The 144,179-nt window shown below is 38.7% G+C and overlaps 1 protein-coding gene across 7 annotated transcripts; it reads left to right on the top strand.

The window, feature by feature from the left end:
- The first annotated feature begins 80,252 nt into the window (after nt 1-80,252).
- On the top strand, nt 80,253-127,143 carry tmem229b.L (transmembrane protein 229B L homeolog). Of its 7 annotated transcripts, none has more exons than XR_001932757.2 (5): nt 80,253-80,583; nt 97,184-97,262; nt 114,226-114,351; nt 115,875-115,983; nt 117,419-117,463. XR_001932757.2 is itself a non-coding variant. In XM_018231276.2 (5 exons), exon 5 carries the CDS (start codon nt 126,297-126,299, stop codon nt 126,819-126,821), a length of 525 nt encoding a protein of 174 aa, XP_018086765.1. In that variant the 5' UTR covers nt 80,392-80,583; nt 97,184-97,262; nt 114,226-114,351; nt 115,875-115,983; nt 126,284-126,296; the 3' UTR covers nt 126,822-127,143. The 7 variants fall into 7 exon arrangements, 6 of the variants coding, with proteins under 6 accessions (XP_041429341.1, XP_018086764.1, XP_018086765.1 ...); XM_018231276.2 differs by lacking the exon at nt 117,419-117,463 and adding an exon at nt 126,284-127,143 and having other exon boundaries at nt 80,392-80,583; XM_041573407.1 differs by lacking the exons at nt 114,226-114,351; nt 115,875-115,983; nt 117,419-117,463 and adding exons at nt 88,052-88,154; nt 126,284-127,143 and having other exon boundaries at nt 80,391-80,583.
- The last annotated feature ends 17,036 nt before the right edge of the window (nt 127,144-144,179 follow it).

The raw sequence follows: 144,179 nt of genomic DNA, 5'->3' as shown, positions 1-144,179 counted from the left end.
GAGTCTGCTTGCTGTTTAGGAGTTTTTCTGCGGTTCCTGTTTATAGGGCGACCTAACAGGCCAGAAAACGGAAAACTAGGTTTTCTGAAGGAAATTCTTTAGCGTGTGGTGTGTGAATCACTTTCCTGTCTGTTTGAATCTGCATATGTCAAAAGAGAGCCCTAGAAGCATCTAGGTGTTAAACGTCTGCAGCTTCAAATCTATTTTCTCCCCTTACACTCAGTTTGTAAGTCCCACACTGTAAAAACACTACAGACACACTCCCACTTTCTTTGTTAGGGAGATTTCTTATGCCTTCAACAGAAGAAGATAGTAATTCTTCCAAGTACAACCTAGCGTTTGAAGCAATCTTATTTTTTTCGCCTTGTTAAATTTGGTTCTTCTTATTTACTATTGGAGGCGATATGTTCAATATGCTTAAACCTAAATCTCCTCCAGAACTTCTGGCTAAGGTGTGTGCCCAAAACCCCTTATGTCGTAAGCTTCTTGTAACTTGTCACAAAGCATGGGTTAAGTAGGGTACAAGTAAGGATGCCACGTTTTCCTGGCCAGAAAACTGCAGCATTCTCCCTACAGATCTAGCTAGCCTGTTAGAACAGATCAATGTTAAATGTAAGGGCAAAGAATTAATAGCACATACCGCATGCCATGATGTCTGGCAAGCATATGCTCAGCAATACCCAGAAAAACCACCTGCATATGCCCCAGCTGAACAAGCCAACATAGACACTGCTCCGAGTTCAGCCAAATTATATCCCGTCCTTAACATGGACGCACAGGAGCAATTAAAGACTGCCCTAAACACGCCTATTGGCAATCCTAGGGTAGCACAGGGCTATACTGCCCCGGCACTTCCCCCACCAACAAACTTGCAGACAGTGCCACATGCCAGTAATGAGGACTCATACTGGGCAGACGTCTCAGGGCGTCTTAAGCTTAGCAAAACCAACCCCTTTCGTCCTATTGAGGATGCTGCACACCAAACCCCCGTTAACACAGCACCTCCTCGTCAGGGTTTTCAGACTCCTACGGGAAATCGCCCTGAAGTCAGGGCACCTACACCTCTCACTAACATGTCTTTTGACGAGGAAGAGGATGAAATGCCCATATTAGAAGATGCGGAAGCCCCGACAACTAGAGTCTTGGCAACTATTGTTACAAGACCAAAAAACACCACTCCAAAACAAAATTCCTTCTCCCCAAAGGATGTAGTAATCCGAGGAGAAGGGGGGGATAGCACTTTTGTAGATCCATGGGTTGACAATCTGGCCGGCTGGTCAGAATCTTTAAACCTAATGTTACCCCATTTCCTAGAGAGGGAGCTCTGGACACCCGTAACTTGAATACAGCACGCCTCTGTATCCGAGGAGGCATGGGAGATCCAAATTGGGATAGACAATACATGATTAATGGTCTTAGCATTTGGGAGAAATATGAAAATCTGAGCGCACTTGCTAACATTGTCTCACCCAAACAGATGTATCCTCTTATGCATACTACCAAAGGACTTAAATATGTCCCTTGGAACTTTGCCGATGTGGAAGGGATAATCAGGGCTCTGCCGCCTCTGTTAAGGGGGGCAGACCCCTGGATATCTAAATTTGAAATTCTAACTGCCGACATGTCTCTATGCTTAGGCGATCTAAAAGCATTACTAGCTCAAATTCTTGGACGCTCAGCGCAGTCCATATGGAACGAGGCAGGACTTCCTCATATTGTTCTGTCCTCAGATTCTCACGACGGAGCTGAATTTAACCCTTACAGACCTAGAATTTTTGCAGCTCTCAGAGTTTGTTATCCCACTCACAAGGATTTCGGGAAACTAATGAATACTTCTCTCCCTGAAAGTGCAGACATAACTAAACACATTTCAGAATTCTTAGATCAATGGGCACAAGAAACAGGAATGGATCCTTACGAACCAAATGTAGTGCCACTTGTTTATCAGGCCCTCCGTAAAGGTTTCCCAGCCGCCTTATAGAAAAAACTAGATGCTATAGTCGGCTTAGATGCCAAATCATGGAAGGAGATTTATACTCATATCCTTCACTACCATAAAATCTATGAGGAAGACAGTAAAAAGGCAGAGAAGGATTTCAAAAACACCCAGCATAAACTCATGTCCTTGCAAATTAAGTAACTCCAAGAGGGAGAAATCAAGCCCGAAAGCAAGCCTGCAGAACAAACACCAGAACCAACACCCACCACTGAGTCCTATTCTTTCAGGGAATTTTTAAAAGATTTCCCTACCTTTTTTGCAAATGTTCAGTCCGGTGGTCAATTTAACAACCCTAATAGAGGGAAATCTGGTGATTTTAAAGCTAATAACACACCCAAGGGTGTCTGTTTCAACTGTCACAAGCCAGGATATTATGCCCGTGTATGCCGTAGCCCAAAACGATTTGGCAATCAGTATAACTCTCCTAACTTTCAATCTCGCAACAATTCCAATGTTCAATCTTTTCCTAATTGGTCTCCACCCAGGAACCAATCGCAATGACTGTCTATGCTTTTACGGGTCCCCATGTCCACGGAAGAACCTTTTCTCACTGTTTCTATAGCAGAAATGCCTACATGTTTTTGCTTGACTCAGGCGCTACAGTATCTGTTCTCTCTGTACTTCCTGCTGGTTTAACCCTTTCTTCCCAAACAGTCTCCACTACAGGATTTGATGGTAAGCCTCAGCTAAACCAATTAACCTCTGAAGTTCCAGTGAAAATTGGAAATATCACCTGTCTAATTGCTTTTGTCTATGCACCTGCATGTCCTGTCAATTTGCTAGGCAGAGACCTGTTAACCAAAGCTAACATCATTCTTGATTTTACGGTCTCACGTCCAACTGTATTGTTTGCAACTACTGTCCCTTCTCCTGCAGATTCAGTTGATCCATTTGAAGATATACCTAAAGCAGTCTGGGCCACACCCGAGTCACCTTTTGGTAAGGCCGTTTCAGTTGAAGAGGTGCAAATTAATTTAAGTCCAGGGTGTGATGGCCCCAAGGTACCACAGTACCCACTTAAAGCCCAGTCCATTCAGGGTGTGGCAGATGAAATTAATCTACTTTTGCAACACGGCATAATTGAACCAAGCGACTCTTCCTTTGTACCCAGTACAGAAGCCAAATGGCTCCTACCGTATAGTCCATGACTTACGGAAGTTAAATGAAGTAGTCACAGCAGAGTTCCCCGTTGTTGCCAACCCTGCCACCCTCTTACAAGACAACCCCTTAAAGGAATATAATTCAGTTTTGGATTTATCCCAAGCATTTTATTGCATTCCTTTATCTCAACAATCCAGACCACTTTTTGCATTCACCTACAACAATAACCGTTACCAGTGGACCCGCCTCGTAATGGGCGGAGCTGACAGTCCCTCGATCTTCAGCCGTGTACTCGCGACTGATCTGCAAACTTTCACTGACCTTTTACCTACTTCTGTTTTTCTAATACAGTATGTTGACGACCTTCTGCTTTCTGCAGACACTGCTGAACTGTGCCTACACTACACTCGTGCCTTACTTTTGCATTTGCATACATGTGGTTACAAGGTCAATCGTTCAAAGCTGCAATTTTGTCAAACCTCAGTTACTTTTCTAGGCATGACACTCAGCAAGGGAGCCAAACTCATGGGTCCCCAGGTGCTCACTGATGTCCAACGTATGCATCTACCTACCTCAGTCAAAGAATTACGCAGTGTTTTGGGTCTGTTTAACTTCTGTCGCTTATGGATTCCTGCTTACAGTTCTCGCATACTTCCTTTCAGAAAATACCTCAAAGGCAATCCTCCTGGCTATGCTTCTGTCTCTCTGTCTCAATCTGACTCTACAGCTCTTGAATGTCTAATGTCTGATATTTTGCAGGCCCCACAACTCCATTTGCCGAACAGCTGTGAGCCTATCTACATGTACGTTTTTGCAAACGCAATCTGTTGGGCGGCAGTAGCCACCCAACAAGAGGGATGTATTATAGGACACTTTTCAGGAATTTTTACACCCATAGAACAAGCTTTCACTTCCTGTGAACCTAACATGTGCGCTTGTGCAGCATCTGTAGAAAAACTCTATTCACATGTGATTGTTCCCAGTGTTATCATATACACCTCACATGACGTGCCAGCACTACTCAAAAGTAATACATTACACTTTGTGCCTGCACGTGTACGACAATGCACGGCTGTGCTCCTACGAAGTCACATTTCTTTCAAAGGAATGCCTCCAACTAATCCTTTCAATAATCTTAAAGACTTAATGTTGTTCTCGGCTGAGAACCATGATTGTACCTCTGAGGAAATTCCAGAGGAACGTCCCTTTATGGGTATTGTCCCAGTAACAGATTTACCACCGTCACATGTTGTAATTTTCTCTGACGGTTCACAGACAGAAACACATACGGGCTTTGCCGTGTGTCAGATAGATCCTGACACCAAAGAAATTATACAGAAAAAACAATATGCATTACCACCAGATACATCAGCCCAATTAGCAGAGATAGCCTTAGAAGGTTTCCGGCTCATGAATGACAAAAACTGAGTTCTGTATACAGACTCTGCTTACGTCACTACCACCATACATACAAATGCATCTAAATGGCACAAGAGAGGTTTCGTTACAGGAAAAGGAACTCCACTACATCATGACACGATTCTTGCTATAATGGAAGTACTACAGGAAAGACACAAGAAAGGTTTAAAAACATCCTGTGAATGGGTAAAAGCACACCAACATAATGTCACAGATATTGTCGCATACGGCAATCAGATAGTCGACGAACTAGCAAAACAAACCCCAAACCCACTAACAATTTTTGTACAAACACGAGCTAAGAAATATCTTTCCAGTTCTAATCCCTTTGCACCCATCAGAGTAATGCAAGAAAGTGCCACTGAAACAGACAAATGGGTGGCTAATGAGTGCTCTCATTACTATCACAATAACGAACCTCCATATATTTGGATGCACCCTTCAGGTGTACCAGCATTACCCATAGGTGAGTGCCACCTATTGGCCCACCAGTTACACTACGGGTCACATATGCCAACAAATGACTTTATCAACACTATACGGGGAATGTACTGGTGCCCAGATTTAAAAGATATTTGTAAAGCTGTGGTCAATACTTGTAATGTTTGTTTTACCAACACCAGTCATCAAACTCCAAGGATTCCTCCTGGAGCGATTCCAAGGCCTGCTGGCCCCTTCAGAGAATGGCATATCGATTTCACGGACATGGTAACTCCTTGCAAAGGATACAGGTATCTTTTGGTCATGATTGACCCGTACTCTCAATGGTTAGAAGTTTTTCCATGTAGGAAGGAAACAGCTCTGGTTGTACTTGATAATCTATACAATGAAATCTTTCCCAGACATGGAATTCCCAAGTCCATTGTTTCTGACAATGGAAGCCATTTCAAAAATCAACTTTGTGAGACATTTGCAAATTGTACTGATATCAAGTGGAGGTACGTGTCTGTGTACAAACCAACCTCCAATGGCATTGTGGAAAGAGCTAATGGTCTCTTAAAGACACAACTCAGAAAATTGACAGCTGCCACAAATGGCTCATGGCTGGAATGTGGACGTTGTGGACTTACCCCATTTGAAATCACTACCGGTAGACGTATGTCTCTTATCCACACCATCAGTACACGTCCACTTCCTAATGCTGACAGCCCATACAATCTCATACGGTGTCTCCAGTTAGCACACCAAATGTCTGAAGTGAATATTTCCAAGGCACCTGTTGTTGTCACTCCTTTTCTTTTCCAGGTCGGAGATCTAGTCTACAAGAGAAACTTTACTCGTAGCCGTTGGGACCAACCTATATATTCCGGTCCTTTTAAAATACAACAGCTCTCCCCCACTGCCGTATTACTTGAAAACCACGGGACATGGATTCATCTTCGAGACTGCTTGCCTTGTCCTTCTGTGTTTCCTACTTCCTCTCCACCCCCATAACAGCATTATGGACCGACAATGAACTTTTAAGACTGCACAGTACTGCTGCCGCTATTGAAAATAAGACTGATTGTTGGGTTTGCTCACATATTCCTACTCACAGCCTTGGTACCCCTATCCTTGGGGTCCCCTTTACATGGACTGATTTTGAAGACAGATATGTGATGGACTTTTCAACTCTTGATCCAGAATTGTCTAAATATAGGGAAATTTCTGGTAAAGGTGATGAAATAATGAAAGCACCCCCAGCTCTTATTTTGGCAGGAATAGTACGCCATCCTTCAGTATGTTTCACTGTTTTTAGTAGAAAAACACGGGTGACCATTAATGGTAAACATATAAGGATTCCTAAAATCCTTATAGGAGAAACTACATGTAATTCAACTGATTTAAATATTACTCAGGTACCCACACATTATGAAGCAGCCACCACATATGCACATTGTGTTGATGAAACAAAAGTATCTTCTACTATTGAGCCCTGCCTTTCTTGGGCCAATAAGAGTTTAGAATGGGATTTAGATTATATAGATGGTCCTGCTCACTATAACATAAAATTTTTTAACGCTTCAGATTAGAAATCAGGGTTTTCACCGCCCCATGGTGCTTCCTTCAGGGACTTATTACATCTGTGGTAAGAAAGCCTATGCATGGTTGCCCATGGGAGCTGAAGGTAGATGTACTATAGGAAATGTAGTCCCAGCTGTTAGAACTAGAACAGAATTATCTGCTACCTCGCTTATTGACACACACTCATCCGCTGTTTTAAATCTTAAGATACAGAAAAGTGAACTTTTTAATGATAAAATAAGGCTTGGGCTTTCTTCCCTGCCTGGACAGGTTGGGGAATAGAAATGATGGTTCGCCTTAATATGCTTCCCTTCTTGACCGCATGATTAACAACACTGTAATATAGGTCCTTGCAATTAATGTAGAACTAGCTCAGATTTGTAAAGTAGCTCTTCAGAATAGAATGGCCCTAGATTACTTGTTAGCTGAACAAGGTGGGGTCTGTGTTTTAGTAGGAGAAGAATGTTGCACTTACATTAATGATTCTGAATCGCTTGTTGAATCTCATATGGCCAAGGTTTTCGAATTGCAAAAACAAGCCAGGGATATTTCTAAAAATGGTTTTAATCCCTTTACATGGTTAGGTAATATTGGTTGATGGTTAAATGATTTCCTTGGAAGTTTCTTTAAACCCATCCTAGTTATTTTAGCTCTGGCCCTTGGTCTGTACCTTGTTGTTAAAGTAATGATATGCGCCATAAGCCGCTGTACCTCCTCCCCAGCTTCTGCTCTACTTTGATTTACATTTATATGATATAACTTTTATCAGCCTTATAGGGGAGGTTTGACCAAAAAAAAAAAATATCTCTATTATTATTACTACTAAGATTGATTTTAGCATTTTTAGCTTCATTTTAGTATTTTTCATTTTTAATAATCTTCATTTTTGCATTTTTACATTTTTTAACTTTGATCTTAACATTTTTAAATTTTAAAATTTTTCATTTTGATTTTTATTTCCATTTTTTATCTTAATCTCAGGGTATTTTTGGGTCTTACTTGACTTTTTACCTTAATGAAATCAGTATTATTTTACAATATCAGTATTATCTTACTCAGGATGATTATTACTATGTCTTATTATCTCTATGTAATGATGTTTTATTATCTCTATGTAATGCTTTATTTTGCTTTATTTTGAAACCTAAGTTCACTATAATCATATATTTGCTTAAATCTTAGGCTACATGTTATATTCAGACATCTCTTGTTTTATTGTACGGTTCCAGCGGTTCCTAGTCAAGTTAGTTCCTCAAAACAGGACATATCTCTAGCCCCCTAGCTTCCTGTTTTCTTTGTTTTCACTCATTACAGCTTTTCAGCTACACTTCTGTATTGGTGCTGCCACGACAGTTGAACTGTAACTCACAACAGCATACACCACTGTCCCATTTATAATAGACCTCCCTTGTTCCTGGGGGTCCTCTCAGCACTCTTACTGTGCCTGTAATTACTAATGTGAAACATATTTAAATGTTTCAAGAGAGGTATGTTATGAAAATTATATCTGGAACGGTCTAAATCCTAAGACGGACGAATGGCTAGTGTCAGAGGGTTGATAGTTGTCACCCCCGCCCTCTATGACACCATAACGCTATAGGGCCCAAGGCAGGATGGACTATAAGGGCTAATGGTCTACTGTGGACAATGGTCACTCATATAGCTTATACTAGGCCATACAAATAAATGATCACCACTCTGTTACTTAAAATCCAGAGTGCCAGCATAATGTCAGTCTGTCTGTGGGGCCCCTTTTTGCATAAGTGTTGCTCAAACTTACTGGAAATACCACAATGGCTATGTTTAGCTAATAGCTGATTGCGAGGCTGCAGACTGTTGGAACTAAGAACAATATGTTGCAATATTGTCTGTAAAACTTGTAAGACTAAGCAAATCATCTAGATATTAATTGTACAAGGAGGAGTCAGACTATGTATGGTATTGGCATACCCCCATTTTTTATCACCCCCATCTATGACATCAAGATGGGTATATAAACTTATGTTATGTGGGAGTATCTTTGGAAAAGCATTCGGGTACCACCCAGGTGACACACGACTGCTTCCCCAGGCAAAACCTATTGTCTTATATTTTGGACACAATAAACTACCTCATTGTATTTGAACTTGCACTATTTCGTGGTTTTGCTTTACGTACAAGGTCATAGAGGTACAAATATAACAACAGTGTCCTATGTACCAACAGCATGGACTGCTCATCTGATACCCCCAGGGTCATCTTAGCTGAGCCAGCAACCACTGCTGGCCTCTGCTCAGACCCTGGCCTGGGGTTTATCCACTCAGCCCTAACACTTCTTATTTGCTTTCTGGGGACAATGCTTATATATGTGACCCTCCTGCCCACACATATTGCATACCTTCTGAAGCCTACACATCACAACAGTGTGGCCTGTATGCAGATTTTGTGAATGGTGTAAAGCCTGTTGGCAATGCAGATCCTGGGTGGCTCAACTGTGCCTGCTTTGGGTCCAGAGCAGATCAAAGAGGACTTGGTACAGGGTGATCTGGCTTAGGACTCTGATGAGGAGGCGGCTCCTGGTTTATTGAGTGCAGAAGGGGATGATTCTTCACCTATTCCAGAAACTCAGGAGGAGGTGCAAAAAGCATTTCTGAAGAGAAAACCGGAGGAGAATCGTAAGAGTTATATTCCTTGGAGTGAATGAGTTGAGTATATTTTAAGCTCTGAGGATAAAAAGGACAATGACTCTTCTGTTATTATAGACTGACTCCTCTGTCAGCTGCGTTTCTGGATCAAGAGGAGGTTAAAAATAATGGTCACTAACAATGAGTTGTCAAAACTGACAGAAAAGAAAAAGTATTTCATAAGAGTACTGTGGTGGAGAATGTGCTTGATCTGGAAAATGTGCTTGAAGTGGAGAGGGGGGGATGATTCGGCACAGGAGGTGATTCCCCCTACTGAAATGGAGGTTGATAAAGCTTCTTTGAAAAGGAAAAAGACTGAAACAGTGCTACAATGGAGTGAAATTTCAAGTTCAGATGAGGGAGCGGGGGGGGGGGAGAGTCTTCTGTGGTTATAGACTGACTCTTCAGTCCCCTATGCTGCTTTCTTGGATCCTGACCAAGTGATAAAGTTGACAGAGACAATGGTTGACAGAGACAAATTAACATTGTAAAGGAGGATCCAAAAGAGGACTCGAAGAGCAAAAAACCTAAGAAGGGTGCAGGACGAATGAAGGGTGTGTAACAGAGTGGTGATGGCCCCCCTTTTGCACCCAGGGCACAGGCCAGAGGTGGGCCCCAAAAAAGATGAATAGATAACTGAAAATGTTTTGTTTTGACTTTCTTTTTTTCTAAATGGCAAAGAAGTTGAATTTGATGAGGAAAATTATATTTTATTGTTATACGCTGAAATAATTAAGTCTTTTGAACAAAAAGGAAAATAAATAAACAACTAGAGGAAAGGGGAAATGCTCACATTTTTTTCTTTAATTAGGTAATGGATAAGAAAGAGTTGATTTTAAGACTAATTATTGAGATTTTAGATGTTGCTTTTATCAACTTCTTTTTAATTAACAACGTATAGATACATCTCTTTTAAATGATTGTCTTAATGTTTTAAACTGTAAATTAAGTTGGAAATAATGGAAGAATTATTTATGGTTTTAAAGAATTTCACGTTTTCCATTGCCCTAGGTATAGATGGCTTACCAGTCAAGTTGTATCAAAATTTTAGGAGCTTTTAAAAAATTATTATTATATGTTTTTATTGTATAAGAGGCTATTTTCTTTATTTTTACAGATATTTTACCTCCTTCCTGAAGGGGGATAGTTTCATCGATTTTTAAAAAGGGAGATAAAGGAAAACTAGAAAACTATATCACCCAACTTAATGTAGACTGCAAAGTAATGGCCAAACTTATCTTCTTACAATTAAAGCCTTTTTTAAACAAGTTGATACATCCAGACCAAATATGTGGGGTACCTGGGAGGAGTATAACAGATGCACGAGATATTGTATATATATATGTGTATTGATATGGTATTGTAATGAGAAAAAGTAGAACTTTACTACTTTATCACTCAACTTTGAAAAAGCTTTTGACTGCGTTTCTTACAAATTTCTTTTTAAAGTTTTAAATGAAATAGTTTTACCTGATTTTATTCTGAATGGTATTAAACATTTGTATAAGTCCTGATTTTATTCTGAATGGTATTAAACATTTGTATAAGTCCTGTTTTAATCAAGTTTCTTTTAATGGATTTTTAACCCAGAAAGTGTTTTTAAGGTTGGTGGTGAAACAATGATATCCCTCGAAGTGATAAGAGGTATTCATGTCCCTGGCGGCAAAGTTGTAAGCTATATGTATGATGTAACTACTTTTTGCTCTACTTCCTATTCTCTGAAAGGAGCATTAAGTCAGATGTCATTTTATTGTGGTGTCTCAGGTTTTAAATTGAATGCTCATAAATCTAAATGTTTGGATATAGGGTCTTGGGAAAATTCCTTGACCCCTGAAATAACAATCGTTATCAAAATGAATTTATTGGCAATAATGTTGTACATGGGTATGGTTTTTCTTCCATTATCATTGTATATTAAAAAGTGGACAAGAATATGTTTTACATTTTTATGGGGTTCCAAAATGGAGTGATTGAAAAGGGATTATATGTATAAAGACAAGCTAAGCAGTGGTAAAGATATCCCTAACCTTTTTTTATTTTTTTATGTGAAATATGTCTGTTTTAAACTTAATTCCAACGACATTTTTTGTTGTTTAAGGTATGCAACAGGAATATGCAATTGGTTTAGCCCTCCTCTTAACTCACCTATGCTTTTAGCCCCCCCCCAAACACTATGTAGTCCTCAAAAGGGAGATCAGACAGGAGTTGAAAAGGTGGTGCTAGGTGATCAGAGAAAAACAACTTTGGTTTTAAGGAATGAGGGTGTTTTACTGGTCTACAACTTTTCACAAGAAAGTTCCAAAAAAAGTATGGAGAAATGTGTTTGGGAAATACCTAGTCAATGTACATAAAGACCTAGCTAGCTGTTAATGTATCATTTCTATGTGACTGATGAAGAGATTATCTATTCCCTGATCTTTTTGAAGAAGTGGAGGTAGTGAAAAGAGCAAAAGTTTAAATATCACAAGAGCTCAGACAATGGTTTGCTGTACCCACCACAACGGATTAATATTATGGGGAACAGAGGTTTCCTAAAATACAGCAGGATGCCAGTATTCTGGGCATATTTCCAATGATTGCAATGTTAGGAAACTTTTCCAGGTATGTAATGATTTGGGTCATGATAACTGTCAAAATGATCTAATCTGCTCAAGCTGTGGGGAAGTTGTCAAAAAATCCGACAAAAAAGAGAGCTATTGTTGTCACTAGCTATTCTGCTTTCACAGAAAAGGAAGAAGCAAATTCAAATTAGAGAATGTAAACATTAAGCCAAACACCAAAGTTAGAGAGTATTGAAAGTAGAAGCAAAGAATATGTAACATGAGGGATCTTAGATTGTCCTCCTTTAATGTAAGGAGCCTGCAAAGTAATGTTAGGCAAGCAATCAAATGTTGATTTGATAGCAATTGCAAGAATGTGAATTAAATAATGAATATGAGTGTGAAAAAGCCAAAAAAAGTGGAAGCATGGGCATTCAGTTTGGTCAGGGGATGCGGAATGTAGGAATTCGAGTTGGCTTTTTATTTTATAATGATTATGAATTGTCATTTTTTGAGATTGAGTCTGGTAGGGCGATGTATGCCCCTGTGGACAAAGAAAAGATGTGATTTATTGAATAAGTTGTATTTATTTAACAGGAATAGAACCGATGATAGCGGCTGGTGATTTTAATTGTATTTTGGATAGAAAGGACAGAAAAGATTTAGCCAGAATGGATAAATCATTGGGTGTAAAAGGCTTTACATGGAAAAATACAAAATGTAAGTCATGTATTGATTTAGTTCTGGGAATAGAAAATTTTGGAGTTAAAACTTGTTTTATTAAATAATTTATTTTCGGATCATAAGTTACTAAATGTAATTTTAAATATTAAAGAATATATTAATAAAAAAGGAGAAAAGCCGGGCTGTCTGGATGTGGTGTGGGCTTGGGCCAGAGGTGTGCTGCCTGCCAGGCCTAGCCCCCCCTCTCCCCATGGTGGCATCCCCGGCCTAGGGCCATCTCCATGCACATAGTTACATAGTTAAATTGGGTTGAAAAAAGACAAAGTCCATCAAGTTCAACCCCTCCAAATGAAAACCCAGCATCCATACACATACCCCTCCCTACTTTTAATTAAAATTCTATATACCCATACCTATACTAACTATAGAGTTTAGTATCACAATAGCCTTTGATATTATGTCTGTCCACATGTTGTAGGTTATTGCTTCTCGGCCTCCTGGATACATTGAATGTAAAAATACAGGAGATCTTAGTCAGACAGCATCCGGAGACCCCCCTCTTCTGCCTTGCAGGATTGCCCACATTTGGTTTGACTTCACCTGCATGCTGCCATTGGTAATGAGTTGCGATGGATAGGTGGATGGTTCTCATGCGGCCTAAAATGGTAGAAAACCTTAGTTTTTCTTTCATCTGACCCACGGTTTGTTGTTTCTTGGGCTGACCAGGATGAAAGTCTTGGTTTAGGTATCCAGGTACCCCCTTCACTTGGCCATCGGGTCATTGCCTCTTCTGACACTTCAACCCCATGTTGCTATTGAGTGATCTGTTCGTGGAAGTTGTCGGTTGTGTTCCATATAGGTTTCTGATCTCTGAGGGTCCCAATGTTTCCAGAATGCTGTACTCCTATGATTTTCCATTCGGGGAGTCCAGATTGAAGAATACAATCAAGATCGAGGTGGAAGAGGAACATCATCCACAGAAGGACCTGAGATTCATGGCTCAGGAGATTCTGTTTGCAGTCTTCAACATCAACAGCGAGGATATTCTGTGTATCCAGGATCAAGTACACCAGGAAATATACATTGTCACCTTCACACCCCTGGCTTGCTGCTGTAACATCTATGCAGTACTTTCACAAAGAGTTGTAGGACAGCAGGCTTGATGGTCTTCGGTTCCACCTGCTGTATTAACAAGAGGATGTGCACTTGATTATTCATTTGTACAATCCCCACATTGAGACGGCCGATATTGTCACCTTCCTTGAGTAATATTGTTTGGTAGTCCATTTTTCACATTACCGGAGGAACGAGTAAGGCTACTGTAATGCCAAAAGAAAGTTTTCCTTTGGTTTCGGCATGATCCAGACGGAATAGGAGGTTTTATGCATCCACCTTCAAATTTCCTCATAGGCAGAGGTGCAGAGGTGCATTACATGTCAGCTTGGAATCCAGTCAAAATATGCAAGTTTGTTGTAACGATCTGTTACCTGGGATCCCGGAGGAGGACAGCTGGTCCTAGGTGGACAGATGGCAACTGGAATTCCTCTATGGCTCCGTTCTTCACCGACGCCCTTTTGGGGCCCCGGACTTTCTGCGGCGGAGTCAGCAAAGGAGCCAAGCGTGTTAGCCAAAAGCGAAGTATCCAGGGATCAGGCAAGGCGTAGTCAATTACAGGCAGTGGTCGGTTTCAGGAAGCAGAGAAGCGAAGTACCAAGGGATAAGGCAAAAGCGTTGTCAAGTTCAAGCAGTGGTCGGTCCGGGCAGCGAAGGTACAAGGTTGAATTAACAGGCCAAGGGTCGAATAAACAGAAAAGCAGGCAAACGGGGCTTGGGCAGGAACTGTGGAAACAGAAGCCAGCTTGGGCAATGTGAGGAGGAAGAGGAAGGTATTTCAAGGGACAGGAACCAATCAGGAGCAGGCTGAGGATGACAGACAGATCAGGGACCAATAGAAAGCCAGGCGCCCAATTTAGAGGTCATAGCTCCTCAGTGTTTTGGCGGGAGCATCCATTTTGGCATGCACCATCCATTTTGGCATGCACCGGTGTTTATGCGCCGGCACCTAAGTTGACGTGCTCCAGCGTTTATGCGCTGGCGCGCTGCCGGTGTTACATTTGTATCCCCTGGACAGGGGGACTTGGAGTCACATGGTGCCTCAGACAGAGATGGATGATAGGATGATATCTTCTTAAAACTGCAAAGTGATAGACTACCTAAAAATTGCTTTGCTAAATGTGAGGACCCTAAAGAGCCCTGCACATAGGGCTGCTTTATTCTCTGTTGGCTGATATTTGTTGTCTACAAGAATGTGGCATCGATAAGTAATGGACTACAACTTTTTAAAAAAAGACTGGACATGGGACTCTTTAGTGTGGCCTGGGTCTAACGAAAACAAAGCCGCTGGGGTGGGTTTACTATGCCGTGGCCTTTCTTTTCCATCCAGTGACTACGATTTTGCTCGGCAGAGCTGTTTTTAACCCATCTAAATTTTAATGGACTGTGTTTTAGGATTTGAATCCAGTCAAAATATGCCAGTTTGTGTCCCCTGGACAGGGGGACTTGGAGTCACATGGTGCCTCAGATGGAGATGGATGATATCTCTTTTCTTAAAACTGCAAAATGATAGACTACCTAAAAATTGCCTCGCTAAACGTGAGGACCCTAAAGAGCCCTGCACATCAGGCTGCTTTATTCTCTTTTGGCTGATATTTGTTGTCTACAAGAACACAGCATCGATAAGTAATGGACTTCAACTTTTTAAAAAAAGACTGGACATGGGGCTCATTAGTGTGGCCTGGGTCTAACGAAAACAAAACAGCTGGGGTGGGTTTACTATGCCGTGGACTTTCTTTTCCATCCAAACAGTGAATAAGATTTTGCACGGCAGAGCCGTTTTTAACCCATCTGAATTTTAATGGACTGTGTTTCAGGATTTTAAAAGTGTATGCTCCTGTCAAAAAACAGGAAAGAGCCGAACGGTTTGAAATATTACTTTATTTTGTGTTGGTTCTACCCCCTGTTGGTAGGTGGTGATTTCAGTTGCGTAGGAGTGGGCGAAGCCTGACTTGTAAAGACAAAACTTCTTACCTTTTATAGAATGTTATTACATTTTTTAAGCTTAAAGATGCTTGGAAGGAATTGTTTAAGCAGATACTGGTTTTACATGGTAAAATTTCCGCTAGGATTGATTTTATGTTTTCATTGGATGCGTTTTACCCTTTTAAATGTATGCTTTTAGATAACCTGTTCTCTGCCCATTAACCTTTAAGTTGTCATTTAAATGTGTTTAAAGAAAAGAAGGCTCAAAAGGGTATATATAGAGATTATATGTGCAACTTCTAGACTCTAGAGGATGACCATATTTGCAAAAAGTTTGTGTGGACCTACCGGCAGTGGCAGATTTTGCAAAATCCCCACGAATCAATGCTATGCTGGTGGGAGGGCATTAAACCTAAATTAAAAATGCCTTTATTTAAGCAGGTAAGAAATTAGTTTTTTTTTCATCTTAATACATGGTCACAAACCCTTGTTAATTTTAAGAATGCTGATATTGATGATATTATAACTTTAAAGTCAGAAATTAAGAAATGTTTAGAGTTAAAAGGGAAAATTTATTTTCAATTTATGTGTGAAGCACTTGGAGGAGGGGGAAAAAGTTCTCAAGGTTTTTCTTTAAGAGAATACAGTAAAATAAAACAAATTTTAACTCTAAATGCTCTAACAAGTATGAATGATTATGTTTTTTAATCAGCTTTTTAATCATAAAAATATTGATGCATTCCTTTTAACTGTCTGTTTTAGATTCAAAATCGAGTGTTTAGACCAGGAGGTTTTTATCTAGAGATTTAACAATGGAAGAACACATTGTTTTAAAAGTTTTTTTTTCTGGGAAGGCCCCTGGGGAAGACGGTCTGACTATTGAATTTTATTTGCATTTCTGGGATGTTTTAAAAGTTTATTTTTATAGTATAATATTTGTATAACTGAAGAACTAGCGCCCTCTTGGAGAAGAGGGATCGTACCTTTAAATTTTAAAAAAGGTGATAGATAAGTTAGAAAACTATAGGCCCCATTACATTACGTAACGTAGACTACAAGGTGATAGCAAAGCTTATCTCGATGCATTTAAAACCTTTTGTTAATAATTTAATTCATCCTAATCAGGTATGTTGGGATCTGGGTAGAAGTATGGCGGAATCCCTAAATGTCATTTGTGATGCAATTTGATATGCAAAAGAAAAAACAAAACCTTGGTATTTTATTATTAGACTTTGAAAGGGCTTTTGATCCTTTATCACATGAATATCTTTTTATAGTTTTACAGAAAATGGCATTTCCTGATCTTATTTTGAGTCGTATTAAGCTTTTATATAAATTATGTTTTAGCAAAATTCCAAATAAATGGTTTTTTTCAACACAAAAAGGGTCTAATATCTGGGGTAAAAAGGGTGCCCTTTGTCCTTTTTATTTGTGCAATAGAACCCCTTTTAATTGCTTTGAGGAAAGATAAGGTAATAAGAGGAGTCCCGATCACCCCTAGACCAGATGGCCATCACGGCGTTGGGGTTGGATTTCTTCTCACCCCAAATGTAGGTTTCAAAATCTAACCACACCAACTTCTCTCACCTTCACTTCTTTTGAAGTCCATAGCATTCATTTGTTTTCACCAATTTCTCTGCATGTCGCTGTCATACTGTATATCGCCCCCCCTGGTCCCTACTCTGTCTTGGATCACTTTGCTGCTTGACTTCCATACTTTCTCTCCAGTGAAACACCTGCTCTGATTTTAGGTGACTTCAACATTCCACTTGACAACTCTGCTTCTCCTGCCACCTCTAAACTCCTCTCTCTAACAACTTTTGGTCTCCCTCAGGGGACCAACTCACCTACCCAAATTGAGGGTCATGCTCTTGAGCTTATATTCTGCCACTCATGCCACCCATCCAACCTTACTAATTCTCCTTACCCCTATGTGACCATCCCCTACCCTTTCAGATAATTTCACCTGCACTATCACAACCAAATTTCTTGGACACCGGCGCATTTTTGCCAGCAAATGTTACTCAAATTTTTTGCCATTTTGCAAATTTCGTGGAAAATTCGCGAATTTTTCAGCAAAGCAAAATGCCCCAAATTCACCCATCACTACTCAATTTTTTGGAACCTGAAGGTCATGTAGCAAATGTTGTAAAGTTCCCAGATTGTGTTGAATTGATTCAACCATCTTTGTAATCACCATCATACTAAGCTAATTTAATATACTGCTTACAGTATCAGAAGATTTTATCATTGAAGTTCACTACTTCATTACTCACGAGTTAAATCAACTCAAATCAAGACCATAGACATATATTTAAATTCCACAAAGACTAACAGGAAATATAAAATCAGCACTTTTTTTTATCATTCTTTATTTATTTTTTTATTTTTATACAGAAGGCAAGTGGGGTGGGGTTTACATAAATTGTATTACATATTATAGCATAATGATGAAGTATTAACAGCAGGTTGATATCTGAGTAAGTTACACAAACAAATATTAATAGTCACATTATTTATAGCCTAACTTCCAACAGATACACCTTTATTTCGTACATTATGAATCTGCCTACCCTGTAATGGGGGGTGGTGTTTTTAGGAAAGAGAGCCAAGGCTCCCATATTTTTTAGTATCTATAGCTTGTGTTATGGAGCATATGTGTAATCTATTCTTATTTCTTTATCTCCTCTACTAGGTTTGGCCATTCACTATGTGTTGGAGGAGCAGTCTTCTTCCAGTGTCTCGGTATCAATGTTTTGGCTGTGTTCAGCAAATGTAAGTTAAGTATATATGATAAGCTATTCCTCTCTACTAATATTTAGTAGGATTAGGTGTAGATCCATTTCTTTAACGGTTATTTTTGTGACTCACTATGGGCCAAATTTACTAAAGGGCGAAGTGGCTAACGCTAGCGAAAATTCGCCAGCGTGACGTCATTTTGGCACTTCGCCGATTTACTAATGGTCCCTGGTATAAATTCACTATCGAAGTAGACAGACTCTAGCAGTACTTCGTACCCTTTCGACAGGCGAAGTTGCACTCTGGTGAAGGGACGTAACTACGCTAATTCAAGTGGCGGATTTTACTGAACATTACCCTCGTGCCAGACTATATACTCCGCTAGCTCAGACCAGGCAAAGTGCAATAGAGTAGATAGGAGTTTATCTAAAAATAGTTTAAATTTTTTCTAAGTCCAAAAAAAACGCTGCTGTCTTTTTTTTGGGGGGTACCCTCCTTCCTCCCTACATATGGCACCTAAACTATACAGTGGGCACATGTGTAGGGCAATATAACAACTCTTTTATTTTATTAAAGGTTTCCCAGGCTTGTGTAGTATAATTTATTTGCTGCAGCATATACGTCCATTGTCCATATTGTACTTTTACTTGGCGCCGCATGCAAATTAGGCATTGCTATCGTAACTTCGCTTTGCTTGACTAACGCTAGTGCAACTTCGATACCTTTTGGCTCCCTGGACGCAACTTAGAATTTTAGTGAATTTGTGCTGCCCTGGCTAATCTACGCCGGGCAAAGTGTTACGAAGTGAGCAAAGCCGTCGCAACTTCACAGCTAAGTAAATTTGCCCCTATGTCTTAAATCTCCTTTCAAAGTTTTCAGCAAGTATACCAAATATGGACATGTGTGTCCCTATCCTGTTCACACCTACAGCATCTTAGAGCTGTTTGGAAATTTTATTTTGTTTAGCTGGTGTTTAGTGCCACCTCGTGGCCAAATTGTAGTTCATTTTCCTAACTTTTACAGCCCTGGATGATTTATGAATTGCTGCCAGCAGTATTTAAGTCTCTTTCCCGTTCTTTGTGAGCAGATTGTTTTTGGGATTGTTCAGTTTCCTAATAGGATCTTGTAGTATGTTAAGATTGGTTTGCTACCAATATCTGGTTGTTCTATCATGCTTTCCCAATCCCAATTTGTTGGGGGTCAGTTCCAGTCTGCGTCTTTTGTTTTTTGTATAAAGTAGTGCAGTTGGTTGTAGTTCCAAACATCTCTAGGATGGAGAGTCCATCTATTTTGAACTTCTACTAATGGAATTACTTTGTTGTTCTTTATAAAGTCGGCTATTTTAGTAGGTCTTCCGTTTATCTGTTGCCATCTACTAAATGCTCCTGGTTCTATACTTGATTTAAAAAGTGGGTTATCTACCAAATGGTTCCAAGATATATGGATATTTTGTGAGAAGACGTGTCCCTATTAAACAAAAATTTGAATGTGGGCTCTATTACTGGGTTTAATCTTGCTGTTTTGGAGAGTGTCTCTGGCATGGTCCAGAGATAATTAATTAGGAGTATATCCAAATTGATTAGTTCCAGATCAACCCAATCCTCCTTTATGTATTTGGAAGCCCATGCGTTTATGCGTGCTAGGTGCATTGATATAGCACTGAGCATCTGGTAGAGTTAAGCCTCCATTGTCCCTTGGTAGGATTAATAGCTGATATTGTAATCTGTAGGGTTTGCCAGCCCATATAAACAGTTATTAATGCTTTAATTTCTTAAAAAAAGAGGGTGTGTGTTTCTGGTAAATTCTGCATGAAATATGCCATTTTAGGCACAAGTATTTTTATAGCTTGGATTCTACTCATCCAAGATAAGTTCAGTTTCTTCCATGCATCTGTCATATGTTGAATGGAGCAAAGTAGGGGTGTGTAGTTACTTTTATAGAGCTCACTGAAATTAGGACATTTTTATTCCTAGGTATTTGATGTCTTTAGTCCATTTAAAAGGGAAATTTTGTTCTAGTGAGTTTACCTTATCAGCTGAAGCAAATTGGGTAAGGAGATTGTTGGGTTAGTGATGATCATAAGATCATCTGCATATGCAATTTTCTATTCATTGTTTTTCACCTTAACCCCTTAAGTGCCACCCTACGTAGAATCTACGTTCTGTGGGAATGGCACTTGAAATGCCACAGAACGTAGATTCTACCTTCTGTAGCATTTCAGGGTTAGGGAACAGAGGAGTTGCTTTTCAAGCCGCTTGCTCCGTTCCTCTTCGTTCCCCAGCCCCCAGGCAATTAGCAGGGGCCGGGAACAAGTGGCCCCTGAGGCTTGATCGCCCAGGGGCCCCAAATGCAGCAGCAGGCAAGGGCAAACATTGTGCCCTGCTGCTGCTTTCACTTGCTGATTCGAAGCTCCGCCTCATCACAACGGATCTTCATGGGAGATGCAGCATTTTCTTCCACCAGCCCTGCAGAACGATCTGGACCTGCTTCCCCCAGGTTAGTGCCCATCCACACACAGAAACACACACAAATACACTTACATTCACACTTACACACAATCACATACATTTTTGGGGGATCAGGGGGGGGTCACACATTCACAGCACCCCCACACACAACATGCAATTGGTCAGTTGTACACACACATACAAACTTACACTATGTTGTGTCTTTTTTTTTCTTATTGCATCGTATTTTTTTTTGCCTGAAAAAATGTTATTGCCATTGCGAATAGGGTGTTCACTAATTTCACTGCACAATACCTTTTGTATGTTATTTTGGTGATTATACTGCAATTTCGGTGATTTTGGTGCTTTTTCAGTCATTTTATTGCATGTTTTGCCATTTAACTACATTTTCAGTTTGCAAAGGTGTTGTTCTCTATTTTCTGTCTGTAAAACCTATTTGGCCATGCTAAAATAATCAAACATTGATTCTGACTGTTGATTACAGTAGGCGGGGAAAAAAAGCATTGATTTTTGCGGTTTTGTTGGATTTTAGAAATTTTGCCTGCTATTTAAGCATTTGGAGGTCTCTGTGTACAAAATAGTTTGGTAAATCTTTTCATATCAGGCATCAAACTGTTCAGTACACCCCTGGCGTTCATATTTAGGATGACTTTTGCTGGTACGTAACAAAATGTGGGGTACATAATGGGTAAAATGCAAGCTTTGTGACTATTTTCAGAATTTCCATAAAAAGCGTTATGTTTAGCATTGCTTTGCGGTTTGGTAGTTTGCAGTATTAAGATGTAATTACTTGCTTTAGATTCATCTGAATGTGTATTTTTGGAAAATATATTGTTTTCTAGGGTCTCCATACTGTTAGGGGGTCTTATGGTGCACAATGCACATACCAGGTGCTTGCATTGTAGCAGTCAGAGTGTTATATGTGAAAATTCATATGTACTATTTTCATTTGGGCATCTCTGTATGCCACCTAGTTCGGTAAATATTTTCATATCAGGCATCAAACTGTTCAGTACACTCCTGGCTTTCATATCTAGGATGACGTAGTTTGCAGTAGAAAGATGTAATTACCTGCTTTAGATTCGTCTGAATGCGTACTTTCGGAAAATATATGGGTTTCTAGGGTCTTCATACTGTTAGGGGGTCTTATGGTGCATAATGCACATACCAGATGCTTGTATTGTAGCAGTTAAGAGTTACAAAATGTGGGGTATATAATGGGGTAAAATGCAAGCTTTGTGACTATTTCCAGAAAATTAAAAAAAAGCCTTATGTTTAGCATAGCTTTGCGGTTTGGTAGTTTGCAGTAGAAAGTTGTTAATTACCTGCTTTAGATTCGCCTGAATGTGTAATTTCAGAAACTTTATGGTTTTCTAGGGCCTCCATACTGTTAGGGGGTCTCATTGGGTGCTTTTGTTGTAGTAGCCAGAGTGTCATACCTGAAATTTCATATGCCCTATTTGGATTTGGGGGTCTCTGTATGCCACATAGTTTGGTAAATCTGTTTATTGGGTATCAAACTGTTTAGTAGACCCCCGGCATTCATATTTAGGATGCTTTATGCTGGTAAAGATACTTGGACGATACAATGCTGGAAAGTTGAAGCTTTGAGGCAATTTTCAGATATTTCACCAAAACCGACAATTTTGGGAAGGCCTTGCGACTCAGTAGTTTGGAGCAGAAAGGCATGGGTACCCATTTTAGATTTGGTAGAATGTGTTCTTTCCAAAAATATATGGTTTTGGGGGGTAAACTTATATTTCTGTATTTTTACCCGACAAAAAATGCAGTCAATGTGTTGATTTTTCATTAGCTGAAGTTACCCACAGGAATATTTGTATGCGCTAACTTAATTTTGGGGCCTCTAAATGCCAGATACTTTGGTAAACCTATTAACAATGGCCACCAAACTGTTTGGAGGAACCCTGGCAATCATATTTAGGGTGCTTTTTCTTAGTACATAATGATACATGGGTGAAATGGTGCTGGGAAGTTGAAGCTTTGAGACAATTTTCAGATATTTCACCAAAACCGACAATTTTGGGAAAGCCTTGCGACTCAGTAGTTTAGAGCAGAAAGGCATGGGGACCCATTTTAGATTTGGTAGAATGTGTACTGTCGGATTTTCAAATAAGATGAATATTAACTATAAGAATATTCAGGTTTATCAATGATAACGTATGATTATTTTACTCAATAGAATACATATTCATGATTGATATGCATATTTGATTAATCATATAATGTTGAGTAATAAATGTTATATTTTGTTTTATATAAATTAATGTTTAGTTGGTAAGAAACTTCTGTTCTGAAAAGGATGTTTTATCAGACTCGTAACACAGGTGTATAACCTTTGTGCTTAAAGCAAATCTCAAAGGTTGTATAATCCTTGGTGTGTGTGAATAAGATGAGAATACCTTGAAGGATTTTACAAACTATCCACAGTATAGAGCACACCTGTTTGAGAGGATAATAATTAATCAAGGGCAGACCAACTTTGAATGGCTAGTGTGTTCACAAGTATATTGTATGTGTACTGAAGGTATTAAGGAGTTACACAGCATTGTTCTAGTCTGAAGCAATGTCAACAATAATGTGTAACATCAAATTAAGAAAGGTCAAAGGCTATTTTATATTTTCTGAATATTTCTCAGGCCACAATATTTGAGGAAACAGTGCCATCTACAGATGGTGGAGGACATCACGGGTCCAGAGGTCACTATGACAAATATTTAGATCAACTGGTGATAGTTTAACTTTAAACACTATCCTTTAATGCCAGTCGGTTAGTTGATAAATCCCAGGGGTGGAGTTTTAGATAGAGATGTGGGATAAGTTAGGAGGACTAGAAGGAAAAAGGAGGATAAGAAAAAGAGGGCTGACTGGAGGAAAAGAACTAGAAAAAGAAAGATAGAGAAGGAAGGAAATCTAAAAACTACTTGGAGACTCTCAACTATAAGAAGACTCATTCTCCAACTAAAAAGAAAAGAACTAGATGTTTTTAAAGATCCAGAAAGTGAGATCAGGGTGACATCACAGGCCAGTGAAAACTCTACATCTGGTAAATATAAATTTTTGTTATACTTTTTCTCGATTAAGTTGTATGCTTGGATATTTATTATTCCTATGTGTATTATAGTCATACCCTAAACATTGACTTTCCCAGAATTGCAAACTGGGAATAATCTGTTTAATTTGGGTCCATTTTTCATTAAATATATATATATATATATATATATGATATCCAAGTTAACGATTTAATGGGGAAATAAGAAAATTTAAGGACAGAATTCCTTAGCAAATCAGAATCAGTTATATAATCCTCCTTTGATTCTAATCTATATAATACCTTGTTATTAAGTATTAAGAAGTGAAAGTATGTATTATCTTGTGGATGCTTGCCGTTTATTAAGTAATATCTATTGGTCAATTTTCCTTTTGATTAATCATTGAATGTATATCAGGGAGTGTTTAATAGATTTTTTGTAAGAAGTAATTTCATTTTTTTGTCATATTCATATTTAAATAAATTAATTATTTTATTAAATAATTGTCATGATTTTTTAACCTTTGTACCAATTGATTGGGAAAGCTCGATATCGAATTCAGAGTTGGGCATATATTATTTAAGACTCCTCCTCTTTATTACTAATAAGGAGCCTTAAATTCTTTTAAATAATTTTATATAATTTTATATAATTTCATTAAATATTCGCACAATTAGCCCGACAGTACTTTCCAAAAATATATGGTTTTGGGGGGGTAAACGTATATTTCAGTGTTTTTCCCCCCCAAAAAAATGCAGTCAATGTGTTTATTTTTCAGCAGCTGAAGTAAAGTCCTGGACAATTTGGATGTGCTAACTTCATATTGGGGTCTCTAAATGTCAGGTACTTTGGTAATCCTAAGCACAATGGGGATCAAACTGCTCAGTGGACCCCTGGCAATCATATTCAGGGTGCTTTTTCTTGGTATCCAATATAGTGTGTGATATGCGGAGCAGCAAAATAAACCTTTGAAAAGATTTTTTAAAAATTTTGATAAACGCTACTTTCAGACAAGCTTTGATGTTGGTCGTTAGGAGTAGAGAGACATAGTTACCCGTTTTGGAATCGGCAGAATGTGTACTTTCCAAAAATATATGGTTTTCTGGGGTAAACATACGGTTTCAGGATTTTGTGGCCTTGGAATCTAAAGTATGCCGTTTTCTGTCTTCTGCTTTCAAAATTCGGTAAAATACTGCCGAGAGTTTTTGCTGTACATATGTCCTAAATATGCCTAAAACTATACATATTTGGTATTGGCATGTTCGAGAGACATGAGGCTTTCCAAATCAGTTGGATTTTCATGCGTAAATTTAAATATTTTTCAGGTATTAGTTCATATATTGTGAAAAATAGGATTTTTTTTTTCTTTGTATTTAGTACTATCAATCTTTTTGCAGAGGTGGAAATACATGAAAACTCAGTCAGATTTTGAAAGCTCAGTTTCTACCGAAAAAAACAATGTATAGTCTTCCTAGGTAAACTATAGGTTTCCCCTCAGAAAATGCCCCTCAGAAAAATGAGAGAGCACAGAATGGCATTTCGCGTAACCAAAATGGTCAATTCTGCTGGCACTTAAGGTTAAACCCAAATATTTCAGGGATTAACCCTTTGTGACAAAAGTGTTTCCATATCCATAATGAATAGTAAGGGGGACAGTACTGTCTTGTATCATACCGTTGACTCTTATTCTAGAATGAGGCTCTTGGTATAGTGCTAAAATACGGTATATCATGTCTCCTTGGCCGAAGCCAGTAAGAAAGCTTTTAAGACCCAAGAAACTATCAAATGCCTTCTCTGCGTCAGTGGTATCAATAAGGGTCTTGTTAATTTTAGCTAAGTGAATTAAAGAGATTACTTTGTAAACATTCTCTTTATCTTCCCTTTTAGGTACAAAGCCCGCTTCGTCATCATGAATTCAATCTGGTAAGTATCGCTTCAATGTGTTTGCATATACAGTATCTTTAGATAAATTTGTGAAATTGGTCTATAACTGTCGCATAGTTGTGGATCTTTACCAGGTTTTGGAATAATTGTCATATGTGCCTCTTTTGCTTGTTTATAGAACCCTTGAGTGTGGTTTATAGCATTAAAAAATAGGGCACAGAAGTGATCACAGTTCTTTCCTGTATATTTTGTAGTATAGAACACTGAATCCATCTGGCCCTGGACTTATCCCTGTTTTTAAAGAATCTCTATCTTGCTCAGGGAGAATCGAAGGTCTAAAGCACCTTTATTGTTCTGACAGGGTCCTCAAACTGGATTATGCTATAAATTGGTCTATGACTAGTGATGAGCGAATTTATTCGCCAGTCGCGAATTTGTGGCGAATTCCCGTGATTTGTGCATTGGCGTCCGAAAAAACGGATGCTGGCGTCAAAAACGGACGCCAGCGTTGTTTTGAGAATTTTTTGCTGTTTCACGAATTTCGCGGGAAATTCGCAAATTTTTCGGCATAGCTAAATGGACCAAATTCGCCCATCACTATCTATGACCTCTTATCTTTCCTCGTTTAAGCCAGCCATCTTTAGTTCATACAGGGTCTGATAATATTGCCGGAAGGTAGTTGCTATACTCTGTGTATAGTAATACATTTTTTGTTCTTTATCTTTTATGGACGTAACATGAGCTATGGGGTTTAGCTTCTTTAGTGTGTGAGCAAAGTCTTTTACATTTTTCTTCCAGTTTGTAAAACCTCAGCTTGCTATTCATATAAGCTTTGTAGGTACGTAGATCTGAAATTGCCTTCAATTGTAACGTTTTATTTTCTAGTTGCAATTGAAGGTCTTTTGCCACATTTGCTTTATGCGTTTGTTCTAGGGCAGTGATCCCCAACCAGTAGCTCGTGAGCAACATGTTGCTCTCCAACCCCTTGGATGTTGCTCTCAGGTTCCTCAAAGCAGGTACTTGTTTTTAAAATCCAAGCTTCAAAGCAAGTTTTAATTGCATAAAACTTAGTATAGTGCCTAAGTACAGCCTCTTGTAGGCTGCCAGTCCACATAGGGGCTACCAAATAGCCAATCATAGCCCTTAATTTGGCACCCCAAGGGCCTTTTTATGCTTATTTTGCTCCCCAACTCTTTTTACATTTGAATGTGGCTCACGGGTTAAAAAGGTTGGGGACCCCTGTTCTAGGGTATATGTTTCTTGTAGGAGGGTGTTAATTTCTCTTTATCCTTTTTCAGATTGCTGCACAGAGCCCAGAGATCAGTTGACTCCTGAACACATTTTTTGTCTCCCAGTGTAACAGGTGAAATATCGGAATAGGAGTTCTTATGATTTGTTGAATCATCATGTCTCCTATCTTTGTTTGTGTGGCTTTTTTTTATCTAAAACAGTATATTTCCAAGAAAATTCCCTTGCAATTGTCTGAGGAGTTTTAAACTAAAGGGTTAGAGGGGAATGCTCTGAATGCAGTCTCCTTCCATTGATGTCTGGCATACTAGTTGTAACCCCTTTTGCAACTTTTATGATGAATATGTAGTCTATTAACAAATACATTTCATAGGTCTTTGAAAAATGAGTATAATCATTATCTCTGGGGTGAAAAGCCCTCCAGCTATGCACAAGGTATGTGTCCTCCTGATTTTGTTTTAACTTCTTAAGACCTTTGAAGGGGATATGACTTCTACCATTTGAGGAATCTGCGTATGAGTTTAGCGTTGTGTTAAGATCACCTCCTAGAACGATCAGCCCCTCTGAAAAAGTTTCCAATTCGTTCAAATTTATTTAAGAAGTTTGATTGGGGTATATATATTTGCAATGGTCAATTTCAGGTTGGCAATCTTTTCTTTTAAGAAAATAAATCTTCCATCTCCATCAGATCTCATCTCTTGTAAATTAAAGGTAAATCTTTATGTATTTGTGTCATTACACCTGTTTCTTTTTTCAACAGGTTATTACTATAGTAAATTTGAGGATTGTGCTTTAGTGCTATTGTAGGGGGAATATCCTTCCTTAAAGTTTGGTTTCTTATATTGGTATAATGCTAGCTTGTAGCTTCCTGCAAATCTGGAAGAATGGTCTTCTTTTGACTGGTTCATTCAGTCCATTAATTAGCAATTTTTAGTTTATGAAGTTTAATAAAAAATAGAAACTTGTGATTCTAGGAGAGATTATCTGAAAACTATACAAGAACTATACAAGAACTTTGATGGGTTTGATTCTCCCATAAGAGGAATGTTTGGCATGCAGCCACAGTGTCTGGATTTCTTGGTTGTTGTGTAAATATATTACGGAGATTTAGCAGAAGTCCTTTTAGTTAGTGACACTAATTCAAGGCAAATTTCAGCATTTCGCCGCAAGCAAATTAATTCGCAAAACTGCAACAACAATTTGACGAAAAAAATCCGCCACATCAAAAAATAAAAATTGGCATGTGTCAAAATTATTCGGACGCCCATTGACTAATGCATTTGGACCAAGTAGTTGCGCGTTTAAAAAATTATTGGCGTTAAAATTATTTTGACGCCCAATGACTTCAACATGTTTTGCACATTTTTTGCTGTTTCGTTAATTTTGCGGTAAATTCGCAAATTTTGCAGCGAAGCTGCACAGATTCACCCATCAGTGTTTTGGCATCTTAAAAGGGAAAATCAAAGCAGTTCATAACTGCCCACTTAACATTGCTGCCCTCTCTTCCCCACTCGTTACAAGTTTACATACTCATTCAAGACTTTGCAAAGGCTTAACACATTCTCTGGAATACTCCCCCATGTTCTGTTAGATGGTCTAAATTTCTTCTTTCTGCCTTCATCTCTTAAAGCACTTTTTAGAGAAGCTTACAATCAAGCCTAACATGGCATATAGTACTGACTAAAGCTGCTAAATGCAATAAACACCACAACTCTTTACTTGCCAAATCCTCACACCCTGTCTCATGCCCCCTCTTTTTAGACTGTAAGCTTGTTTGTGCAGAGCCCTCTTGAGCTCTCACAGCCTTTGTTTGTGTTTTATGTAGATCTGTATGTTCAATGTATAAGCCTATTTATTGTACAGAAATAAGTTGGGAGATTTAATGAATAAAAATAATGGGTTACTTCAAGTAATTCCACTTCTCCACACATTCAGGGGGTTATTTATTAAAGACTGAGTTTGTGAGGTTTTATTCCTACCTCAAACTCACAATTTAAGCAAACTTATGTTTGCTTATTTAAGAAAAAAATCTGAATGTTTTCGAGCGAAAATCATAAAGGCAAAAAACATCTCCAAATGGTTAAAGGGACCTCTGCCATTGACTTTTACATGCATTCAACGGGTTTTAGCTGGAGTATTTTAGGATTTGGACTTTAAGCAGCTTCGAGGATTAATAAATCTCAAAAATTCTAATTTTTTTAAACCTGAAAAATTCAAGTTTTGAATATGATCTTTAACAAAGAACCCCCTTAATGTGTAACTTATTTCATTAGTAAAGGAATAAAAGTATGAGTGTTTAACATATTAGAGCAAAATGCTAGCATTGCTGTTATTGTGTTCTTCCTTTACGATCCATATGTTATCCAGAATGCTCTGGGCCTGGTGTTTTCCGGATAACTGATATTTTTGTAATTTGGATCTTCATACCTTAAGTCTACTAGAAAATCATTTGAACAGTATATACAGTAAACCCAATAGGCTGGTTTTACCACCAGTAAGGATTAATTATATCTTACTTGGGTTCAATTAAAAGTTTCTGTTTTATTATTAGAGAAAGGAAATAATTGTCTCTATGGGAGACAGCCTTTCCATAATTTGGAGCTTTCTGGATAATGGATGCTATATAATTATATTGCTTTTCTCAAGTATTCCACCTTCAAGACAGAGCAATGGTCAAAGTAGACGGCCCTATCTTGTTCCATTATTTGTACTGATCATGCTGGAATGTCATTGACTGATTTATAGAAGTACATTATTAGAGTCCAGAAGATTTTTTTGTATTCCCCAGTCAATTTTTTTTCTGATTTAGTTGGCAAAACCTGAGCAAAATGTATTAAATTGTTCATGGTACAGGCCCTTAATTTTCCAACCATGACAAAGCCCATGGGTGAAAATGTTTAGTCTCCAAACAAGGATTTTTGTGTATCATTTAAAATAAACATTTAGAAGTGATACTGTCCTGTAGACTGTTCAGTCTAATAGGATAACACGTATTAGCTTCAAAAAGGACAGGTGGATTAATCTGATTAGATGCTTTCAGTAGTCTATATAAGAAAAGGGATTTTAAACTGTTTATATTCAGCCCAGAAGATGGCTATTTTTCTCTGAACATTTGAAGTGCCTACCTTCTTCAAATATTGTAAAAGCAATTTGAATATGCTTAATATTATGGAGCGATAATAGTTCCCGATATTCGGGAAACCCAATCCCTTCATGTCTTTGGCCTATAAAAAAAAAAAGTATAGGCGATAGACGATTGCCGTCTTTGAGTTAATGGCCAGAACATAGTCCGATTTGTTTCGTACTTTAATTTATCTGCATGGTTAGTGGTAGGTCAGAAGACTGCAACAAACGATCATGCATCAGACATAGGGATACATGCGTCAGACATAGGGATATATCTGCATGTCTATGCCTAGCTTTGCACCCAATTTGTTCAATGTAAACTATGGTGAAACAAATCTAAGTAAAGCCATTTAACAGCATATGGGATGTTTTTGCCCAAGTTTCTGACGTACTGCACACACATCCCTTGCACTTTGCAACTTTCATATCTTAAAGTTTATGCAGTAAAGACCACAATTGTCACATAGACATGATTTGCTCCAGAACAGAATGGGAGGAATGTTACAAAATTGCAGACACTTTACACATCATTCACATCAGTCCCTGCCCCAGGTGAGCTTACAAGCTGTGGTCCCTATAACATTGTCACACATGCCAATTAACCTGCTTTTTTTTTTTTTTTTTTTTTTTTTTTAGGAGTTTGGGAGGAAACGAGTTACAACAGTGTTTTTTAAAAAAGTTTTTACTGTACAAAAAAGGACCCAGATGCCTTACAGGACTGTAAACTTCATTGGTACACAAACAAAAAGGTTCTGTAGCAAACACCATTAGTGTAAAAGATTTGAAATGTATAACCTTATACTATCCTCATTTATACTCTATACTCACAAGTATGGATGTGTGCCAGTATTAAAAAATGCTGTTGTGTTTGTTGTTTACAGATAAACAGTTTTGTTCATTTGATGTATGTAGTATGAGTATTTGTGGAGGTGAGGGGAAGGCATCCCAATGACAATTGTATTGTTTTCAGCCTAAACATTTAGTGAAGTATTGAAGTTCTGCAGATGTGGAATATCAGCTTAATAAAATAATTTAGTCTGCTTCTGATCTATTTACAGTTAAGGGATTATATTCAACAGGCCTTAAAATAGTTCAATAACCGTGTCCTATGAATTTTATATTCCAGCCCTAGCACACAGACTACTGTTTATATAGTAGCACATTTGCTCAGTCCTTAAAGGAGAACTAAAGCTTAACTAAAGAAGTAGGTAGAAATGTTGCACATTATGTTTTGAGTTTCTGTACCAGCCCATGGCAAGCACAGCCTTTGAGCAGGGAAGATCTGTGCCTCCAAAGATGCCCCAGTAGCTCCTCATCTTTTCTGTTGCATATATTCTGTGCTGGTCAGTGACAGCTTAGAGGCCGACTCAAAACATACAGTACACAGAATATAAATTTCACAATATATGGCTGATTAATAATACAGATTACTACATGGCAGCTCAGAAACAAGTGCAGCAGAATTCAATAATCAACCTTGTAGCATCAGCTTATATTACAGGCCAACCTAATTTTCTGCTTGATATTTTGCGACAACCCCTAAGCTTAGCTTCTCAAAGCTGCTCAGAGCCCACTGAGCATGTGAGTGTCACAGACAATTTCCAAGATGGTGACCCCCCCCCGTGACAAGATTGAAGTCCTGAATGCTTGTTGCTATTGCAAAGCTGATGCAATAAGCTCTGTATATAAAATATGGCATTTTAGCCACATCCATTTGTAGGGTTTAGTTTTCTTTTAACAGAAACACTAACATGGCTACACTTAAAATCATTTTGTCAAACATACAACAAATCAAAGAAAACAGATAATGTGAAGTACAAAAAAATACAGATATATAATTCCATTTGTCATGTCCACAGATCACTAAAAGATGTATATAAGATGTATATGCATGATGTTGCATGCTTTAATTAGTAATAAATTAAAATTCCCTCATTTCCATGTTAAATTCTTGATTTCCAGTGCTACCCCCCCGGCCTAGTCCCTTGAATGTACTTTTTATCATCATCTGTCGCCTATTTATTGTCTTGGTTCCCCTAGGGTTAGGTGGTTTATAGTTCAATTAGTAGGTCTCTATCTACCAAGATGTTAAGGATAGATAGTGGCAGCGAGTTAATTTGCTGGGTGTTAGTATGTTTTGGTGCATCTGATGCTAGTCCAAACTGTGTGTAAGGTGATTGACTGAGTGTATCCCCTTGTAACCAACCCAAAGTCATGTCTGGTTGAGCGTCCCTGTTTTCAGGACACCCGTATTCCCAACCACCTTAAGATTGAGATCTCTTTACCCAGGGCCTCCTTCCAACGGGACATATATTTATGAGGAGTTTGTGTGAGATCGGTCTTATTAATGGTGACATAGCTCCATGAGATTCTCTTTGTTGGGGAGTTTGCCTGCATAGTTCCAATATTGCATGAGGGAAGTCATAAGTCTGGAAAAACTGACTTTGCGTAATGTCTCAATTGCAGATATAATTTTTAGACACTCCATTGGCTCTCTCCAATTCTGCCATTTCTGCTATTTTGGTGTACGATTTTAGCTTGTCACCTGAGCTTCTAAAGAGAAGTTTGGCTTCTGCTAGTATCTCTTTGATAGGGGAGTTAAGTCCTGGGAAGAATTCTGGGGTTTCAAACTTACTTGGGTGAACACTATTCCAGCAGCCAGCTCAGGGCCATTTTAAGGCCTTGGTGGGCCCTGGGCAGAGAGGCAACTGGTGGGCCCCAATACGCGCGCCAACTTTTGGCCACACCCCCTACATACCACAACAATTTTAAAGAGTATACTACATTTACTACAAACATGGATAGTTAGCATATTAACCCTATTAACCATAGCTACTCCTTCATTGGAACTGCAAAGGCTCTTTTGTGCACTTAGGAATACTCCTCCATAGAGCCAAGATCTGGGATGTCACCTCTTCAACGGACTTCTGACCAGAGCCATATTTTCAAACTCCCTCACTCCCACAGTTTAAGTAAAGTGATTTATAAGGTGGGAGGCAGGCAGAGAATTTCACATCCTTAATAAGAGCTGGCTACAAACCAGTGACCCTCCCACTCCTCCTCCAGGAAAAGTTGCATTAATCATTAAGGCATCAATCACTTTTTTAAAAAAAAAAAAAAAAATATTACCAGAAGGTTTGGGGAGATGGACTGTCTGTGTGTAAGAGGCCACACACAGAGCCCTATCGCAGGCTCGCATTGCTTCCTCCATCCACCTATTCATACTTCCGGTTTCCTGCACTGGCCATTTCATCGGTGCGCAGGGGGGTGTATGCAAGGGGATGTGGCATTATGGGGGGTGTTGCGAGGCGATGGGGGTGTTATGAGCAGGTGGGGGGGGGGGAGCCCAGACTCTGGCACCTTCTATTAATATGCTATACATATGCATGCATGTGGGAACATCATTTTAGACAAAAAAAAAAACAAGCTCAGAATATAACTACTTATTTTTCCTGAAAGCAAATAAAATATACATCTATTAATCTTGAAAGAGACAAGAGTAACTAATGTGAACATGTTTGCGAGGGACGTGTTTGTTCATGCCTAATTCAGGCCTTCAAAAGTTGACAATTCTGGTTTGCTTTACACAATTTGCATGGTATGAATTTAATTAATTATTAGCTGGCAGCTCTAGAGAAAGGCCTATTTATTTTATTATGGTTTATAAAGCACTTCATTACACACACTCCGGCCCCTCGCACCTAAAATATGCTCCTTCCAAATAGCACCTATTGGAGAAACTCATTTATACAAAATATATTTTACATGATTAAGTGTAAAAAAGTTAAGACTTTGTAATTATTTCCTCACTGGAAACAAATAGGAGAATACAGACCAGGAATCGGTATTACAGTTAATGTACTTGAACAGGAATGGAAACCTTATGGTCTGTTCTTTCCAACATACACTATTTTAGAACTCTGGTATCTTGTTGCTCAGTTTACACTTGATGTTTGTTTTTAACAGTATCCAGTACAATCCCTTCAGCAATAACATTTGCTTTGTGCAATTATAAACCTAGATATGTATATTTTATATATATAATTCTAAGTTGAGTTTTATTTTTGAGGTTCATTTTAAGCACTGTCCAAAACCAGTATTAATGGGGTGGTTCCCCTTTACATTAACTTTTAGAATGTTACAGAATGGCTAATTTTAAGCAACTTTTCAATTGGCCTTCAAAATCAGTTTTTTTTTTTATAATTTGCATTTTATTTGACCGTTTTCAAATCTAAAAATCAAATACTGTTTTAGGCTACAAATGTATTTGTTATTGCGACTTTTTTTTTACTCTTTCTATTCAGGCCCTCTCCCATTCATATTCCAGTCTCTCATTCAAATCAATGTATGGTTGCTAGGATAATTTGGAACCTAGCAACCAGATTGCTGCAACTGAAAAGTGTAGAGTGGCTGAATAAAGAGCTAAACAAAAAAAAAACCATGAAAACCAGTTACAAATTGTTTTAGAATATTCACAACAACCTTCTAAAAATTATTATGAAGGTGAACAACCCCTTAAATCAACGCTAATTGAACAAGAATCTCTGCACATTATTAGCATTATTTCACAAGGTAAACTGCACTCTAACCCTTTAAGTGCCACAGACCATAGAATAAACATTCTGTGGATAAAGGTGTTGAAATGCCACAGAACGTAGATTCTACATTATGCAGCACATCCAGGCAGGGGAGTGGAGGAGCTAAATGCGGGGTGTTATAATAAGGTGTAATGCAAGCTTTGTGACTATTTAGAAATTTTATAAAAAGTGTTATAATTAGCATTGCTTTGCATGTTGGTAGTTTGCAGTAGAAAGATATACCCGTCTTAGGTTTATCCGAAATGCAGAAAGTATATGGTTTTCTAGGGTCTCCATACTGTTAGGGGGTCTCATGGCACATACTACACATACCAGGTGCTTATATTGTGGTAGCCAGCGTGTCATATGTGAAAATTCAAATGTATTTTAATTTGGGAGTCTCAGTATGCCACTTAGTTTGGTAAATCTTTGCATACCAGGCATCAAAGTATTCAGTAGACCCCTGGTGGTTCATAATTAGGATGCTTTATGCTGGTAAATTACGAAATGTAGTGTACACCGAGGTAAAATGCCAGCTTTGGTTGATTTTCATGATTGTTATACAGGTATGGGATCCAGAAACCCATTTTTCAGAAAATTCCAAATTACGGAAAGGCCATCTGCCATAGACTCCATTGTATTCAAATGATCCAAATATTTAAATCTGATTTGTTTTTTCTCTGTAATAAAACAGTACCTTATACTTGATCCAAACTCAGATATAATTAATCCTTAACAGAACCAGCCCATTGGCCTATTTAATGCTTTCACGATTTTCTTGTTGACAAGGTATAAAGATCCAAATTACGGAAACATCCAGGTCCCGAGCATTCTGGATAACAGGTCTGTATGATCCTGTGTGATCATATTTAGGGTGCTTTTTCTTGGAACTTAATGATACACAGGCAATATGATGCTGGAAAGTTGTGTACTTTCCAAAAATATATGGTTTTGAGGGGTAAACATTTTTCGGTGTTTTTACCGCACAAAAAAAATGCAGTACATGTGCCGATTTTTCAGTAGCTGAAGTAAAGCCCTGGATAATTTGGATGCACTAACTTTATTTTGGGGCCTCTAAATGCCAGATACTTTGGTAAACCTTTGCTCAATGGGTATCAAACTGTTCAGTGGACCCCTGGCAATCATATTCAGGGTACCTAATACAGTGTGGGATATGCAGAGCAGCAAAATAAAAACGACAAGCTTTTATGTTTGGTAGTTAGGAGTAGAGAGTTGACCATTTTGGAATCAGCAGAATGTGTACTTTTCAAAAATATCTGGTTTTCTGGGGTAAACCTCAGATTTTTTGGCCTTGGAATCAAAAGTATACAGATTTTTGCTTACGTGCTTTCAAAATTCGGTCATATACTGTACATATACATATGTACAAGTTATCGCAATGACCTCTGAGCGCATCGCTGTTTAGTAAACTTAGTCGCTGCGAATATTCTGGCGGAAAAATGTTCTCAGCAATAACATGCGGAATTTACCGCACTTTAGTAAACGGACCCCTTAGAAAGCTCAGGTTCTCCGAAAAAAAAAAAACTATGTATAGTTTTTCTAGCTAAACTATAGGTTTCCCCTCAGAAAATGCCCCTAAAGTAAGAGCACACAATTTTCAAAAAACGTCTGGCACCGAGTGCAAATGAAATGCAGAAATTCTGCCGACACTTAGAGGGTTAAAAGTTTAGGCATATACGCCTGTGTATATTTTTTTTTAAACTGGAAAAATATAATGCACACATTCATTTATGTATGCCAGCATCTCCCTTAAAGTCAGTTGTACTAAAATAACACAAATGGCCAGTTTGTGAAGCAACAGTGGCAGCAGGTCTGTAATGTGCAGTTCTTTTGATTTGTGACTCATTTGAGGCTGCTCTGCTTTGACGCAGGATATACATTAAAGGAGGCAGACAAGGTTAAGACACGTTTTTCAATTTGTATGCCTTCCGTTATACAGCAATAGTGTAATATAGAGTACATATATACTGAATGCAGAAAAGCTGCAACTAACAGTGATTAATGCAATGCAAAGTGTTACAGATCAAAATTCTACAGTTTCTACAGTAAATTGTTGCTTACAGAACCTAGGTGACCACTAAAAGTTAAAACTTCCGCTACTAAACGCAGTACTTTTACTACTTTAGTACACATTTTAGCGTTACACACCCAAGCACAGCCAGGCCCGGACTGGCAATCTGTGGGTTCTGGCAAATGCCAGAGGGGCTGCTATAAGGTCCCATAGAAAGTCAGTATTTAGTGGGCTGGTGGGGGCTGTTTGGGCCTCTATGTGGGCTGATTGGGCCTCTGTGTACCTGAAATGCCAGGGCCTATTTAAATTCTCAGTCCGGACCTGAGCACAGCTGTATTAGGGGAATCGTTATCATTTTAAACCTTGGTCTTTTGGTAGAGAGAGACTACCAGTGAATGTTCAACTAACACTTTTGCTGAAAAACTGCTATGTAGCAAGGAATACGGGTTGAATTAGTAGGATTGTCAGTTGTTTTAACCAAGTAGGTTTTGAGAGAGACCATTAAGTTGGAAAAGTTCTGTGAAAAAAGTTTTTTCTTTTTTAATAGTTTGGAAATTACAGCTTATACATGTTACAGGGCAGCCCCATTCTTTATAAATACATATCCTAACTGTGGCCTGCCAAGAAAACCTGTCCCTGGGCTACCGCTTTAAACAGAGCAAGAATGTTTTGCAGTCTGCAGGCTACTTTTATTATGAAAATAATTCAATGTGTTTTTTTAAAAACACAGAAAATTTCACTTATCACAGCAGTGCAGCAGGTGTGGCCACAGAATGCCTGTCATTTTATATAAACAGGACTTTATTTCAAAAAGTACAAAATGTTAGCTGCAGAAAATCCAGAAAACAAATCACTTTGGAATTTTCCACATTACTCAAACATTCCCCCCCAAACATGGCTCTGGTGGGAAAAAAATCAAAATGTACTTTGACTTGCCCTTTTATAAGTAATTGCTATTGTACAGATAGGATATATTTTTTGTGAAACCAGTTCTTTGCACCCCCACCCAAAGGACATTATAGCCCATGCACCAGCAGCAGTTAGAACAGCCCTTATATAAAATAAAAAGCTTTACAGCTGCCTTTTCTCCCCATACAGAAGCAGACACTATACTTGGTTAACAGTGTGAGGCCTACAACTTTTCAATTAGAACAGTATCAAGTTGCAGCCTGTGCTCTGTAACAAAGAAAAGCTGGTTTCTGTCTGTAGGCATTAATGTACTAGTTCTCAGTCTGTCTGGCTTTACTAACAGAAAGTGGCTTTCATTACCTATTTCTGGCTATAAGTAACAGATTTCAATTGTTTTCACTGCCTAGTATTCATTTTAATTTTGTAAAGTTTCTTTTCTTTCTGCCCAATTTCCCAGCACCCATTCTCTCCCCCTCCCAAACAACCCAGCAAACCTGAACTGTTTCCCAGGACTGCCTTTTATACTCTTAATTAGGAAACTGATTGAACCTGCTGCTGTTCAGCTAAGCCACGCCCCCAACCCTCAGAAGATCAGAAGGTACTTAACCCTTTGCCATCTGGGAATTAGAGTGTACCGGCACTCTGAATAATTTTCCATTTAATTTAATTTCAAAAAGACCACTTTAACTTCTAACATTAGTAATGAGATGTGGAGAATTATGCTGAAGAATCACACTGCATGGCGTGATTTGGTTTTGAGTTTTGCCCAGTGGAAATAATATTAGTATGTGCAACTAGCTATAAGTCCCATTGACATTTTCAGCAAGGAAAATATAATAATTAGTGACGGACGAATTTGAGGCATTTTGCCGAAAAATTTGCGAATTTCCAGTGAAATTCGCGAAACGGCATAAAATTTGCGATACAGCGCCATCGTCCATTTTTGATGCCGGCGTCCGGTTTTTTGATGCTGGCGTCCATTTTTTTGACGCCGGCGTCCATTTTCTTGGCGACAATGCGCCGGCATACATTTTCTTTGACGACGGCAAATTTTCGCATCGGTTTCGTGAATTTATTTGCCGGCGGTGAATCGCGCTAAATGGCGAAAAATTTGCCATACGACGCCAGCGTCCGTTTTTGACACTGGCGTCCGTTTTTTTGACGCCTGCATCCGTTTTTTTTACGAGTGCGTCCATTTTGCTGGCGAAAATGCGCCGGCTTCCATTTTTTTTGACGACGGCGAATTTTCACATCGGTTTCACGAATTTATTCGCCGGTGGCAAACTGTGGGAATTCGCCGCAAATGCCTGCCTGGCAAATAAATTCGCCCATCACTAATAATAATGATGCAGACTAAAGTCTAATCAAATAGCCCATGTGTCCCTCACTTTGTTTCTGTCTGTATTCTTTTCTTAATAGATTGTAAGCTCTTCGGGACAATGACCCCATACCAACAGTGTATTGTGCTCTGGCATAGATATTACTGTATAATAAAACTCCGGTTTCTGTTGACACCTTGTAAATCACTGTGTACTATTATACTATATAAATAAATAGATACATGCGTTTTGGTGCGCTCAAATGAGAAAAATACACCAGTGTGTATTTCCATGGGGTGATTTTTTTTTATGCATCTTATCTTTCAAGAAAACAGAAGCTGATGCACCCCAGTCTCCTCTAAGTGGATTGTACTCATGGGAGTGCACAATAATGCAGGTATTAAAAAAATTGCCATTTTATCTGTGTAAAGTGTTTTAGTGCGCTCATGTTGTATACAGGCAACATAGAGAAAGTTGGGGTTATTTAAAGCCAATGAAAGCCAATACTACTGGGGTGCACACCCCCAGCGACTTTAATTACTAATCTTATACCCCAAGCCAGTCCTCTTTTGTTTTTTAAATGTACCTGTCTGGGGAAATCTTTCCAGGAATATCTTGCACCATGTCAGATTTGGAACATTTGCATTCGCAAACTTTGCCAAAAGGTACCAGCTACATTTTTTTTCTCTCTTGACCTCTTCTCTTCATCCAACACACATTCTAACAACTGTTAATTTTTTAGGTTCACTAGGACCACATAATGCCAAAATGAAAAAATCATCATCTGTCATCTGTCTTAGTGTAGTGGCCAATGGGAAGATTTCTCGCCCACAATTATTTATGTGCAACTGCGGATGACACAACGGAAATAACTGAAATCACTGGCGGTAAAACCAACATATCGCAAAATTACCTGAAGGCGACTTCGCAATATTTTGGTTTTACCGCCAGTGATTTCAGTTATTTCTAATGGAGATGCATTTTCTGGAGATTGTCACTCACAGTCATGCATAAATAATTGAGGGCGAGAAATCTTCCTGTCGGCCACCGCCCTAAGAAACGTGTATACAGGTCAATAACATTTATTTGAAGTGGAAAAATACCTTTTGACCCTCAAATGCATCTGAAAGTTAATGGAAAGTAGACCTAACTTATGTCTACATTTAGTCAGTCAGTCAGTACAACTAGTCAGATCAAACTCATTCTATTTCTATAGTCATGCACATACCGCAATCAAACTGTATGCTGTATGTCAGAATGAGTTTTTGTCTACTGCACCTTGAGTCCAATTTAGTTGCATATACAGTTAGAATCACATTTCTTTCGATGGAGTCAAACTGGGCTCCCTAGTGACTAATAAAATGGTACAGGTATAGGATCTATTATCCAGAAACCCTCTATCCAGAAAGCTTTGAATTACAGGAAGGTCATCTCCCATAGACTCCATTTAAAGTAAATAATTAGCAATTTTTAAATTGTTACCTTTTTCTCCATAATAATAAAACAGTACATTGTACTTGGTTCCAACTAAAATATAATTAATCCTTCTTGGAGGCAAAAAAAATCCTATTGGGTTTAATTTAAGTTAACATTTTATTATGGTAGATCCAAATTACAGAAAGATTCCTTATCATGAAAACCCCAGTTCTTGAGCATTTTGAATAATCGTTCCCATACCTGTACTTTCTTTTCACACTTAATGTAGTCTTTTTTTAGACTTTTATACAATTTGCATGCAATTATGGCCTGACCAACTGTCAAAAATAATGGATACCTTGTTCAGAGTAAAGATTCAAGGGAAATGATATATAGTTTCATTCCACAGTGTGAAAAAATGTTTGTCTAAATAAAACCTATGTATAGTAACAAAACATTTAATAGCCAGACCCTAAACAGTATAATGAGAATTTTTCCGGCTCCTTTCTTCTTTCAATGGATACACTTCTGTTTACTACTTCACATTAGTTCGAGATATATTTTGAGATAGTTTGTTTATATCAGTCTGTCCATCAATAAAATGTTTCTGCTAGTTCTTTATTTCTTCTCTTATTTACTTCTAAATGTTGCACATGTATTATGTAAATTTCTTTATATCAGTGTTACTTAGGGGGTTATTTATCAAAGGTCGAGTATTAGAGGTTTGGGAGTTTTTTTATACCTCGAATGAACTAACAACTTGAAAGTTTTCTGATTTAAGAAAAAACTCAAATGTTAAAAACTTGAATCAATGAATTTGGGGTGAATAACCCGAAAACTTGAATTAATCGAGTGTTCAGTGAGCCCCCCAAATCCCCCCCCCCTTAATGTTGACTATTTGGACACAATAAAACTTTGGAAGTCTTTCTTTATTTCATGGAAGTCTTTATTTCATGGCTGAATAGATGTGAAACTGTAAAGATGAAGGCTAAATTAAAGATGAACAGGCTTACAGTTATTAAGTAGTCAATTCACTGGAAAAACAAAATCTCCATCATAAAATATTCTGCAAAACACAGAAATGCTATTAAAGTTTGTACAGGTGTACAATATATGCAAATTAGAAACTATATCAATACAGTGTAATTTACAAAAACATAAACATGTGGAATAGCCTATACATTTAAACAGCAAACATAGGGTACAGTAGGTACGTCTAGTAGGTTTAAATTTCCAAATAGTTGCTATATGGTATTATACACCACAAATAAAGTAAATACTGCTGATAAATGCTGGAGACGCAACCAATATTAAATTATGATCACAAAAATAACTCTCCATAACTTAAATATACACAAATACATTTGCACAACTGCAAATACCAAACAATTGGAATCAACAGATACCCCCCCTCCATTCATGAATTGTTGAAAATGGTTTAAAAAATAAGATTGATGGAATAAACAGCACAGAAACAAGTTCAATCAATCAATAAAAACTGTATCGTCAATATACTTTTCAGTATATTGAAATTTCCATTCCACCCAAGACCCCCCCCATGGTGCAATTTGGCTGATAGGCAAATTGTAGTGGGTCTAGTTCTTGAGAAAGTTGTACCTTCGTGTGCTTCATTACCAATCTCTCAATGCACTTTGGGATACTAGGCCTGAGTGCTATTGGCCTATAGTCATTTAGACAGAAGATAAATTGACTTTTTTGGCACTGGGATAATTCTAGTTGTTTTAAAACATGCTGGTACCACAGCTAGACACATTAAAGATGTCAGTAAAGACCTTGCTCAACTGTTCAGCTCAGCTATGGAGCACCTTACCAGGTATATTATCAGGTGCCCCTGCTTTCCGAGTATTTACTCTATGTAGGATTGTAGGATTGTTTTCACATCCTCATTGAAAAGATGGAATACCTGGTCATTTTGAGTCAAGATCATTTTCAAGATCAAGATGAGTCAAGATCATTTTCTTTTCAGGTTTGCTACCTTCAACCTCAAATCGTTCAAAAAAACCATTAAAATTATTTGGTAAGCCTGGATCATTGTTGCTTATAACTTGTAATAGACTGAATACCTTGCCACATACACTTTGTCTTTTGAAACCTTACAATTTTATGATTGAAGAGCATATTTGAGAGCCATGACAACTCTTTATAAAGAAAAACTGGTTGCCTTGGTTGATTCGTGAAAATTTAAAATAATACAAGCTGTGTAAACAGGTACATTTACATTTTAAAGTGAGTCTGTAGGTCTGTTATATTGTCTTAGCAAATATACACATGCAATATTTAAATGCTATAAAATGCTTTACAAACAAAACCTGAGAAATAGACTTAATACTATGGACTGGTCATAAAGATATCAATGATATATTTCAGTAAAGAAAGCTTTTTTAAAGGAAGTTATAGACATGTTCCCTCAAGCACGTCACCCCATCTTTCCTTTACAGCAAGGTTTAACCCCATCAACCAACTTTAGGTGTAGTACAAACTAATGGCAATTATGAGACACCCATTAGGAACGTCTCCCTTACTACAATAGTAGCCCTTTATTCTTTGTTTATTTATTCTTTATATGTTATTCTTAATTATTATGTATAACGTATGTTAAGTAAAGGCTTAAGTTTCCTAGTATGTACTATCTGGGAAATCTCTGGCCAGTTTGATTTGAAACTAAACTCTAAACAAGTAGGCAAACAATGTTGTAAGTGTAGTAAACGGGAAGAAAATACTAAAATAAAATTAGCATTTCACAATGTAATATTCTTTGTAATACAGTTGTTGCATTGCTAATTTTAATTGCAAATTGCATAAAATTTGAGTTTGGTAGTATTGATATTGTAATAATCAAGCTTTTCCAAAGCTATCTAGTATTTGTTGGAGGGCAAGTAAGGCTTCATTTCATTTAGAGATATATAAAATTATATCATTAGCCAAGGCCAATTTTGGAGTAAAACAGACTTCTCAATAGAAAGTTTTATTACATACACTATACACTAAACAATCACAAAGGTATATTACATTTGTGCACTTATTCCCTATGTTTATTATTTTCTGTGCCAAAGATTTACTCACATATCTTATCAGTTATCAGAAAATTATAAACAAACTCAGCTCTTGCATATAATGAAATTTACAACAAGAGTGTAATTTGGTTTGTGAATGGATATCTAAAAATAAATCCTGCTAAGGTACTTTCTTTGGAAGAATTTCAATGTTAAAATGTCTATGCATTAAGCAACAGCCATGAGAAATAAATTGATTATCCAAGTGCTATAAAGTGATTAGTGTGACACACCATCCCAAAATTAATCTTATGCTGAAATGGTAACAACAACTTGGAAAAAACACTCTGCTAGGGCAAAATCCATGCATGCTGAAATAATTCGCTCATCACTAGTAGTCCTGTAATTGTATTACAAAGCTGTGGGAAAAGCTTTTGCAAGTTTTGCAATGGCTGATAAATGCATACCACCATCCCACAAAAGGTTTTATTACTGAGGTGACCATGGGTGAAATATGACATAAAAGTATGTCACTTATGAAGAAGCAACTACAAGCCACACAATGTGTAAAGATCATTGCATGCTCCAAAATATTACAGTGCTTTAAGTTTTAGAGTGTTACATATATTAAACGAGAGAAGAAGATATTCGGGTGTGAAAATGGCATACTTGGAAAAATGGATACTTTTAAGAAAAAAAAACATTTTAAACAGTGAAAACATTAAATAGGTTACCTGTTTATTATAAGATATTCTTTAGATTTTTCACAATTTGCAGACATTTTATATTGCTAATAATGTCTGTCCCTCCTGAGCTATTTGCAGTGAAAGTTTGTTAATTAAACAGTATGCATGTTCAATGGTCTTGTAAGTGTTTTTAAGGGATGCTCTTTTACGGCAGTCCCAGGGTGTGATAGTTTTATCAAGCAAATGAACATAATTTGGATGAAATAACACTATTTTGGTCAGTTTTTTTTCAATTTTGGACCACAAGACCAAAGACTGTCTAAACCTAAAAGCCTGTATTTTAATGAAACAACAATTCATAAAAAAACTTAATAAGAAGAGTTGTACATCACCAACAATAAATCAGAGAGATATTACCCATGGTATTAATATATGTAAAACAAGATACACAAGCATTGTCACAAGCTGATTATAAGACTGAAGAAAATGTTAACAGACAAAGACATAAACTTAACATAAGAAATTGCTCATATTGAGTGATTGGTAAACCTTTAAAATAAGTATCGCAGTAGCCTTGGATATTATACTTGTCCAAGAAATCATCTAATCCACTCTTAAAAGCATTAACAGAATCAGCCATCACAACAACACCTGGCAGTGCATTCCACAATCTCACTGTCCTCACTGTGAAGAACCACCTACACTGCTTCAAATGAAAGTTATTTTCCTCTAGTGCTTCTGCAAATTGTTGCGCGTCAAAATAATCTTGAAGCAGAACTTCAAAATAATTTTGATGCCAATGACTTCAATGCGTTTTGCAAATTTTTAACCATTTTACAGATTCAACGATCACTATTTACAAACCTTTCTGTCTTAGCAATCCCGATACCCCAGTCAATGTTTGGATAATTAAAGTCACCCATAATAACAAATTGACCGAGTTCTGCTTCTATTTGTAAAAGAAGCTGGGCTCTTCATACGAGGTGGTTTGTAGCATACACAAATGATAATTTTCTTTGTAATCTTTTGCCCAGTCTTAATCTCTACCCAGAGGGATTCCACACCTCTGGGTAGATCTCAGTGGATGAATTTAATATAACATTAAATTCATGGTGTTCAGTCTTTCCACATTTGCTAAGCTTTTTGAATGTTTCTTTTTTCATGTAAATAAATTAGAGTAGCAATTTCATATTCCAAATTAAAGGATACTACCTTTAAAGTTTGGATAATTTTTGTAATCTGATGTGGCTTCAAATGTCTAGCTATTCATAATCTTCAAGATGTTAATAAATAGAAATTTAATATATCCAGGATTATTCTGAGTAAGTTCCACACAGAGCAAGTAAATATATATAGAGGTTATGTATCTACAAGGGGTGTAATACCAACTATAAAGTATTTTGTAGTAATTTTCTTGAGAAGTTTTTGAGTTCTCAGAATGGCTCTCTTCCAGTGATTTGTAGTTTAACATTTTCCTATATCCACTTCCCATATCACAATGGCAGATATTTTGCAAAAACAAATTTGGTGTCTGTTAAATATTGAAGCTTAATTTTTTTCATAGATTGTCAAACATCTTAAAATGATCCTAATAGTCCAATCTTTAAGATTTAATGTAAGTACTGGTTCTAAGACAAAAATCAAAGCTATTGGTGAGGGAAAAAGCATTCTAACGAGGTTTTAACGTGACCACACCAAATTATTAATGCTTTGGTTGCTTTGGCAGACAGTTGAATAGAACATTTATGCAAATATTTTCTTTAGTCTAAATTAGGAAATTTGGTGTATACCATTTCTATTTTTGACTACTTTTTTTGACTATTTTTTTCAGGAATCAGATGATTACAGTTCTTTGGTTTTGTGGATTATATTGGCAATATTTTTTAATATTTGGTACACCTAGGCCTGCTAAGTTTTTAAGTCTCTTAAATGTATCACTGGCAACTCTGGACCCTTTTCTATTCCATATGAACTGGTTGAATACTTTATGGATTTTAGAGAAAAGAAATAAGTGTAGGTATGGATCTTCCTTGGCACTTAGACATGCCCCCACCAGAAAGTTTTATATACTATTCATATACATAAAAAATCTGTACAAAAGTATTCAATCTCAACATATACCAATCTCAACATATACAAATACATTAAAGTGAAAAAAATATTGGCACCTTTTAGAAGTTTTAAGGAATATTTTGATTTCAAAGAAATGATTTTGCTTTCATTTGTAAGAAATTCCCTGTAGTGCTAATTGTACTATTAAGCTCCAAAATTGCAGTAATATAAGGAAAGAAAAACCCACACAATATGGCTTACACATAATATTTTACTAAATAAAATGACTATGACAACCCATCCTACATAATACACACAATGCTTCTCTAAATGTATGTTTTTAATAAAACAGTTGTAACAATACTTTGCTTTGTTTAGGTGGTGAAGTTTAACAGAGGTTTCTGAAGAGCTGCAGACTTTCCATGAAGTTAGATTCCTGTGGGCCTTTGGTCAAAGTGGCCATCTCCAATGCACTCACTTGTCAAGACATTAAACATGGAGAAAATAAAAGCACAAAACTGTCTAAGGCCTTCAGAACAGGAACACGAAGCTTATTGGTGAATCTCTCTAAAGGGGATAGTGAAACTCACCTGTCTGGTCACGTGTTGCAACAAGGGATCCGCTGAACCACTCTGGCTGTGGCATACAATATAATCAGCAAAACATAATGGCAACAATGGATCCATATCAGCTCCAGTCAACCACTATAAATAATTCATCAAACCACCACCTTTATTGAATACACTCATGCAGCAGGGAGAGATTCAGATAACACTTTTTTTCCTTAGAATCTTCTGAGGCAATGGCTATCTACAGCCACTAAACACATTAAGCCTGAGCTTAACCAGCAGATTCAATTTGAGCTGGGGGGCTCTATGCTTGTAGACTGGAAAATATAAGTAAGCCCAAATAACAAAATATGCCTAACTAAACCAGGCATTAACTCAAGGGATGAAAACATAATTATGCCTCTTTATAGGTCCCTGGTGAGGCCTCATCTGGAGTATGCAGTGCAGTTTTGGACTCCAGTCTTTAAGAGGGATATAAATGAGCTGGAGAGAGTGCAGAGACTTAGTGCAACTAAATTGGTTAGAGGGACGGAAGACTTAAATTATGAGGATAGACTGTCAAGGTTGGGGTTGTTTTCTCTGGAAAAAAGGCACTTGCGAGGGGACATGATTACACTTTACAAGTACATTAAATGACATTATAGACAAATAGCAGGGGACCTTTTTACTCATAAAGAGGATCACTGTACCAGAGGACACCCCTTTAGACTAGAAGAAAAGAACTTTCATTTGAAGCAACGTAGGGGGTTCTTCACAGTCAGGACAGTAAGGTTGTGGAATGCACTGCCGGGTGATGTTGTGATGGCTGATTCAGTTAATGTCTTTAAGAATGGCTTGGATGATTTTTTGGACAGACATAATATCAAAGGCTATTGTGATACTACGCTCTATAGTTAGTATAGATATGGGTATATAGAATTTAATTAAAAGTAGGGAGGGGTGTGTGTATGGATGCTGGGTTTTCATTTGGAGGGGTTGAACTTGATGGACTTTGTCTTTTTTCAACCTAAGTATGTAACTATGTAACTATGTAAACCAAAATCCATCTGGCAGAATTTGTGTGTACACATTAAATTAGAAATCTTTCATAAAATATAAAATCTATTTTTTTTAGAAAGAAATGTATTCTGCCAATATTTTTGACCACAGCACTAAACAAATATTAATACCTGCCTTTTTTTTTTAAATGGAGACTATTTAGACATAATAGACATGATAGGCAGAACAGACATTTATAACTGTAATAATTAAATAACCTCATGGCTCTGAGAAGTAGAATTGACATCTGAACTCTGAAGTAAATTTCACAAGCTTTAAATTCCCATAATCTCACTCAAAGCTTGGGTTCCCAGTGTGTTCCAATACTTTACAAGTCATCTTGACTGTACTTCCTAAACTCTTTAAAGGAATTATGTTGCCTTCTGCCATAGAGCATTATACCTTTTTCGTTTTTTCTATTTTAGAAAGAACCTCTCTATATGTTAGTACAAATTAAACCAAGTTGTCTCTCTTTGTTTAACCTTTTGGGTTATTTTCTATTTAGATCTCCTAGAATTATAATAGCCTCTATGCACAATGCCTCGTATGAGGTGATCTCAATATGTGTCTTTTTGCCCAGTAAAAATGTGTCTGATGCTTCACTTTGTATTAAAGGAGAAGGAAAACTCCAAGACAGTTTATTGCCAACATATTAGCCACAATAGTGCAAGCTAGAATGCTATATTTATTCTGCAGAATGCTTTACCATACCTGAGTAAACAGCTCTAGACACTGTCTCTGTTTGTTTAGGATAGAAGCTGCCATATAACCTTGGTGTGACATCACTTCCTGCCTGCGTCTCTCCCTGCTCACTTACAGCTCTGAGCTCAGATTACATCAGGGATGGGAGGGGGGAGGGGGAGAGGAGCAAACTGAGCATGCTCAAGCCCTGCCCTGGAGGTTTCAGCTGCAAACAGGAAGTCTGATACAGAAGCCCATGTGTACACAATAGAAGGAAAGAAATGTGGTGTTTCTTTTGACAGAGGACTTAGAGCATTACTCTGAGGGTTTACTGGTGTATTTATGTAGACCTTTCTGATAAAGCTTACTTCATTTTAGCTTTTCCTTCTCCTTTAACCCTATATGCCCACTAACAGCTAGGCGATATTGGGTGAATCGGAACGTTTGGCCAATGTGGTCCTGGATCGTAGAAAAATCAAACTTGACTGTTCGATATTTACCTGATTTCTGGCCAGATATCGATCAGGAGGACCCATCAGGAGCCCCCACACATGGGCAGATAAGCTGTCGAATCAGTCTAATGGACCGATACCAGCAGCTTTAATCTGCCCGTGTATGGCCATCTTTACTTGATCACGTTCTAAAAGTTGTTCCATATCATACTAAATGGTATGTTAAAAAATGTGTACTTTGTTAAATATTTTACTGATTTTGGAAGACTGTTTATTTATGTTGCCCATAGTGTAAAGAATTTAGTAGTATATAGTACTTTATTAGTTTTTCCCGCTAACTAATATGATGTTTTTTGTTTGACTAGTAGTCAATTAAGGAACCTTTCATTCATTAGTTCCTCAGTTGTGTAAACAGATGAAAAATATTTCAAATAATAGAGTCCACACTTTATTAGAGAGGAAAACAAAAGCATTGGTAGTAGCAAGAGCTTTACTATGCAAGTCCACACTGGAAAGGAGCTCTTTGTGCAGATAGCCATGTCTAGTCACACACGTGTTTTATAAGAAAGTATATGTTATTTGTTACCTGCACCTTCCTCACTTAATTTAATTGCAATTGTGGTTGACTTCTGTTCATTTGCATGAAAACAAAAATAAAATTAACAGAGATCCCATTAAATACATGTTTCACCATTTCACGGGAGAAAGGATATGTGATAAATAATAAAACAACTTTATATAAATAATCCAATTAAAAATATCAAATGTCATAATTAAAAGTAGCAGGAGTTAATGTGTATACCATTGGGTATTTTCAGGAAATTAACAAGTAAGCTGTGAAAGGGAAAGTCTTTTCACAGGGTTAAACACAGAAGAAAAATGGGAAGTCTTTAAAATGCTGCTTAATAAATATACATGCCAGTTTATTCCTTTTGTAAGCAAGGAAAGTCATCAACAAAGCAAAACCTTTGTGGCTTGACAGAATTGTTGGTGTCGAGGTCAGTAAGAAAAGACAAGCTTTTAAGGTTTGTAAAGTTAGCCAGGACAGCTGAAACATATGTCAGGCATAAGGAGGACAATAAATCATTTAAAAAAATCTATGAGACAAAATAAAATCAATATGGAAAAGGGCATTGCAGCAAGAAGTAAAATGAACCAATATTATTTTTTAAATATGTAAATAGTAAAAAAATTAAGCAGTATGGCTGGGACCATTGTTATCAGAGCGAGGTCAGTTGATGAGAATAGAGATAAAGAAGATATTATGAACTGTTATTTTTCATCTGTCTACACAAAGGAGGAACCAAGTAATGAAGGTTTCCTTTTAAATAGTCTCAATTCGATTACTTCAATAAATGATGCATTCAAGATTCAATGAGGTCTGGCATGGTGCCAAGAGACTGGTGAATTGCTAATGTTGTGCCACTATTCAGAAAAATGGATCACATTCTCAAAATTATAGGCCAGTTAGTCTGATGTCAATGGTAGGAAGCTTTTCAAAGGGGTATAAAGGGATAAAATAGTTGACTATATTGCAAATCATAATATTATGAGTTTGTGCCAGCATGGTTTTATGAATAACCCATCTTGTCAAACAAATTTAATTGCCTTTTATGAGGAGGTGAGTAGGAACCTTGACTCTGCAGTGAATGTAATCTACTTGGACTTTGCTAAAGCATTTGATACAATACCACAAAGAAGTTTAATGGTTTATTTGCCTGGAACATAGTATTTGTAATTGGATAGAGAACTGGTTGAAGATAGATTACAAAGAATGGTGTTAAATGGAACATTTTCTGATTGGACCAGTGTTGTCAGTGGAGTACAGAAGGGTCTGTGTTGGTTCTTTGCTTTTCAGCTTGTTTATTAATGACCTGGAGGTGGGCTATGAAAGTACAATTTCCATTTTTGCTAATGATACTAAATTGTGCAGAACTATAAGTTCCATGCAGGAACTAGATTAGAAAACAGCAGCAAGTCACAACATATTTTACAACAGGAGCTGAAAAAAGGTGGATTAGCCTCTCCTGCCATTGCGCTTTATCATAAAGCAATATTACTGGATCAATTAGCAGAATTAAACCTGCCGAAAGGAACCAAGCAATGGGTGGATATAGAAAACTCATGCCTACACCCTTGGTCCTCAAACCAAATCTTTAATTCCAATAATCCAGTAACGTTTTGTAACCCGTGATTCATTCCGCCCCACCTTTGGTGGATAATCAAGTATTGGCACATACAACTTTCTCACCAGTACCGTGCTGATTGGTCCAGGACTGTCACATGTCAGTCGTGTGTGTTCCCTGGCAGCGGAACTTCCTTCACAACATCAAACGTAGAAAAACTAACGGCATGCTGCTGATGAATTAAAGCTTTATTTTACCAAATATTACAGTGCGTATTGTCCATTACTACTGACGCGTTTCGTGCCCTTTGGCACTTCCTCAGAGTATAAAATTTATTTTTCAAACATGAAACTTTATAGCTGCACACAATATTGACACAGCATTCTCTATCAGTGCTTAAAGGGACATGCCCTCAAATCTTAAACACCATATTGAATCAATTAAAAACATATAAAATAAATGAAGAGCTATAGATGCAATATACAATTTGAGATTTATCCATTCTCTACAAATTAGAGTTTCCAATAGTATATCAGTATTATTTCTCTGTCTCTATTAGTTACCCACTCTACTCAATGTAGTGTTTAATTTCAGAATCTTTATTAAGGCCACACGGCATTTCTGTCTGTAACGTAAACATCCACCATGCTTCTCTCTTATTCAATAATTTCTCAAGATCTCCTTATCTCTATCCCAGCTTCACATGCTCAATACCTTGAAAGGATATACAGCTATCATTACCATTGTGCTTAGCTAGAATATGTTCAGCAATTGAGGAGGATCTATCTTTTCTACCAATACATGCTATATGTTCCAAAATCCTATCTTTCATTCTCCGCTTAGTCCTCCCTACATACTGACGTCCACATATACAAGCTGCTAAATATACAACATAAGCTGTTTTACAATTTATATAAGTTCTGCAGTCATACTCTTTCCCAGTAACTGTACTCTTACATTTTTTCGATATATTAATATAACTACAGGCTTTACAAATTCTTGCTCCACATTTATATGTGCCCAAATAACGTATCCAACTGGATGTCTTACATTCCATTTTATCTGGTAACATACTAGGAGATACATGACTAGGGATGTAGCGAACGTCGGAAAAAAAGTTCGCGAACATATTCGCGAACTTGCGCAAAAACGCGAGCGGTTCGCGAACGGTTCGCGAACCCCATAGACTTCAATGGGAAGGCGAACTTTAACATCTAGAAAAGACATTTCTGGCCAGAAAAATGATTTTAAAGTTGTTTAAAGGGTGCAACGACCTGGACAGTGGCATGCCAGAGGGGGATCAAGGGCAAAAATGTATCTGAAAAATCTGCCTGTGTGTGCTTGGAAGAGATAGTGTAGGGGGAGAGCTGTTAGTGATTTCAGGGACAGATGATAGTAAGTTTCCTGGCTAGTAATCTGCTTGATACTGCTCTGTATTGGAGGGACAGAAGTCTGCAGGGATTTGAGGGACATTTTAGCTTAGGTAGCTTTGCTGGCTAGTAATCTACTGTTCTCTTTAAACAACTGCCATACGTTGACCTTGTAGGCATTGTTTGCCCAGTTTTTTTGGACGCAGCCACTGAAGCACAGTTGCCAGAAAAAATATGCCATATAAATGCTGAAAATAGTCATTTTTCGCCATACGTTGACCTTGTAGACATTGTTTGCCCAGTTTTTTTGGTTGCAGCCACTGAAGCACAGTTGCCAGAAAAAATATGCCACATAAATGCTGAAAATAGTCATTTTTTGCCAAAAAAAGTGACTCCGGTGTTTTTTCTGGAGACGGTAATATTATGGATATTTAGACAGAATGGGAACAAGGTCACACAGCTCGATGGCGGGTTGAAGAAAACAGTGTGCAAATAATGCCTACAAGGCCAACGTATACACTACTACAGCGGTGGATACGGATTACGTAAAATATATGAATGCTGCTTGAAAAAAGTGACTCCGGTGTTTTTTCTGGAGACGGTAATATTATGGATATTTAGACAGAATGGGAACAAGGTCACACAGCTCGATGGCGGGTTGAAGAAAACAGTGTGCAAATAATGCCTACAAGGCCAACGTATACACTACTACAGCGGTGGATACGGATTACGTAAAATATATTATGGCTGCTTGAAAAAAGTGACTCCGGTGTTTTTTCTGGAGACGGTAATATTATGGATATTTAGACAGAATGTGAACAAGGTCACACAGCTCGATGGCGGGTTGAAGAAAACAGTGTGCAAATAATGCCTACAGGGCAAATAATGCCTAAAAGGTCAACTTATACACTACTACAGCGGTAGTAAAATAAAAAAAAGTAAAATAAAAAAAAATGAATATTAAAAAAAAAAATTAAAGTTGGTGCTGCTGAACTACTAGGAGCAGCAGATTAGCACACCAGTCCCACTCCCCAACACTGCTAGACTAATAGCACTGGGCTCTTATAGTAGTAGTAGTAGTAGTAGTAGTAAAACAACAAAAAAATAAATAAAAGCAGTCCTTACAAGGACTACTGTTATTGCAGCAGTCAGCAGATGAGATCAGAAGCAGGACAGCTGCCCACTGCAGCTACATACAGAGCACTGCAGTAGAAGGTAGATTACTAGCCAGCAAAGCTACCTAAGCTTAAATGTCCCTCAAACCCCTGCAGACTTCTGTCCCTCCAATAACAGAGCAGTATCAAAACGATTACTAGCCAGCAAACTTTCAACTGTCCCTGAAATCACTAACAGGCAGCAGCTCTCTCCCTACACTATCTCTTCAGCACACACAGGCAGAGTGAAAAAACGCTGCAGGGCTTCGGTTTTTATAGGGAAGGGGAGTGGTCCAGGGGAGAGCTTCCTGATTGGCTGCCATGTACCTGCTGGTCTGGGGTGAGAGGGCAAAAAAAAGCGCCAACAATGGCGAACCCAAAATGGCGAACGTCGCGCGACGTTCGCGAACTTCCGGCGAGCGCGAACACCCGATGTTCGCGCGAACAAGTTCGCCGGCGAACAGTTCGCGACATCTCTATACATGACTCGCATCAATCTATTTTTCTAAATGTGAACCTAGGTTTTTCGAGTAAAGGAACCGAATTAATCAGATGCCAATGTTTATGGACTATTTTTTTGATTAAACATGCCTCTTTGCTATAATCTGTCACAAAGTACATATTATTTTTACCTCTCTTATTTCTTATCTGTTGTTGTCTATGTCTATCCTTTACTCTCTCCTTCAAAAGTACCTTGCGATCACTAAGTACTGCACCTTCATATGCTCTTTTAAAGTAGGTATACTATATCCTCTCGCACTCAGTCTATCCCATAAGTCCATAGCAGCCCTCTGGAAGGCATCCCAAGTGGAACAAACTCTCCTCAACCCTAGGAATTGTCCAATCGGGATACCCTCCAGAAGGGGTTCAGGATGACAACTACTCCGTAATAAAAGGGAGTTTCTACTGATAGGTTTCCTGTATACATCCATTGTTATAACCCCCTTCTCCTGGGAAAACAATATATCTAGAAATTCTATACATTTATCATTTGTTTTATATGTAAACTCTATACCACAATCGTTACTATTACAGAATGTCACAAAGTCCTGCACCTGATCAACACTACCTTTCCATATTACAATCAGATCGTCAATAAACCTATAATAACGAACAATATGCTTTTTCCAGATCGAACTATCTCCAAAGATCAACCCATCCCATGAATAAGTTTGCATAGGATGGTGCAAACCGCGCCCCCATTGCAGTGCCACACCTTTAGAGATAGTAACGTCCATTATACAAGAAATAGTTATGACACAGGAGGTACTGAACCGCCTCAATGATAAATTCACTTTGTTCATCTGAGTAGATTTTGGAACTGGCTAACCAGAATTGTAATGCTTGTAAGCCCAAAGAATGTTCAATTGAGGAGTACAAAGCTGTAACATACAGTGTAACCCACACCATATCCTCATCCCATTTAACATCTTGCAATTTATTAATGACATCACCACTATCTTTCACATATAACTCTAAATTCAAAACTATGGGCTGGAGCAGTTTGTCAACATATTCTCCCAATTTTTCATTTAAGGACCCATTCCCAGCAATTATAGGTCTTCCCTTAGGATTATCCAATCCTTTATGAACTTTGGGAAGTGTGTGAAAAATTGATATCCTCGGATTTTCACACCATATGTAATCAAATTCTTTTTTATTTAGAATCCCCATGGTTTTACCAAATTCCAAAATTTTTCTCAATTTTATTTGGAATGCTTTTGTAGGATCGTGTTCTAAACATTGGTACTGTTTCTGGTCCTGAAGCTGTCTCTTAATATCATTATCATAAAACTCCCTATCCAATATAACAATGGACCCACCTTTATCTGATTTGCGTATTACAATTTTGTCATTATCCTTTAAAGATTTCAATGCCTCGAATTCTTTTTTTGTTGTTAAATTATTTTGCTCATATCTGTTACTATTTATATATTCTTTATTTTCAATTCTATTAGATAAAGTTTTCAAGTCATTACATTCCAATGTATAGAACCTATCCAAAAAGGGACCATTCTGGTTACTTGGGTAAAAAGTTGATTTAGGTTTTAAATCTGTATGTACTATATTGTGATCTCCCACATTACCATACTCATCCCATTCAGTTAATTCACGCATCACCTCTTGTGTAGGAAAATTCTCTAAGTAATCCTCATCCACCAAATTCAGTACCTCCTGAGTTCCCTGTGTCACATCAAATTCAGTACTATTACTGCTATCTTTAGTAAAGAATCTTCTAAGAGACAGGGTTCTAATAAATCTATTCAGATCAACAACTGTCGAAAAAAGGGAAAAATGACTTGATGGACAGAACGTTAAACCATTATTCAAGAGAGTTTTTTCATTTTCTGTCAAAATATACGATGACAAATTAATGACAAGATCTTCATTAGTAAATTCTTTCTGTATTTCATTTATCTCTTTCTCTTTTGCATCTCTAACTTCTTTAAAGTAGTTCCCTTTTTCAGTCTTTCTTTTTTCTCTCTTCTTATTATTGGTTCTTCCACCTCACTTTCTTCTTCTATCTCTTCCTCTTGTTCCTGTATCCTTCTCCCTTTCTTTGCTCTGCCTTTTCCAAAGGTGTTTTCGCGTATCTCTCGACTCGTCTCCACCTCGCTGTCCGTTGTTACTAAAAAAGTCACCCCTTGTGTCTCATCCAAATCTCTATCAGGAGTCGAACTTCTTTTAGGTAGTTTACCCCATTTGTTTTGTTTTAATATTGGTTTAATTCTCTACCATCTACCTCTTTCTTTATTGAGTTCCATTCCCCAAGAGTAGACTCTTTCATTCTCATAGTCTCCTTTGTCTCTCAGGAATTTCTGCTGTTTACTATCCATAGTTTTTCTTTCCATAGTTTCCAAATCTTCTTTCAGCTTATTATCTCTATCTTTGTATTCTGGTATAATTTGATATTCAGTCAGATGTCTTTTGACTTCTTCAATTTCAATATTTAGTCTCGTCTGTCCTTTTTTATAATTTCTTATAATCATACTCATTAAATTAAAGGAGCACTCAGATAGAGTCATATACCACTCCTGCATAACATCAGTATCTTGCAAGTCAAAAGCTGGAATTTTTTTTATACGTAGGCCTCTAGGTACCCGTTCTACTTCTAGGTAGTTCTCTAGTGTCGAAATCTCCCGCCAAACCTTCAATTCTTTAAATTGCAGTTTTTGGAGTTTTTTAAAAAGTTCAATCATATTTCCTGATTTATCATCGATTCCACTCGATTCCATGGCTTCAAGTCCTTTTTCCCATATCAATATTAAAGAGTGCTTTAGCTCTCTGTGACCTTGCATTACAAGTAGAGGTATTGCTTAGCATACTTGCATCAACATCATTATCACACTGGCCCGTTGCCATCTTTTTAGAAAAATATATATAATTCAGCGTTAGGACTATTGGTAATATTAATTATATAATATAATCACTTTATCATCAAAAAATTGCAGATTTATGGGAAAAAAACACAAAAAAACGCTATTAGCTTTTTCCAGGATAGTTTCTGTAGGTCCACTTATAGGAAATGTTTCCAAATTGATGAAGATAAAGGGTTAGATATATATATCCTTGAATAATCACTTGTATGTGAATGCGAAAACAAAAGTCCTGTATCAATATCAGGATCCAATAGCATAGGCACTGAACATATATACTTCAAATCCCATATGCAAAGATATGATCATCAATTGAATAGATTGAAAGCTGTGTGTCACATGTGATAGTCAAAGACATATAATAAATATTCTTCCGCTCACTGGTGCCACCTATTGCTCCTCCTTATTATTCCTTTCTCCTATTTCGGGTATACACACGTACTTCTCTTCAATATAACATATGTATCATATTCATATACATTCACTTTAAGGGACCTTAGTTCAAAAGAGATACCGGACAAACGGCCCAAAATACATGGACTGAAGTTTTCGATTTTCATTTCTATCAATACTTCATTCTGATAGTTTTTCTCTCAGTCCCATATCTCTTATCTAAGATCAAGAATCAAGAATTGGCGTTTGATATGGAGATCCAAGTATATCTTTCCCTTCCCATCTCCATTTCTGTCAATAGATACAATCTCTATGGACATACCATCCTTCAACTTAATACATGGCTTATGAAGGGTGTACATTTTCTTTCACAACTAATGGAAGGTCGGTCATGTATTTAAAATGTTTGCTTCTATCCATAAAGAATTTGGTCTTTCGAGTACTGAGTTTTATAAATATTTGCAGATTCGCCATTACTCGTGTAAGTGTATTCAACATGTTAACAGATTACCTACAGTTTGGGAAACGCTCTTCCGCACTCCAAACCTAAAGAAACGAGGTACCTCAGTAATATATAAGCTATTATTACTCCAAACGATCAGCCTAAATATGCATTTATGCTAAAATGATAAAAGGATCTACAACAAATTTTCACAAGTCCTCCAGTCACCTCTTCAATACACCAAATGTACCAACCATCTTGAGAATGCTAGAAAACTAACTTATCAATGGTATTTAACACCAACTAAATTACACAGGATGTATGGTACTCCAAATAGATGCTGGAGGAATTGTGGTGCCTCAGGTAGTTTTTTTGCATGTTTGGTGGTCATGCCCGATTATACAAACACTATGGAAATTGGTAGAAAAGATGATCCAAAAAATTACTAAAATAAATATTTGATTGACTCCGGCTTTAGCATTATTAGGATTAATAGATTCAAAGGCAATAATACAATACAATAAAGCTCAATTGTATTTATTATACCACATATTGTTTGTAACTAGAATAGCAATAGCAAGGAAATGGAATTCTCAAGATATTCCATCAATACAAATAATCGAGCATGAACTTAACCAAACTGCAAACTACGAATGCACCATAGCACGAACGCTGGGGACGATTTCCAAAATTGAAAGTTACTGGCAATATATGTATGCATACAATGATTCATGATCTTAAAGGCTGATTACTTACTAAGAACATATTCTCAAAGTTAAACAATATGTATGCACATATTTCCCAGAGTCAGGCTCTCTTTCTCTCCTTTTTTTTTCTTTTTTTCTTTTCTTTATGTTTTCTTTTTTTACCTGTGCAATTGGTATATATTGTAATTTTATGTTTTGGAAATAAATAAAAATTTAAAGAAAAAAAAAGAAAACAGCAGCAATTAAATTAGGTTCAATGTTGATAAATGCAAGGTTATGCACTTTGGCAGAAATATTATAAATGTAAGCTATACACTAAATGGCAGTGCGTTTCCTTAATTGAGAAAGATTTAGGGGTTTTTATAGATAAGTCTAATTCCAGGCAGTGTCATTCTGTGGCTACTAAAGCAAAAATAGTGCTGTCTTGCATAAAAGGGCATTAACTCAATAATGAAAACACAATTTTGCCTCCTTATAGGTCCCTGGTAAGGCCTCACCTCAGTCATCGCCAGTGTAGAGTGTATGTAAAAAATTATCTTACTGAAAAAGTTGTTTTCGCCAAGCCTGCTGTCAAACATGATGCAGAATTAAAATTCACAATAAAATAACAGTTTAATGAAAAATATTACATTGCAAAATGCAACTTTTTATTCTTATTTGTATGAATTGGTTATCTCTTCAGATCTACAATTGGAAAAATGCTCAAGTTTTTTGTGGAATCAGTCATCGATATATATATATATACAAAATTGTACAAATATTTACAATTTCCACACCTGTACATGCAACTTATTTCTTTAGAAATAGAAGCTGAACTTCTAAAATCAATGGATACATGCTTGTCCTGAAGATTGGGAACCCATTGACAGCATGTCCTGTGAAAATTTCTTACATATTTGCTCAAGCATGTATCAGTGTTAAGAACATGCCAGCGTTTTTAGTATAGAGAAAATGGAAAGCTACTTGTTATTATAGGTGCTAATGTACCTTATTGCACCCTCTGTTATTGCCATGTTAACTCCATTGCCCATTTCTTAAAGGTGAAAGAACAGTTCTGTTTTTAAATGTATGAATTTCCCAATTGGGCAACAGCTGTCATAATGTAAAATAGAATTAAAAAAACAGAGAAAAAGGAAAAGTACCCCACTAGCGGGGTACTTTTCCTTTTTCTCTGTTTTATTAATTATTTTTTGAATTATTTTCTCTGTTTTTTGAATTATCAGTACTGACTTAGGTCAGACCTCTGCTTCAATCTTAGGATAAAAACTTGTAATACTAGTAAAGGGATCGTCAGTGTGTTTTATTGTAAAATAGAATTATTTATCAGTTTTCTGTAGAGATCAAATGAATATTAATGGGAAGTCCGGCTTCCAAACTAAAATTTGATAAAGATGCCCACATAACACAGAAACCCCTAATATACCCATCACAGTTACCTGTTTCTTCAAAAAGTATGAATAATACATAACCCACAGTGCACTGCACTGCGATGTTCTGTTCCTTATTGAAATCACAGGGGGGGGGGTTGGAGGATGCAGGCTGAGGACAGATGGCTGTAGATACAAAGTAACAGTAGTCAGCCAGCTCAGCAAAGTAGTCAGACAGATCAGCAGGAGAGCAGGGGGCTAGGCTTAGGGAACTGTTCCAAACCATTAAAAATCATGAAAAGTTTACATATTTTTTAATTGATGTATATTGCAAACTTGTTTGAAATTATCTTGACTTTGAAAAAAGCATAAGTTATGATTTTGTGGAGTTCCCCTTTAAGAGAATTGCTGTTTGGAGAAAGTGACAGATTGGATGTACTGGTCCATCAGAAAATAAAATCATCAAGGTACCAAATTCATTCTGCCATATACTTTGTATATTTTTCTGTGTTGCCGGTAGTTATTCAGTTAGCCTACCACTAACTCAATTTTGAAAAACATTTGCAAAACAAAACCAAAACTGAGTCAAATAAACCAAAATGGCCATTTATTTGAGATCCAACTCATGGTCTCAACAAATCTTGTACTACTTTTGTGGGTAATGTTTTCAGCATTATGAAAACTAGGATGGTATTGGTTTCAACCTGAATATCTATTTTCAACATTAGATTTTGTTATAAGTAGGTAGATTACATACAAAGTATCTGTTCATTAATAAATGTAGATGTTTGCCTAAATTTCCATTGCCTGATATTACTGGTTTACCCAGGCTTTTTTTGATAAATTCTTATGTACTTATGGGAGCATGTAAAATTTCATGGACAGCAGCTGCAACTGTCCATGTGATTAAACCTGTATGGAAGCCATCCTCAATCAACATATATTGTTTCTTATATATCAAAGTAGGGTCACTGTATGGTTTAGTAAACTTAGTATCAGACAGTTGTATTCACAGCTCAGTTATGTATACTTTAGTTTCAACCAGCCATATAATCACATTTTACTCTTTATCAGACTTTTATCCATCTCATCATTACAATGTTGACATTGTTGGCAAATATTTTGTATTGATTCAAATTAAAGAGTTCTTTATCTGGTATTTAGTGATGGGTGAATTTATTTGCCAGGTGCAAATTTGCGGTGAATTTGCGCGTTTCGCCGCTGGTTCCGACGGTTCAGACCCATCACTTGTGCGATTAACCGATGCCCATTGACTTTAATGATGCCAGCGCCCATTTTGATGAATTGTCTCCAGTGTCAAAATCGCTGTTTTGCAAATTTTTCATCAGTTTCATGGCGAAACGGACCAAATTCGCCCATCACTACTGGTAATTATGAAATAATGAACAGTTCTCCAAATATTATGAAAGTCAAGCTAGTATCCTTAGGTGGCATAAACTTGCTCTTCGGCTTGATAACTGATATATAGTGATGGGCGAATTTGCAGCGCTTCGCCGAAAAATGTGCGAAATTCGCGAAACGGCAAAACATTCTCGAAACGGCGCTGGCGTCTCGTTTTTTTTCTGACGCCAGCGAATTTTTGCCGTGAATTTTCACGGGCGTTTTGCAAATTTATTCGCTGGCGGCGAATCGAGCAAATTCACCGCGAATTCGCGCCTGGCGATAAATTTGCCCATCACTACTGATATAGAATTACTACTTTCTAAAATCAAATCTTTGTTTGTTAAATAGCCATTTTCATATTAGAGTAAATTAAATCAAATAGATTATCCTTCTCAAGAGTAACAAGTAGTAGGGTACTCTTTCACTCAAATGTGAACTGAGGTCCGAAGGTTTTTTTTACATAAAAGCTTTCTACAGAAAAAGGTCTCTGTATAATTCAAAGGTTATGACTGGGCAAAAAGGATAGACTGTATGAGTGTACCCTAACCTGGCTTCTGTAAATACATGGTCACTGAAATTATGTTCACTAATGGTGCCCCCATTTTGTCATCCTCCCACCCATTTTCCAATGTTTCTGATGGGAATAAGGCCACTTCTCTCTGAGTTTACAGTACACCCATATATATTCTCTTCTTTCTAAAAAAGAAGCAGTGAAGGAGGCAGAAGTGGGTGGTAGAGACAGATCCCCAGCATGACTCTTCAGACCAAGAAAGCAATGGCAGTGAGGAACTTGATCCACAAACTTTCCTCACCACACTTCCTATGAAGGCTCATATAAAAAGACTGCTCCAAGAAATGACGTAGATGCTAACGGAGGAACTGCAGGAAATAGAGATATGAATTTTTTAGCCACAACAATTGACAAAGTAGAAACAAATCAAAGTAAGTTTATACAGTATATCATCAAAAGCTTCTCCACAATCACATACAGACACAAAATGCTGTTATCATACATACAACGCCAATTAAAAAAGCTAGAAAACCGAAGGAGGCGCAATAATATTAGAATTAGAAGGGTCCCGAAGAGCATAAAGTCAAAGGAAATACACATCTCCAGATCTTCAGTAGCATATTAAATAGAGATCATGACACAGAGATCACAATTGATCAGGCCCACCAAGTACCCAAACCAAAAGCAGTGCATCTTAATGCTGCTGCATTCATGAATTAGGAAATACTTAAAAAAGATAAAGAAGTCAGCAATACTTCTTTTAAAGACAGTGACATTAAACTATTCCAAGATGTAGGCCGGGCAACTCGACTTTAAAGAAAAGTCCTCAAACCACTTACTAACTATCTAAGAATTAATAATATCCAATACAGGTGGTGTTTCCCCTTCGCACGCACTGTATCAAAAGATGAAATGCAACTCAGCGCATTCCAAATTAAACTGAAAGTTCTTTCCAAAGAAATCTCCTTCCTTTATCTTGATCCCAATGCAACTCCTCAGTTGGATCAGAATCTTCAAGGAGAAAGGACACAGATGATGAAACCAAAACGCACTCCCCACACTCTCAAACTAAAAGAAAACACACTTTCAAGAAGGGAAACTCCCTAAACTGGAGACAAGACATTTTCCTACAGTTTACAATAATAATAACCAATTGAAAAAAACTTAGGGGTTATTATAATGCTTCATAATGATCTGCTTTCCAAAAAAAAAAAAGAAAAAGAAATAAAGTATCTTCTAGTGGAGATATGAACATTAGAACAGACAAACAAATAGAAGCTAGCTTAACAAACGTTTATGATTTTAGAAAATAAACGCCTCCAACTGAAAGCATTGCTGCACCAATATACCTATAAGGCCTATATGAAAAGTACACATATATACTATGAAAGTGTACACACATATGAACTATGAAAGTGCAACAAGCATTGTTTACAGAATATTGAAATGACTGCACCCTATCAAGCAAATTACTTCCATTAAAGATAACCAACAAAACACTCACTTTGCCCCCACCAAGACTGCTGATTGCTTCCAGCAATATGATCAATTCTTGTACAGATTACACAAAGGAAAACCCTTGTTTCAGAATTTGTGAAGTTAAAAACTATCCGTAATCAATGAAGACTAGATATCCTTTTACTCTTGAAGAAATACATACCACTATCTCTTCTTTAGCATCATTGAAGAGTCGAGACCCAGATGGCTATAGAACCTTATACTACAAAGATCTACAAAGAAGAAGTATCTTCAGAGACAAATAAGTATCTTCAGAGACAAAAAAAAGTGGCCACACAAAAAAAACCCTCATTGAATAATGCATTTGGAGAAAGAATTTTGTTGTATGTAAAAATAACAAATAAAAAAACAAACAAATACAAAAAGTTTTGTAGAAGTGATACCTATATTGGCTAACAATAAAAAAAAAAAAAAAAAAATACATTGCAAGCTTTCAGAGCTCCAAGGCCCCTTCGTCAGGCAAAATACAAATGAAAGCTAGAAAGGCACAGCATATATACTGTTAGATCAGTGAAAGGTATTCATGGGCAATAAATTAGGACATTACAGATAGAGATCAAATGTAGAGATAATACAATGAATTAGGGTGGTATGTAAATAGTCCAGGAGTCTGGATTCAGTCAGGTCACACAGTGTGACATGAAACCTGACCCTAAATTAAGGCCCTGTCTTAATGTGTTAAATAACTCCATACATTTGAATTCATAAATCTTCCTTTCCCGTTCAGTTTTAAAGTTCCCTTTTAGAATTAAGACCTGCATGTCCTGAAGACTGTGATTTTAACTGCAGAAATGTTGCCCCACTGGTGTATCACAGTGTCTGTGACGGTTCATCCTTGGGCACAAATTTTGTCCTATTTCACCAATGTATATGCCTCTTGTAGAGCACCTAGTACATGTAATCATGTATACCACATTGGATGAAGCACACGAATAGTGGTCCAGAATGGTGTAGACTTTTTGTGTATTAGGAATTGCAACTTGATCTTTGCACAGGATGTGTTTGCAGGTTTTGCATATGTTGCTGTTGCAGGGAAATGTACCTGCTTTAGTTGTTTTAGGAAGAGCACTTCTGACAATCATTTTCCTCAAATTAGGTGGTTGTCTATAAGACAAGAGAGGTAGTTCCGGGAATATTTGTTTTAGTTGGGTATTTGTATGGAGCATGGGTTGCAGGTCTCTGGCTATTTTTCTAATAATGTTCAGTTATGGGCTGTAGGTAACTACAATAGGTACCCTGTTGTTTTCTGTCTTTTCTTTGTAATCCAACAGTGTGTCTCGGGGTATTTGAGTTGCTCTGTGGATTTGATCATCAATAACCTGTGGATGGTATCCCTGATTAACAAAAGATTTCCGTAAGGAATGGAGATGTTAATTTCTGTCATCAAGGTTTGAGCAAATCCGATTGTATCTCAGAGCCTGGCTAAACACAATTGATTTTATTTTTTTTTTTTTGTGAAGAGGATGAAAACTGTCCCACATAAGACATGCAGGATGGCTTGTTGGTTTTTGGTATAGGGATGTTTGTATGGTTCCATTTTTGATTTAGATGGTTGTATCCAAGAAGTTGATGTGTGAGTAAGAGTGGTTAAGGGTAAGGTTGATGGTGGGGTGGAATTGGTTAAATCTTTGGTGGAATGCCAATAGTTATTTTTCTGATGCTGTCCATATGATAAGTATGTCATCTATATACCGTAAATAGGTTAAGGGCCTGGTGTTGCAGGAAGCCAGGTCATTTTCCTCTAACTGGGCCATAAACAGATTGGCATACTGAGGTGCCATTTTGCTTCCCATAGCACTTCCCATCAGTTGGAGGTATATGGCATCCCCTAAAGAGAAGTAGTTGTGTGTCAGTATAAATCTGATCAGTTGTAGAGTTGGTACTGTGGGCATATGATTTATTTCTAGGAAATGCTGGCAGGCTGCAATACCTTCTTCTGTTGTATGTAAAAAAAATGTTTATGGCTATTGACTTTAATGCGTTTCACAAATTTTTCAATCATCACTAGGCAAAATTCCTTAATGGAAAAATAGGCACTTCTAAAATCTCTATACCAACAAACCCCAGCCTTTGAAGATTAGAGGTGCAGCTACAGTTTTTTTTTTTGTTTTGGCAACATTGAATTCAGGTAACCGATAAAATAAAGTGCTACTTATTGTAGATAATTGTTTCTAAAAGCACAATGTGGGCAATAAAGAGTGATTGACGTTTATCAGAGCACATCTCACATGACTGGGGGCACCTGGGAAACTGACAACATGTCTAGCCCCATGTAAGATTTTAAATATACTTCTACAAGATTAGTCTTTAAATATGGTCAGTATAGTGTATAAATGCTTTAACCAAAATTACAGTACTATATGCTAATGAAACTGGATGGCAATGTGCTTTGACAAGATCAAAGCACCATCAGATATGTGGAGTCGTAGTTCAGGTTCCATGTTTTGTTCTATAAAAGGTAGCTTACATCGCTGTAAGTAGGACTGTGTGAATGTGTGTACTGTGTGAATGTGTGTAAAATGCCACAGACATAATGCTTGGTACTCTATCCCTCTCCGAAATACTTTGCAGAACAAAGAATGTGATAGGCTGAATGCCACCAAATCATCAGTGTGTGTTTCTGAACAGGTTCATATCCATTTGCTTGATAAATCTTGCTGCCCACATCTTAAAAATATTACAAGCATATGTCCCTTTCTCACTCAGTAATACTAGTTCATCCATAAATCATCTCTTGCTTAGACTATTGCAACCCGATCTACAACTAACTTGCTTATCCACTCTACAATCCATCCAGAATACAATTGCAAGACTCATCCACTTTACCTGCAAAACCTCAGCTGCAAATCCCTGCACTGCACTGGCTAACACAACATCCTCAAATACAAATTTAAACTCTGCACCCTCAACTACAAAGCACATTTCAAACCTCAGCTTATATTCTCCAACTTAACCACTTCAAACCATTAATGATCGTAAACTTTCTTCTGTCCTAGTAACTTCCTCATAGGAATGCCTCCAAAATCCACAGCATCAGACACTCCCCAGCCCTACAGAGTTCTTAAATGTTTCCTTCATATGAGTGGCAGACCTCAGATAAGTGGCCCCTGCTATGTGCATTTGGATATGAGTAGCAGAGCCCAACCCCACAGCTGCTGTTGCACACAGACTGATAGGAGAAGTACGACCCACACCTTGCCCTCAGACAAATGTCCCTTGTTATATATATGTGGATGAGTAGCAGACCCCAGAACCATGGCCCCAGCTGCATGCACTTATGAGTAGCAACATCCAGTGGCCCCTGCAATGTGCCTCTTGATAAAATATGTGTCACAGGGTCGCAGAGAGGAGCTTCAGGAGCTGCAGCAGCCCTGTCCATACCATCTGCCCACACAGTGTAAACTCTTTTTTTTTTTAAATATAGGGACCTATAGGATCTATTAGGCTCTGTAGAGTTAATCCCCTACCTTTCTTGTATCATTCCCTATAGCTGTTGTTTATTGGGCAAAAGCCCTTATGACATGTAAGTGTTATAGCTATAGGCCAAAGGGTGCAATACCATTTGCTGCCACAGTGCTATATAGTGTTGTGCAGGGAGTGGCCTCTTCCTCTTTGGCTCCTGTGTCTTCAAGGCTAGGTGTTCCCATTGAGCCTGGGATCACCAAGGCCCCAGTAAAGCCATCTAACCCCAAAGGGACCTGTACCTTTGGTGCTGAAGTCGGGAACCAGGCAATCCCATGAATGAGGTTAGATATCATTAGGGCAGACCTGTAATAGTCTCTCTAGGAGAGAGAGAGATAGTCAGTTTTATGTAGTCATGAGCAGCTGTGTGCTCCATCAAGGATAATAGCAGGGAGCAGCTTCCCAAAGGCTTCTTGTTTGCCTTTTGAGCAGGGAACTCAGTGATAGGGAATCTAGGTTAGCAGAGGACTGGCTGTACCCTACCTGATTGATCCCGATCCCCTCACTGGTATATCGGTCTTTGGGACAGAGGTATTCTTCTTGACTATTTGACTATGGGAGTCTACATCATGCTGCATCATCATTCTGCTATCCTTCCTCCTCTGTGACATGCTATATCTGCACCAACTCCTGCGTGAGTAAACCTGTGGTCACTTGCATTTGCATATGTTACAATAAACCATCTGTTTTTCACCATCAAGAACCTCCTGGCGTCCAATCAATCCATTTTTATATGCAGAAGCTTTTCCCCATATTTGTACATTTTTATTGCACTCTCTTTCACTTATTTAGGAGCAGCCTGATAGTCTGGAAATCTCTGCTATATGATTTTAGTACCTCTTATAACATATTTTCAATATTGCCACAAAACAGTTGATTAAGTACCACATGTGCCATTCAAAGATGTGCCTTTCTGACTACATTAAAAGCAGTGGAAAGTGATTTTTGGCTTGTTTGGCCCATTTGTTCAGGTTACTTAAAAACATAAATAATAGAATTCCCAAATTCCCTTATGTGTCACTGCCCTAAAAACTAATGTAATACTTTATGTAAATGAAAGATGCAATTTATAAATAGTCAAACCTCACTTTCCTTCTTAAGTTGGCCATAGATATAGCCATAGATATAGCCATAGATGTCGCCAAATGAGCGGATCTCTCCCCGATATGCCCACATTGAAGTGGGCGATATCCGGCTGATACGAATGCGGGCCCTAGGGCCCAACGATCGGATCGTAGTGGATCCGATACGGGCAGTCGGATCAAGGGACCGCATAGATGCGGCCACAATCAGACGGGATTTTTTAACCTGCCAATCGAGATCTGGCCCACTTTTGGCAAGATATCGATCGGGGAAGCCCATCAGATGGCCCCACACACGGTCCAATAACCTGCCGTCTTGGTCTGTCGGCAGCTTTTATCAGCCCGTGTCTGGGGGCCTTTAGATATTGGGAAATTGCAGCAATGTAACATAAGAGATTTCATGCAACTGCATCAGTAATATGAAGATAAAACGGGTGCATAAGATAAAAAAAAATGTGACCAGATGGTGCCCAGCAAAGGGGTTGTCATTGTCAATTAAAAAAGTCTAGTTGAGTACAAGAGTTTTGGGACCACTATAAATAATGAAGAGCTATTTAATGCTACCTTATATGAGTTTTTATCTAGTACAGCAGTTACTTTCAGGAAATAATCTTAACTGTGACCTTTTTAAAGGGGCATTTCTGTCCAGTTAGGATAGGGGTTAATGGTATTTTTGCCTCATCCAATCAGCTGCTACAGGAGGCTTTTTAAAGTCCCCCGCCCACTCAGGCCTCATTGCCTGAGCAAATATATTGTAGTGTCTTATATCTTGTAGTGTTAGGGTGCTCTTGAAACCAACTTAGTTGCTAAATCTTGGCTTGCCTGACTTTGTTCTTGTTAAATCCTAGGTTGGTACTATATTAGGGATCTCATGTGTATCAGCCGGCCTGCATTCTGATTTGGTTAACTACCTTGCTTTCCTGTGCAAGAGCAGTCAGCACCTAGTCTCTGAAAGCAGATTTTGGATTATTTACGGAAAGACCAAAACCTCAGACATTGCATGCTTCATGTTTTCCTATGGGTTATGATAGGGTTTTTTATATGTTAAGTATGTAATCGTTATATAGTTTCAGCCTTTGTGCCAGAGAGTTTAGCATAGCCTTGAATGCTTATTAGGAGAAATCGGATACAGGAGAAGGAAAATAAACAAAAACAAAGGACAGATTGGGAATGTTTCTTTTCTGGGTAGAAACTTCAAAATAAGAATAACATTATTTTCTTTCTGTTTTAAAAGTCAGGATGTAGCACTTGTAAATGAAAAGTGAAATTTACATGTTACTGTGTTTGTGTCTTCAATTCATGACCTGGCCCACTGGCTCTGCTAACATTCAGCCTGCTGTTTATAAGGTATAATCATCAGGCTAGTTGCCTCTAACTGCTAAGCTTGCATAATTGTGTAAGTCTGGCAGCATGCCAGAAATCTACATTTCTATAGGTCATTATTCAGCCCTGCTCTCTGCTTTGTTCAATCATTAGATCTCAGACAATTTTTACTATAGATTTTTAGTGTCACCCAGCCACATGGATTTTATAAATACAAAAAAAGTGTTTTAAAGAAATCAATTTAATGATTATGAACTTTCTCATGTCCTAGTAAATTCCTCATAGGAATGCCTCCAAGGTCCACAGCATCAGACACTTCCCCAGCCCTACAGAGTTCTTAATGTTTCCTTCATATGAGTGGCAGACCTCAGATAAGTGGCCCCTGTTATGTGCATTTGGATATGAGTAGCAGAGCCCAAACCCACAGCTCCTGTTTCATACAGACTAATAGGAGTACAGACCCCAAACCTTGCCCTCAGATAAATGTCCCTTGTTTTATGTACTAGGATGAGTAGCAGACCGCCGAACAGTGGCCCCAGCTGCATGCACTTATGAGTAGCACAGACCACTGGCCCTTGCAATGTGCATTTTTAAAAAAATATCTGTCGCAGGCAACTTGCCTGTAAATCTACCTTTCTATAGGAGATCATTCAGCCCTGCTCTCTGCTTAGTCCAATCATTAGCTCTCAGATAATTTTGGCTATAGATTTTCAGTGTCCCCCCGCCACATGGATTCTATGTTTTACCTTAAAGGAACAGCAACACCAAAAAGTGTTTTAAAGTAATCAAAATGTGATGTGCTGTTGCTCTATACTGGTAATACTGATGTGTTTGCTTCAGAATAACTAATACAATGTACATAAACATGCTGCTGTGTAGCTATGGGGGCAGCAATTCAAAGTTGAACAGGCACAGGTTTGCATAGCAGATAAGCTGTGTAGAATACATTGGAATTTATTTTCCCTGGTCCTGGTTTGCACAAAAATATTTTTTTTAACTTTTTGGTAAAGTTAGGAGCAGAAGCAATGTTGGCAAGGTGTATTGTTGGGATAGTAATTGTGTTATTTTTGTTCCCTGGTCAGAGCTCTAAGTAGAAAAAAAAAAGAAAACAATAAATATAATCTTGGTCTAATATCAGGAGCAGTGGTTCTGACATGTATTGTTGGCAAGCAGGAACAAAGCTGTATTTTTGTTTGATGGCACAAATAATGAGGCATACATGACAAGGCAAGACATGACAATTGTGACAAATGCCACTTTGTTACAATATTCATGTTTCAAGAAAAATGTATGGCTGTTTAACATTGACATGAGTCCATGTACTTCCCAGGGTCTGGTAAGATATTTGACAAGTATTCGAAATAAATGAATCAAAGTGTCAAGTATTCATGACTCTCTGGTTTATTGTTATAATATGTATGTATATATATTTTTATTTATATAGTGTTATAATAGTGTTACTTGTGTATGTTGAACTGTACAGCATATTATAGATTAAAGGAGTGGTTCACCTTTAGGTTAACTTTTAGTATGTTATAGGATGGCTAATTCTAAGCAACTTTTCACTTGGACTTCATTATTTCATTTATCTATAGTTTTTGAATTATTTGCCATCTTCTTCTGACTCTCCAGCTTTCAAATGGGGGTCACTTACCTCATCTAAAAACAAAAACTACAAATGCTACTTTTTTATTACTCCCCTTTCTATCCACACCCTCTCCTATACATATTGCAGTCTTTTACTCAAGTCAGTGCATGGTTGCTAGGGTTATTTGGACCCTAGCAACCAGACTGCTGAGAGTTCAGACTGGATAGCTGTTGAATAAAAAGCTAAATATAACCAATTGTCGTAAAATACCACTCTTTAAATCATACTAAAGGTGAACAACCCCTTTAAGAGAAAAGTGTCATAGACAAGAGGAAAGAGATCCCTGCCCTGTAGAGTGTGTAACTTACAGGCACAAATAGAAGACTATAATACAGGTATGGGATCCGTTATCCAGAAAGCTCCAAATTATGAAAAGGCTATCTCCCCTAGGCTCCATTATAATCAAATAATCAGTTATTTTTAATGTATTTCCTTTTTCCTCTGTAATAATAAAACAGTGCCTTGTACTTGATCCAAACTAAGATATACATATTCTAATTGGAAGTAAAAACAGCGTACTAGGTTTATTTAAAATTTACATAATTTTCTTGTGGACTTAAGGTATGAAGATGCAAATTACTGAAAGATAAAACCCCAGGTTCCGAGCATTCTGGATAACCGATCCCACACCTGTACCAACCAAAATAAGTCTTGAAAGTGATTTCCCCAGTTGTCTTGTCCTAAATTGGCCCTTTTGTGTCCTTCAATAGTAAAAAATATGGCCCTATTTTGCAAATAAAAAGAAATTCTCTGATGCCAGAAAAAAAATCTATTTTGGCCAATTTTCATCTCTTAATTGTGACGCAGGCTTCAAGATTGTAATTGAACTGAATAAAAAACGACATTACATCCGACGTGACATGACTGTCGGATGTGGATGTACAGCTTATTATTGCATCACCCTCTATCCCTGCTCGGAACTCCTCCAATGCGGCTATGCACCATGTCATTGCACTTATATAGTAGATTTTCTTAACGGTAAATCCCTTTTGCGTAGGCCCGTACTTATCAGTGCAGGACGTCTGGGGTTTAATGTTCTCCCCTCTAGAGGCAGGTCAAACATAATCTTTTTTCCAGCTCCTCCTCTGATAAGTTTTTTATAAAGTCTGTGAGTGGAGATTCTGATTAACTTCTAAATATGGTACGAAAAAATTGTGGGATCTGCAAAAAAACTGGGTTGGATGCTGCAGTGACTGTATGGGCCTACGCAAAAGGAATTTACCGGTAAGAAAATCTCCTTTATGCGGTCGGCCCTACCTGTCAGTGCAGGACGTCTGGGGATGTCCCAAAACCATGCGAAAAAGGGAGGGAACAAACTATGTACAAGTATTACTGCTTGAACTGTTGTAGCTGCTTGCAGCACCACTCTGCCAAAATTTGGAAAATTTGGAAAATCTGGAACTAACCACAGAAAATTGCATGAGAGTGCCGCTATGTCTGACACCCTTTTCGCTAAACAGATTGCGAACAGAAAAACTGTCTGCAATATAAGGATTTTGAGGTCCACATATTAGATTGGTTTGAATGGGATCCCTAACAGGGGGGTGTAGTCTGAGCATAGCCTGAAAGAAAAGCCTGAACTCCGGTAATATGGCCCATTAGTGATGAAATAGAGCTGCTAATGCGGAGAGCTGCACCTTGAGTGAAGAAACACTGAGCTGTTTATCTGCTCCCTCTTGGAGCAACTGCAGGATCTGAGGTGAAGAACATGACTTCCATTCAAGAAAATGGTGTGAAAACCCTTTCAGAAGCCAGGTTTGTGGTTGTCCAGGAACCAAATTGGTCCTTGGATTAGCAGGTCTGGTCTGAGAAGTAATGTGAGTGGTTTGTCCACTGCCATGTTTATAATCTCTGCGAACCAAGTTCGTCTCGGCCATGCCAGTGCCACAAGTATTGTGGGAACCTTTTCTGTGTGGATCTTTGATAGCAATCTGGGAATCATTGGAATGGGTGGAAGTCAGAAGGTCCAAGGTGTAGTTAAGGTGTCTACAGCCTTCGCTAGGGGATCATAGACCCTGGAGAAAAATAGTTGGCATTGTGTATTGAACCTGGATGCCATAACATCTACACATGGGACCCCCATCTGTTGACCAGCATTTGAAACACATGGAGCATCCATTCCCCCGGATCGATGGTGTTCCGAATGAGGTTGTTTGCCTGCCAGTTCAGTATGCCTGGAATATAGACCGCTGAAATGTGAACCTGGTGTGCTTCTGCCCAGGATAGGATTTTTGATTTTTCGGACATGGCTCTTTTGCTCTTTGTGCCCCCTTGTCTGTTGAGGTAAGCCACTGCTGTTCCATTGTCCGCCGGTATTCGGACATGCAAACTGTAGAGGAGATGCTGCCAAAAGAAGAAAGCACTTCTGTAGATGGGCCTAATCTAGTATCTGCTGACACTCTGAATTCTGTCAGTAACTTACAAAGTGAACTCTCATCACCGGGTGTCATTTATAAAAGAATAAATAAATGGGGGAACATCACCCATCCCTTCACCTTTCCTGCCTTGGGCATTTGGTTATTGCCGAGTCAGAATGATAGGGGCATTTGTTATTAGACTATTATTCTTACACTCTGACACATAACCATTTGTCCGTCATTGGAATAGGCTGTTCTCATAAAAATGTGGTCATATAAAAAATATATTATCAAACTAGTCACAAGCCCTAACTATATAGTAAACTAATGGACGTAATTTTGCCTCCCTGTGTCTGCTTTTAACAGATAAAGAACTGCAAGCCTGACGGACAGTTGTAAGCGGGAAACTATTTTCAGTGCAATATCTGTAGCTAAGAACATTCAGTCCTCTTCAAACATTTTGGGAGGGTTCAAGTTATATAACATATGTATGTGTATTTTAATCTATAAAAGCTTGTGAAAAGGGGAGTGTCTTTGGCAAAATGCTCATGGTACACTTCGGTGTAACATAACTGTTTTCCCAAGGCAAAACCAAAATATTCTTTGTTAAACTCAATAAACCTCATTCCATTTGAAATAGCCTTATCTCGTTTTGCTTTCCATATAACGAGGTCATAGCAATAAAATTATCAACAAGTTCTATATAGTGGACAAGAGAGGGAATATTGCGTGCACTCTACAGGGACGTTGCAGAAATCGTATGTGGGGCTGTATATGAATATCTGTCCTCATTTATCCACCCCTCACTGAAGTTCAAGTCATTGCACCTCCAGAAAGGGATAAATACTTTTGCACAGGGAGCATAGGGAAAGCAGATTATGGTACACACAGGGAGCATAGGACAGGCAGAGTATGACACACACAGGAGCATAGGACAGGTAGAGTATGACACACACAGGGAGCATAGGGAAAGCAGATTATGGCACACACGGAGTATAGGACAGGCAGAGTATGACACACACAGGAGCATAGGGAAAGCAGAGTATGGTACACACAGGGAGCATAGGACAAGCAGAGTATGACACACACAGGAGCATAGGACAGGTAGAGTATGACACACACCGGGAGCATAAGGAAAGCAGATTATGGTACACCCAGGGAATTCTAGAGGAGAGGGCTTTTTTATCACAAAAACAAAGTTTTCTTTAAAATATGTGACTTTCTGCTTCATTTAATAAGAAAAAGCACATTGATACAGTTTGTTTTGATAAATATAAAATATTTTCTGAATGTTGGATTAAGAAATTAGAATTGCGTGCTCCTTAGTTTACCTAAGCATGCAGAGTCACAAATACAAGTGAGCAGCATGGGACGTTTGTTAAATTTCTTTTTGTACCCTGTGATGTTTTATATATTCACTCGGCTCCAAAACTTGAAACAAACAGATATAATATTTGTCATAGCATCCCTCTGGATGTCAGGCACCACTGCTAGAACAAAGTGACCTTCTGAACATTTTTTTTTAACAGAGGACATCTCTAATATTAGGAAATTGCAGTTTTATGTGTGTGTTGACCTGGACCTTGGAAACACCTGATGTGTAGTGGCCTCATTTGTACTTTATCAGGATGGTGCCAAACAGAACTGATTTGTCCAACTTGAGCCTCCCAGACTGCATGTGACCCTCCAAAAGATTTTTATTGCCCTTTGTTGAGTTCTATCAAACTCTTTATGGCATCATCATTTTATTATATTATTATCTGAACCCCACACATGTTTAGTAAATAATGGGTCCACTATATGGAAACATGGAAGAAATAGCTGTGCCTTGAGCTCTGAAAGACCAGAAATACTGAAACTCAAGGGAAGCATAAAACCTTCAGCCACCAGATGGCAATCTTTAACTCTACTTGATCAAATCAAAGGACAGTTCATTTACGTCTTTACTAGGGCAAGTAGAAATACCTTGTTCATGTCTTAATGGGCTTGCCAACATTTTTAAAGAAATGAGAAAGGGTTGGTTTATGTTAATGCCTTTTCATTATATATTATAATGAAATTGAAAAGCAGAAATATGTGTGTGTGTGTGTAGTGCTATAGTAAACTGACTTTACTGTGGTCAGTTTTAGCAACTTTCAGTGTGGAGTAATACCACAAATGAGGCCCTCTCTCTCAGGGGTAAGCCCTCACAGCGGGGTGGAGGCAGGATGAAGTGTAACTGTCACGGTCGGCACCAAACACCAGAACAAACACCAGGCACCCTGGTCTCATGCTTCACCAGTAGTGTGACTGCCTTTGGGCCTCAGGAGGAGCCCTCGGCTTACTTGGATGCCACTTGGACTTAAACGAGAGGTGCAAGATGAGAGTTCTGGATAAGCAGAGGGGCACGACTGTAGAGCAAAGTCTTTGGACAGAAGGTCGGGTCGAGCCAGGCAGAGAATAAACGTAGTCATGCAGACAAGGGTCAAACCAGGAAGTCAATCAGAGGGTTAAGCAGAAGAGGTAGTCTGTATTCAGGCAAAGGTCAGGATCCAGAAGTCAGAATAGTCAAAAGCCAGGCAGGGGTCACAACAGGAATCAAAAACAGGTTCAGACAGATATAGCTTAAGCTCAGAAGCACCAGGAACAAATACTATCACAGGCAATGAAGAATTAGCTGAGCCCCCTTAAATACCCATTTGCATTTTGCGCGTCTGCGCACTGGCGTCATCACGTCTGCGCGCTCAGGTCTATAAAGCCCATGAGACGCAGGTGCGCGCGTCCTAAGTAGCCACAATGGCGGCCGAAGAGGAGCGGGCGGGCGTCCCCGCCGCACCACTAGACCACCAGGTAAGTTCCTCGCAGTAACCAGGTGCAATCGCACAATAATTGGGTGCCAGTAGTTCTTTAATGCTTAACCAGAACAGTATATTTATTTAACATATAGCACAAATCCACAAAGGAGTATTCGAAACAATCAGATAGCATAAAGGAAGCAAATACTCACAGCACCATGCATTGGGCTGAATCCCTACAGGCAAGGGTTCATGTCAGCTTTCAGGATCTCTTTAGTTGGCATCTAGGGGAATTACTATCATCCCTAGTCTCAGCACTTTGTCCCTACTTCTGGGCTATTAGTACCCGGGATCTGAATCCCTCTAATGTCTCCTTGTTGGAGCTTTGAGCTGCTCAGCTACCTAAGCTATCTATCACTCAAAGAGTGGTCTATTACAGAGTATGCTAATCTATTTACTAGGGCCCATTCCCTTCCAACGTGCTTGGTTGGGCTAAAGTGATGGACCCAGACCTCATGGTTCCCAAGACCTTTATACTACTGCACAGTGCCATCTAGTGTACACTGTGAGAACTACAGGTCCCCATAAGGACCCACTTAGGCATCCATATTACTAGGGATGTGCCTGTCAATAATGTGTAAGGGTGTCTAAATGTTCACATCCCTATCTATCTATCTATCTATCTATCTATCTATCTATCTATCTATCTATCCTAAAGCCAGGAATATGAGATCTGTTATGCAGAAGAGATGCACATCATTGGGTTTATTGGGTTCTCTTAATTCTTAGAATAAAAATTGGGCCTGTTTGGGGAGTTGTATTCATCTTTGTTTTTTGTTTTTCGTGTAACTTATAATTTTTATTGAAGTTTTTCATCACATAAAATGAAAAAAAAAATAATAAAAAAGGTTCAAAAGTAGTGATGGGCGAATTTGGGGCGTTTTGCTTCGCTGAAATTTCGTTTTTGCATCGTCCTTTATATTTTGGGAAAAGTTTTGCCAAATATAAAAGTTGATATGTTCTTTGATATAGGTTGGCCTAAAACTGAGCCAAGGAGCTTTGTCACCTCCTCCCAATATGATTTGTATTCATCTTTGTTGATCCTAGGTATATCCAGTACACTTCAGCACTTGCCATGTATTTTAAATACAGATATTTGTATTCACGATCAACGTGTTATACGAGATGCGGAAGCATTTGCTGAAATGGTGAATAGGATCATTTGTTAAAGAAAGGCAGGGATATCAAAGAAATGTTTCTGTATCTTGTTACTGTAATATTGATAGTATAAGATTGCTATATCACGTCTTTGAACCTTTCAGACAATGATCTTATTGTTATTGGCTAGAGATATGATAGCTACCTTTTCATCTATATCATATATTTTACACCTGCTTAACTACTATGCAGTTTGACCTTTGCCACCTGGCTGGTATGTTACTTACCCCCAAAGAAACTGTGCTTTACTGCGAGGTTATGAATAGGGAAGAACATTATTAGTGATAGGAAGGCTGTTTCCACCAAGAAAATACTGCAAACCTACTTACTACCTAACTGGAGTCAATTATTGTTTGCATTTTCCCTTATACTGAACATCACACAAATTTGTGGTTGAAATTTAATACAGTATATATTGTTATGGTCTTCATCAAATGGAACTATGCAGCCTTGGACGTCTCATGTATTTGTGGAATTGTGTTGACAGTTAACCTAAATTACAAATTTACTCTGTGCCTTTCTCGCAATATAGCAGATAGAAATACAATATAAGTAAGTTAAATGTATCACTCTTAGTTAAAGGAGAACTTAAGCCTAACAAAGAACTATACAATGCTAAATATGCTGCACATTATGATTTAAGATTCTGTACCAGCCCAAGGCAACCACAATCTTTTAACAGTAAAGACCTGTGCTTCTGATAAATCCCCTAGTAGATCCCTTTCTTCTTTGGTTAGTTTCCTAAGTGCCCTCAGCCATGTGAATTGTGCACAGTCAATCTTATTGGGTCAGGAATACAATTTTAAATGATAGAATTCATAATTTGCAATGTACACAGTGTAATCTAGTAATAAAAACTATTGCTTTAAAATAGTCTTGATATCACCTTTATGCTTGCATTCTACCTTGACTATGGATACCAGCTAATGGTCCCTTTTCCAGCAGCAAAGGTTTCTGCATTGCCTACATGTTTAATACTCTTCTAGCTATTAAGAGCTGCTAACTGCTAATATCCAGTGTGAACAGTGGATAAGATATTCTGGCCACTGATCAGACGGGTGGGGCACGGGCGGGGGTTGGGAAGATTCACAGAAGTGGAATAAATAGAAACTGAAAATAAATATTTTATGTGTGTCTATATAAATTAATTTTAAAAATGTAGCGTCAAATTTAGAGGTTATTTCGGGGAAAGGTATCATTTGGTCTGTAGGTAAAGCAAAGCAGCAGTCTTCACCAAAGCCATAAGTTTAACCCTCAGCCAATTATATTATTTCACCATACAGGAAAGTAAATAAAATTGGCAAAAGAAACTCTTGCCAGTTTGGCGCCATCTTAACAACAGCTTTCATCAGTAAATATTTACAAAATCAGTATACACTTGAATTGAAATGGTATATTTTGTGTGTTGTGCTTTTTTTTCTGTCGAGGATTCAGCTCAACTTACAGCATTTCTGATTTTCTGCAACTATTCCCTTATTGTTTTTTCTGCATTGAGGCTGCTGAACATTTTATGGCTTTTAAGGGCAGAACTATATGGGCGATTTACATGCGTTCCGACGAGATGCAACATACAGCGTCTGCATCCGACAGTTGTGTTGGATGCACGCTGCAGCAATACCTTACCTTATTTTCGGCACATCCGACTTGACACTAACGTTTCGTCACCTAACGTCGGAACACATGTAAATCGCCCATTTAGTTCTGCCCTAACTCTGGATCAGAAAGTGACTCATTAACTGATGAGCCACAGGTTAGTGGATACAATGACAATGGTAAATGAGGAGGAGGCCAGAAGGGCTTAAGGTGGTCATACACGATAAGATCTGCTGGTTTGGCAAGATCTTAAACCAAAATGCCCACCAAAGGCAGGGCGATATCTGGTTAATCCAATCGTTCAGCCATGGCTGATGCTGTCCTTGATCACCAAGAAAAATCAATAGTGTTGGGCGAAATTATTCGCCAGGCGTGAATTTGCGGCAAACAACCGTGTTCCGCCGCTGGCGAATAAATTCGTGAAACTGCCACGAAAATTCGCCGGCGTCCAAAAAACCTGGATGCCGGCGTCTGTTTTTTGGACGCCAGCGCATTTTCACAGGCGAATGTAAGCTGGCATCCAAAAACGGACGCCGGCAGACAGGTTTTTTGGACGCCGGCGAATTTTCGCTGTGTTTCGCAAATTTATCGATGAAGCAAAACAGGACAAATTTGTCTATCCTTAACAAACCTGTCTGATCGATATCTGGCCAACCTAAGGGAGATTTTCCCATTTCTTGAATTAACTGGAGTCACAATAGACAGCGCTTATTTTAAAATAATACTTTTCTGATGTGTTCATTACAGAAGGCATTCTACAGAATATAAGGGCTCATTTACTTACACAAGTGCAAAATGGAACAAAGTATGTGTACCTAAAGGGGTGGTTCACATTTAAGTTAACTTTTAGTATGTTACAAAATGGCTAATTCTAAGCAAATTTTCAATTTTTTAATAGTTTGCCCCTTTCTTTGGACTCTATCCAGCTTTCCCCCACCAAACTCATTAGCATGCATAGTATGTCGTACAAACCATAGACTAGCCCTCACTGATCATCTGCCAGTTCACTTTGAGCATATGTTGTCATCTTCCTCACAGTGACACTTTCACTGTTTACTGCCTCTGGGTGCTTAAGTCTAAAGCTGGCCATACATGGGTAGATAAAAGCTGCAGCTTATTGGCCCTTGTGTGGGGCCCTCCAACAGGCTTCCCTGATCTATATCTGTCCGAAAGTCGGGCAGATGTCGATCAGGCAGGGTTAAAAATCCCGTTGGATCTGTTTGATGATGCAGTCCTGCGATCCGACCACCCGCATTGGCTGCATTATGATTTGATCAATGGGCCCTAGGGCCCACGATTGGATCAGCACAATATCGCCCACCTTAATGTGGGCATATCTGGGTGAGATAGATAGATGGATGGATGGATGGATGGATGGATAGATAGATGGGATCTGTTATCCCATAGACTACAATATAGTCAAATAACACAGATTTTTAAAATTGATTTTCTTTTACTCTGTTATAACAAAACAGTCCCTTGTACTTGATCCCAGCCAAAAAAAAAATGGCGAAACAACGAAAAATTAAAATGCGAATTTTGATGCACAATTTACACTTTGCACCAGCTTCTTCCTGCTCTTTCTCCCTTACTGAAAGTTGCAGGTGACTAGTTTTATTGGAACCTATATTGCAAAGGGATTTTCTTTAAAATGCTGCTGGTTTAAGGATTAGGCTGGAGAGCTACTGGCCAGGTGGCCACTGTGACTTAGACACATCGTTCTTCTGCAGCAAATGATTTGCTGCCACTCAATATATTTTTAATGTCAATCCCAATGTCATTGAAAAGCAGGCAGAGAATGTGATGCAAGGATGTACTGTTCACTAGAAAAAGGGCATCCCCACTGCAGACGCGAGATAGCTACAGCAGCAGAGGAGTTAATAAAGGGAAGCAGCTTATCACAAGAGAGCATGTGCGGATGGACTGCATGTATAAAATGGGTGGCAGGCTGATTTAATCTACAGTACAGTACCTGCCATACCAAAGAGGGAGAGAATAGAAAGCGGAGCAACATCCACGGACTGCCCCCACCATGGCCCTGCACTGAGGTAGGTGCGCTGTTAGGCTGCATGGTGCATGGTTATGTGATGATGCCGGATGTGTAGCACTGCATTTTCTACAACTGTCGGCAAGCAGCTTGTGTTACGGCTCTTGTTTTTAAACACATAAAAAGAGGAAGAGGCAGGGAGAAGTACAAGGGAAGGGGAGGGGGATGATATCTGTGCTGCCTTGCATGGGAATGCATTGTATTAGGTCAAGGAACAGGGCCAATTCTATTGACTGGCACAGAATATGGGCATTAATGTGGCCACATGAAATAAAAGGATAATCAGCTGCCCACTTTCTACTTACGGCAACAAATGTGAAAGAGCTCCAGGGAAAGGCTGGGAAGCACTGCGGCTGTGTGCAGGGGGGGACTGCAGTGAGGATGTGCTGCCGCCGGATGACTAGGGAAGCTTTAGCAGCCGCACACCAAGTGCTGCAGGGTTCTGCCTGAGAAATACTGCCAACTCTTCTATGTTTCATTGTAATACAGAGCCCGTTGTTATACATATAAAGGATGCTGCACTTAGCCTATTCACCGTGAAATCAGACCCGTCAAAGGGCTTCGAGGACAGAGAGGGGTAAGATGCTGCAGTGTAGTAAAGAAAAAAAAATTCAATAGGTGATGTAGCCCTCCCCACCATCACTCTGCAGTGGGTTTTATGTTAAATGCTGAAGAGCAGCGGAATTGGAATTTGCTCCTACACAGGCTTTTACACAGGAAAAAAGCACTATGGCCTGTTCACTGGGCTTAACTGTTGGACTTGAAACATTTTTTAACCTTTCTTTTCTTTACTTAAACCATCAGAAATGTGGGTAGGGCATTCTGTTTTGTCATATGTAAAGAGTAGTAAAGGTCAGCCAGTAAAAATGAAAAGAACCGTACGTATAAGATTATACCCACAGAATACTGTTGAATGAAAGCTTGAACACACAGGTTTTTTTCTGCGTTTACACATGCCCGCTGGCTTGAAAAAACACAAATATTCCATTGAATGCACTTTGCCTTCATATATTCATTCAAATAAGTGCATAAGTTCCAACAGCTGTCGCTAAAACTATTATAAATGTAGAAGGAGGCACAGGTATGGGACCTCTTATCGGAATGCTCAGTGCCTGGGGTTTTCCAGATAAGGAGTCTTTCTGTAACTTGGATCTCCATAACGTATGTCTACTAAAAAAAACATTTAAACAATAAGGATTAAGTATATATTAGCCGGGATCAAATACAAGGTACAGTATTATTATTACAGACAAAAAGGAAATCTTTTTTTAAAAAAAATGTAATTATTTGATTAAAATTAATGGATCCCATTTTACATTTCTGTTGATCTAACGCTTGTAAAATGTTATATATCATAGAGCTCTTGGCCAGTTGCCTGTACGTTATACTGTTAGGGCTTTGCTTGTGGCTTTCCATTTTTTTGGTGATCTTTCCTTTTCCACTTGATTTCAGCCAGGTCATGCCAAGGGGAAAGTTTCAAGAAAGGGGATTCTGGGTAAAGTAGATGCACAAATATAAGCTGCTTATTCCTGTATATTAGTCCCATTCTCTCTTATTTTCTGTAGGGTCATAATAACTATAGTGTCGCCATGGCCGGAAAGATAATGAGTTGCACCATTCAAGAGAAGACTCGCACAGATCAAAAGTTTTAGAGCCTATACACACGGGTGTTTGTTCTTGAACCCATCCTGTGATTAATATTCATACGATGCGTCCCAACTGTGATTGCCGCTTACATGCATCGTAATGAGTTCAACCCACTCAGGAAGCATTAGCTGTATTTATTCCTGTGGTCCTCAGCAATGCAAGGCATGAAGGATTAACCACAGGGGCCCGCAGGAACAAGCACCCGTGTGTAAGGGCCCTAACACTAGCATCTCATCTTTATTAAATATAGACAGCACTCACTTTCAGAAATAATCCTGGTGCACGTCAAATGGTGTCCACTTCAAACAGCACCATCAAAGGATGTGTTTGATAAAGGGCCACATATTGGCTTGAAACGTTGTCTGTCCAGACCATAAAGCCATGAGAAGCAACGGTTTTATTAAATAATCATTAGGGATGGGCAAATAGATTTGGCAGGTGCAAATTCATGTTGAATTTTTGCATTTTGCCGCCGGTGAATAAATTAGAGAAACTGCAGAGAAAATAAGCCAGCGTCAAAAAAATGCAGACGCGCCTCGGAATAGTCTCTTGCATCAAAACTGTCACGCATCAACGTTATTTGGACAGCCATTGACTTTAACGCCGGCATCAAAATTGATGCAAATTGACACAGTCAAAATTCGCGTTTGGCTAATTTTTTGGGAATTTTTTGCCAAGCGAAATGGGACAAATTCGCCCATCACTGATAATAATTTACAGTGTGAATATTTATAGGAAAAATAGTCACTGAATGTTGAAACACGTCCCAGCAATTCATTTGGAATCACAAGCCCTACATTTCTCAGAAGGCAACATGTAGCGAAGGTGAAAAATGTAAAAAAAAAAAATAGTGTTACCTATGATTTACTACTTAAGCATTATCATTTTTAGACGCTATGGGGCTGACAGAAGTGGCAACAAGTTGTTACAAGTTATAGGAAAACAAAGGGGCTGATCACAGTGATTATACTCACTCCTCTCAGACATTGGTTTGGAATTGCACTTTGCTGGAAAATGCACTGGCCTGAGGTTGGATTTGAGTGACAGCCACCATCTTTTTTTCCTGTCCCCAATATGGTCCAAGGCTGTGCTCACACAGTTGGCTTTTGGCATCCAGGTTCCAGCTTTACTCTACTGTGCATGCATACAGCACAAGGGATCCCTGAGACAGACGAGAAGATGGCGGTACAATATTCAGTAGAATACTTGTTTAAATGTATTACTAAGGGGCACATTTACTTAGCTCGAGTGAAGGAATAGAAGAAAAAATACTTCGAATTTGAACATTTTTTGGGCTGCTTCGACCATCGAATTGGCTACTTCGACTACGTCATCGACTTTGATTCGAACTAAAAATTCGACCATTCGATAGTCAAAGTACTGTCTCTTAAAAAAAAACTTCGACCCCCTACTTCGCCAAGTAAAACCTACCGAACCTCAATGTTAGCCTATGGGGAAGGTCCCCATAGGCTTTCTAAGATTTCTTTGATCTAAGGAATTTCGTTCGATCGATGGATTAAAATCCCGATGGATTAAAATTAGACCTCGATATTCGACCCTTAGTAAATGTGCCCCTAAATATAGATTTGCTGTCTAACAAACCTCCAAAATGACATTACCCAGAATGCTCAACAGATCCACATATTAATGAACTACTATAGTGTAGTCTTTCTGTTATGCCTCTTCCCCGGTTGCAATTTAAAATGCTGTCTGGTGGTTGTGGTTGAGCAGCAGCAAGTAGTCAGCACAAGAAATTTCCAACTTCAGCGATGGTGCAGATTTTCCCAGTAGCCCCTTTCATTGGTGTATACAGCATTTGATATAGAACAGTGCTACTCGATTTCTTTAAATTAAAAAATGCCTTTATTGCATTATCTTCCGGGCATTACAGCTTCAAGTTTCAGGCACTTCCTTGGCCCTTTATCAAGCTTGTGGTTGTGATTGAGCACCCATGGGTGTAGTTGGTCTGGTGGGGTCTGAGAGAGACCTGTACGACCTTCTCCCTGGGTCTGAACCCCCTTGTAGTTAAACCTAACATATCAAAATTCCTAAACTTGCAGTATCGGGGTACTAGATCATGCTTCATTATTTTTGCTCTATGTTCAACAAACCTCATTTTTAATCTTCTATATATATTTAATATTTCTATTAAAGAATGAGAAAATGAACAAGAATATATCATTATAAACACAAACTCAATTCTGTAGATTTTAACAAGCAATATGTCTCACAAATGTCCATGTAACATTCTCTGTACTTGGGTTAGTTTTGTATACAGAATGTATTTGGCACCCCATATACAGATCATGCTTTTTAAGCAGTTTCAATTATAATCTATGCTGCATGGTTAGTTTGCAGTGACCTGCACTGCGGGATACACTGTTTTTTTTTTTATACAGCACATATACATTTAAAGGTCTAGAAACCATCCCTTTATGAAACATATCTAATATAGGACTGCATAGGTTTTACACAACCTTGGAAATTCTAATGCTTTGTTCACTGATCTAACCTTTTTAAAAAAAAACAGTATGCTTTCAAACGCAATTACTTTGGAGTGCCCCCTGGGTATGAATAGTTGCTCTCACATCCCGTTCCCAAGCCAAGGTACATATGGATTAGAGACAGCTCATATTCGGCTGGAATCCATAATCCTGCAGCAAAATGTGGCTGAAACCAAGGAGAAGCATGTTAGGAAACGTTACCAAAATGTATAATAATAAGTGATAAAAACCAAAACACATAGATGACACTTACAATGAGCTACATGGTTATTTAAAAAGTGTCAGACTTGCTTTAACATCTTGGCTGTTATATCATTACCTGACCCTGGTGCAGAACATAAACATGGGGTCCCCTGGAGCCCATGTCCAGCAATGGAAATTGGGAGCCCATATTAACCCAAGAGAAAAGAAGGCAATGGGAACTTTTCAAAACAGAAGTCACTTATTTATTTCGCAAATTAGATTAGATTGAAAAGTCTATACATAATTAACCAACAGATTAAATAGTTTATATCATAAGTGGCTTATTAAAGAATCATACCAAACTGGAATATAGATATCTGTAAATATTGCCCTTTGACATCTTTTACCTTGAGCCACCATTGTATGAAATCTCTGTGCACCCTCACAGCTCACTTAACCATAAATAATGGAGCTCTAAATCCATTAATTGACTCGTGACCTAACATGTATGCGTGCCCTTGGTTTGTTTGAGTGCACCGTGAATCGTATGGTCCCAGGGGTCAGCCTTAGTACAAAAAAATTATTTATTTTTTTTTAAAAAAAAAGTAGTATTACTCAATGGCACATACTACTAAAAAGGTATATTTTCATGAAAATGGTTTATTTAGATGAACCATGGTTTTACATATTAGCTGTTTTATGCAAAATAACTTTATAGAGTCCTACGTTGTTCGGGGGTATAGTTCTCCTTTAAGACTTGATAAAAAGGGAATAAGAGCTGTATTATTACAGTGCCCATTGCCCCATAAACAGTGGTGAGACCAAAACAAATGTGTTAACACTTCCCATCATAAAGGCTGAAGGGAACTTGCTGGCTAAATGCAAAGGTGGTAGTACAGTAATATTCTAATAAATAATTTTAAAACCTCTGTCATGTGTCCTACTCTGGGCTTCAGTTACCAGTAGACGAGTAAGGGGTGAGGGGTTGCAGATATTTGTGAAGGGATTCCTGTTCTGTGTAACTCTAGTCCACCAAGGTAGCCATACAGGCAATGTTCACGCTGAGCTGTAACACACAGTAAATTGTAAATGGCCTCGAAAGTCAAAAGCAAACATAAAATTTAGTTCTTATTTGGATCAGTCTTTACACACATAATTGTCATTTACAATTGCTAGCAAATTTAGGGTTGGCAGTAACACAGAAATCCCATTCATTAAAGGTACTTGCATTAAAGGTGCTCTTTGCATTTCTGTATAGTTGTGCTCAGGCAGCGCCGATCCGCGCCTTTATGCCGCCTGAGGCGGCCTTCCGTTGCCGCCCCGACCCCTCCTCAAGGCGCTCACATTTTCTGCGCAGAAGGGGGTCGGGGCGCTGCACTAGAAGAGACAAATTTTCCGGGTTGAAATCCGGAAATTCGGCTCTTAGTTACCAGGAGCGGCATTTTAGCCTCATTGGTGGAGCGCCCCTGTGCTCAGGGGCTTCCTGCCTCCCACTCAAAATTGAGCACAGTTGCGCCTGTTTATGGAGAGGAACCCTGGAGCTACTGAACCACAACTAAACCAAGCGATAGCTCCAGGGTTCCCACAGTGGCCTTTGTCAATTGCAGTGTAGTTTCACCAAAAAGATAGGCACACATGCACACTGAATGCCAGAAATTATGCCAATCTTACTATTTCAGTGTAGTTGCGACTGATTTCCATCAAAGTGCGAGTGCAATTGTGCTTATTGTAATGCATCGCCTTCTATGGCGATCTCCATTGATACCTTTAATGATGCTGGAATCATTGGGGGGAAAACACTGCATTGTGCATAAAAAACATGGTGATTGTGCACAAAATGGAAAATAAATGTTGATATTTTGTATACCAAAACCTCATTTTATAAGACAAAACTCAGAGAGAAAATTCTTCAACAATAATTGAGGTCTTTTATTAACCCAACAAGTCAATACCCAAAAGTGGGGCACCTAGGTGTAACATGAGGGCTTGCCAAAGTAACACCTCTTTGACACAAGCTTTTATACATTTTACAGGGCAAAAAGGTACACAGACATGGCATATATGGTCAAAGCCCTCCTTCTACATTGGAAGGCACAATATATTTTACAATACCTATAGCATCAGATAATGTTTTCTTGATACAAAAGGCACAAACCTGATGAACTTTGTCTGCTAAACACAGACTGGGATAAGCATTCGTAGTTCAAGACAACACTTCAATCTCGTTTATGAGATGTTAAATATGTGTCTTCTGTCTGCAGGCTCCTGGCCTTTGGTCAGCCTGACTCAATATTCTTATTTCGAACCACTATTTACTTTCCTCACCCATCTGCCTTAGGTCAGCCTTTGTGTATCAGGGAACTGGGGGTCTTTAAAACTGATATTACTTTTATATAATTTGTCCCTGTATACAGGCTTTTACCTGTCATAGATGGGTGTTCTTGTTAATTTTATCATCAGAAATTGCTATAAATACCCAATACATCTGAAAAGTAGTTACATAGTTAAATTGGGTTGAAAAAAGACAAAGTCCATTAAGTTCAACCCCTCCAAATGAAAACCCAGCATCCATACACACACCCCTCCCTACTTTTAATTAAATTCTATATACCCATACCTATACTAACTATAGTAGTGATAGGCGAATCTGTGCAAAACATTCGCGAAACATATTGAAGTAAATTTTTATACGCACGGCTATTTTGTCTAAATGCATTAAAGTCAATGGGGGTCCGGATAATTTTAATGCGTGGCAATTTTATGCGGTTGCAGATTTTTTGCCAGCAAATCTTCGCCGCAGTTTCACGAATTTATTTGCTGGTGGTGAAACGTGAAAATTCCTGCCAAATTCATTCGCCCATCACTACTGAAAAGTTATGACCAAAATTCCATGGGCTTACAGGGGTCCTGACTAGTCAGAAGGGTGCACCTTAAAACCAATATTGGTGATTGTGTGATATATTATCTGCCTGTCCATGTCATTATTTCTTTTTACATGATATGAAAAGCTTGTGTTCATATGAACCTTGTCTTTAAATAAGACTAGAAAATACTTTGCCCATTCACAGGTAATAGATAATCTATTTACACAATTTTTCCCTGCCATAATCAACAGTGACAACATCTCTCTCTTAGGATATGTCTGGCCAAAGCTTCTGTAAGCAGATTATCCCCTGTCAATGAACCATCTGTTGTCAGATTCCTTGTTAGCCTGGATTCACCAGCTGTGGACTTCCAGGTACATTTCATTGAAGATATAACATTTATGTCTAAAGCAAAGGATGGGTTCAAATATGTAATAATGCAAAGGGAACCTAGAAAAGATTTTATCTAGAAAACAGATCTAAATGCTCCATGTATATACTGTACCAAATGGTATATACTGGAATTGTTATTTAAAGAGGTTGTTCACCCTTAAATTAACTTGTGATGTAGAGAGTGATATTTTGAGACAATTGGTTTTCCTTGTTTTATTATTTGTGTTTTTTGTGGTTATTTCGATTTTTATTCAGCCGCTCTCCAGTTTGCAATTTCAGCAATCAGGTTGCTAGGGTCCAAATTACCCTAGCAACCATGCACTTATTTGAATGAATAGTAGAGGGTCTGGATAGAAAGACAAGAGAACCCATTTGAAAGTTGGGAAGAGTCAGAAGAAGAAGGGAAATAATAAAAAAAAAACTAAAACAAATAAATAATGAAGGCCAATTAAAAAGTTGCTTATTATTGCCCATTCTATAACATACTACAAGTTAACTTAAAGGTGAACCACTCCTTTAAAGTGATCCTGGCATAAACAAATCTTCCCTATTCACTGAATAGAAATTCAAAGGATTTAATGAGCAAAATTGGACAACATTATATTTCCTTCTGTCTAGGTCTATGTAATCTTTTTGGTGTTTTACTCGGTGTGAGCCCTGAGTCTTTTTCTGCTTTTGGGCATTCAGTTTTAGTCATCTATTTTGTAATGATGGCATATATCAAAAATATCCGTAGAATAGTAATTCATATTTGTCATTTCCAATAAGGTGAATTTTATTTTAAAATTCAGCTTTTGTGCAAGTTAGTACCTGCTGTGTTTATAAACCAGCCCCATAACATCTTATTGCATATATATCATGATATCACTCCAACAGTACAGCAGTATAGAGTGATTGAAGTTTATCAGTGTCAAGACCGCCGGGAGCGCGAGGAGTCGCGTCCGCTCCCGGCGGCGAAGAATCCAAAATGGCGGCGCCCAGGCAACCCACATGGGTTCCGACGCCGGTGCCGTGACGTCAGCGCGGCGCGACGGTCGCGGGCGCGCTGACGCTGGCGCAAGGGCGCCAAATTCGAATATAAAAGGACGCCTGAGGCGCCAAGATGGCGCCCGAAAATAGGATTCTGTTCCCTGAGTATTCCTGGGTTCCCTTGTTGTTTCCTCTGCTTATCTTCCTGATTCCTTGTTGTGACCCCTTGCCTGGACCTGGACTTCGCTGATTCTCTGCCTGCCATTGACCCCCTGCCTGGCCTTGGACTTTGTTTGTATTCTGCCTGTCTTTTGACCTGTGCCTGGACTTTGATTATTCTCTTGCCTTACCCCTGGATACCACGACCCTGATTCCTCGTGAGGGGCTTCCTCCTAGATCCGGACTACTCCCCAGAGGGGGCTCCCGGCTCCCTGACATTATTTTCGGGCCATGGATCCTTCTGAGGAAGCCACACCTCATGTCGGACGAGCGCTCCGCGGACTGGCATCCCGCATGGAGGACTACGAAAACCAGCAGGTTCGCATTGGGCAAGCACTCGATGTCCTGCTAGCTCAAGTGCCTTCTGCGCCCTCCACTGCTCCACCTACTGGAGATCCCCCCATGGCGGCAGCCCCTACGAACACAAGCTACCCGACAGGTGAGCCTCGCATTCCACCTCCCCCTCGTTTCAGTGGGGACCCACAAGCCTGCAGGGGATTTGCCACGCAATGCCAAATTCAATTTGAGTTCCAACCCACACAGTTTCCAAGTGAGCGTTCCAAGGTGGGGTATGTGATGTCTCGATTGGAAGGCAAGCCACTGGAGTGGGCAACGTCTCTTTGGGAGAAGAATTCCCCGCTGACTTTTGATGTTAAAGACTTTCTCCAAGCTTTTCGTATAGTCTTTGATGCTCCAGGTCGGGTTACGAACGCCCCTGCCCGTCTCTTGCAGCTCCGGCAGGGAAGCCGCAGTGTCAATGAGTATGCTATAGACTTCCGAACACTGATGGCGGAGACTTCCTGGTGTGATGACGCTTACAAGGCTGTATACTACCAAGGCCTATCCATCCGCATCAAAGATGATCTCGTCTCCAGAGAGACTCCTGACACCCTGGAAGGGTTGATCGCTCTATCCATTAAGGTGGACACTCGTCTCAGAGAGCACCAGGTGGAGAGAGAGCGCAGCAGACGATTTTCTCCCATGTTGGCCCCTCGCTTTCAAAGGCCGATTCTGCAAACACCCGCTGTTCCTGTGACTCATGTGTCGACGTCTCCCTTGGAGGAACCTATGCAAGTAGGAAAGACTCGCCTCTCCGAGCAGGAAAGACTGTTTATACTGTGGTGGGCATTCCCATTTTGCCAACGCCTGTCCTGCCAAAGCCAAGAGTTTTGTACCCCGAGGTATGTCTCAGGTTTCTCATGTAGGGGGCATCACTCGAGGTCCTCAGGAGAAGTATCAAGAAAATTCACGCAGACTTCTCCTTCCTTTGCAGATTCACCTGGCAAGTAAGTCTATCTTCGAAAGGGCCTTCCTCGACTCCGGAGCGGATGGCAATTTCATGGATGCCTTTTTTGCCGAACGCATGAAGATTCCCCTGCTTCCATTGTCTTCACCCCTGCGAATTACCGCCATAGATGACAAACCCCTGGAGTTTGAATTCGTCACAAAGTTCACGGCGGAACTATCTGTACAAGTTGGGGCGCTGCATCAAGAAAAACTTTCATTCTTCATCATCCCCTGTCCTTCTACTCCAGTAATATTGGGTCTTCCGTGGTTACGTCTGCATAACCCCACCATAGACTGGTCCACTGGGCAGATCTCTCGTTGGAGTTTATTTTGCCTGCAACATTGCCTTCCGCCAAAACCCCTCGAGAAGGTGAATGTCTCCTCTGCGGAATTAAAGACTTTGCCCTCCACTTACAAGGGATTTTCCGATGTGTTTTGTAAAAAGTCTGCAGAGTTCCTTCCCCCACATCGCTCCTACGACTGTCCGGTTGAACTCCTGCCAGGAGCTATGCCCCCCAGAGGGCGCACCTACCCTCTCTCTCCTGCAGAGACTACCGCTATGAAGGAGTACATCCAAGAAAATCTCCAGCGGGGTTTATCCGCCCTTCTACCTCTCCTGCAGGGGCTGGGTTCTTCTTTGTGGAGAAGAAGGACGGAGGCCTTCGGCCTTGTATAGACTATCGGGGTCTGAATAAGATCACCGTGAAGAACAGGTACCCCCTGCCCCTGATTGCTGAGCTCTTTGACCAGCTGAAAGGGGCAAAGATTTTCTCCAAGTTGGATCTCCGAGGGGGCCTACAACCTCATTCGCATCCAGGAGGGTGACGAATGGAAGACGGCATTCAACACTCGGGATGGGCACTATGAATATCTCGTTATGCCCTTCGGCCTATGCAATGCCCCTGCCGTCTTCCAGGAGTTTGTTAATGATGTGTTCCGAGATCTCCTAGGAAGGTTCGTAGTCGTATACTTGGACGACATCCTGATCTTTTCCAAGGACCTTGAAAGTCATCGCTCCCAGGTGAAGGAGGTACTCTCTCGTCTGAGGAAGAACTCTCTCTTCGCCAAGTTGGAGAAGTGTGTCTTCGAGGTATCCAAGATTCCCTTCCTAGGATACATTATCTCTCCAGAGGGATTTGAGATGGACCCCGTGAAAGTGTCGGCCATCCAGGAGTGGCCTCTCCCTTTGAGTACCAAGGCAATCCAGAGATTCATCGGATTTGCTAATTATTATCGACAGTTCATCCGGGGGTTCTCTTCCCGCATTGCACCTATTCTGGCCCTCATCCGGAAAGGGGGTAAACCCGGCCTGTGGCCTCCATCTGCCATAGAAGCTTTTCAGTCCTTGAAAGAGGCCTTCACTTCCGCTCCTGTTCTCCGACATCCCAATCCTGCACTACCCTTCTGCATCGAAGTTGATGCTTCTGAAGCCGGAGCTATCCTGTCTCAGAGACACTCCACTGATGGGAAATTGCACCCCTGTGCGTTTTTCTCCAAGAAGTTCTCATCCGCAGAGCAGAACTATGATGTCGGGAATCGGGAACTCTTGGCAGTCAAGCTTGCCCTTGAAGAATGGCGTCACCTCCTGGAGGGCTCTGAAATTCCTGTCCAGATTTTCACAGATCACAAGAATCTGGAGTTTATACAGTCCCTCAAGAGGCTAAATCCCAGGCAAGCCAGGTGGGCCCTTTTCTTTTCCCGATTTAACTTTGTTTTGACCTATCGCCCAGGTTCCAAGAATCTGAAGGCCGACGCCTTGTCTCGTAGCTTCACTCCGGTGGACCGTGACCCTGAGAGGCAAGAACCAATCATTCCACCAGTCAAAATCATTGCCTCTCTGTATCCCCCAATTTGCCGACCAGATTCTGGCTGGGCAGTCCTTGGCTCCTCAAGATACTCCGATTGGCATGGCCTTCGTCCCTCCAGAACTTCGCCTGGCCATCCTACAACAAACCCACTGCTCCAGGCAAGCTGGACATCCTGGTCCAGCCAAGACCCTTGAACTCTTGAGGCGCCTAGTCTGGTGGCCTGATATCCGCAAGGATGTAAAGGACTTTGTGGCTGCTTGTAATGTCTGCGCCACTTCTAAGCCTAGCCATTCCCGCCCCAGCGGGTTGTTACAGCCTTTGCCGGTTCCCTCTCGTCCATGGACGCACCTCTCTATGGACTTTATTGTCGAACTTCCTCCCTCCGGTGGGAACACTGTGATCTGGGTTGTTATTGACCGCTTCAGCAAAATGGCCCATTTCATTCCTTTGAAGAAGTTACCCTCTGCGGTGGAATTATCCCAACTCTTTATTAAGTACATCTTCCGCCTGCATGGTTTCCCGGTGGAGATCGTCTCCGACAGAGGCACCCAGTTTACCGCCAAGTTCTGGCGTTCCCTATGTAAAGATTTGGGAATAACACTTCAATTTTCGTCTGCCTACCACCCGCAGACGAATGGGGCAGCTGAACGTGTGAACCAAGCCTTAGAACAGTTCCTGAGGAACCACGTGTCTCTTTGCCAGGACGATTGGTCTGACCTCCTCCCGTGGGCGGAGTTTGCTCATAATAATGCATGTCATTCCTCCACAGGAAGGTCTCCGTTTATGGTGGTGTATGGACAGCACCCTCAAGCCTTTCCTCAGGACTTCGTGTTGTCGGACGTCCCGGCTGCAGATGATCTGGCAGCCCATATGCTTGCTATTTGGGCTGCAACCAAGTCTAATCTGGAGAAGAGTGCTCTAGTCCACAAGACTTTCGCGGATCGCCGTAGAAGGCCCTCTCCTCCCTACAAGGTGGGTAATAGTGTCTGGCTCTCTTCCAGGAATATTCGCTTGAAGGTGCCATCTCCCAAGTTGGGTCCGAAGTTCCTGGGTCCGTTCCCCATCTTGGAGATAATTAACCCTGTAGCCATCAGACTTCAACTCCCACCAGAGATGAGAATCCCCAACGTGTTCCACGTCTCCCTGGTGAAGCCCACCATCTCTAACCGTTTCTCTGATGTCCAATCTCCTCCTCCTGCCGTCTCTGTGGAGGGTCAACAAGAATTCGAGGTGGAGAGAATCCTTGATTCCAGAATCTCCAGAGGGTCCCTTCAGTACCTCATCCATTGGAAGGGCTTTGGCCCCGAAGAATGCTCTTGGGAGGGACACCGTGATGTGCATGCTCCTCGTTTGGTAAGAGACTTCCACTCCAAGTTTCCCCAGAAACCAAGTCCCGGTGGTCCTGAGGCCCCCCGTGAGGGGGGGGGGGTACTGTCAAGACCGCCGGGAGCGCGAGGAGTCGCGTCCGCTCCCGGCGGCGAAGAATCCAAAATGGCGGCGCCCAGGCAACCCACGTGGGTTCCGACGCCGGCGCCGTGACGTCAGCGCGGCGCGACGGTCGCGGGCGCGCTGACGCTGGCGCAAGGGCGCCAAATTCGAATATAAAAGGACGCCTGAAAATAGGATTCTGTTCCCTGAGTATTCCTGGGTTCCCTTGCTGTTTCCTCTGCTTATCTTCCTGATTCCTTGTTGTGACCCCTTGCCTGGACCTGGACTTCGCTGATTCTCTGCCTGCCATTGACCCCCTGCCTGGCCTTGGACTTTGTTTGTATTCTGCCTGTCTTTTGACCTGTGCCTGGACTTTGATTATTCTCTTGCCTTACCCCTGGATACCACGACCCTGATTCCTCGTGAGGGGCTTCCTCCTAGATCCGGACTACTCCCCAGAGGGGGCTCCCGGCTCCCTGACAATCAGAGCACAAGTCACATGACTGGAGGCAGCTGGGAAACGAACAATATGTCTATCCCCATGTCAGTTTTCAAAATTGAATATAACAAAATCTGTTTGCTCTTCTGGATTTCAGTGCAGAAGTCTGCTGGAGTAGCACTATTAATTGATGTGTTTTGAACAAAAACATGTTTTCCCATGACAGTATCCCTTTAATGTTTTGCAACTTTAGTACAATAAGCTGTATTTGATCATTTTTTGATCTCAGACTCTGGACTTCTGTATAACTTCAATAGAAGTCATTGGATGCAAGGGCCACTTTAATGATGACTTGCACGTGTTCTGACTGCACTCAGACATTATGAACACAGGTGCTAAATTGCACAAATGCACTTTTAATAGCAACCAATTAGAAATTAGTTTCAATCTGAAGTTGGAACTGCTAATGGCAACGGCACTTGGGCAATTTAGAACTATGTTGGTATAAATAAACCCTATTGCTCTGCAGGTGCAGATGGCTGTTGCAAGAAGCCAAATAACATTAAGTTTTGTGCAAGTCACTAACAAAGAAAGTGCTACACATTTATAACAGAAGGAAAATAATACAGTTTGGTCTAATGTTGAACTGAAAAACAGACTTCTATTGTTAACTCTCTGTTCCATTTTAATGCATTATACTATTCTTGTGCACTTCACTTTATGAAGTCGGGTAGCTGTACACTTACATAGAAAAAATATGGGCAGCAGCCAGTTTTCCAATAAAAATATCATTATTTGCTCAGCTTTAGTGATGGGCGAATTTATTCGCCAGGCGCAAATTTGCAGCGAATTTGCGCGATTCGCCACCAGCGAATAAATTCGCGAAACGCCGGTGAAAATTCACATCAAAAACGAGACGGCTGCGCCGTTTCGTGAATTTTTCGCCATTTTGCGAAATTTGTGAATTTTTCGGCGAAGAAAAACGGCGCAAATTCGCCCATCACTACTCAGCTTAAAAACATCAGAGGTCTAATGCCTTACAAAGGAAACCTCAAGCAAAAACCTTACCTTTGGTGCTGACTTGTAACATGGGAATGGATGTTTTTATAAAATAGTTTTTTTGGGAATCATATAAAGCATGCTTATACCTAACAAAAACCAGTACTGGGATTTCTTTGAAAGCTGTGTCTATCTAAACATTAAAAATCTCCCTCAGCCATTAAAGTAGTTCAATCAGGAACATTATGCTTAGGACATAGAAGAGATGTCTGTGCAATCACAAGAGGAAGATTAAATATTTTCTTTAACACCTTAATAGTGGCGTGTCATCTGTACGGCAAATATAAGTTAAGGTAGGTGGGATCCATTATCCAGAAACACCTTATCCAAAAAGTTCCAAATTATGGAATGGATGTCTCTCATAGACTCCAATATGACCAAATAATCAAAACTTTGAAGAAGGATTTCCTTTTTCCTCTGTAATAATAAAACAATGCCTTGTAGTTGATCCAATCTAAGATCAATTCTGGATAACAGGTACCATAGCTGTACATTACTTTTTGTAGGAATATTCAATAGTAGTAGTGATTAGAGCTAGTGTTTCCTTGAGAGCCAGGTTTTAATTGAACATGTATGTGCATCTATATGATAACACTCTGGATATAAAGGTGGCCGTACACGAAAAGAACTTGAGGTGGGCGATATCGGGCTGATCCAATCATGGGTCCTAGGGCCCAATGATTGGATCACAACTCTGGGAATGCAGGCAGTCAGAGCAAGGACCACATAAACGGACTAATGTGGTTCTCGATCCGATGATATTTTTAAACCTACATCTGCCCAATTTTCAGACAGCTATCGGTTGTGGTCAGCCTGTCGGAGGGCCCCATACACTGGCCAATAAGCTGCTTACTTGCTCTATCAGCAGCTTTTATTGGTCCATGTATGGCCACTTTAACTCCCTGTGCTTCTCTTTTCCCTACAGCTATATATACCCCATCACCAGTCCCATCAGTGATAACTGAGTAGACCTGATCCTCTCCTTTTTCTGAAGTAATTGAGGCAGAACATTGGGTTGCAGCTGGGTCTTGAATTAAGATGGTGAATCTGTTTGAGGGAAGCAGTTAATTTCCTTTAGCTAATAATAAAACTTTAGGACTATGTCGCACATGCTGTTTTTAAAAAAAAAAATGTGGCAGCCACACTGTCTGTAAGCAGTCACTGCACACAGGGGGCAGATTTCAGCCTAAACTTCAATTTACTTGAGAAGCTATACACTGACTTCACTGCATGTGTTTTTTATTTATTTATTTAAATGTATCTCATAGGACACAAAGGGGCAGATTTATCTTGGGTCGAAGTGAATTCGAGGGAATTTTCGAAGCAAAAACATTCTAAATTCGTAGTAATTTTTTGGATACTTCGACCATCAAATAAGATACTACGACTTCGACTTCGAATTTGATTCGAAGTAAAATCGTTTGAATATTTGACCATTCCATAATCGAAGTACTGTCTCTTTAAAAAAACTTCGACTGCAATACTTTGCCAAATTAATCGAAGTGCCGAAGTTCTAACTTTTTTTTTGAAGTCAAAGTAAAATCGTACGATCATACGATAAAATCGGTCAAATCGTTCTATTCAAAGGATTTAATCATTCGTTCGACCGACCACAGAATACCCAAATTCGATGAAAAAAGTTTGAATTCGAATTCAAAGTATTTTAATTTGATGGTCGAATTTCGAAAGTATTTTTTACTTCGAAATTCGACCCTTGATAAATCTGCCCCAAAGTGTTATGTAGCAGGTCATAACAATGCCGTTCTAAAGTCCATTTCTTAATATGAATGCTTTCTTACAGTGATGGACACAGAGGTGACCCAGAAGCAGTTGTGCAAAACAAATGGTTGCCAACAAGACTCCCCACGACTGTTTAAGAAGTAAGATTTATCTCTTGAATTTTCAAATTGCCATTATGTAGCATTATGAAGCATTCTTTGATGGGTTTTTGGCGTGTTATTAAATGTTGTATAGTTTAACAGCAGCTGAATTTAAGGACCCTATTTATGATAACGTAACCTCTGTAATTCCCATATTTTTCAATGAGCTTTTTTTTATGAAGTTTACACTCACGTCTTTTAAAGAAATCCATACTTTAAAGCAGTGGTTGTTGCAACATCGTGTTCTGTCTGCTCTAGGATTTTCCCAGAACATGTAATTGCTTTTAACACCTAAATGCAATATCATGTAAGTAAAGACACTCACCCTGGTGGTCCAGTGGTGTGGCAGGGAAGCCCGCCACGCTGCTCCTCTTCGGCCGCCATATTGGGTACTTAGGGCTCGCGCGCCCGCGTCTCGTTTCTTATATTGACGCTAACGCGAAAATCAAACGCTATATAAGGTGCAATTGGTCTGTTGATCATTGGCCGTTATAGGATTTCTTCCTGTAGCTTCTGAGCATTGTGCTAATCTGTTTATCTGTTTTGATTCCTGTTGTGACCAGGTCTGGACTGAGATTCAAAATAGGCCCTGGCATTTTAGCTACACAGAGGCCCAAACAGCACCTCACCAGCCCACTAAATAGTGCCTGTCTATTGCAACTTACAGCAGCCCCTCTTGCATTTGCCAGTACCCACAGATTTCCAGTCCGGGCCTGGTTGTGACCCTTGCCTGGCTATTGATTATCCTGACTTCTGAATTCTGACCCTTGCCTTATTACCGACTTCGATTCTGCTTAACCCCTCTGATCCTTTCTGGTTTGACCCTTGCCTGCCTGACTACATTTATTCTCTGCCTGCCCCGAACCGGCCTGATCTGACTACTCTATTGCCTAATGCCTTGTACCACGACCCAAAGACTTTGCTTACAGTTGTGCCCCTCTGCCTGTCTAGAACCCCTCGCCTTGCACCTCTCGTTTTAAGACCTGGCGGCATCTAAGTAGCTGAGGGCTCCTACCGAGGCCAAAGGCGGCTGCTACAGGCAGAAGCACAAGCCGAGACCAGGGTGCTTGGCATCGGTTCTAGATTTAGGGTGCCAACCGTTACATATCAGGGACACTATTTTCCCATTTGCACCTCTGGTGCCAACATAGGCCTGTCATCACTTGTTTTTTTTCCCCTCTCCTTTCCTGAGGATGGTCTTTTAGTTTCAGTCCATTACTGTTACACTAGCTATACTGCTAATTCTCATCTTCATCTAACATTAATGGACACCTATGCTAACATGCATTGCAGACACCTACAGTGTTATATTAGTTAATTTTTATATACATTTCAGATCACTGGTAATTTATGTGGGTTTAACATTTTGAAACTAGGGGGCAAATTTATCAAAGGGTCGAATTGAAAATTGAAAATGCTAAATTTTTATGGTCAAAACTGTCAAATTGGCTAAAGAGTTTCGAGTTTTTTTTTTTTTTTAAAAAAAATCGAATTTGATTTTTGAGATTTGTCATACTCTGGCCACATATTTGCCACATAAAACCTGTGGAATTGCTGTTTAAGTAAATGTGAGAGTTCCAGGAATCAATATGGAGTTGTTTGCAGCCTTCCTGACATTCAAGTTTTTTTCGGAGAAAAACTTGAATCGAGTTTTTTATAGGGATGCACCGAATCCAGGATTCGGCCATTTTCAGCAGGATTCAGATTTGGACGAATCCGTGTGCCTGGCCAAACCGAATCCTAATTTGCATATGTAAATTAGGGACGGGTAGGAAAATCACATGACTTTTCGTCACAAAAGAAGGATTTTTTCCACTTTTTCCTTTTCTACCCCTAATTTACATATGCAAATTAGGATTCGGACGAATCTTTCACAAAGGATTCGGGGATTCGGCCCAATCCCAAATAGTGGATTCGGTGCATCCCTAGTTTTTTAAATTCAATTTGATTCAAGTTTTAGGGTCAATTTAATTCATCCGAGTTTTAAAAATTAGATTTATTTAAATTAATTTTGATTGGTCCAATTTCAAATTTATGGGAGTTTAGGGGAGTTTTAAAAACATGAATTCGAAATTCGTGCTTTAAATTCCCTGCTAAATTCTGATTCATTGAGGTTAATAGGCTAAAAAAAGTTCTGTTGTATTTCTCTGTACAGGCTCTTAGAAAGCTTAGCGAGTTATGTCTGCTATTAAAGGAGAACTAAAGCTTAATTAAAGCAGTAGCTAGAAATGTTGTTCATTATGTTTTGGGCTTCAGTACCAGTCGGAGGCAACCACAGCCTTTTAGCAGTAAAGATCTGTGTAATGCTCTAAAATTTCCTGCTATATCATGTTACAACTTCTGGTTTTAGGCTGTTATTTGGTTCTGTAGTATGGTGATATAGTCTAATACAGGTATGGGATCCCTTATCCGGAACCTGTTATCTAGAAAGCTCCAAATTATGGAAAGGTTGTCTCCCATAAATAATAAAACAGTACCCTGTACTGGATCCAAACTAAGAGATAAATAATCCTTATTGGAAGCAAAACCAGCCTATTGTGTTTATTTAATGTTTACATGATTTTCTAGTAGACGTAAGGTATGAAGATCCAAATAACTGAAAGATCCATTAAACCTGAAAAGTGCAGGTCCTGAGCATTCTGGATAACAGATCCCATACCGTATTGGATTTGCCTTTTCTACCACTGTACCATTCATTTGCTGCTATCGTTATTAGGGATGCACTGAAACCACTATTTAGGATTCGGCTGAATCCTTCACGAAAGGCAGAAGGATTCCAAATCCAAATCCCAAACTGAATCCTGGATTTGGTGCATCCCTAATCGTTATACATTATTGTTGACCTTAAATAACATGATCTTTAACCGTAATAAGTAATACCTTGTGCTCTGTCTCTTCTGTTACACTTAACTTAAATGTATTTACAATAGGTATAGTCTGAGAAGAAAATAAATGTCATGTAGTCATGGGCGAATAAATTTGCCAGGCACAAATTCATGGCAAATTTCCTCGTTTCGCCACCAGCAAATAAATTTGTGAAACTGTGGCAAAAATTTTGCTGTGTCAAAAAAAAAAAATTGCCAGATATCAGAATAGCCATGCGCATAAAATTTGTCGGGCTACAAAATTATTGACACCCATTGACTTTAATGCATTTGTACAAAATAGGCGCGTGCATAAAAATTGACGCGGGCATCAAAAATTGACTTGTGTCAAAATTATTTTGATGCCCATTGACTTTGATGCATTTCGTGAATTTTTCACCATTTCGCTAATTTTGTGGTAAAATCGTGAATCAGCGAAACAAATTCACCCATCACTAGTCATATGTCAATTAAAATGCTAAACGCTAATTGTAATAATAACAAAAGGATAGGTTTTATAACATGGACAGGTGATTGTACCAGAGCCCATTGTTTCTTTTTATTATTACTCTCATGGTAATTATAAAAGAGCCTTTCAAGATAATTAGAATTTAAGCACTCATATCATTTCGATCCCTCTAAGTGCAGTTTGCTTTTGCGTATCCCGTAGTGTAGTCAAGAAGCACTCTGTGCCTCTGCTTCTTGCTCTAGATGAGTAACAAAGGTACAAGCGGGGAAAGGATCAAAATGTTCCTTCACAGCACTACTATAATGGGTAGACACAAGCGAATTGTGCACAAGGGAGTTCTCTCCGTAACCCCTGCTCATAAAAAAAAAAATACAGAATGTGTCAGATTTAACAAGCCATTTCCAAGATAGAATTATTTATTTCAAGAAAATAGCTGGCCTGAATTGTTAATCTTCTGCATAAGATTGCATCAGGAATTAACAGTTCAGAGGGACATTAGAACTCAGCACTGCTAACACCACATAGAACACAATGGTGACAAAAATAACAGATTTATAAGCTTTGATTAAGTTGGCAGTAAATTAAAACACATTTTCTGGGAGTCAGCAAAGTGTTTATGGATGTAATAAAATGTAAACTTGAAATCTTTCAGAATTCCCCACTTCGGTTATATGAAGCCCTTGATCAAAGCTTTAGAGTGTTTGAATGTAATAGAGACTTTTGACTGTAAGGTCAACTGTGGCAGAGACTGAGAAGAATATTGAAAATGTGTATGAAACACTGCATTCCTTATTGCTACTGCCACCCTTAAAACATTTCAAGAGAGGCCTGTGTTAATCGAGGCAGCAAACTTGTGCCTAAAGAATTGGAGGCAGATGTCATTTTAATGCCCAAAATGCTAAGATTTTCAATGTATCTGATTTGCATGGAAGTGCACTTGAAATCATGCTCATTTGACATGACCACAATTATGGGTCAGATTCAGTTCGCTGAGAAAAAGTTATTGTAACCCTAATTTGGTTACTGTCTCTTTAAATCGCAATTAACCCTTGGCAATCCAGGGGCCCTGAGTCAGTTTTGTGTATAAAAAGTACTGGAAACTGGGATTTACAGCACAGTGCCTCAACCTAGGGAACACTGAGGAGCACACCTCAAGGGGGTTCCACTAGGAAAAATAAAACACACAGTTTGCAAATGAAACAGATATAAACTTTATATAAAACAGTAGTGAAAGAACTTGGCCAAACTAATACACAATACACTCCTGCACTGGGGACACGTGGGACCTACCTAACTCAATCAGGTGCCTGACTGTGTCTCCAACACAGTCCTTTTTATTATCAAGGTCCCAAAGTATCTGGAAGGGGTTAATAACCACATAGTTCAGTTCAATTGAAATGTCCCTTCCCCAGAGCTCTCATACCCAGGTAGTGCTACCTTTCCCAAAAGTACCTCTCCCTTTGGAACTTAGCAGCCACTCCCAGGTAGCAGGTAAATGCACAAGACGTGCTCAAATTGGGGCCCCTCCCTTGGGTGGCTCACTCACTGGGATGCTCTCAGAAGCAGTCACACTGGAGATCAGGCACAGACTGGCAATATGCCTGAGGGGCCGTGCTACTTTTTGTTGGTGGGCGGCTCTTGAACAGAGCAGCTGTGTCTTCCCCCCACCCAGGCACCTTAAATGAAGGAAAGAAAAAAAATACCGGCACTACAATAGGCAGCCTGTGTGTGGGGCTGGATTACATCCAGATATCATCAATGTGCTGCTGCTGCTGCTGCACGGAGCATGGGGCGGAGTCGGGCGGAGTCAGAGAAAGGAGCAGGAACTTTGCAAAAATCTCAGGGACTTGCACAGACTTAGGGAACGAGGTAGCTGGGCAGGCTGCAAGAGAGGAGCACAGCACAGTAAGTCTGCTCTAATATGGCATAGGGCCCCTAAAACTTGCTTTTTTTGGGGGGGCCTGTCACAATAAACACTGAAACACTATTTGAATTTTGGCGTGTGTTGGGTCCCCAGTTTTACAATTTCTATTTGCTATCAAAGACACTTGGTGAATTCATGTGATATTTTGATTGAAGACTTATATACATTGTTATGGACTAAGGGAACCTGAAAGAGGGGTTGAACCAACTATGAAAGCTGGAAACATCTGTTCTAAAATAAAAGCATTCTGTGTTATTTTCTAGGTTTCTTATAGCTGTATTTTTCAAAGCATTGTTTTTCTTTTACTAGATTTAGAAAGTCCTTTCTATGCAGATCCAAAGAAAGATAGGCTCAATAAAATGGATTTGCAGTATACAAGATTTAGAATTCATAAGAAAATTCATTCAGGGGATAAATACTGTGTAATTCACATGCCCCTGAAGTCACACAGCACACATGCCTAGTGTAGCAATGCTGGCCAAGCTGTAGCTCCACTTAGCCACAACTGAGTATACTTGTGGTTTAAGGGATAATGTACCCCCTACTGTAAATGAAAAGGATATTAAAAGTCACTGAGGGGTTGTTCTGTGACCATATAAAGGCACAAGGCTTCAGGCTGAGTTATACAGGGAACTCTGAGTATCACTTGCATATCATAAGAAGTAATGTACCCCCTACTGTAATGGTAAACTATTGAATCCTTGTAATTTTAAATAAGATGTTCAGGGCTTATAATAAATGGAAAATCAACAAAATGGTTAAGAAGGATGCACTAGATTTGTGTGGTGCCAGTAAAGAATATTTTACTGTACTATAATGTAATAATAATAGTTAATTAATAACTGTAATATTTTACATTAATTACAGTTAAGAGAGAAAGGCAGTTCTATATGCACATAATTTTTGCAGTTTTACCCCAATATATAAGTACAAAACCATTGTGTGTTTACATGTGGGCTGCTTTGATTTTTGTTGCCCGGGCTGCTTTTTACTCCCAGTCTGGACCTGCTGGACATTACATGCAGCTCTGCAGCAGGATCAATCTCACCAGTGGCACCTTTCACCTCCTGAGTCTCTAGCAGCTTGGCAGGGAACAGGATGGGCTCTCTCTGTACTTCCACAGATGCAACAGCTTGGACAGTCTCACAAGAATGGGTTCTGGTTGGATTTTTTAGCATACAACCCCTGTTAAATTCTTTTGGAGGACCTGTACAAATAGCTCCAAAATCAGGCACTCCCGCTTTCCCAGGGATGCACTGGGGTGTCCAGCCAATCAGATGGCTCTCCAGCCTGTAACTGGGCTGGATTATGTCACAGAAAGGAAACCAGGAGAAGGATTTCTTTGATCCCTACATTATCTTAGGGTTTACCACTTGAAAACTCATGGACGAGATTCAATTGAAGGAGAAAAAAAACTTTCTTCCTAATTCCATTCCAGTTTTTTCCATAGACATTGAGTTTTCACGTGATAATCAGTGAGATAAGTTTTTCCTGAATTGAATAGCATTTCAAATTGATTCTCATCCATGAGTTTTCATGTGATTTCTTTTTCTCGTTGAATTGAAACTGGCCCTATGTTGGAGTTGTGTGTGTGGGGTGTGGAGGGGGGGGCACTGTACTGAAGTTAAAAACCCACAGTGAATTGTACCTAAAATAGTACTTTGCACAAAGTGCTGGTAATTGAATGTTATCATATATTCTACAGAAAAAGAAATGACATATACTAAAGATTATTTTTAGCATTATAAAAAACACATTTGTGTATTGACAGATACCATAAATAGACTTCATCTTGCTCAGTCACAAAAATGCGATGGTAATGCACTGCCTTTAACTCCCTCCTTCTCGCAAGCATAGTAATAATTTTACAGAACTGAAACTGTTGCTGAGATGCCATACATTTTTCCATCGAAACAGTCAAACTCGGTTAAAAAATGCCGTTCCTCCTCTTTCCAATGAATCCATCACTGAACCTGCTAATTGTCTTAATAAGTTTGTTTTGCTGCAAATTCTCCGGAAGAAAAGAAAAAAACATGACATGATGGGTAGTGATGGGTGAATAAATTTGGCAGGCGCTTATTCGCAGCGAACTTCCGTGTTTCGCCACCAGCGAATAAATTTGCAAAACTGCTGCGAAAATTCCCCTGGAGAAAAATTAGCTGTGTCAAAAAAAAAAATTGGTGTCCGTCAGAATAGTCACGTGCACAAAAATTGCCGCTCATCAAAATTGTTCGGACGCCTATTGACTTTAATGCATTTGGATAAAATAGGCGCAATTTTGACGCCCATTGACTTCAATTTGTTTCGCAAATTTTTCGCCGTTTTGTGAATTTCGCAAATAATTCGCAAATTTTTTGGCAAAGTGAAACGGGACAAATTTGCCCATCACTAGCGATGGGGAATTACCAATGTTTATTGTAACTCTTGTGTAATAACTACTGGTTATGGTGACATGAGTGATATTGGATTGATAGGATATGTAAAAACTGACAGGCTGTTAAAACTTAAACAAATTGCTGAAATAACAAACAGTATCAAGAAAAAAGAACTTGGATTCCACACAGTCACTCAAATTGTAGGTCACCCCAGCATTGTAAATTCAGGAATAAGGATGCATGAGCTATTATTTAATACTTTGTATTTTAATCTTTTCTATTAATATATACAGTTATTGGACCTGTTATCCAGAATGCTTGGGACCTGAGGTTTTCTAGATTACAGATCTTTCTGTAATTTGGATCTTCATACCTTAAGTCTACTAGAAAATCATGTGAACATTAAATAAACCCAATAGGTCGGTTTTGCTTCCAATAAGGATGAATTAGTTTGGATCAAGTACAAGCTACTGTTTTATTATTACAGAGAAATTACAAATTTGGATTATTCGGATAAAGTGAAGTCTATGGGAGACAGCCTTTTTATAATTCTGAGCTTTCTGGATAATGGGTTTCTGGATAATGGGTCCCATACCTGTACCTATAATAACGCTGACATTTTTAATATCCTTTGTGGTCTAGATGATTCTAGTTAAGCTCAGGAGGAACTTTATGCCACACATACATATATATCCAGGGCTACTCCTGGGTTTCACATAATTATTCCAATACACAAAATAGGGTAAGACTACGATTTTTTAAATGGTCATCAAAGTCCACGTGTGGCTCACCATTAGGTGCTTTTTGGTCTGGTTGCCTCATGCCCCGGACCTCTCGGAGCCGGCACAGTCTCCCCGATCTTTCCACGGTATACAGTATAGATGAGTTTTACCTTGATACTATTGTGACCTGGGTGCTGCCACCAGCATTTCGGAAGTGCGTAGCCACGAAACGCGTCAGACCTCGAACGCTATGTTTGTGACTCATATATGGAACTAAAGATTGTCTGCTTTTACCTGTGATCTGGAATTGTGCGGTTATTTAAAGTTATTTCCGGAGTGCGCTGCTCAAACGACCGCTGTTCAAGAGGAACTTTAGACCCAGGCTCACTCTGAGTATTTTTATTAAAACAAATTAATATATCCCAATGGATTATACATTGAAAAAACAACAAAGGATATTCAGACCTGAAGAAATTGAGGCAGTACAATGTGCGCTATTGATTTATCTGTACCTATATAAAAGGTATCGGTTCTATCTGATACTGATTTTTGTGTTTTCTGTTCACACACAGCAAAGTGTTTGTAGAATCTGTAGAATTACATTGCAGCATTGCAGTGTTATGGTATTCATTTTGATTCCAAACAGAGCTCTATCTGCAGTGAGTTTGTATACTCACTCCATTCTTACTTAGGGTTGCTTTAGGTACTCAGGTTTCCTCCCACCTCTAAAAACGTACTGGTAGGTAAATTGGATCCTAAAAGTTAGCCATAGTGTGTGTGTGTGTGATAGGGACTTTATATTGAAAGCTCAACTGGGACAGGAACTGAATGTGGTGTGTACTCTTTGCAAAGCATTGCAGAATATAGCTGTGCTTTATAAATAAAAGATGACAATAATCTATACAAAGGGACTGCAGGAAATTGATATTCTTGTCTATCACTTAAGCTTGTCATACACAGGAAGATCCAAGGTTGCAAAACAAGCACATCTTTGCCTTATTCAGCCCCTGTGCCAGCAATGAAGTCACACCGGGGCATTTGCGGACAAGCCAAGCGAGGAGACGTCTTAGGTTACTTGCTTCATGGGATTTTTCAGATTTCATAGCGATATACTGTATATAATTGAGGACATTGAGCCTTTCTTACACCTTATATAATGGCCATCATTGTGTTAACAAAATTAATCTGCTGGAATCAAGCCTCTGTGTGGAAGTTGTAAGTAGTGCATGCTTAAGAAATGAAACAAGATTGTCCACAGTTCTCATAACTTTTGCTTTAATGAAACACACAATTATCTTTTGGGCTGGGCCCTCTGCAACTCTTATATCAATTATTAAATAATTTTTTTTTGTATGTAATCTGTTTGTTCACTGTATGTGGTCATTTTTTGTACAGGTATGAGATCTGTTATCCAGAATGCTTGGCACCTGGGGTTTTCTGGATAAGGGATCTTTCTGTAATATGGATCTCTATACTATGTCTACTAAAAAAATCATTTAACCATTAATTAAAGCCAATGGAATTATTTTGCTTCCAATAAGGAAAATTATCATATTATAATATTATTATTATTATTATTATTAATTATATCTTAGTTGGGATCAAGTACATGCTACTGTTTTAACATTACAGAGAAAAAGGAAAAGTGGAGTCCATGGGAGATGGCCTTCCTGGCGTTTTCTGGATAACAGGTTTCTGGATAATGGATCCCATATCTGTACAGTGCTGCAGAATATGATAGGGCTTAATGATTACATGTTAATAATAGCATTGGGTATTATTTACTAACAATGGCTCAAGTTCTAAGTGTAAAAAGCAGCATAGTATACTATGATTTTTATGATTTTTTCCCCCACAATGAAGTGTTTCCTCCAATTCCATTTTTTTTGCTTGCCTTAAGGCGCAAGCAGTGTGTAAATGCTGGCATCAAGTTTGCATCCCTTTGTATGTTGTTAGCAACATGCATCACATTAGTATGGGCAACACATAGGCATTGCATGGATATTCTTTTACATACCTCTTACATCAATGACCTATTTGGCTGGTGCAAAAAAACAGCAGTCAGGGTTTCTTTGTGCATATAGCAAAGTTCTTTACTAGAACATTGTCAATAAACACGACAGTGGCATGGCTTAAGTGCTTTTTGTATGACAGAGGTATAATGAGATTTGTTGTCTATATGAAAGTCTAAAAAAGTGTAAGGTAAAAATAGATGCAGCTGTGTGCATCTATTTTACAAGGGTTAAGATTTAATTGACGTCCAAAAATTTTCTGTCTTTGGCAAGATATATAACTATTTTTCTGGGGTACATAGGGACACATCAGGGCAGATTCACTAAAGTGCGAAGTGGCTGACGACGCTAGCGACTACTGGCCAGAAATCCCATCCACAGGGACATCATCAATTCACAGGCGTAAAGGACAATTCGCTAGAGAACTAGACCATCGATAGTGTGTGTTCACACCCTATCGCCTTTTCGCTCTGGCGAACGGTCGTTACTCCGCAAATTCACTGAGATACAAATTTTACTGACCGAAGCTACATCTTCCTCAATCTTATGTCAGTGACATCATATCCTGTATGCCGGAAATGCATTAAAGTTGTAAATAACGCTGGCGACTTTTCTTTCTTCAAGACTTCATTCGGCTGCTGAGACGCAACTTTGCATTTTAGTGATTTAGCGTACTGGTAACAAATTTGCGCCTGGCGATGTCGCGGAGTGCGGTGAAGCAGACGCTGGTGAAAATTCGCCCCTTTAGTGAATTTGACCCATTATATTTGCAGCCAATGTGATTCGGCATTAACCAAAAACGGTATTTTCATGTAGATCATTAGAACAGATTGCAAAGATATTACAAGTCATATTTATAACAAAATTTGGCAAGAATGCAAGTGCAAAAACAGATGCAAAGTACCCTGTTTTTTTGCCATTTGCATCTTGATTATTTGATTATTAAAGATTATTTGAAGGTTGAGGAGCAAATGTTAGTGCTTCTATTATCTAGTGCAAAGGAGTGGAATGTGGGAAGCATACAAGCAACCCTTGGAATGCCCATAGATTCCATTTCATTCAGAACATGTACAGGACTCAGTTGCATCTGCCAGTGCTGTGCTTTGCACTTTATGTTGGCTTTCTAATCCAGGGCAGGGTGCAGAGAGCAGAAGCAACGCCAGTATTAATATGTGCAAAAGCTTACTTCATGAAGCTCTAAAGCAGCAGCTTTGTGAACTCAAGACATCCTGCTCTTATGCATATCCCTTTGTATATGGGTCGTACCATTGCCATTGGTAAGAGTGTCCTAAAATTACCCCAGAATTAACCTTATGCTGAAGCCCATCCTTCCTAAAGGAACACGCAAGTGTCCGAGACTGGACAAATAAATCTAGATACACTAAAACTTTATGTCATCTGTCATGTATTAAATAAGATGTTGCAAGATGTAGATTACATATGATTTTTGGCATGAACAAGCATTTGTTAATTTGTTTATATATGGTTCAAAAGTATATTGTGTGACAAAAATGTTTTGACGAAATGTATGGAGCTTGGGACTGATATGATTTTTTGTCATCATTCTGCAATAAAAAATCTCTAGCTTGAGCCTCCTGCTGTCATTCTGTGCTTCACACCATAATTTTATATTTAGTTCTACAGTATCCTGGCCTCTTTTTCTTTTTTTTTTTAAAGCACTAAAATTATGTAAACAGTAGATTCCCAATTTTCCTTCCCCCGATTTTAATGTTTTCTGGGAATTTACGCCGGAAACAGTATGTTAAAAATCTATAAATGTTCTAAATTGTAGCTTTCTGTATAGTATCCACAAATACATTTTTTGCCACCCTGTCCATTTTGAGTGGCACTGTCATCACATCAACATTATTAATGACCTGGAGGTGGGCATTAAAAGTACTGTTTCTATTTTTGCAGATGATACTAAATTGTGCAGAACTATAGGTTCCATGCAGGATGCTGCCACTTTGCAGAGAGATTTGTCTAAACTGGAAAACTGAGCAGCAAACTGGAAAATGAGGTTCAATGTTGATAAATGCAGGTTATGCACTTTGGCAAAAATAATATAAATGCAAGTTATACACTAAATGGCAATGTGTTGGGCGTTTCCTAAAATGAGAAGGCTCTTTGAGTTTTTGTAGATAACAAGTTGTCTAATTCTGGGCAGTGTCATTCTGTGGCTACTAAAGCAAATAATGTTCTGTCTTGCAAAATAAGGCCATTAACTCAAGGGATGAAAACATAATTATACCTCTTTATAGGTCCCTGGTGAGGCCTCATGTGGAGTATGCAGTGCAGTTTTGGACTCCAGTCCTTAAGAGGGATATAAATGAGCTGGAGAGAGTGCAGAGACTAAGGGGCACATTTACTATTGGTCGAATATCGAGGGTTAATTAACCCTTTGATATTCGACTTTCAAAGTAAAATACGTTGAATATCGAAGTCGAAGGATTTACCGCATTTCCAATGATCGAAGGAAAAATCGTTCGATCCAACGATTAAATCCTTCGAACCGAATTATTCGAAGGATTTTAATCCATCGATCGAACAATTTTCGATCTTCGATCAAAAAAAGCTAGGAAAACCTATGGGGACCTTCCCCGTAGGCTAACATTGGTGGTCGGTGGGTTTTAGGTGGCGAAGTAGGTGGTCGAAGTTTTTTTTAAAGAGACAGTACTTCGACTATCGAATGGTCGAATAGTCGAACGATTTTTAGTTTGATTCGTTCAATTCGAAGTTGTAGTCGAAGGTCAAAGTAGCCAATTCGATGGTCGAAGTAGCCAAAAAAATACCTCGAAATTCAAAGTATTTTTTATTCTAATCCTTCACTCAAGCTAAGTAAATGTGCCCCTTAGTGTAACCAAACTGGTTAGAGGGATGGAAGATTTTAGACTGTAAGGATTGGGGTTGTTTTCTCTGGGAAAAAAGGCGCTTGCGAGGGGACATGATCACACTTTACAAGTACATTAGAGGACATTATAGACAAATAGCAGGGGACCTTTTTACCCATAAAGTGTATCACCGTACCAGAGTCCTCCCCTTTAGACTAGAAGAAAAGAACTTTCATTTGAAGCAACGTAGGGGGTTCTTCACAGTGAGGACAGTGAGGTTGTGGAATGCACTGCCGGGTGATGTTGTGATGCTGATTCAGTTAATGCCTTAAAGAGGCAATTGTGATACTATTGACTATTGTGATACTAAACTCTATATTTAGTATAGATATGGGTATATAAAATTTATGTGAGTGTATGAAGGGGTGTGTGTATGGATGCTGGGTTTTTATTTGGATGGGTTGAACTTGATGGACTTTGTCTTTTTTCAACCCGATTTAACTATGTAACTATGTATAAAACATGTCACTGCGGAAACTTCCCTTGAAAAAAGATGATTTTTACCCTAATCTGTTCCACGTTGCGCTAAATTTGGAGAAAATGCAATACTGATTTATCATATCATCTGGGTTGTACTGTAGGTTTCCTTCATGTCCATTACTTTAACTTGAGCCATTGTTTGAGAATTTCTCCTTCCACATGATCCCTTCTGAAGGGTTTATAGGTAACAAATTTGTTTTAAACTGATCAGCTTTTGGAACAATATTTTTGGTTGTTAGATTCCAAATTTTTGTTAATGCATTTACTCCCCATCCTTAGTTATTTTAGTGAACTTTAATTTCAAAATTACTAGGGATACACCGAATCCAGCATTCGGTTCGGGATTCGGCTTTTTTCAGCAGGATTCACATTCGGCCTAATCCTTCTGCCCGGACGAACGGAAGCCAAATCCTAATTTTCATATGCAAATTAGGGACAGGAAAGGAAATTGCATGGCTTTTTGTCATAAAACAAGGAAGTAAAAAATGTTTTCCCCTTCCCACCCCTAATTTGCATATTCATTTGCAAATTAGGATTCAGATTCGGTTCAGTATTCAGCCGAATCTTTTACAAAGGATTTGAGGGTTCGGCCAAATCCAAAATAGTGGATTTGTTGCATCCCTAAAAATTACACTGGAAGACCTTCACTTAATCTTCGAGCCTACATCCCTAAACATATTCTTTAAGGTCCTCCATATAATATTTACTTTGTCATTAGTACCAATATGCACTATATAAGACAGCTGTGTCATGCCCAGCCTCACCCAATAATTTGTCTACCTGATCAACCAAATGCCGAATCCTGGCACCAGGAAGACAGCAAAATGTTTGGTTGTAGTGATCCGGACAACAGATTACCCTATCCACTTTCCTAATAATTGAATGCCCTTTAACCACAATCTGTTTTGGCCTAGCCTGCTCTCCTCCTCCCCACTACTAAAGAAACTGGTCTCCCGGCTGTAAGAGAGGTCAGCCCTATTTAGTACTGACAATCCAGAGTTCACACTCACATCTTCTTTACACAATCTGGCAAATCTGTTCAGATGTATAAACCCAGGATCAGCCTCCCTTTTCATTTTGCCCACACTAGATTTTCTGTAACCTGCTAATCATCCTGCTGCTGTTCTTTCCCCCCCTACCAAACTATCTGACCCCACTAGGTCCTGCTCAGTGAGCAAGAGACTCCTCTCAAGATTGTCAACCATGGTGTTGCAAATTGCTGCTCTAGTGCTCTAACACAACCCTCTAAATTTGCGCACAACTGCCACAGAGTTAAGCAGTTTGGAACTCTTCTACGGGGAAAAGCATCCCCTGCTATCTCTCTATAATGTCCTTTAAAGTAATTGTAAAGCCTAAACATCCACAACCTTGAGAGTCTTTACTGATATTTTAAATCTTCCATTCCTATTCCCAGTCTATTTTCACATCTCTACACTCTCTCCAGCTCATTACTATCCTCAGGGCCGGCCTATTGGACCAATTGGGCCCAATAGGGCCCCGCACCTCTGGGGGGCCCCGCACCACAGATAATATTTCCCTCAGCACATGATGCTGCCTGGCCTGCCCCCAACTTTGAGAGTCCAGCCCATCCCCAAATCCATAGGTCTAGCCTGCCCCCAACTCTCATAGGCCCAGCCTGCCCCCAATCCAACCAAGCCTGCTCCCAAGCTGAATCGGCCCAGCCTCCCCCAAACTAATTGGCCCAGTCCACTCTCCTATTTCCTCCCTCTCTCTCTTACCCTGTGTGCCCCTATTATGTGCCCCTATTTCATCCCTCTCACTCTCTTACCTTGTCTGCCCCTTTCCTTTCTATTTTGTGCCTGTATGCCCTTATTTTCCTAAATACTTGGTGTGTCAGTAGCCAGCAACACTTTGTCTAGGGGCCCCGCCAACATGGTTCCAATTGGGCCCCACATTTGATAGGACCAGCCCTGACTATCCTTTTTAAGGACTGAAGCCTAAAACAGCACTGCATACTCAAGCTGAGAATTAGCAACATAGAGTTGTCCTTCAGGAGATAGGGAAACCTAAGAGCAAAGCAAACCATAATAAATTGGAGTGGAGAAATCAGGAAGACAAGGGAATGCTTCACTTGCTTATGTAATTTCACAGTGACCGAGTAACAAATTTTTTATGTATATTCGTTATAAAAAAGTGAAGGAATTTATCTCTGCATGGTCTGGGTTAGTGCATTAAGGCCTAATTTCTTAGCCAATGTGGTTATAATTCTCAGGGTTGTCTACATGTATGTGATTTATTTTGCAGAATGCTTAGGAGCTGGGGTTTTCACGGATACAAGATCTTTTCCATAACTTTGAACTCCATAAATCAAGTCTACTCATAACATTTAATTAATAAATCCAATAGGATGGTTTTGACTGTTTTTTGTTGGGGCCTACAATGTTGGCGCTCTAAAAATACATATGAATAATAATAATAACAACAACTGGAGCCCCTTCTGAAATGTAACAATGAATTTTCCTGTGCAAGTCTGTCAAACATTCCTTAGGTTCTATTACTATTCTTATAACTGACAGGTTAGGTATGTGTGATTATCACTTTTAAAATAAAAACAGGAATTAATAAATGCTGGATGTGTGTGTATGTAGAAGTATGTAAAGTAGGAATCACTGTAAAATGTGGGACTAGAGTAACAGAGTATACAGATTCGAATATTAGAGTAATGTACCTGATATTGGACCTTCCCCATAAGCTTTCTTAGCAATTTCTGATCGAAGGAAAATCGTTCCATCGATGGATTAAAATCCTTCGAATCGTTCGATCCAAATGCGGTAAACCCTTTGACTTCGATATTCGAAGTCGAAGAATTTTACTTCGATGGTCCAATATCGAGGGTTAATTAACCCTCGATATTCGACCAATAGTAAATGTGCTCCTAGATGTGTTATAGACTATAAATAGCTGCTTTTATTGTTTGTCAGTGAGCTTGATAAAAGGCCGCAAGGCCTGAAACATTGCTGTGATGCCCATATGCACTAGTAAAGACTTTTAAGAAATAAGAAAATGATGGTGGTGCTGTTTCAAAATCTTCTACCCATGATGATTCCAATAAAAAGTGGCCATTGAAGTTACGTGCACTGCTTTTATAGAGTTTGATGACTACTTGCTACTACACAAAAACTTACTAACTGGTAAGTTGTGTTAGAGGAAAGTTCTATAAAATGTTTTATTTACCAAACAGCAAAACCTGTTTTTACTTTTAAAGGCACATCATCTTGGATTCTGGGGGCCCAGTGAGGTCCATCATCAACACTGTGCATCAATAGCCCTACATTTTATTGTTTCTGCAAATTTGGTTGAAAGAAACCTTACAAATCTCGAGGGTCACCTGGTAAGTTGCCTGAATTGAGACACAGGGGAAAGCAAAGACTGAGTGCTGATTGTAGGATTTTTCTGGACAGCTGGTCACCACTATAGCATAGGTTAGAGTAATTGCTGGAGATTTCTTTATTTCTTTGGTGCATCGGGGAAACCATGTCCAGTGGCGGAACTACCGGGGGAGCAGGGGGTGCGAGCGGGCCAGGGCCCCCCGGCAGACCGCACGCCGCTGACAAATGCGGCCGCTCGGAGGGGGCAGGCCCAGCTGTGTGTCACGCACCAGGGCCCGCCCCCCTCTAGTGACGCTTCTGACCATGTCTTATACCTGAACTGACACAAAGACTGGGTGTCACACATTCTAGGAACTTGCTAGTTAGTTACAGTATGACCTTGTAGAAAAAGCTTTGCTATCGACAACGTACTACTTTCTTTTCATAATATTTGTATTAAATAAACAGGCCAAATGGTAAGTGTGTCTTTCAGCACTGAAATATTTTGCACAGTTTTGGAAGCACTAAAATAGTATATCGATAAGGGCAAAAAAAAACACGGACAGTTTCGGGGAGATTAATCTCCCTGAACTGCCTTCCCCTGCCTAACTGCCGGCTAGAACGTAAATCGTCGACCGGATAGCACTCGAAGAGCTTAGTTTTCCCAAGTTGCCTCACGACAAAACTTCGGGCGACTTCGGAAAACAAAGCACTCTGAGTGCCATCCAGTCGGTGATTTACATTCTAGCCGATGGGAAGGCGGGGAAGGCAGTTGGGGAGATTAGACGCCACGAAGAAGAGGAGAATAGTCACCGGGCGACTAATCTCCCCGAATATGTCTCTGCCCTAAAAGTGCTTCAAGAACCACCTCACATCTAGTTATCAGTTCCAGCCGTTTGCTAAGCCTTAATCAATAATGTGTTGCTAATCTCTGTGCCTTTGTGTACCGGATTTACTGCTGAATCATTTCATAAATCAGAGGGGAACATGTTCTTGCAGAACTTCTTTGTTTCCTCTTTCTGCTGAACTTTGTTATGCAAACAGCTGGGATCCGTTTTGCAACTTCTTGATTTAATAAAATGTAAATGTATCTCTATGGCTGCTGGGAAAACAATTGATTTCACTACCATAGGAATAGTCAGAATAGCTTCAAATAAATATACTATATAAACATTTTTGGATGCACATGTAAAGACATTTTGGTTACTTTGCCAGCGAATTACCATGTTGTATTACTCTAGGGTTCTACTGCAAATCTACATATTCTGCTGTTGCATGGTTAGCAAAGATTATCTCAAGCCATTATGTTGTATATAACTTCAAATATATTGTTCAGTGCAGCTGATCCTCTGCTTTGTTTATGGTTTTGTTGAGCCCAAGATAAAATGATAAAAGTGCAGACAAGAATTTTTTGGTGCAAGCTCTTTTGTTCTCGTCCCGCTGTAGTTGGTTGTGACCGGGAACTTATTAGTTAATGTAGTTGATTATTAATGTGAGTCTATTTGTACTCATTGTGTGTGTTAACCTTTAAACTGTTTGTTCCCAGTGATGACCAAAAGGGGCTACTGATATCTTTTTTCCAGAAGACCAAAACTTAAGACTTTAATAACAGAATCATTGTAGACCTTGAAGAGAAAATATCTGAAAGAAAAAAGGTAAGGGTTTTTTTTGTAGGGATTTCATTTATTTTCTAACAATATAAGAATTCAGTCAATGTATTTTAGACACTATGGGGCAAATTCACTAACCTGCGGAGTTGCGCTACACTTCGCCAGGGCACTGCTAATTCACTAAAATCTGAAGTTGCGCTCATGGAGGCGAACGGTAGTGAAGTTGCGCTAGCGTTAATTCATCAAGCAAAGCAAAGTTACCCTAGCGTTGCTAGTTAAAGTTGAGTGGAGGTATATGTAGCAGCAAATACATTACATAAGCCTGGGAAAGCTTCATGAAATAAAATAGAGTTGTTATTTTGCCCTATACATGTGCCCAGTGTATAGTTTAGGTGCCATATCTTAGGAAATGTAGGGGGGAAGGAGGGTGTTAGGGATGTAGCGAACCGCCGATAATGTGTTCGCGAACGCCGTTCGCGAACACCGGCAAAAAATGCGAACAGTTCGCGAACAGTTCGCGAACTTCGAACATCCGAAAATCGTTTGATTCGAACGATCGGAGGATTTTAATCGTTCGATCGAACGATTTTCGTTCGAATCGAACGAAAATCGTTCGATTTTAGCGATCGAATGGTCGAACGATTTTGACGCGAACGCCTATTGGCGAACGTCGCGCGACGTTCGCGAACTTGCGGCGGACGCGAACAGCCGATGTTCGCGCGAACAAGTTCGCCGCCGAACAGTCTGCGACATCCCTAGAGGGTGTCCCCAAAAAAATTTACGATCTTTTTCAGCCTATCACCCTTAAAAAAAAGGAAAAGACGCCAGCGTTTTTTGTGACTTTTTTTGAAGCAATCCCTATCTACTCTATTGCACTTCGCCTGGTCTGAGGTGGTGAAGGCAAGTCTGGCGCAAGAGGTAACGTTCAGTAAAATGCGCAAGTTAGTGAATTAGCTTAGTTATGTTGTCCCTTCGCCATAGCGCAACTTCGCCTGGCATAACGGTGCGAAGTAGCGATAGAGTAGGTCCACTTCTCTGGCTAATTTACACCAGCGCCCGTTAGTAAATCGGCGAAGTTACAAAATGACGTCACACTGGCGAATTTGCGCTAGCGTTAGGCGCTTCGCTCTTTAGTGAATTTGTCCCTATTTCTTTGGGTTCTGCAGTAAATTTGATTGGCTTTCTTTAACTGCTTTCTTGTAGGTGTAAACAGATCAAAGGGGTTGTTCACGTTTAGTATGATGCAGAGAGTGATATTCTGAGACAATTTGCAATTGGTTTTCATTTTATTATGTGTGTTCTTTTAGTTATTTAGCAGCTCTCTAGTTTGCAATTTTAGTAATTTGGTTGCTAGGGTCAAAATTACCCTAGCAACCATGTATTGATTTTATTAAAGGAGACATTTTGTGTAAAAATTAAGTACATTTTAGTCATATAGATATAGAAGAATTGTGCTTACAAAAATAGTGTTTCATTGCAGATCGTACGATTTTCAGAGGGAGACTGTCACCAGCTTTGGTCGGACATAACTTTCGTACCATTGCTGTCAGGGGCAGAAGATCGGGCAGCTTAAGTGCTGGGTAAGCGTGAAACGCGTTAGGCTCCATGAGGGGAAATGCTATTTTAATTTGATTTGATAAATTACTTTTTATCAGCATGACTATACGTAGAATAAAATTCTGTTTTTGTCATGTGTTACCTCAATTTGGTCACTAGAGGGCTCTATCATGCTGTATTCTATATACATTACACTTACTAATATAGTATTTATCCACAATTTTTTGAGTACACTGCACTGTAGGACAGGAACCAATCAGCAGCTAGTAGGACCGGATAGGAAACCGAAGCCTGTATTTTGCTGTGTGACTGCAGGACTGTGATTGGCTCTCCCCCTCCGCCAGGACCATTAGGACACACTCACCCCTCATTTGAAACAGCTACAGGGACCAGTGAACATCTATAGGGAGCTCTAATAAAGGGGCTATTTTTAAAGATATTAATTTTTAGCACCATTTAAAAGCAACACCATATATTACTCATAATTGCCCACATAATTAGTTTTTTTTTTTTTGTATTTATTCTATATGTCTCCTTTAAGAGAGTACACTATGAATAGGAAAGGGACCTGAATATAAAGATGAGTAATAAAGTAGCAATAACAATACATTTGTAGCTTTACAGAGCATTGGTTTTTAAATGGGGGTCAGTGGCCCTAATTTAAACGCTGGAAAGAGCCAGAAAAAAAACGAGCAAATAATTCAAAAACTATAAAAAAAAACAATGTAGACCAATTGAAACGTTGCTTAGAATTGGCCGCTCTATAACATACTAAAAGTTAACTTAAAGGTGATCGACTTCTTTAATGAAGGTTTTTGTTTTAATATACCAAATTTAATATACTTAACGGCAGCGTAAATAAATATAGCTGGTTTGTAAATTTGAAAGAGATTTTGTAATTAGAATAATTTGAAACAAAGGTATTAACCCTCAGAGCACTAAAGCAGCTTAATGTTGTGATTATCGGACATATAAACTAAGGTAGTGTATTGCCCTCTAGCGTATTGCAGCTGATCGAGAAGCACCAGAAATAATTGCTCACTTGACTGATAAACACATGACAATGCTGTTACTGGCACGTTTGTTGAAAACAAAGACTCATTCCCAGTGTCCCCTATAAGGACTACCCAAGGCAGGTGAAGATGGAGGTAATATAAAAGTAATATACAAAGGTCATTAAGATATTTTACAAAACTATAGGGGCCTGACACGATAGGGCTGACTAGCTAACTGTAATAAAATCTACTTGCCCTGGTGGTCCAGTGGTGCGGTGGGTGACGCCCGCCACGGCGCTTCTCTTCAGCCACCATTGCAGCTCCTTAGGGCGTGCACTCGTCTCGTTCTAAATATGGAATCGCTGGCGTGATGATGTGGACGCGCAATGGTGCGAAAATCAAACGCTATAGAAGGTTCATTTGGGCTTCTAGTCATTGCCCTTTATAGGTTTAATCCTGTGGTGTTTGAGCTTTGAGCTATCTGTATTCTGATCCTGTTTGATTCCTGCCTGGCTATTCGACTATCCTGATTTCTGAAAGCTGACCCTTGCCTGTTATCTGACTTCGATCCTGCTAAATCCCTTCTGATTGATCACCCGGTTTTGACCCTTGCCTGCCTGACTTTGTTTGTACTCTGCCTGCCTCGACCCGGCCTGATCTGACTACGATTCTGTCTAACGCCTTGTACCGCGACCTTCTGCCCAAAGACTTTGCTTTACAGTTGTGCCCCTTTGTTTGTCCAGAACCCTTCAACTTGCACCTCTCTTTGTAAGACCTGGCGGCATCTGAGTAGCTGAGGGCTCCTCCCAAGGCCAAAGGCGGCTGCTACAGGCAGAAGAACGAGCCGAAACCAGGGTGCTTGGCATCAGTTCTGAGATTAGGGTGCCAACCGTTACTCTAACCCTTCCTCCCATCCATATGCCATTTGCTGTTTGAACAGCTGTAACTTCAGCTGTACTATTTGTAAATGTGGTCATCTATAAATGGCTGAAAGTTTTAGGGAAAGGGCATTTAATGTTGGAGTATATCTCTGTATCAGGTACATAGACTAGAGATAGGTATGAAACATGAACGCAGGCTTTTCCGGGCAAATCTTCCCTATGTTCTACCTGCAGTCAATCTGAAACTGTCCTTTTCAGTACAGATACACAGAGATCTGCTTTTCTCCTATTGCAGAAAAAGGAGAGCAGCGGAGACAAGCATTCTGTGCAGGGGCGTAACTATAGAGGAAGCAGACCCTGCGGTTGCAGGGGGGCCCAGGAGTGTAGGGGGCCCAGTGAGACCCTAATTAATTAGCAATTTTAATATATCTTGGTAAAATAGGCCAACTTATAAATATTTTGGGGCCCTAAATTGAATTTGCTATGGGGCCCAGTAAGAACTAGTTACGCCACTGATTCTGTGTGTCCCTTGTCCGTAGGGTTTCATCTGAAGCTGTTTGTGACATATTTCAGTCATCGTTCTGTATTGATGAAAACTTTCAGCAAGGATCTATCTAGCTGTTTTATAAATAAAGCATTATGCTGAGAATATTGCCTCAGATTCTCTTATCCTCTATAATAAGGTTACAACTCAATATATTTTTTAACTAGTGATAGGGAATAAATTCGCCTGGCACGAATTCGCTGCAAATTTCCGTGTTTCGCTGCCGTGAATAAATGTGCAAATCTCCCGCGAAAATTCACTGGTGAAATTTTGCCAGCGTCAATTTTCGATTTTTTTTAAATTTTCATGATAACGTTCGAATTTCTCGATTTTTTTCATGAAAACGTTCAAATTGCTCGATTTTTTTTCATGAAAGCATTCGAATTGCTATATTTTATAGTGAAAACGTTTCAATTGCTAAATTTTTTAGTGAAAACGTTTGAATTGCTCAATTTTAGTGAAAACATTCGAATTGCTTGATTTTTTGTGAAAACGTTCTAATTGCTTAATTTTTTTTTTTTGTGAAAACGCAGACTTCCCCCATTACTTGACGTACACTTCTGGAAATATTTGGATACATTTGTTTCTGTGTTAATTCCAGTAACTGATTTCACTGTTTCTGTAAAGGCTCCTTCAAGCTCATAAATATCTGACCTACATATCAGAAATTACATTTCCTGCAGGTGATAAGATATTTACAGTATATATACAGTATATATAATTGTATTAAGTTTTTTTTATCCTTCGTCTATTGCTTTTTATTTTATTCTAGGGTTGAACCATATCCAGGATACTATATGGGATTCATCAAATCCCATCTCTGTTTACGTAATACAGCTGAATTTTTAGGGTTTGTATTTCATTTAGTAGAATACTTAGTGATGTGACTGGAAAACTCTGGACAATTCAATTTCCTGTTAAAAATGTATGCTATGTATTCATTTATTTGAATTTTATTTTGTTCTGTATAACAGACTTTGCACAAATTTAGATATGTTCCAAGTAAATTGGTAAAGCGAATGTAACCATTAAACTGAGAGGAAAGACCATCAAAGATTGTTAATGCTGGAGAAAAGGAACGTGCAAGAGTACACACAAATTGAGGACAAATTCGTTTTTTTTTCTTTGAATAGAGGACAAGAGGCTGACTCTTTAAACTAGCCGGAAGGATGTCATCTTGCTTCTTCTGGTTTTTAAGATAACAAACGCTCACAGAATTAGCCTATATATAACTTATACTCAGGGCTTTTTTCTACCAGTCCAAAAAAACATCAGACATATGAATGCGATGATCCAAGTCTCCAAGTTTGTGCCAGAAGATTCCCATCTTTCTTTTTTATGGAAGTCTTTTTTTGTTAAATGTATTCAGTGGATTATGATCATGAAGGCTATAATGTTTTGAATGTAATATAATTGAATAATAATAAATCAATCTTTTGTGGTTTATGTTAGAAACATTGGTAATCTGAATGTCAAGTTTAAACAGGCGACACCCTTATCTCTCTAGAAGCAGACGCCTATAAAACTGCAGGATTTCTGCAAAGCACATGTGAAATAATTATTTTCTACAGAAAGTGAGTTTTGGTTTTTCTCTTAACTTCCTCATAGGTACTAGAAAATCTATCCATTTTTACGTATCACTGTATCTGTGCTGCATAAGCAATCAGTCATTTCTTTAAATGTATGACACTTAGGGGGTTATTTACTAAGCTCCAAATACCCGAAATTCCCTGAAATCCGAAAAATGTGTGTTTTTTTTGTGTTATAAAAGGCTTAAAAAAATTACGAATCTTTTGGAATTTATTAAACCCCGAGGGCTAAAAAGCCCAAATATAAAAACACGGCATCTCAAACTTGTCGAGGTTGCATAAAAGTCAATGGGAACAGTCCCATTGATTTTTGGTTGTGTCGGGGGTTTCAGGCAATTTTACAATGTTTTCAAAGCTTTCGGGTGAAAACTCCGAAAAATTCGGAGCTTTTGGGGAAAATTCACGAAAAAATTGTGAAAATCTGAGTTTTTCCAGCAAAGCAATAAATAATAATAATAAATAAGCATTAAAAACCCAAACTGGTTAGATCGAAGTTTGTAGCAGCCGATATGAGAGATCAATTCGGACCTTGATAAATAACCCCCTTACTGTAGCTTTTTGAAATGCAGCTTTGTCTACAGCATCCATTTGAACTAATTTATATTTAGGAAATCTGACTTTTTATTCAAGTTGACCAGATCAAACCATTAACCAGTAACGCATATAAACGCACTTGCGCTCTGTAGGTTAGCAGTGATTTAAGTGCATGCCTACAGCACTATTTTTTCAGGTCGATGTGCTTAGTGCTACAAGTGACATCAGAGGAATCTGGCTGCATCAGGAAGCTCTAAACAAAAAGATAACCAGATCATCCCCACATCTAGAAATTCTTGAAAATATATCCTCCAGCACTCCAATGACATCCTGACAACACATTTTATTGGCACTCACAGAGGGATGCATAAAAACAGCTATTGTAGACATTTAAGCCGAGGGTTATAAAAAAAAATCTCTGCAGCCGAACATAATGCAATTTTAGACATACTCTTCAAAGTTAAAAGTCGCCATGTTTGTTTTTAAAGTGGTTCTATCGCAACAACAAAAATGTTATATGAGCTTCATCTTGCTGAAATAACAAACATTCTAAATATAATGAATAAAAAATTCTGTACCATATATGAAGGTTCAATTGGATTCACAGTCCTTATGCCGGCTTTTACTTGTATCCCCTCAAGTCCAAACGTAATACCTATAACAAAAGCCAGTGAGAAAGGCACAGGACAAAACAAACAAACATAGGGCAATATTGTTTGGAATAAGTGACCCCTTTTCTTTTATTCTCGAAAGATATTAAGTATAATCACCACTCTAAGGGGCAGATTTATCAAGGGTCGAAATTCGACCATCGAATTGAAAAACATAGAATTCGACGTTTTTTCACCAAATTTGGCAATACTAGGATCAGAAAAAAATCGTTCGAACGATTTTAGCGTACGATCAAAGGATTTTTATTCGATGCGTAAAGACTTAGAAAAAGTTTGTAGAAGGTCCCCATAGGCTAACATAGCAATTCGGCAGGTTTCATTTGGCGAAGTATTGAAGTCAAAGTTTTTTAAAGAGACAGTACTTCGATTATCGAATAGTCGAATATTCGAACGATTTTTACTTCGAATCGAAGTCGTAGTATCCTATTCGATGGTCGAAGTATCCAAAAAATATCTTCGAAATTCGAACTTTTTGGACTTTAAAAATTCACTCGAGCTTAGTAAATATGCCCCTAAGTGTAGACCCTTTGCCACCACCACCATAGGCGATATATACCAAGGATTTGTTTAAAAACTCTCCTTATATTAAACATGCATGTATATAAATCTCTTCAAACTCGAAGCACGCCTCCCAATGCGGGGCTGTAGGATAGATGCAGCAGCAATAGTGTAAAGTTATCTTTTTATTTTTAACAAACAAATTTTTCAAAATGCACTCACATGGCATTCACAATTTGAATGCATATCTATGTGTCGTCCTGTTGAGAACCGCCCCCCAATGTAAGTCTTTTGGCCAGAGCACTCAAAGTGGCTTTAGAACTCCTAGCAGCGTTCTTTTCCTCGTGTTGATCGATGGGGCGCTCTCCGGTGACATCACCAGCCTTATGCGTTTCGTCTGCGACTCTGAGGAAATTGCAATTTTAGACATTTTAGACTGTTGGCTTTCATGAACAATTGAGATTTGCAGTGGGATGAAGCTTGTGTCTTGTTTTAAAGCAATGATCTGGCTTGCAGCGTGTATCTCCATGTACAGTAAATGTAATTGTATTCTGTACTATGGGATTTTTATTATAAGGTGAGAAACCCATGATGCAAATGTGTCTCCTGTTAGATAGAATGGCGATTAGTAATTGTTATTGAGCCACAGGGCTTGATGATTTATTTACTGTGGTTAAGAGCAATACCCTCCCGTTGTGTGCAGCAAGATCATTTTCTACATTTCCATTAAGTATCCCAGGACCTCTGGGTACTGTGAAATAAATGACTGAGAAAATGTATGGGAAAAGATATGGGACCCCAGGGATAGTTTTGCACTCATGAATGTTCACTATTATAATGTTGCAGTGTTTCTGGGCTGACAGAATTATCTTACCCATTGTTCTTCTGTACATCACACATTCTTTACAGTTTTTGTTTTTCTTCCCTTTTCAAGTAAGATAACTGCATAGTTTAAGGGAATTAAGAAAAATTAACAAAAGCAAACAAAACAGGATTTATTAAGTATTTTGTCTCTGTATGTCCTCCATAACATGATAAACAAGATTAATGTAAGTTTTTTGAGTTTATTGTACAAGTTTCCCTTGTTTCTATGCAAGTGTTAGTAGGGCCGGTGCTCCTATCAGCAGAAAACTACACCGACCCAGGGTTCTTCCAATGAGCACCACAGAGCGATCCTCTTCCGTCTTCCTCTTTCTTTGCGCGGCTGCACATGCGCAGTAGAGCGAAAAGGCAAACTTCAACCAAAAACACGCCTATTTCGTTCTACTGCGAATGCGTCTGCCCTGGAAAATTTGAAGAAAGAAGAAGATGGAAGTGTATCGCTCCGTGGTGCTCACTGGTATAACCCCGGGCCGGTGCAGTTTTCTGCTGATAGGAGCACCAGCCCAGGTTTCAGGTAAGTAAATACATTCACTTGGGGGTGCCTAACATTTGGCACCCCCAAGTGCAAGACACTTTGGTGTCATAGAATCACATTGATGAGAAACGCATATCTCCTAATTCAGTTCTGAATTTCCCAATAATACTTCTATTAAGTTTTCATGTCATGATGTATAAGATATATTTTTTTCATTAAGGGGTTATTTACTAAAATCTGAATTTATCTAATATATATATATATATATATATATATATATATATATTATATATATATATATATATATATATATATATATATATATATATATATATATATATATATATATATACAATATATATATATATATATATATATATATATATATACACAAACAAACAGACCAAACAAACCATATATGTTAGGTCACATGTGCCAATTAACGGACTTCTGTATCTTGCTTCCAAACATCTTCCTGTTACAGTTAGAGCTGCATGTATTTCTGGTCAGGTGATCTCTGAGGCAGCACACAGACCATCACTTTGTTTAATTTATATTTTAATATGTCACTTAATATGATATAAACGGTTGCTTAAATATTTATTTTGGGGGTAAAGTTTTAATTTAATAAATAACCCCCTTACTCTCATCTGGTCCATAATCTCTTAAAAATTAGAACTAAGTAATGGCCAAGAAGTTGTGGGAGCTGAGGTTATATGGAAATAGCTGTAATGGAATTAGACAGGAAACAATCCCACTTGCAAAAAAATATCCTATATGGTCAAATAAGGATGAGAAAAAAGTCTGTGTGGTGTCATGAAAAGTCTGCAAGCTATCATACCAGATGACAGTTCTCTTATGATGGGATAGTACAGAGGTAGGGATGGGTGAATTTGACCCATTTCGTTTTTCCAAAAATACGCCGCCGGCGAAATGTCGCCAACGCCCCTTAAAGTCTATGGCCGTCAAAATTTTTTGTAGCGTTGATGTGTCTTTTTATTTTGACGCACGACGCCATACAAGTCTATGGGTGTCATTTTTTTGGTGAAACAAGGCAAAAGAATTCACCCATCCCTATTCAGAGGTTTTTTTCTGTATTTTACAACTATATCTGGCTTATTCCTGTTCTACCTGTTAAACTTGAAATGCAAGTTAATTTATTTGAAAAAACTTCTGATAACAATGTTATATGCAAATGTTTCAAAAATTTTTTTAAATGTATTTGAGATAAGGTTTTACTCATGGCATAAGTAGTATTTTCTTGTCTGCATCAGGCACATACAGGTATGGGACCTGTTATCCAGAATGCTCGGGACCTGGGGTTTTCCGGATAACGGATCTTTCCGTTAATTTGGGTCTTCATGCCTTATGTCTACTAGAAATTCATGTAAACATTAAATAAACCCAATAGGCTGGTTTTCCTTCCAATAAGGATTAATTATATCTTAGTTGGGAAGTACAAGCGACTGTTTTATTATTACAGAGAAAAAGGAAATAATTGTAAAAAATTTGGATTATTTGGATAAAATGGAGTCTATAGGAGCCATTCAGTAATTCGGAGCTTTCTGGATATTGGGTTTCCGGATAAGGGATCCTATACCTGTATATTGTATTTTTGTAAAGAATACCAAACACAAAAATGTGGGTTTTTGCCCTTTAAAATAAGAATTTTTTCAAAAAAGAAAGAATGAGCTAATATTTGTTATACTTCTTTTGCAGTTTCTTTAAAGGCATGGCGAGAACTGGAAGCATGGCACCTCCAGAGCCCCTTACAGCCCTGTCCCGTTGGTACCTCTATGCAATTCATGGCTATTTCTGTGAAGTTATGTTTACAGCGGCGTGGGATTTTGTGGTCAACTACAACTGGAAATTTCCTGGAGTTACCAGTGTGTGGGCACTATTTATTTATGGCACCTCTATCCTCATTGTAGAGAAGATGTACTTATATTTAAAAGACAAGTGCAATATTCTAATAAGATGTCTTATTTATACCCTGTGGACATACATCTGGGAGTTCAGTACGGGTCTCATTTTACGGCAGTTTAATGCCTGCCCCTGGGACTACTCACAGTTTGATTTTGACTTCATGGGTTTGATTACCCTGGAATATGCCATTCCATGGTTCTGTGCATCCTTTCTCATGGAACAACTGGTTATCCGGAACACCCTACGTTTACGTTTTGATGAACATGCAGAGCCAGGTTCCCCGGTGATGCCCATGGTTTCTATGGCTAATGGTCATGTTAAATGTAAATAATGATTAATACTGTGAATCAGAAATGCAACACTGTTAAGTCTCAAGGTCTCATTACGCACAACAAATATACTGTAACTCGCATGAAAGTCGCTTTTATTACCATCCATTGATTTTGGCTGCAAGTGAATATGTGTCAGTAGCTTCTTTCTGCCTGTGACATTTATAAGTACATTTTCTGCCTTCTCTTTAATCACCAAAATATAGCCTATGGTGTATTAACCATAAGTTAAGTCTTTAAACATATACCTTTTATTGCCTGCAAAGTCAATACCAACATACCAGACCTTGCCCTGTTTTCAATAAATTTGAATACTTTCCAGAATGAGAGAGAACTTCAAGGCTGATGTTACATAAGGGAATTCTATCGTCATCATGTGATAAATCCAGTAATGCCATTGCTAGTCTGATCATGAAAGATATTTATGCGATTCTTTTTATTCACTGCAAGTTTTGGCAGAGGGATTATGAAGAAGGGGTGTGGGGGTAGACAAAAGCTACAGATTCATGACTCATAAACAGGCTACTGTATTTAAAAGCCCCGAAACACGAGCCGATAGAAGCTGCCAACAGACCAAGTCAGCAGCTTATTGGCCCGTGTGTGGGGCCATCCAACGGGCTTCCCTGATCGATATCTGGCCGAAAGTCGTCCACATCTCGATCGGGCAGGTTAAAAAATCCAATCGGATCGTGGCCGCATCTGTGCGTTTATGCGGCCCCGCGATCCGACCGCCTGTATCGGATGCTTTATGATCCAATCGTTGGGTCTTAGGGACCACGACCAGATCAGCCAGATATTGCTCACATCTATGTGGGCATATCAGGGAGAGACCCACTCTTTTGGCACTCGTTATGACGCCAAACGTGCAGATCTCTACGTCTATGGCCACCTTAATGGTAATACATTGGCAGAACTTTCTAGTAACTATGAATTTTCTGGAGAAGTTTAGGAGCAAGTTCTCATTCCACTCTTTTTTTTACTCTTAAGTTTAACTCGGGTGCAATTTCTGTTTTGAATGAATGCTTCAGAAATTTCATTAGCCTAGCAATTAACAGTGCACAGATAATGTATCATGAAAAAAGTCTTTCACAAAGATGACTTTACAGGGAATTCCAAATAAGGTGCTATAATATCTATTGCAAAAGCAATCTATTGGCTACAAGAGATATTAAGTATTCCTTGCCTTACTTCTTAGTCCAGGAGTGATGGAACCTGAATGTTGGCTGTTGATTTTGGCAACCTTCTTTCTTAAAGAGCAATGGCATACTTAAATTAAAGAAAGACCTGATCATTCTCCATTATTGGTCTTCTACACACACCGCTCATTGGGGCAGATTCACTAAAGGGCGAATTGTCACCAGCGACCACTTCGCACACTTCATATCACTTAGCCAGGCGCAAATTCGTTACCACTACACTCCACAGCAAGTTTTTTTTTTTTTTGGTCGAATAGAAATCCTTCAATCGATCGCTAAAAATCGTTCGAATCGTTCGATTTTTATTCAACCGAAGGATTGCCAAGTTTGTTGAAAAAAATTCGAATTCTTCGAATTTTAATTCGATGGTCGAATTTAAAAGTTTTTTGTACTTCGAAATTCGCCCCTTAGTAAATCTGCCACTCAGTCTCTAAAATGCCAAGTTGCGTCCGGGGCGCCAAACGCTGGCGACTTTTCGCTAGTAAAATTTCTCAGTACGAGCATTAAACAAAATGTTCACACAAAAATCTTTAATAGTTCAGACTTTTGAAAGCAATCCCGCTTTAAAAATAGAAAAGTCGCCTGCTTTTTACACTTTTTATAACTTTCCGGGGTACAGGATACGATACCACTGACATCAGATTGAGGAAGATGTAGCAGTTCGCCTGGTCTGAGGTGGCGAAGGAAACTCTGGCGAAAGAGGTAACTTTTAGTAAAATCTGTGATTTAGTTAATTTGCGGAGCAACAACCATTCGCCAGAGCGAAAAGTCGACTGGCGATAGAGTGCGAACACGATGATCTCTTTTGCTAGCAAATTGTCATCTGCACCTGTTAGTGAATTGGTGATGTCACTGCGGATAGAATTCCTGGTGAAAAGTCGCTAGCGTTAGGCACTTCGCCCTTTAGTAAATCTGCCCCATTGTCTGTTGGTTGAGTTTTAAAAGAAGCTGGGATTTCCTTAGCGCTTATGTTGTTGAGTGTGATACATATAAGGGCTAGTCCACACGAGGATATTCGGGGAGATTTTGTCGCCTGGCGACTAATCGCCTCGTCTTTTGCGCGACTATCTCCCCGAACTGCCTCGGGGTTTTTCCCCATAGGCTACAATGCAAAGTCGCCTGCGCTAATGCACACGCGGCGATGCGTTTTCAATAGTCGCCCGAAGTTGCCTCACTGAGTGCTGTGGAATATGATGACCCTTTATAAATAATAAAAAGGGTCTGCTCTGAACAACAACCGGAATGAGAGTCTTTTTTCCTGATGTGGATTGAGGATATAGAATAATGAGTGAAACTGCATTCTTTTAGAATGACTGGAGGCTTACATTTCCATGTTCCATGTTTTACAGTCTTGTGTCTCACAGTGTGGAAATTGACCATGCAAAATATCCAAAGGCTCCCTTGTATGTACATCACCTGGAAAAAGGCATGCAAACAGTGCATGTTGCTGCTACTATTGTACGTCTTCCTGTCTTGATATTGCTAACTGAATTTTCCACTCAGAATATCAGCGTTGCATGATGATTACCCATAAAATGTATTTGTGTATATTATGTTTTTCTATATGAATGCTAGCATTATCAGTAAAAGCAAAGGCCCAACAGCCAGCCACTCAGGGTTTTCTTAAATCTAATAGGAATTGAAGAATGCTTCAGCATTTTCTCAAATCAGGCAATAGTGAGGGGTAATATTCTTTTGATAAAACCCTTCTAGAAATAGTGTAGCTGCCCTAATACAGCTCAATACATTTCCAAGAAGGGAAATTAAAAAAAGCAAATGTGACATTTTCAATGTAAATTGTCATTAGTAGGAAGGAAAGGAAAAAATGGTTTCTCTTTAAAGGGCACCTACAGTATTAGCATGCACCTCAATTGTCCTGCTAGTTTTTTTTTTTAATATTTAAGGTAAAAATGATTTTTTAGGAGATTTCCTAAACTTAACTTTTTTCTGCATAAAAATACCTAGCCATGCTTTATACAAATATTAGTTTATGCTAGAGTCAGCCACTGAAAAAATGATATGAGAAACTCTTGAATGAATAACTATGAAACATATTAATGCAACTGCTACTGTTTAGCATAAATAATAGGGCTTCAGCATATACATTCAGGGGGTTATTTACTAAACTCCGAATGCAAAAAAACCAAAAATTCCGAACTTTTAGTGAAAATGGTGAGGATGGAAAAGTCTGAATCAGAAAATCCGGCATCTCAGGTTGCATATAGTCAATGGGAGAATTCCTAATGAGTTTTCAGGCAAAAATAATAAGAAATCTGAGTTTTTGGGGGAAAAATCAAAAAAATTGTGAAAATTCCGCAAAATTTGTAAAATTCTTATTTTTCATGTTTTTTTTTTCCTGAAAACAAAATTTTCAGGAAAGTGTATTAATAAATAAGCCAAAAAAACTGTGCGGATTTGGTTGGAGATTTTTTTCAGAAAAAATTGAGATAAATTCAGATTTTGATAAATAACCCCCTCAGTGTAAAATTGCTTTTTGCTTCTTTGGAAACCCAAAATATTGGAGTTTTATTCTTCAGGATGGATGCAAATGATGGTGAATGTACCTGATTTTGTTTTTCATTCTCATTGTATCCATAGTTTAAAGAACATCATGAATGTAGTACATAGAATGGTTTATGCTCTATGGATTCATTTTATTTAAATTGATACTGCCATTTCCTTTTTTTTTTTTAGTAGTCGCCCGTATATATTATTTCATACAACCTTAAATAATGTTGTGTCATTTCCTTTTAAATAAAACAGTTTTTCATACAATGATGTATTTTGAAAGGTAATTTGTTGACTTTCTTCTGCTTGAGCTAATCTTAACGCAGCAGTGCTAGTATTCGATTTAAATGGATAATATCATCCTAAAGACACTTGTTATCACCATCCTAAAGTAAAACAGTGTTATATGACAAAAGGTTTATTGAATTGGTGGTTACATATCAGACATGTTTTCTCCAGACTCAGGAACATCATTGACAATGAGCAACTAAGAGAAGTGATCCAATTGCTCATATGTTCATGCCCGCACCCTGAAGTGTGGATCTCAATGGATAACTTAGAGGTCTCTTTACCAGGATCTAACAAATACACTTTTTGTGTCTCAATGTGTTATTTTTGGGGGCAATTTCCATTTCCGTGACAATGTATTCAACCATGAAATATATTCTGTCCCTATAAAAGCTTTCCCATAGACCATTATAGCAGAAATTATCCCTACATTAAAATATCCTTCTATAAGTTAAATAGAGTTAAAGAGTAATTAAATAAAAGAAGCTTTTAAGAAAAGATGTTGGAGGAGCCACTGGAAATATACACCCACTAAATCTTACTGTTAATATAAATGCCAAGTCTCATCTGGTAAAGTCCTCTCCCAGCTTTATTTATGGAAGTACAACAATGGGAGAGAGTTAAATATTATTGTCTAATTTACCATTAGTCTTAAGAGGCTGCTTTGTTGACCTTGTGTTTATCCCAGGCACACATTAAAACAGAGCTGATTTGTTTTCAATGCGAAAAACACAGACAGAGCCTAATAAATGAGCACCATGCTCTGCCCCATGGCAGACTTTTCCTTTTTTTTTCAGAATAAAACTGCTTTGCAAAAATCTTTTTTTTTTTTTTACATTCTATTGTTTGTATCTAAAACAGCTAAGGGATTATTTATGTTAAAAAAATGTGTTTTATCGGAAATGTTAGCAGAGTTTTTTACCCTGACATGTGTCCTCCATTCTGAATTTGCAAATATGATGTTTTTTGAATTATTTTTGTTTTTACCAAAAGCTGTTTGAAAGGTTATCACTTCCAGCTTTCTGTATTATTGATAGAAGGTCCCCCTATTCCAGTATTGTGTTCATTCTTAATCTTTACAAGCAGGAAAACTGTTCAGAACCCAGATTCATACTTCTAGGCATATTTACTGTATTGCTTTCAGTTCTCACCTGGTGAACTATTATTGTAAATATATAGCATCTTATTATTTACATTATATGCTCCATGATAGTATCCCACATACTTCATTACTTATACATGGGGAAAATCTGCTTGCACAATTACACCAGCAACAGTTTGGCACACAATGGTGTAATTGTGATTCTAATTAAACAGTGTTGACTTGGAAATACTCCTGACTTATTGACACCAAATTTGGCAGCGTTTTGCCGGAGAATATTTGCACACAGCACTTCAATATGCCCCCATGGGTCGGGCAATGGACCTCAATACACAATAGGAACACATAGGTAAAAGTGTGTGCGATGGGCATTGCTCTGAAAAAGTCAACATGTTATTGCCTGCTACACACATATATCCTTTGATATGGATCCTTCACATTCCTCACAGGAGAAATATATTTGCTGACATGCAGATGGAGCAAACTTTGTTTTGACATTGCTCACTATACTGCCCAACACAACATACGCTAATGAGTGATAATGATCTTTTTAAATAGTGGAACATGGTGAGATATCTTGGCCAAACATATAGATAAAGTTTGCTCCATTTTTTGCCAAATAATACAACCACAATGACCTTTAGTTAATGATTTATAATACTTATGGTTGGAAAAAGCATATCAGGAAAACACTTCTCTATCCAAAGTATATACATACTGCAAATAAAAAGACATGCATGGATATGAAGAGAAGATAATGGTTTTTGTGTACATTACATCTACCACTTAAAACATGACTCAATATGGTAAAGATGGGGATTCCAGATCCATATTATTGTATTTTGCTTCAAACAACTTTTCTTTACACTTTCAGTGTAGCAGTTAACAATATTTTCCAAAAAATGTTAAAGTAAAGGGTGTGACTTTGAAATAAAAAAAGCTGTGATAATCCACTGGGCTAAGCCTTGGAGCAACTCATGTTTTAAGTTAAATCTGCTTCTTTTTAGGATAAAAACCCTTTTATGTTTACATTTCAAAGCTTCAAAAAACTGAAAAATAGCAAGGTATCTTTTACATCACTAAACTAAACACACAATTGTATACTTTAGGACACATTGTGTATGAGAAGCAATCTATGATTTTTTTTTCCCGCTATCTTTGTGAAGAAATTTTGCAATTACAAAAGCTAATGTGTGGCATTAGCTCAACAATTCATATCCCATCCGGCACTTAGTCATGTAACAAATTTTGGCCAGGTCCAATTGCCCAGTCAGTTGGCTTCTATCACAAAATTATAAAAGAAAAATTGCTTAGCACATTTGGAAGTGGTTACACCAGGGGCGCTTCGCCAATGAGGCGAGTTGAGGGTGTCGCCTCAGGCAGCAGCGCCCCACTAGGTACCAGGGGCGGCAAAAATGCTGCTCCTAGTACTTTAAGAGCCTAATTTCCGGTTTTCAAACCGGAAATTTGGCTCTTCTAGCGCAGAGAGTGCAGTTAGGCTCTCTGCGCTAGCGTACTGGTCTTCTCTGCCACCCTCGTGGACCCCCCTGGACCCCCACAGGCGCAAAAAGGTAAGTGCACGGGGGGGAGGGGCGGCAGCAACTGCTGCTGCCTCAGGCGGCAGAGGGGCCAGGATCGCCCCTGGGTTACAGCGATTACAAAGTGGGGGCTCATTTATCAATGCGAATCTGCATTTGGGCAGTAACCCATGGCAACCTGCAGCTGATTGAAAAAAAAATAATTTCTAATTGTTTGCTATGGGTTACTACCAAGTCTCAATGAACAATGGCTTAAAGGCTGTTGGCATGGTAGTTGGAAGGATTATTCAATTACGTCTATGAAGGTTTTCATTCATCCAGGTCATAGTATATCTAATATCTAGTAGAAATAAATCTTGAGCAACTGGACTTGCAGATTAATCATTCTTGACCTTTTACTATTCATCCCGGCAGCTTTAGCTAAACGGAAGAAACTGCTTGAATGAGTATTAAAACATTGCCAATGATTACTCAGCAAGTCCAATTGCTCTACTAGATAATATTAAAAAAAATTAGCCTGTGAATATGGCAGGACTGGAAAAAGGAAATATTTGAAAAAAAAAAAAAATAGAATTAATTGTTTAAAATAAATTCTATTGGAGATAGTCTCCCTGTAATTTGCAGTTTTCTGGATAACAGGTTTCCAAGTAGAGGATCCCATACTTACAGCATCATGCTAAACCTAGCAACCATTGAAGTGACTTCAATATCATTAAAGACGGTGGTCAGTAGTGAGAGGACGAAATATTCGTGAAACACATTGAAGTCAATGGGCGTCAAAATAATTGACATGCGTCAATTTTGATGCGCGCAACAATTGTGATTTTTCACGACTTGTCTCCACAGTTTTGTGAAACGCAGAGATTCATTGCGAATTAGTGTCTGGCGAATTTATTTATCCATTACTAGTGGTCAGACAAGTGAACAAAGAGGAGCATGAGTATAAGAACATTAGTAGTATAGCCAAAATTAATCTAATACAGTAATGTCCTGTGAGTTTGCTGGAAAACTGAACGTAACACATTTCTGTTTCTCAAATATGAAAATTATAATTCAGATGTGGTTCAGTATTTGATTTTTTTCTAGTTATTTAGGGTATATAATGTTTACTTTTTGGATGATCGTCTGATCAATTCAAATAGTAAGTACATAGGTTATTAAAGGATCAATGCCAGTAATGAATGCCAGGTTAATATATGATGCAAAATTTTTCATGTTCACTTTATGACTGTTGTTATTTGAAATCTAAACAGCACTATGTTTGATAATTTTGCATTCAGGTCTATTTTGATAAAAAATAATTGGTGGTGTAGGGAGTAGCCGCGGGTGCATACCAGCTCACCTTCATGTTTCCTATGTTCTAATGCTTTAAAACCTAACTCTTTCTACATGTATTTTAACAACATTTATTAAATGTTATAAATACCAAATTTCTCTACAGAATCAATCTATGTGAGCTCTGCAATTAATCTTGTAGCTTTCTCTGTTTACTGTTCCAGTTGATGAGACGTAGCAACTGAACTCAAAGAGGTGATCTTCCCCTATTAACACAAAATGAGAAATTGTGGACTTTATTTGAACAACAGATTTTTGACAATTCAGTATATTAATCCAACATAATTCAATGAGATGTTATTTCTGACTATCAAAAAAATGAAAAACATAATATTATAAAACATGATAAAAAAAAGGTTTACTCAAACAACTACACCAAGGGGCAGATTTATTAAGGGTCGAATTTCGAAGTTAAAAATACTTCGAAATTCGAATTGAAATACTTCTACTTCGAATATCGAAGTCGAAGTTTTTTTCAGCGAATTCGGGTATCCTCTGGTCGTAGTAAAATTGTTCGATTGAACAATTAAATCCTTCGAATCGAACGATTCGAACGATTTCGTCGATCAATCAAATGATTTTACTTCGACTTCCAAAATCTTCAAAAAATGCTCTAGATAGGCTAACATAGCACTTAAGGCAGGTTTAATTTGGCGAAGTATTGAAATCTAAGTTTTTATAAATAGACAGTACTTTAGAATGGTCGAATATTCGAACGATTTTACTTTGAAACATATTCGAAGTTGTAGTATACTTTGATGATCCAAAAAATTACTTTGAATTTCAATTTTTTTACTTCGAAAATTCCCTCGAATTCACTTCGACCCTTGATAAATCTGCCCCCAAGAATGTCACAAAAACGCCAAACTCTAGTATTATAGCTGTACAAGAAATCATTTGTGTGCTTTTATTTTCCCTTTGTCCATTTTACATTGGTTTTTAGCTTAGAACATGTCATTAAGTTAAATAAAGTATTCTAATGTCCTTATGTTGGATGCAGTTATTCCTCTTTTACTAAATATGTTTTACTTTGCATTTGCTTTCCCTTAAAGGGGTTGTTCACCTTTGAGATAACTTTTAGTATGATGTAAAAAATTATATTCTGAGACAAATTGCAATTGGTTTTCATTTTTTATTATTTGTTTTTTATATTGTTTTTTTTGTGTTATTTCGCTTTTTATTCAGCAGCTCTTCGATTTGCATTTTAAGCATGCTGGTAACTAGGGTCCAAATTAACATAGCAACCATGCATTGATTTGACTGGCATATGAATAGGACAGGGCCTGTTGGTAATAAAAAGTAGATTAACAATACATTTGTAGCCTTACAGAGCATTTGCTTTTTAGAAGGGGGGTCAGCGACGCCCATTTGAAAGGTGCAAAGAGTCAGATAAAAAAGGCAAATAACTATTAAACTATAAAAAATAAATATTGAAAACTGATTGAAAAGTTGCTTAGACTTGGCCATTATAACAGAATCAAAGTTACCTTAAAGGCAAACCACCCCTTTAAAGAAAATTATATTCAGTAAGTAGATTATTTTGTTGTTAAACCAACTGTACATGAAAATGTCTTCCCTTGGAACAGAAGAGACAATGGCCTAGTTCTCAACGTGCACAATTTGATCCAACCAGTGGAGACCTTGCCTTCATGTTCATTGCAGACTTTTTGGGTATGTTATCATCTAAATTGCTTGGACCGACCAGAGATTGTCAAGAAAATTATGAGGATTATGATCCCTCTGTGAGAACATGGGAAACAAAGTATTTTAAAATGCCACAGACCCCAAAGTCCAGAATAAAGAAATTTTGATGGCGGTTAAAAGAGTGATGGGAGATATGTGTTAAACAAAATGGCAACTAGATTAAAATACTAGGGCGTTCTTTAAACCACTGCATGTTGACTATATATCCGTAATTTCTTTGGTGATTTTGGAGGAACAGACAATATTTTGAATGCCCAATAAATGAATAAGGGTTCTCTTTTATTTAGTCCTGTTTAGACATTCAATTATTTTAAGAAATTAGTTAATTAGATCTATAATCAAACTCTTTTTCGTTGGATATGACTAAATGTCAGGAGACGCAGGTTTTAAGCAGTCAGGCTTGCCACCATATGATGTATCACAGTGGGTTCGTTTAAATAGTAAGTTCCTTATACGGCTACTTACATTGAGGCAAGACAGAGATCATGACATATGACATAAGAAGCGATGAGCAAATAAATTCTGCTGGCACAAATTCACAGAGAATTTCCGCATTTCGCCGCGGACAAATAAATTTGCAAATCACCTCCGAAAATTCGTCGTCAATTTCCGATTTTCACAATTTTTTTTGTGAAAACATTCGAATTGCTTGATTTTTTGTGAAAACGTTCAAATTGCTTGATTTTTTTTCGTGAAAACATTTGAATGTCACGATTTTTTTCATGAAAACGTTAGAATTCTACGATTTTTTCGTGAACTTTCCGATTTCATGATTTTTGAAACGGGATAAATTGGCCCATCACTAGACATAAGGCAAATACAAGAGGTCCTCTGCACTCAACCCATTATCAATATATTTAAGACAGAGACATTTTGTGCATACTGCTACTAAAAAATGCCTTACCCTTTAAACAACACAGGGATTGTTTGTCCATATATTGCAATATATTTAAGCTGGCCAACTACATCAAAGTCATCCCATATCTGGCCAGTCCTATGCTCAATTTTCATCTGATTCATTAAGAATTCTATTGCTTCATTATACATTTTACAAAGGGACTAGGTTTTACCTGCAACTTACTTGCTGCTCTCAAAGTAAAACTCCCAAACTTGGCTGCCCTTTTATTAGACACCAGTGGGATCATCTGTCTATAGCTGGGAAGGGTGGGAGCAACCAGTGCCGGTCTTAGGCCGATTGGACCGATTGGGCGCAATTGGGCCCCGCACCAATGGGGGCCCCGCACCACCCCCATTCATTTTTCCACATGGAACTGTCCAAGTGAATATATATGTACCTGCGCTGCGTACACGCACACCGCATTGGACGCATGATGACGCATGATGACGCAAAGTGGGACCGTGATGCGTTACCTATACAAGGCGCCGCTGAGTCAGGAATGACTGACCGGCAGTCACAGAAAGTTGGCAACATACATCAGGCACCAGCTGCGCTGGTCAAACTGCCTCAGCCTCGTAATAGCCTGGCTGCACCACCCAACACCAGCCGTTTTGGATATTTGGTTCTTGATCAGCTCCTCTCTCCCTCCAGTAGGTATGTGCTGCACCAGAGCCTCCCTCCATATAACTTCAAGTAGTAAGTCAGGGATGGTCACAGACTCCCAGTCAGTGATTTCTTACCCTACCTCACCTCCCAGTCACACTCCTGGCCTGCTACAGCAACAGACAGGTTAATTGTTTGATAATGTAGATGATTTCTGGTCTGATACTTCCCTCCCACCTAAATGTGCAATAATTAATCACAGTTTTAGTTTCATTACATTTTTTGCGCTTTTGTTTTGTTTTATGCCTTATGTTTTTATTTTAGGCCTTTTTTTTTTCTAGTGCCTTTTCTTTCTAGTTTTCATAAATTCATTATGCATTAAGGGGTTATTGGCTATTTTGGCAATTATTCTACTGGCAAGTCTGAGTTTAATGGAATGCTCATTGGCCAGTTCTGCAGTGATTTAACTGGCATGTCTCAGTTATTGCTAATTGACATTTTTGCTGTAGGTCTTGGTTTTTTAATGATATTTATGGTCATAGTATTTGGCGGCGGGGGGGTAAATTTGGTGCTGCTCTATGTGTGGTAGTTAGCGACTGCCATACTGTTAAATTTTGGGAGGTATGCTGACTACCAATCTGCCACAACTACTTTCCTATTGTGTGTGTAACTGTAATGGTACGGTGATGGTATTGAATAGAAAATCAAGGCAAATCTGTCAAGTGAGGAAAGGTGGATGATTTCAAGGTGAGAGTGGGTGAAATGTGACCAAAGGAAAGTTTAAAAAAGAAAGTGTAAGAAAGAAAAAATATCACATATACAAAGGAAAAGTAAGAGAAGCACAAAAGAGCTGAAATTCTGGAAAAAGATTATTAAAAAATGACATAGTGGAAGAAAGCAGGAGAGAAAAAACTGAGAAAATAGAGGGAGAATCAGAAAAGCAGATCTTATGGAGTAAGAACAACAAAAGAGAAAGTGAGCAACATTTTGCACCTGATATTTTATGTCTATCTGTACTATATATGATTGAGGACCTGTGCCCTGTGTTGCTTATGCAACATAGAAATGCTCTTTTGGCAGTGCAGCAGTGGTAATTGGTATAGCTATGTTTTATATAATCTGACAGCATTGTGTTTCCCAGTAGTAACTGCTCTGTGTATAATATATTTGGTTGTCTAGTACAGACCGAATTTCCTTGTATAACTATTATTTGCCTTTTTATGTAGCAGGGGCTGTCACTGTCTGTCATGAAAACCAGATTAAAGGGGTAGGTCATCGCTAAATTAAATTTGTTATAGAATGGCCAATTCCAAACAACTTTTCAATTGGACTTCATCATTTTTTTTTTTAAAGTTTTTGAATTATTTGCATTTTTTTTCTTCTGACTCTTTCCAACTTTCAAAACAGGGGTCACTGACCCCATTAAAAAAGGCCTTGTCATATTCATATTCCAGTCTTATTCAAATCAGTGCATGAAATTGCAAACTGGTGAGCTGCTGAAATAAAAGATAAATAACTCAAAAACTACAAATAATCAAAAATTAAAACCAATTGCAAATGATCTCCGAATATCACTCTACAATACATCATACTAAAGGTTAACTCAAAGTTGAGCTACCACTGTAAAGGAACAGTAACATCACAAAATGATTTTTTGTATAAAATATTGTGTTTGCATGAAGTAGTTTTGGGGAAAATTTTACTTTCCTTTAGGTAAAATACAGAGAATTTAATATATCCAGAAGGCTCAAGACCTGCGGTTTTCCAGATAACCGCTCTTTCTTTCATTTGGATCATAATACATAAAGTCTACTAGAAAATGTTACTGGCTCTTTAAATCTGGGGGGCCTCACCAAAGTTGCTCCAATTGGGCACCACGGTTGGTAAGACCGGCCCTGGGAGCTACAACATGGAGCTGGTCACTGCTCTTGTAGAACTATAACAAACAAGGGAAATTTGTGCTCACCACTAATTTTTAAAACCATTAGGCGGGGGTGCAATGAGGCTGTGACCAAAAAATACATATAGACAAATACAAGAGGTCAACCAAGTTTGGGAGTTTTACTTTGAAAGCAGCAAGTAAGTTGCAGGTAAAACTTAGTCCCTGTGTAAAATGTATAATGAAGCAATAGAATTCTTAATGAATCAGATGAAAATTAAGCGTAGGACTGGCCAGATATGGGATGACTTTGACGTAGTTGGCCAGCTTAAATATATTGCAATATATGGACAAACAATCCCTGTTTTGATTTAATGGTAAGGCATATTTCAGTAGCAGTATGCACAAAATGTCGCTGTCTTAAATATATTGATAATGGGTTGAGTGCAGAGGACTCTTGTATTTGTCTATATGTATTTTGTGGTCACACCCTCATTGCATCCCGCCTAATTACGGAGACCTGGAGCTGCCCCTTGATTGCTCTTCAGTGCTCTTCAGGAGTATCAAGGGGTAGAAGAGCTTTTTAACGACTGCCCAGGGATATGGTACATGACATTCTACTTGATGATAACTGTTACAAAAAAAAAAAAAAAATCCAGGAATTTATAATTCTTAATTTTTGAGTTAACAGGTGACGATATAATGGATCCCATAATACTTGTGTTTTATACCACCCCACTGTCCAACCTTCCTTATTAACCCCATCTTATTACAATTTATTCTCTGCTACAGAACAAGTTGAACTTTAGCCACAGAAGCTTGCATGGACAATATACTGCGAAGCAGGTGTAAGGTTATAACAGGTAAAGGTTTGTGCAGTTCCAGGAACCCATAGGACATGGGGTGTGAATGCAAACCTCTAATTTGTTGTTATGGGATACTTGAGTTACATCCACTACTGCATCCAACTGTTTCCACCAAGCCAGGAGAACAAAAAGATAGAAGAGAAAGTGAGCTGGATCATGTAACTTTCTAAAACACGATTAAAAGATAATTTTTTTTCCCTAGGTTCCCAAAAATAAAGCAATAGATTACCTGTTATACTAAACCTACACTGTTAAGGGCAGAGACACACGCTGTAATTTGGTAATTAGTCACCTGGCGACTAATCTCCTCTTTTTTGGGGCGTCAAATCTCCCCGAACTGCCTTCCCTGCACTCGGATCGCTTCATTTTCCCAAGTCTCCTGAAGTTTCTTCCGGTGACTTTGGAAAACAAATCGCTCCGAGTTCCATCCTGCCGTTGATTTTCATTCTAGCCAGTGGGATGGCAGGGGAGGCATTTTGCGGAGATTAGTCGCCCTGAAGAAGGGGAGGTTTGTCGCCAGGCGACTAATCTCCCAGAATTGCAGTGTGTCTCTGCCCTTACTGTTTACTTACCTTTATCTGTTTATTTACACACAAAGTTAGCTTTCCTTTTATTCATCACAAATTTCAAATCAACGGTCATCAGTGAATAATACATTTATTTACATATTAAAACAAATGTGGCATTTTAAAATGTACTATGGAAGTGAAAAACATACACACCAAACATCATGATATAAGTGCCAAAATATTAATAAACTAAATGGGAACTATATTTATGTGTATACTATGTATTGTATGTAACTGTCTGTTTGAAGTGGTGCATATGAATGTAAGACATTTCCTCAAGATGGCAGTACAGTATAAGTTTACCCACTACATTATCTATATAACTTTTTTCCTTTGCACGAGAATCTGCAGGAGTCACTCTCTTCTTTTTTAATAGACACATATGTATTAATATTACTATTATGTATTTATAAAGCACCAAGCATCTTTTGATGGACCCAAAAACATGAAATGTATTCATATACAGAGAGCTCAATTCCCCTTCCCTCAAACATCCAATAGATAATTACTAAACATTGCAATGTACTGCCCTGTGGCAACCCATAGTTAAAAACACACATAAACATAGCCAAAAAAATGTAAAAAATAATATATATATATATATATATATAGACAAATACCTTGTTTGTTATATATATATATATATATATATATATATATATATATATATATATATACTACCACCTTGTGGTATAAAATGAGAAGTGCAGCCTACATTAAGGGCAATTAGAAAATACATTACAAGTAGCATATACTGTATGGGGCAGATTTATCAAGGGTCGAATTCCGAGAGTTAAAAAACCCTCAAATTCGACCCTCGAAGTAAAATCCTTCTAATTCGATATTTTAGCGCAAAAGTTTTGATAGAACTTTTCTAGGTTTTTTTTTGATCGAATAAAAATCGTTCGATCGAACGATAAAATCCTTCGAATCGAACGATTCAAACGATTTTAAGCGATTGATCGAATGATTTTTATTCGATCAAAAAGGTTCTGGAAGGTCCCCATAGGCTAACATTGCACTTCGGTAGCTTTAATGTGGCAAAGTCTGAAGTCGAAGTTTTTTTTAAAGAGACAGTACTTAGATTATCGAATGGTCGAATAGTTAAACGATTTTTACTTTGAATAGTTGGAAATGTGAATATTTTTTCATTCGAACTATTCACTCGAGCTTAGTAAGTCTGCCCCTATGTGTGACCTTGCCTTGTGTGTAAGTACAACTCCTCACACGTGCCAAAATGGCATTTTATCAATAAGAGATTTTCTAGTGCCACATATTACTAGAAAAGTATGAAAAGTCTATAACGCCCATTTACATCCACTAAGCAATGTTGTGGTTGTGCAAAGTTAGCTGCAATCATTGTCATTCATTAAAGGTATTTGTGTGCTTGCCACCACTCACTCATTCATCCGTAATTTGGGTCTTCATGCCTTCTGTCTACTAGAAATAAATTTACACATTAAATAAACCCAATAGGCTGGTTTTGCTTCCAATAAGGATTAATTATATCTTAGTTTGGATCAAGTACAAGCTACTGTTTTAATATTCCAGAGAAAAAAAAAATTTGGATTATTTGGATAAAATGGAGTGTATGGGAGACAGCCATTCGGTAATTCAGAGCTTTCTGGATATCGGGTTTCCGGATAAGGGATCCTATAGCTGTACCAGAAAGAGTTCTGAACATCGCACCATCCAATTAATAAATTAAGAATATTATTAGTGAAGTGAAGAAAATACCACTAAACATTTCTATCTGTTAATGTGAAAATTCATTGTCATAAATAACGTGTGTATCATGGAAAAACCTTTGTTTGTTGTTTGTTCAATAACTTGTGTGTTTGAAATTCATGTTTGTGAGAAATTCATTAAATATATACTTTTTGAGACAGTTGATCAATTTATAAAGTGCTCTGGTCACATATGTTCACAATGCACTGATATCCAATTGCTGAGTGGACTTTACTTAAAACTTAACATTTAATTACTTTATTTAAAACAAGAGGATTTCATGTGGGATCATTAATTAGGTTAAAAACAATTAAAAAGTACTCAATGTATATCGATCAGGTATATAGTATCTGGGATGTTCATGGTGCAACACTGTTAGTACACTGACCCCACCGTGATCTTACATCCCTCTTAAAAAAATTTGGTGTATGCAAAGAAAAACGGTCGGAAGATTGCGGTGTGGTGGTATCAAACAAAACCTCGGTGGTGAAAAGTACAATTTAGTAATAAAAAAAGATCAGACATACTGTACGTGTAATGCAGTTGCTTAGTCTGTCTATAATCTTGGCATATAAGGCAAAAAATGAGCCAATAAAAGCGAGTGGAAGATGGACCACTGACAGTACGTGCACCAACTTTCATATAAGTCGGCTGATTTAAGATGACTCAAATAACTTTCACAGGGGAACACTAAAGCTTCAATCACTCCAGGGTTCCAACAGCAGCCTGTGTCAATACACAGCACATTTGTGGTGAACCCTTTAATTGCCACAGAACTGAGGGATGTTCTGCTACACTTCCAGGTCTTCAAGTGGAGAATCGGCTTTTTTAAAGCCTCTCCCTCACAACCCACTCATTCCCCTGCCCCTAGGCAATGAGCAGAGTGGGGGAATGAGTGGCCCCTGGGGTGAGAATGCTTCGGGGGCCCCTACACTGCAGCAGGCATGAGGAAACTGCGTGTCTGCTGCTGCCTCTACTTTCTGTCTCTGACCCAGATCCTGCAGGGTCGTTCCTGCACACTCCTCTTCGTGCCTGATGTCTCCTCATCCTCCAGATGGATTTTCAGCCTGCACACCCCAGGTTAGTGTCACACAATCACACACTTTTTCCACTAATACACACTTGCTTTTACATTTACAAAGACAT

The sequence above is a fragment of the Xenopus laevis genome, chromosome 8L (assembly GCF_017654675.1).
Source record: "Xenopus laevis strain J_2021 chromosome 8L, Xenopus_laevis_v10.1, whole genome shotgun sequence".
Classification (NCBI taxonomy): Eukaryota; Metazoa; Chordata; class Amphibia; order Anura; family Pipidae; genus Xenopus; species Xenopus laevis.
This window is presented reverse-complemented; position numbering and strand designations above follow the sequence as displayed.

What these genes read in the sequence shown, in the direction of transcription:
- tmem229b.L (XM_018231275.2), top strand. Translation starts at nt 97,186, where the DNA reads ATGGACACAGAGGTGACCCAGAAGCAGTTGTGCAAAACAAATGGTTGC. An exon ending in TCCCCACGACTGTTTAAGAA is followed by an intron (nt 97,263 to 126,283) that starts GTAAGATTTATC and finishes CTTCTTTTGCAG; the next exon opens with TTTCTTTAAAGGCATGGCGA.